We start from the raw sequence: 142,780 nt of genomic DNA on the forward strand, positions 1-142,780 counted from the left end.
TCTTGGCCACGCAGGCTCACTTGGAGCCAGCACTGGCTCCAGTCCCAGCGGGCTCCCCAGGAGGGGCCCAGCAGCTGAGAGGCCAGGACAGCACAGGACAGCAGCAGAACCCTCAGCAGAGTTCTTTGGCCAAGGACTAACTGGCCGCTCCACAGCAGCCAGGCTGGGAATGTTCCATGGCTAGGAGCTGCCTTCAAAAGAAGCTGTTTGAGGGGGAGATCAACAAACAACTCACCGTTTTCTCACCCTCCAGTACCAGATTCCAGCACAGCATGACATGATGGCAAGCTGCCCACCAAACATGCCTGCCATTATCACAATCAAACAGCGTGTTCCCCGACAGAAATCTCTTCCAGTGCTCTCCTGGATCTTGGGAACATGTATTTTGGCACCGGCTGCATCTGCGGGAGCAATTTGGAGCGTTAGCCCGTCCTGGGCACCCCTGCTAAGCCGACAGCACTTTGGACACAGCCAGGACATTCTCTGTTTCCCTCAGTGCGGGTGCCTGGAGGCTCCCAGCCCTGGGGACAGGCTGTCCCACCAAAGCAAACCCAGAAGGCCGGGAGGAGAGCCCGGGGGGAGCGGAGCTGCTTGAGCAGTCGCTCCTTTGAGGGACACGCACACAACCCATCCCTGCAGCAGGCAGTGCCAGCCTCATCCTTCCTTGCCCTGGGACAGCTCCCACAGCCCAAGGGGACGGAGTCAGGCCCTCTCAGGAGACACGAGACCCTCTGCCCAGGGTGGGAGCCAGGGAGCGCCCTTTCTGAAGTTCCTTCAAAATTTCTTTCAGAACTTCATTTGACTCAAGGGTCTTTTTCTCTCCTGGACGTTGGCTCTTGCCTCTTGGAGGACCTGAATGGCAAGCAGTTCCATTTGACATGAATGGATTAGAGAAAACCGGAGCTCAGCCTGTGAGGTCTGCAGGGACAGACTACTCACTCATGCCATATGCGGTGGTCTTGCTCAGAGGAATCAGCAGAGGAGCTGGAAAAGTCCTCCCTGCGGACACCCCTGTAACTCAACAGGCAGAGACACTTGTGTCATCCCTGGAGCTCTGCACGGGCAGCCCTGAGGTACAGAGGGGGTGAGGGGATCCCGCAGGGACAGGGCACACACGGGCAGGTCTCTGTCCTGGCCCCTGCAGAGGCGCCCGGCTGGCCCAGCTTTGGGCTCTGAGCTGGCAGCTCTCCCAGGGGGAAAAGCCACAACGTACCCACACGACCTTCCGGAGGCTCAGTCCTGGGCCCCACTCCGGGTTCCTGATCACCGTCACCCCCAGGCTTGGCTGCAAAGAAGGGCAGGACAGAAGAGCTCCCGTGACCCAGTTCCAGACTCTCCCTCAGGCCGGAGGGGCAGGGAGTGCAACTGGGCAATGGGATCCCTGCAGGGCCCTCATCTCTGCCCTCCCCTCAGGAGCAGGGGCAGAGCTCCCACAGGCCAGCAGTGGCCCCTCGCTGGCACCAAAGGAGCCCACGCAGAGCTGTCAGGGCACCAGGGACTCCCTGGAGCTGCCCCAGCTCCAAACTCAGCCCCAGCGAGGGCCATGGCTTGGCAGCCGCAGCGGGAGCACCTCCGGCTCCGAGGGGCCGGCAAAGGAGCCGCGCCAGGCACAGCCCCCCGGGCACAGCCCTGGGCCCGGCCCCTTCCCTCTCTGCCCTTCTCCGTGTCCACACGGAGGGAGCAACTGGCATCTCCAGGGAAAGAAGATTAAAAGCCCCCCTGACAGGGATCCTGTGGGATCCCTCTTGGGCCTGAGCAAAGAGTCGGCCATGATTGCCACAATCCAGCAACCTTGAGAGGGTCTTAAGGAAAATGGCACATGAATGAGCTCTTGCCACATTGAAAGGGATTATTCTGTCAGGAAAGGGACATTGAGAATTTGCCTCCAGGTTGCCCCAGGAAATTCAGTGCATCATTCAGCAGGATTTCCCGATAATCCAAGTCATGATCCCCATCTAGAAGCAAACAGGGATGGGAACCGTTTCCATGGCATGCTGGGATCCCCTCCTGCCTCAGAGAACTGTGGCACTGCAGGGGCTCGGGGGTCCCCATGGGGGCCAGAAGTCAATGGACATGGCCAGAGCTGCAGAGGGGCCTGGGCAGCTCTGGGCTGGCTCCTGGCCGCTCTGCACACTCGTTCCAGGCCCTGTGTAACATCCCTGGGGGAGCGGCTGGAGCAGCCACGGGCCCCTCGGGACTCTCTCAGGAGCGCAGAGCAAACCCTCACTGAACCCACATCGTGATGGGCCCGAGTGGGCACTGGGGGAAGAGCTGCTGCCACACAGCCACCCCGATGGGTGACACCGGCTGACCACGCCTCAGCAATTACCCCGTGTGCCCGTGCCTGGCATCGCCTCCCTGCCCTCAGCAGAGCCTGGCACGGAGCCACTGCTTCCTTTGGGGAACGCCGCCTGCCACAGAGCCCCTTGGTCCATCTCTGGGGAAAGCAAGAGGGACAGCTGGATCAGAGGGAGCTGTTCTCCATAAGGGAAGTGGCATCTTCAGGAGGCAATGCTTATAAAGAACATGGGAAAGGTCCAGGGAAACAGCCAGGCTTTTGGGGCTGGGTCAGGGCACTCTCTCCTCCAAACAGCCACCACACCGGAGCTGCCGGGAGACCAGACCAGACAATTGCAGGGGATCTCCTGGTCTGCAGGGCCCGTGGTGCATTTGGGGCACGGGGTCAGGGGATGCTCAAGGCCTTCCTGCAGAGGCTGGGGAGAAGCTGCAGCCAGGCCAGGTGGGGAAACAGCCCCGCAAGGTGGGAAAGCAGCAGCGGGGCAGCGAGGCTGCGATGGATCCCTTCCCGCTGTGCAGCCACTGCCTGTCCACACGTGGATCTAAAGCCCCCGGCTGATGGGTCTCACGGCTCAGGCTGAGGAAACAGACCCACCTTGCCCTTTCTGAAGTTCCTTCAAAATTTCTTTCAGAACTTCATTTGACTCATGGGTCTTTTTCTCTCCTGGAGGTTGGCTCTTGCCTCTTGGAGGACCTGAATGGCAAGCAGTTCCATTTGACATGAACAGATTAGAGAAAACCAGAGCACAGCCTGTGAGGTCAACAGGGACAGACTACTCACCTCTGCCATGTGAGGCTGGTTTGGGCGGAGCAACCAGAAAAGGAGCTGGAAAAGTCCTCCCTGCAGACACCCCTGTAACTCAACAGCCAAAGAAGTTTCTGTCATCTGGCTCTTGCCATGTTGTCAAATATTTTTCTTTGAGGGGACATTGAGAACTTACTTGCAGGAGGCTGCAAGGGCCCCAAAACTTTACGCAGCCAATCCAATGGAGAAGCATTCCCAGTGTTGTCATCTAGAAGCCAACAGAGATGGGAACTGTTTCCATGGCGTGCTGGGATCCCCTCCTGCCTCAGAGAACTGTGGCACTGCAGGGGCTCTCGAGGAGCCCCGTGGGATCCAGATGTCAATGGACATGGCCAGAGCTGCAGAGGGGCCTGGGCAGCTCTGGGCTGGCTCCTGGCCGCTCTGCACACTCGTTCCAGGCCCTGTGCAACATCCCTGGGGGAGTGGTTGGAGCAACCAAGGGCCCCTCGGGGGTGTCTCCTGCACTCAGGAAACCCTGGCTAAAGCCCTGGGGAAGACTGCAGCAGGCAGTGCCAGCCCCATCCCTCCCTGCCCCGGGACAGCTCCCACAGCCCAAGAGGACGAAGTCAGGCCCTCTCAGGAGACACGTGAGCCCCTGCCCAGGGTGGGAGCCAGGGAGCGCTCCGGCCCTCGGCTTGCGGGAGGGATCCCGCTCTGGGCTGCTCTGGTGCCTTGGGCCTCTCGAGACTCAGGGCCAGCTCTGGGAGCAGCTGCAGCGGGAGGGACCTTGGGGCCAGAGTCCCGTTTCCCAGGGGCTGCAGAACATGCTCCAGATGCCTCCAACCCGTCGTGCTTTCAGCTTTGGCTGCTGTCGTGACGGGCCCGAGGGGGCACTGGGGGAAGAGCTGCTGCCACACAGCCACCCCGATGGCCGACACCGATGACCACGCCACAGCAATTACCCCGTGTGCCCGTGCCTGGCATCGCCTCCCTGCCCTCAGCAGAGCCTGGCACGGAGCCACTGCTTCCTTTGGGGAACATTAACTTGTGAACAGCCTCTTGGTCCATCTCTGGGGAAAGCAAGAGGGACACCTGGATCAGATGGGACCATTCTTCGTTAAGGAGGTGGCATCTTCGCGATACAAGGGATCTCCTGCTTTGCAAGGCCCGTGGTGCATTTGGGGCACGGGGTCAGGGGATGCTCAAGGCCTTCCTGCAGAGGCCGGGGAGAAGCTGCAGCCAGGCCACGTGGGGAAACAGCCCCGCAAGGTGGGAAAGCAGCAGCGGGGCAGCGAGGCTGCGATGGATCCCTTCCCGCTGTGCAGCCACTGCCTGTCCACACTGGGCTCAGGCTGAGGAAACAGATCCACCTCGCCCTTTCTGAAGTTCCTTCATAATTTCTTTCAGAACTTCATTTGACTCACGGGTCTTTTTCTCTCCTGGACGTTGGCTCTTGCCTCTTGGAGGACCTGAATGGCAAGCAGTTCCATTTGACATGAACGGATTAGAGAAAACCAGAGCTCAGCCTGTGAGGTCAGCAGGGACAGACTACTCACCCCTGCCATGTGAGAGGAGTTTGGGCCGAGGAACCAGAAAAGGAGCTGGAACAGTCCTCCCTGCAGACACTCCTGTAACTCAACAGCCAGAGAAGCTTCTGTCATCTGGCTCTTGCCATGTTGTCAAATATTTTTCTTTGAGGAGTCATTGAAAACTTACCTGCAGGAGGCTGCAAGGGCTGCAAAACTTTACGCAGCCAGTCTAATGGGGAAGCATTCCCAGTGTTGTCATCTGGAAACAGAGATGGGAACCGTTTCCATGGCATGCTGGGATCCCCTCCTGCCTCAGAGAACTGTGGCACTGCAGGGGCTCGGGGAGCCCCGTGGGATCCAGATGTCAATGGACATGGCCAGAGCTGCAGAGGGGCCTGGGCAGCTCTGGGCTGGCTCCTGGCCGCTCTGCACACTCGTTCCAGGCCCTGTGCAACATCCCTGGGGGAGCGGCTGGAGCAGCCAAAGACCCTTTGGGGCTCTCTCCGCACCCAGGAAACCCTGGCTAAAGCCCTGGGGAAAACCATCCCAGACCCTTCCCGGGGAGAAGAGCCCGCTGGCCGGGAAAGGTGCCCCAGGCCGCCGGCTCACCTGCTCCCCGCGCTGGCACCGGAGCAGCCTGGGCAGCCCTGGCGTGCAGGGCCACTGCCAGGAGGAGGAGGAGGAAGAGGCGGAGAGCAAGGGCCATGGCCCCTCGCCCTCACACCGTCCGGCAGCTACTGCTGCCGCCGCTGTCCTGACACCCCTGTCCTGGCACCGCTGTCCTGAAACCGCTGCTGTACAATCTCTGTCCAGAAATCTCTGTCCAGTAATCTCTGTCCAGTAATCACTGTCCAGTAATCACTGTCCAAACGCCACCAAATCTGACACCGCTGCCGCCGCCGCTGCTGCCGCAACAGTTGCAGTCAGGGACTGAGTGGTCGGTCATTGTGGTGCTGTGGGACCACGGGGCTCTGTGACCTCACAGCCCTGCTGTGACCTCACTGCCTGGGTGGGATTGTGAGGATAGAAAAGGCTTGCAGAAGATTTTGTTAGGAGGAGACAGAGGAAGGCTTTTCTGCCTAAAAGGAACACCTTTCTCTAAGGCAGTTTGGCTGCTTTCTCCCTCCCCCCATTACCAGACAAGTCCTCAGCCTCTCTGTCTGCAACGGGAGCGCAGAGAGAACGCTTACAGACACGCTACAGGGCCCGAGAGAGCCGGGGGGGCAGCGATAATAGAGAAGCCTGGAAGAGATCAGTGACTTTCTCAGGCCCAGTGCTCTTGTAGCTGGTGCAGAATTTCCTTTGTATGCTTTTGAATGTTCTTGTCTTCAAAACGAACCTTCTTGAATTCTTTCCACTGCCTTGGCATTTTTGGGGGATACCTGCATGTATGTTACTTTACAGGGATTGTGTGGGGATGGATCTCAGGAGCTGCCCTCCCAGCCAGGGGAGCACATCCCACCACACAGCTCTGTCCAGTCGACTTGTTGGCCTGAGAACTGATTTGTATGACATTGCACAAGTGAGACGTTTCATGGCTCTACTGCAATCTCAATGCCAGCTCCAACATTCACCTCCTGTCGGTGATTCCCGCTCTTGCCGGCAGCACCTGCCAGCTCTTCCCCCGCCACGCCGACACCGAGTGTGTGCTGTGCACTCAGGGCTGGGGGGTGGCCCATATTGAAACAGGGAAGGACTTGATGCCGTAATTCATAAAAATAACCCAAGGCAGGCAATCAGGGCAGCTGCAGCAACGCCAGCACCGTGGGCCTGTGATCCCTCCCTGCCTGCTCCATCCAAGGGATGGCACCTTGGTACCAGCACAAGGGTTAGCCAACAGCAGCAAGGAATTCATCCATTGCAGACTGGACTGCCACGACATTAAAGGAAAAAGGCTGGGTGTCCCTCTACTGCAACTGAGGCTCCCAGTTCCCTTGGCGGTCGCAATAGCATTTGCATTCCGGCAGCCATGGGCTTCCAGTGACTGGAACAGAGAAATGCCATCCTTGGAAAGAGATAACAAGCTCTCCTGCAGGCAAAGGGATGTATTAAACACCAGCAGTGAACATGGAACTCTTTATTTGGGAGAGCACTTTCTGTTCCCACTCCCTCTGCCCTAAGAACTGAGCAGTGTCCACTGTCACTTTATCCTTTGCTGACTTGAGCCAGCTTTGGATCCAAGTACTTGGAATTGTAACATCTGTCCGAGTATCTCAGCTATGACAACAGTGAATAAGAAGCCCCTTTTTGGGATGTTATGACATTGGCTCTGCAGGGGAATAAACGGAGGGCAGTTTCTGTAAAATGCCTGCACAACCACCCCTGCACATCAGAGGCCACAGGAGGGTGGAGCTAAGGTGTGTTACTCCCTGTCAAGATACTGGTTTTGAGGGGAAAAGATGAAAAAAACCCCAGGATCAGCCACTCTTCCCGGGGAGAAGCGTTGAAAGTCTCTGCCCCTCAAGACCTTCCCAGCTTGTGGGCCATGGTCACTGCCGTCTAAGGCGTGGCCTCGGAACTCCCAGTGCCAGGCTGCCGCTGGTGTGAGAAGCCACGGGCTCAGCTGTCCCCCCGCAGTGCCTCCTGTGCCCTGGCGAAGCGCCGGGGCTGTAGGTGTGTGTTTGGTTTCAGCTCAGTGAGGAGACCCCTTGTTGTGCCTCCCCCCAGCTCGTCAGGCTGCCCCGTGGCCCCTTCGCCCCGCGGGTCCCTGGCCCGGCCAGACTGTCCCAGGAAGGGCCCTACTCGGCCCCAGACCAGAGAGCCTGGGCTGAGCCCCAGGCTCAGCCCTCTGCAAATGTAACGGGGCTCCCTAAGAACCTGCACACCACAAAAAGAGGCCCCAGAACCCCTGAGAACCTCATGAGGAGTGACAGCCCACTACATGGCTTATGAAGGATTCCAAACACCCTGCCCTCTTTAGAGGAAAATCCAACGCCCCCACCATGTTCCTCATCCCAGTCCTCAGCTCCCTGCAAGTCTTATGGGGGACCTCAGCCCCCTGCACACCATAGAAGACAGCCCAAAATATCCCTGGGTGCCTCCTGAGGGTTACCAGTCCCACCTTACGGGGGACTCCAAATTCCCTCCTGCCATATGGGGACCCCCAGCCCAGCAACACCGAGTGTTTTGACCTGGGAGGTTGAGTGTGTGGTTGCCCCCGGATTGTTGGTGCTCTCTAGAGCTGTTCTGCAGCAAATCCTTCCATGAAGGGCTTCTGTATGGAGCACAGTCCAGTCCCATCCCCTATTTTTCCAAGGCAAGCCACTACTGAAAACCCTGGCAAATGGGTTCTGCAAATTTGTCAGATCCCAGGGTGTTACCCTGGCTGCCCTCTCAATGCTCCATTCAAGCAGTGGGTGATCACAGCTGAGTTACTCCCCAGGCAGTCAAAGCCTTGAACAAGGGACTCAGCACCCAGGATTGGTGATTACCCATCAGTTAGGTCCCATCAAGTGCCTGTTAATTAGCAAGGACTTCTGCTTTGCCTCCAGATATTGTTTGTCAGGCTGCGGCCCTGAAAATGCTCTTGATGGCTTCCCTCTTTTCCTGGGCATCCTATCTGAGAGGCCCAGGCCCAGATGGTCCCACTGCAGTAAAGGTGCCCTCAGCCCAAGGTCCCTCACCACGGGCTCCCCCAGCCCCAGCCTGGCTCGTGCCTGCCCACACCGTGGGCATCCACGGCTGTGCCCCGGCTGGAGCTCAGCCAGGGCTGATGGTACCACACAAACACTGGTGTGCCAGCTCTGTCCCTTTTTATTTGTACAGAAGAGCTGACCCTGGAAGTTCTCACTTGGAGTTCTGTTGAGCACTTCCAACTCATTTCCCGGGGGTTGAACCATCGGCCGTGGATGGAGGACTTAGCCTGCGGGCTCAAAACTGCTCAGGGGTGGATGTGCCATTAAAAGCTGGTCAGACTCAGAGCTGCTGCTCCAGCTTTTCCGGCTGTAGACATCTTGGGACCAGCCACCAGCTTTCAGCTTTTCTTTAAGGATGTGCCTGTGGAGAGAGGAGGTGGCTGAGGCCCAGCTGCAGGGGGCACACAGGGACTCTGCTGCCCAGCAGGGCCCAGAGCTGGCAAGGCTCAGCAGCACAGGGGAGCTGCTGGCACACCTTGGCCCCGGTGGACACCTGCCCCTCAAGGCCCCAGCGAGCAGGGGGATGGCTCTGGGCAGGGGCCCTGGGCAGGAGCGGGCGCCAGGGCACGTCTGCCTTCCAAGGGCAATCTCGTCCCCGCTCCTTCTCCTCCCCACCTTGCTTTGCCTCTGCCCGTCCTGCTGGGGCTGCTCTTGGCCAGGCAGGCTCACTTGGAGCCAGCACTGGCTCCAGTCCCAGCGGGCTCCCCAGGAGGGGCCCAGCAGCTGAGAGGCCAGGACAGCACTGGACAGCAGCAGAACCCTCAGCAGAGTTCTTTGACCAAGGACTAACTGGCCGCTCCACAGCAGCCAGGCTGGGAATGTTCCATGGCTAGGAGCTGCCTTCAAAAGAAGCTGTTTGAGGGGGAGATCAACAAACAACTCACCGTTTTCTCACCCTCCAGTACCAGATTCCAGCACAGCACAACATGATGGCAAGCTGCCCACCCAACATGCTTGCCATTATCACACTCAAACAGTGTGTTCCCCGACAGAAATCTCTCCCAGTGCTCTCCTGGATCTTGGGAGCACGTGTTGTGGCACCGGCTGCATCTGCGGGAGCAATTTGGAGCGTTAGCCCGTCCTGGGCACCCCTGCTAAGCCGACAGCACGTTGGACACAGCCAGGACATTCTCTGTTTCCCTCAGTGCGGGTGCCTGGAGGCTCCCAGCCCTGGGGACAGGCTGTCCCACCAAAGCAAACCCAGAAGGCCGGGAGGAGAGCCCGGGGGGAGCGGAGCTGCTTGAGCAGTCGCTCCTTTGAGGGACACGCACACAACCCATCCCTGCAGCAGGCAGTGCCAGCCCTGACACTCCCATGCCCCTCACTGACGGCCCTCAGCAAGACTGCTCAGTACCCAATTCCACTGTGTCTGCTTAGGATAATTTATCTGTTCTGCTATAGTCTTCTTTCCATGATGGGCCTAAGTGGGCACTGGGGGAAGAGCTGCTGCCACACAGCCACCCCGATGGCCGACACCGATGACCACGCCTCAGCAATTACCCCGTGTGCCCGTGCCTGGCATCGCCTCCCTGCCCGCAGCAGAGCCTGGCACGGAGCCACTGCTTCCTTTGGGGAACGCCGCCTGCCACAGAGCCCCTCGGTCCATCTCTGGGGAAAGCAAGAGGGAGAACTGGATCAGTTGGAACCATTCCACATAAGGGAGGTGGCATCTTCAGGAGGCAATACTTAAAACAGACATGGAAAAGGTTCATGAAAATGGATGATGTTTTCCCACTGGGTCAGGGCACTCCCTCCTCCAAACAGCCGCCACACCGGAGCTGCCGGGAGACCAGACCAGGCAATTGCAGGGGATCTCCTGGTCTGCAGGGCCCGTGGTGCATTTGGGGCACGGGGTCATGGGATGCTCAAGGCCTTCCTGCAGAGGCCGGGGAGAAGCTGCAGCCAGGCCAGGCGGGGAAACAGCCCCACAAGGCGGGAAAGCAGCAGCGGGGCAGCGAGGCTGCGATGGATCCCTTCCCGCTGTGCAGCCACTGCCTGTCCACACGTGGATCTAAAGCCCCCGGCTGATGGGTCTCACGGCTCAGGATGAGGGAAAGAAACCCACTGTGCCCTTTCTGCATTTCATTCAGCATTTGGTCCAGAAGATCCAATGCCTTCTGGGATAGTTTGTCTCATGGAGGTTGATGCCTGTGTCTTGGAGGATCTTAATAGAAAGTAGTTCTATTTGACATGGACGGATTACAGAAAACCAGAGCTCAGCCTGTGAGGTCAGCAGAGACAGACTACTCACCCCTGCCATGTGAGCTGGGCTTGTGCAGAGGAATAAGCAAAGGACCTGGAAAAGTCTTCCCTGTGGACACCCCTGTAACTCAACAGTCAGAGAAGATTCTGTCACCTGGCTCTTACCATGTTGTCAATTATTATTCTTTGAGCACACACTGAGAATTACCTGCAGGAGACCCCGAGGGACCCAAAGCATCTTCCATCCAAGCTGCTGGAGAAGCATTCCCAGTGTTCTCATCTAGAAGCAAACAGAGATGGGAACCGTTTCCATGGCATGCTGGGATCCCCTCCTGCCTCAGAGAACTGTGGCACTGCAGGGGCTCGAGGAGCCCCGTGGGGGCCAGATGTTAATGGACATGGCCAGAGCTGCAGAGGGGCCTGGGCAGCTCTGGGCTGGCTCCTGGCCGCTCTGCACACTCGTTCCAGGCCCTGTGCAACATCCCTGGGGGAGCGGCTGGAGCAGCCAAGGACCCTTTGGGGCTCTCTCCTGACCACAGGAATCCCTGGCTAAAGGCCTGGGGCAAACTGCAGCAAGCAGTGCCACAACCATCCCTCGCTGCCCCAGGACAGCTCTCACAGCCCAAGTCAGGCTCTCTCAGGAGACACGTGGAGTCTTGTTCTCACCATCTGCCTTTTCCCCAGAAAGGACAGCCATCAGAGCTGTTTCCAAAAACCTCAGCATAAATCAAAGTCTCTAACAATATCTTTAATATTAGAAAGCAGATATTACTCCATTACAGTTCTGGATGCACATGGGGTCACTCCCCCAAAAACACACAGGCATTTTTGAAATATTTCACTAATAATAGATTTTAGCAAACAAAGAAATTAATGTTCATAGGCTATAAATTACATAAATCTTTCTATTATTAGTATTCTATCTTCTATTGGTTATTGATTTCTCGCTTGTCATGGTAATTAGTCCACATTTTCAGTCCTCTTATTATCTTTTTGATAGGCAGAGAAGGTTTCAGGACACTTGCTGAATTGTCTTTGATTGGAACTGTTTAACTGTCTTTGATGGAACTGTTCCCTGCCAGGGAGGTGGCATCTTCAGGAGGCAATGCTTATAAAAGACATGGGAAAGGTCCAGGGAAACAGCCAGGCTTTTGGGGCTGGGTCAGGGCACTCCCTCCTCCAAACAGCCACCACACCGGAGCTGCCGGGAGACCAGACCAGGCAATTGCAAGGGATCTCCTGGTCTGCAGGGCCCGTGGTGCATTTGGGGCACGGGGTCAGGGGATGCTCAAGGCCTTCCTGCAGAGGCCGGGGAGAAGCTGCAGCCAGGCCAGGCGGGGAAACAGCCCCGCAAGGTGGGAAAGCAGCAGCGGGGCAGCGAGGCTGCGATGGATCCCTTCCCGCTGTGCAGCCACTGCCTGTCCACACGTGGATCTAAAGCCCCCGGCTGATGGGTCTCACGGCTCTGGAGGAAACAGACCCACCTCTCCGTCTCTCCAGTTCATTCAGCATTTGGTCCAGAAGATCCTGTGCCTTCTGAGATGGTTTGTCTCCTGGAGGTTGATTCCGGCTTCTTGGAGGACCTGAATGGGAAGTAGTTCCATTTGACATGAATGGATTAGAGAAAATCAAGAGCTCAGCCTGTGAGGTCAGCAGAGACAGTTTACTCACCCCTGTGATGTGAGCTGGACCACCGTGGAGCAACCAGCCCAGGAGCTGGAAAAGTCCTCCCTGCGGACACCCCTGTAACTCAACAGTCAGAGAAGATTCTGTCACCTGGCTCTTGCCATGTTGTCAATTATTATTCTTTGAGCACACATTGAGAATTACCTGCAGGAGACCCCGAGGGACCCAAAGCATCTTCCATCCAAGTTGCTGGAGAAGCATTCCCAGTGTTCTCATCTAGAAGCCAACAGGGATGGGAACCGTTTCCATGGCATGCTGGGATCCCCTCCTGCTTCAGAGAACTGTGGCACTGCAGGGGCTCGGGGGTCCCCATGGGGGCCAGATGTCAATGGACATGGCCAGAGCTGCAGAGGGGCCTGGGCAGCTCTGGGCTGGCTCCTGGCCGCTCTGCACACTCGTTCCAGGCCCTGTGCAACATCCCTGGGGGAGCGGCTGGAGCAACCAAGGGCCCCTCAGGGGTGTCTCCTGCACTCAGGAAACCCTGGCTAAAGCCCTGGGGAAGACTGCAGCAGGCAGTGCCAGCCCCATCCCTCCCTGCCCCGGGACAGCTCCCACAGCCCAAGAGGACGAAGTCAGGCCCTCTCAGGAGACACGTGAGCCCCTGCCCAGGGTGGGAGCCAGGGAGCACTCCGGCCCTCGGCTCGCGGGAGGGATCCCGCTCTGGGCTGCTCTGGTGCCTTGGGCCTCTCGAGACTCAGGGCCAGCTCTGGGAGCAGCTGCAGCGGGAGGGACCTTGGGGACATGAAAGCAGCAGCGGGGCAGCGAGGCTGCGATGGATCCCTTCCCGCTGTGCAGCCACTGCCTGTCCACACGTGGATCTAAAGCCCCCGGCTGATGGGTCTCACGGCTCAGGCTGAGGAAACAGACCCACCTCTCCGTCTCTGCAATTCACTCAGCATTTGGTCCAGAAGTTCCAGTGCCTCCTGGGATGGTTTGTCTCCTGGAGATCGGTTTCTGCCTCTTGGAGGACCTGAATGAGAAGCAGTTCCATTTGAAATGAACGGATTAGAGAAAACCAGAGCTCAACCTGTGAGTTCAGCAGGGACAGACTTCTTACCCGTACGATGTGAGCCAGCTTTGTGTGGAGGAACCAGCCCAGAATCTGGAAGAGTCCTCCCTGCGGACACTCCTGTAACTCAACAGCCAAAGAAGCTTCTGTCATCTGGCTCTTGCCATGCTGTCAATGATTATTCTTTGAGCACACATTGAGAATTACCTGCAGGAGGCCCCAAGGAGTCCAAGCCACCTTCTAGCCAAGCTGCTGAAAAAGAATTCCCAGCACCCTCATCTAGAAGCAAACAGAGATGGGAATCATTTCCATGGCATGCTGGGATCCCCTCCTGCCTCAGAGAACTGTGGCACTGCAAGGAGTTTGGGGAGCCCCGTGGGGGCCAGATGTCAATGGACATGGCCAGAGCTGCAGAGGGGAAAACCATCCCAGACCCTTCCCGGGGAGAAGAGCCCGCTGGCCGGGAAAGGTGCCCCAGGCCGCCGGCTCACCTGCTCCCCGCGCTGGCACCGGAGCAGCCTGGGCAGCCCTGGCGTGCAGGGCCACTGCCAGGAGGAGGAGGAGGAAGAGGCGGAGAGCAAGGGCCATGGCCCCTCGCCCTCACACCGTCCGGCAGCTACTGCTGCCGCCGCTGTCCTGACACCCCTGTCCTGGCACCGCTGTCCTGACACCGCTGCTGTAAAATCTCTGTCCAGTAATTTTTGTCCAAACACCGCCGCCGCTGCTGCCACAGTTGTGGTCAGGGACTGAGTGGTCGGTCATTGTGGTGCTGTGGGACCACGGGGCTCTGTGACCTCACAGCCCTGCTGGGACCTCACTGCCTGGGTGGGATTGTGCAGGGACAAATCTCAGGAGCTGCCCTCCCAGCCAGGGGAGCACATCCCGCCACACAGCTCTGTCCAGTCGACTTGTTGGCCTGAGAACTGATTTGTATGACATTGCACAAGTGAGACGTTTCATGGCTCTACTGCAATCCCAATGCCAGCTCCAACATTCACCTCCTGTCGGTGATTCCCGCTCTTGCCAGCAGCACCTGCCAGCTGGAAAACTCTTGCTATGCTTCAATCATACTCAGCATTCAAGCAGACATTTTTCATTCTATTCCTGTAATTCAAGTGTGAGATGTATTCCTATGGCTTCCTCTGGGATAGGTCTTGAATCAGAAAGATGGGGGAAAAACAACTCTCCTTAGTACTGGCCAGGAGCCTGCTGGCTTTGCTCCTGATTTCTAGCTAAGTGACCAAAGTTTGCTACACTTAGGAAAACTTATGTATGTCTGAGACCTAAATGCCAAATCTGCATTGCCATGGAGCAGGAATATCCCAAGTAAGCAGAGCACACACCTGACCAGCTCTGCCCCAACCAAAGTTTGAGTCAAGTCCACAGATAACTGCGAGTGGGCTGGATACAACAAAAGGGGGAACATGCCTGATAGGACAGCCAGGTCCTAACATCCCCAAAGGGCAACATCTGATCACTCTGAGTGTGCACGTGCAGCCTTATCCATCTGTTCATGATTACACTTGTCCAGTTACTTGGTTTTCCTTTAGTTATTAATCTATTAACTCTAATTTCATGGCTGCTGGTACAACACATGATGTATTTCAGGGAAGATGAGGAATTACTTACTTGGTTTCTATATCCCTGGCTAAAAGCAGCAGCCAAGTGCTACTGTCTTAGTAACTATGCAAGCCTTACTCCCAGCAAAGGATTACACCTGTTGTAGACTTTCAGCACTGGACACATAAGCCTTTAATCTACTTCATTACCTGATAGAAGCAGATACTTCAAGTTCCTAAAGCAGATGCCATGTTAGCTTTCAATGATGTTGAGTTATTCCAGTCTTTAAAAAATGCATTTGAAAGATGTTAATGATAACAAAAGGAATATTGTTATCAAGGCTTAGGCAGATTTTTTGCAGCATCTTTCAGTACAAGGTAATGAAACCATGAGTTGAAATGAGTGAACAAAACCAAAAGACATCATTCTAAATGAAAAATTAATAATTTCCCACCACAAAGAACTTCCCTTGTGTTGAGATGAAAAATGCTTCTAATTAGAGTAACTAATTAGTGGTTGGATTGGTTCGACATCTCTGAGCATTAATCACTCAAAAACAGCTGAAGTCAAGACTAAGGTGTTTCAGCAGGAGAATGTCCACATTTTACAGACTTCTGGAAGAGCCAAGTCCACTGGGAGGGCTTTTATTAGGGATAGATTGTGCCACCGAATGCTGATACAGAGCATTTCAAAATGTCCTCAAGTCTTTATGGAGGCAAAAAAACCCAGTGGGAACTGAAGACATCTCTGCTCCATTTCTAGCATGTAAGTAAATTTATTGACCTCGTGGAGTAAAATGTTCAGGACTGGATTGTCATAATGCCTTCAGGACATGCCTTTGAATGTGAAAAAAACCCCAACCAAACCCTCACTTTTTACCTGTTAGTGGAAACTGTAAGATCTCTCTGTTCTCTCAATTCTGTATTTCAGACTAAATATTGCAATCCCCGCTGGTTTAGGGTAAACTCTCTACACTCAAGAGGCAAAGCATGGGCAGGGGATACTCATGAGTCTTCAAATTACAAAATACATTTGAATGGTCTGTCTGCAGAGATACTTCTGCCATATTTCACCATACTTCAAATCTTATTAACCTAAATATCAACTAAATCAAAATGATGTATTTTTTCTACATCATACTGAATACTTTTGTACCCCTCCTCATTTATCTGATGGCTGGGATTGACTTCCTTACTGCAGCACTCTGGCAAAGGCAGCGCTCCAGCAACGCTCCCTGCAGGCAGCAGAGCCTGCACATCACCAAACACGAGCCCTTGGATTTACTGCTGTCCCTTGCAACCTTTGTGAGCAGGACTTCTGGAAAATAACCTTTCATAACTGCTGCTTCCAGGCGATTCTTGCTATTGGCAGTGCCTGAGCAGACTGCAGCAGTTAGGTGGTATTTCAGTGCTGAATGTTTTACTTGCTCAGGCGTCTTTTCTGGGGTCTTCAAACCCCACCTCGTGACCTACTGAGGAAGTGCAGGAGCCACCGAGCGCTTCTCGCCTGTACCTGGCACACACCCGACAGAAGTTTCTCACCCTGTAGCATCTGCATTCGTCAGAAAACGAGTCAAATTACACCTGACAGGAAAGATTAACACGTAATTTAGCACCCGGACCAAGTTATTTCGTAGAGCTTCACCTGCACAAGGATAAAAACTGCATTGTAGCTGTTGAGGCACCATGATTTAGTTCGTTCAACGTGCAAAGCGTCTGCCTTATCCAGTCAGTAGCTGGGTCATTGTTTGATTTGCTCGTTGCTCTCATGAGCACTAAAGCACAAGTTCCCTTCTTGAATTTGTGATAAAAATTACTATTTTGAAGTAAGACAGGACACCAGACGCACAAGAACCTCGTCATTCCAACTCTATAAACTTTTACAAAATCATTACGAAGTGACAAATCTTTATTTCAAACATTTCTCAAAAGAAAACAGAAAAGTCTGACAAGACTAATCTGTACATTCACACATTTTTATTTATTTTAGATATTTTATTTTATTCACAAGTTCCCAAAAATCTTATGAAATTAAGAGACACAGAAAACAAATGCTGTGTTTGACGTTTGATTTTAAACACAACATTTCTGTCCCCGAGCTTCCTGTTACTCCTGAAGACTGTGATATTGCAGACACACTAACGAGCTGAAGGACCAGTCCTCCTCCTCTGAAAGTCTCTGATGCTCCTTACAGACCCTCCCAAAACCTTAAAAAAACCAATCAGAAATATAACCAGAAAAGGTATTTTGATCAAGTAACAAGGCACTAACATAACACTTCCAGGTCAGATTGCGGAAGGAAAAGAGGATAGCCCCCAAATGCAGAGGCAGAGAGAAAAATACTGACAAACTTTGTCAAAAACACATTAATTCAAGACAGAGCCTCAACAACAAGCTGGAGCTTTTTTTTTGGCAATTTCTAGTGCCAAGGAGCAAAGTCAGTGACTTGGAAAGTGGAATCGCTAACGAGGATGCTGGATGGAAAAGACACTTCCCCCCCATCGAGGAGCAGAACAAACTCATTCCTTCAGCAGCTCAGGGGGGTTGCAGTGAAAGGAGCCGGGCTGGCTTAGTCTGCAGGAGGCTCGCAGGGACCCCATCGCTCTCTCCAGCTGACAGGAGGGGGGAGGCGGTGGGACTGGTCCTTCTGCCGCGCCCGCAGGGAGAGGACAAGGCGAAACGGCCTTAAGCTGAGCCAGGGGAGACTCAGATTGGATACGGAAAAAATGTTCACTGGTTGGGTGTCAGGCACTGGAAGGTCTGCCCAGGGAGGTGGTGGAGTCACTGGATCTGGCGCGGGGGGATGCGGGTTAGGGGTCTAGGAGTCACCGCGGCAGTGCGGGGTGACGGTCACACTGGGTGATCTTAAAGGTCGGACTAAGTGATCTTAAAGGTCTCCTGCACCCTTGATGCCTTCAGGGTGCTGTGCGATGGGCCACGGGGTCCCCAAAGCCCCTACGGCCGGGCAGCGGTGCCAATGGCGCAAACCCCGGGGGCACAGCCCGGCCGGGCCCACACGGCCCGCGCTGAGGGGGGCGGGGCGGGGCGGGCGCGGCCCGGGCGGGGCAGGCGCGGCGGCCGCCGGGGGCGCCATTACGGAGCCGCCACCGAACGCGCCCGAAATAAATGGCGGAGGGGGCGGAGCCCCGCTCGCCGCTGGCCAACCAGAAGCGAGAGAGCCGCGCGGGGGCGGGACCTCAGCGTGACTCAGCCAATGGGCGCCGGAGGCGGCGGGTGATGGACGGGCGCGCGGCGGGCGGGGCGCGGTGCCCTTCCCGTGGTGCCGCGGGAGCGGCGGCGGAGCGGCCGCGACTCCATCCGGGTCCCGCGGGTCCCGGCGGCGGGGCCGCGGCGCTGCGGGGACGGTCGCGGGGCCCGGGGGGAGCGGCGGGGCCGGGGCGCGCCGGGGGGAGCGCAGAGGGCGGGGGGACCGCGCCCGGGGGCCCGCACGGGCGGGCGCGAGGCCTCGGCCCGGCCCCTCCGCCGCAGCCTCCGCCGCGGGCCCGGTTCATTGTCCTTGTTCCCCTCACCGGCGCCTGCCCCCCGTTCTCCCCCCGCTCCCCACCAGGCTCGCGGGAAGGTCCGGAAGTGCCGCCCCCGGGAGCCGCCAGCGCCAGGTACGTCACTGCCGGGCCGGCGGGACCTTGGCCGGGGGAGCCCTCCCGGTACCGGGCGGGGGGCCCGGCCCGGCCCTGCCCGGGCGCAGAGCGGGGTGAGCCCGGGCCGGGCGGGCAGCAGGTGAGGAGCATCCCCGAGGGGAGCACTGCGGGGCCTGGGGCTGGAAGGGCCGTCACGGGCACCATTCCCTGTGCCGGGGGCCGCGCGGTCCCGCCGCGCTCCCGCGCTGTTCCCGGTCCCGGCGGTGGGTCGGGAGCTGGGACTGGGACACTGCGGCCCTGCCGGGCTGTGCCCGCGGGGACACGGGCAGGGCTGGGCTGGGCTGGGCTGGCGGCTCCCCGGGGAGCCCAGGGCAGCAGCCCCGTTAATGGGTGTGCTCAGGGCTGTCTGTGTCCGTGCAGCTTCTACCCAGAGCTCGCCTTGGCCTCTCAGCGTGGCTCTTCCCCTTGCCATGGGCAGCTTCACCCGCTGGCACCCCAGGGCTGGGGCTGGCACAGCCCTGGCACTCAGGGGCGTGCTCGTGGTGACTTTATTCTGGCACAGTCCAACCAGTCTTAGATGGAAGCCCTGGAACAGCTGCCCGTGGAGGGCATGGAGACATCTCCAGACTCCTGTCTGAAGTCATTCCAAACCCACCTTGACCCCTTCCTGTGGCACCTGCTCCAGGTGACCCTGCCTTGGCAGCAGGTTGGACTGGATGGTCTCCAGAGGGCCCTCCCAACCCTAATAATTCTGTGACTTGTTTCTTGTAGGACTAAAAACTCAACCTGATGATCAAGGTTGTGATAATCCTCATTTACAGATCTGCCTTTCCCACCTTGCCAGTGCTCTCTTTATCTGTACTACTCTGCACTTCAGTTTTGTGACTCAAGTGCAAGTCTTAACTGGCAGGGAAAAATTGCTGTCATTAAAAATTCCCACAGGAACCCTGTGGGATGATGCTCAGTGGTAACAGTGGGGCAAACTTAATCCATGGCAGAATTTTTGAGAAAATCCATGTGTCCCTTCAAAAGCAATAACTTAAATAATATTTAAGAAACGGGGCATCTTTTTCCTTTTCTTCAAGCATCCCCAGCTGCCAGGGGCCTCACCAAAACATATATTTGCTGGTGTGGCTTCTCTTGTCAAATTTGACCTGTTCTGTTCACAGCAACACCCAGGTGTTAAGTAGTTTAAACTTAACCAAGGAGGTATTTGCAGTGGTAGTTCAAATTTACTGCAGTCAACATGCAATAATAGGTTAATTAGGAGGATTTTTTTCCCTATAATAGTTCACTTCGTGAAGAATTTTTATAAATTTATTTTATAAAGTTGCTGGTTGTAATTTTTTTCACTGAGTTCTTCTCCCAGGTTGTGCTCTGCATATCTTAAATGCCACCTCATTTCACACAGGTCATGCTGGGAAGTTATTTTACACACTAAGACTGGAGACTTGGCCAAAGGAAGCTTAGATAAAACATCAGATCACTTGCTGTGTTTTTCTCCTCCAGTGACCTGTATCCTTGTTTCACTTTCCTTTTGATGAATGTCTTCTGTATTTTCCTCTGTTAGTAGTAGTGGAAAACATCAGTTCATTTGCAAAATAGTGAAAGGCCCCCAGGACTTATAAAGGGCAATAGATGTTTAATTATGTTGCCAATTAATAACATAACACAGCAGTCTTGAAATATTTTTGTGCACTAACTTCATTGCTCTCTGAGTTTGGGTAATTAATAACATGTAAACTTCATGCAGAAAAAGCTTTCTTAGCATGTCCTAAGAGACACAAATCTAGGGAATAAATGCACATTTGTGTATTATATATAAATACACATTTCTCTGTCTGGAGCAGGACCAGATAACCAAAGTGATGGTTTCCTTTGAGAAGGGCACTGAGGCCTTTGTAATGTTTGAAGCTGAAGTGTACCTAAATTTATTTCTTTTTTTACAAATAGCTCTGTTTATTCTGTCCCTGAACTAACAGAGGGATACTCAAAAAAAAGGGTTTGTGAAAATCTGACCATTTCAGTGTAGTAAAATCAAAGGTGTGTAGGGAAAGATGCCAAGATTTTTGTTACTTTGGTTCTCTGTTCATATTAGAAATCATTAATTGTGCTCACATACTTTACTTTTATACAGGAGATGGGCAGTAGTGACTTGTCATTTCTTTCAGGCCATGGTTTCTGGATATTTATATTCCACCTGTAACTACATGGTTAGAAAAATAAGTGAAAATCAAACATACTAATTAAAAATGGGGCAAAACAGTAATATTTCATGTGATAATTACTTAAAGCCAGAACGCTCTGTGTTAAAACAATTAAATGTAAGTGGGACATGGAAATACAATTTTATTTTCTAAAATCTAATTGAGACACTGCATAAATACATTATTGGTGGCAATCAGTGCTATTAATCTCGCTGTTATGGGACAAAATTCCCCAACCCACCGTTGTGGACACATGTCCCTGTCTGGGTGTGTGGACTTTAGTGCTGCCCAAGAGCTGTGTGCGCTGAAACTGCTTGTCCTCCTTTTCCCCTCTGCACAATTTCCCAGTTCAGACCAGTATTCTGGGGTGATTTACAGTGTATTGCTCCTCAGTGGACTGGCAGGTCCAAAAAGAGCTATTAAATTTTTAAGTTTTGGGGCATAAGCAGGAGTGCCTGGACATGGGCTGGGAGTTCTTCTTTCTTGGCCTGTTTTCAGTGCAGGTGAATTTGCTCAGCACAAAGTAAAAAAAAAAACCAAAAACAAACCAACTAATAAACCCCAAACCCTCTAATCTGTTTCGTTTCCCACAGGTTTTTAACTTAAAACTTTGACTTTTCTGCTCAGTTTTTATCTGCTGAACTTCTGAAACTCAATTTAAGCTTTACTAGAGTAAAATAGTCTTTTCATGTAACAGACTGCTCACAAATTTACAATTACCAAGTGATCCTTTCCCAGGAGGATGTATCTCTGTCTCCACCTGCGTCTTGTAGGTGTCACTGAAGCCCAGTTTGTGTAGGAACTCTTCCTTCTAAAAATTCACTTTCAGCTTTAGGTGGTTTTTCTTCTGTGCTGCAAAGTGGACAAAATAACTGGGAGAATAAAGCATTTGTCTTGCAGGATCACACTGAGGGGAGATGATCACACTGAGAGGAGACATGACTTCTGTTCTTTGTGCAAATACACCTTTTGTTCCCTCAGCAGAGTAATGAATAAAATAATAATGCATTTGAGTTATTTTTTTCCTCTTTCACAGGTTGGACAATAGCTTAGGAGTGCTCATGTTCCACCGTGTGCTCTTTAACAAAACCATGCAAATTCTTGAGACTTTTTTTTTTCTTCTTGTGCAGTTTAGGATCATTTAGGAGGTTTTAAACTTCCAGGTAGCTCAAGAAAACCAGGACAGACTTACTTCAGAGCCTGTTCAGAGTCTGCTGCTTCACTTCTGGACACACATTGGGAGCAAGGCTCTGGAAAGATAAGCATGTTATTAAGGCAGAGGAAGGTACAACCCAAAACTGAATATAGAAGAGGAAAAATTTTCGGTTCATGCTAAAACTGTAGTGTCAGTCACTGATTTCTCTGAGCCTGTTTAGGGGAGAGGTGATGAGATGTGTCTGTACCACGTGGTTACACTGCAAGGGTAGCTGAGTGGAGTGAGGGGAAGCAATGTCAGGGATTATTAAGTTTATATCAGTCATGTGACTCCCTCTCTGCCTGCAGTCCACAGCAGTCAAACACAAAACCCAAGGAATGAGCAAATTTGAGTTATGAGTCTGCATGAAGTCATTTGGATGCTTGGCACGGCTGGAGAAGGTGGCAGGAAGTTCCTGGGATTCAGGAAGTGTGGCTTCAATGCAGGGAGTGCTCTGAAATCCAGGGGTAAAACTGTGAGGACTTGGTGTCAGTGCTGTTCCCATAAATCCTGGAGCTCCATCATGTGGTGGGAGCTGTGCAGGCTCAGCCCTGGGGGGGTGTTTGGCAGCTGGGGCTGTGTGAGGCTGTGCAGCTTCACAATTCCAGAGCCATTTTATCCCCTTTCATTGCATTGGGATTTTAAACACGTGGTGACAGGAGAAACAGCACTAAGGAACTCAGCTTTTAACAAGGGAGGCAAATTAGCCAGGTATTTTTTTAGAAGCTTACCTCTCATCATAGCTGAGTGATTTTGCTGGAGGAGTGACCCTGAACTGCTGTGCTGCACTGGCTGTGACAGCAGCAGCACAGGGAGCTTTGCAACCCCGGGATGAGAACATCCCACATCAGGAGAGGCTGTGCCAGCAGGAGCATTTATCAGGATTCCCTGCTTCTGCCTGTGCCAGAAACCCTTGGTGCTTGCACACAGCAGGCCCCCAAGGAGACCTGGCAGGTCTCATCTGTAAAAGAATGTGGCAACTTAGGTGGTGCAGCTTGGAAAGAGTATTACAAATAATCCACAAGTTAAAAACTCCCAAAGCTGCAGGGTTAATATAAAGTAGAATGCTAATTAGCTGGACTTTGCAGGAATGCGCAGTAAAGAGAAGTAAAAGCAGAAGGTAACCTGAACTCCTTCCAAAAATAAGATTTTTTGACTAGAATTTGAATTCCTTTAATTATACACCCCTCATATTATTACTCAGCTTCCAATTGCTGTCATGTTAGTCTGCCTTGGGCTTGTGCCCTGCATGCACTTTATGATCCCAAGGCAGACTAACAGGATAGCAATTGGAAGTTGAGTAATAGTAATATTTCAAGGACATTTTTAACCTTAAGTAACAGCCCATTCAGACCTTTATTAGATGAAAGGCTCTTGTTTCAGAAAGGTGGAAGGAGACAGATTCCTGTGGATTGAGGTGCTGCAGGTACTGAACAGGAAAATCTAGTGGTGGCAGTAGAAAATGATTTAGAATTTCCAAGAATAAAATTTGATAGGGAAGTCCTGCTGTTGGTGGAAATAAAAGCTGTTTGATATATCTCAGGTTGGTTAGATCTGCAATTAAATTTTGTCTAAAGGTGATGAAATGCAGCAGATCAATTTTTAGGTTTATTACAATCCTTGTGTCCTTCAGGCTTCATTTTAAAAAGAAATCCTGAAGCAGTGCCTTACATACTTGGTGAAATTAAAACAGGTGTGGCAACACCTCTTGCATTTTTCAGTAAATCACAGAACCACGAGCTTCATCTTAAAGTTCCTTCTGAAACTACAGGTGGGACTTCACCTCGTGGACTCCCCAAGTGACAAAGGGAAGATGCTGAGTTGGTGCTCTGCAGCTCAGCTCCCTGGCCAGGCCTCATGGCAGGGACTGGGGCTTTCCAGGGGTTTTGCTCAGCTGGTGAAGGTTTGGATGCAGGAACAGGGAAGTGAAAGCACTGTCACCTTCCCTGCTGATTCAGAAGGGTGTGATGGGGGCCAGTGCTCCATAAGGGTTTGACTCTGGCCCAGAGCTGCTGTTGTACTTCATTCCTGGTTTGGGCACCAGGACCAAGTGTCCATGCTGAAGGATATTTTCTGGTAGATGTGTAAGTTAACAAAAGCAAATAACGGGATTTATACCAGTTAAAGCAAGATTTTAAGAGAGAATGAATTTTGTCATCAATACTTGTATAAAGGATTCTGGAGTGAAGCATGGAGGGGGTTGAAAAGTGATTTGATTTTCTCTCAGCTCAAGGAATAACGTCATCCCTTTGGATATTAATGCACGGGATCACGTGCTGGGTGTTCTGGCAAGGACAGGAACGTGCACGAGGGTGCTCCTCTTCTGTCAAGGCTGAAGAGCAGTCTGAAAACATCAGTGTATATTGGGATGAAGTACTAGTAAAACTTATGTTTATAAAAACTGCTTTTCTCCAAACATTTTCAATTATCTTATGAATTACCTGGACAAAACAGTTTTCCCTCCCAGCCCTGTTTTCAAGCTGTCCCTGCTGAGGAGGGGGTTGTAAGTCCCACATCTATCTGGCAAGTATTTTCATTTCAGTGTTCTAAAAGTTTTTAATTCAAGATGATGTTGAGCTGTTTTAATGTAGAAATTGGCTTTAAGGTTACATCAGGAGCAGTTAGAGAAACCCACTTCTTTCTGATGGGGAAAACAACATGTATTTTAAGTGGCCTTTTGGTAAGGCAGTTTAACAATTAAACATCAGGAGAAAGGCCATAATCTTAATGAATTTTGTTTCTAATAATCCCTGTGCACATGACTTGATGTAATTTAAGACTAACAGAGAAAGCACAAGATAGTACTCTTAACAGTACTTTTTCTTGAGCTATTAACTGTTAGGATTGGTGAAAACATCATTCTATGTAACATAATTTAATCAAAATTATAAATATTAGGGCCTCCTCGTGATCCATGTAAATCAGCATAGCTATGGTCCTATATTTTATTATTTTTAAGTTCTGAAGAGGAAGGAATGTGTGTCTGCCTACAGTGATTCTGACAGACTTTTCTTCTGATTTCAGGTGAGAATTTACATCTGTGGAACACAACCAGTAATTTAACAGGTTTAATGACTGTAGTTGCTGTGACTGCTACAACTTGCCAGCTGGCTAAAGATGAAATATATTTCAACACAAGCAATTGGTAAAATTCTGAATTTAAGGAACCTTGCCTTTAAAATAACTGTCTTGCATGACTGGGGGGAGTGAGGGCAATGCTTTTTCTGTGATCAGGGTTATAAATGCTGTCTGCAGGTAGTCAGCTTGTGTTTCCTGGAACAACAGTCCTTCTACAGCAGCTCTGAAGATGCCTGCACTGTGGGATGAGGTAGTAGGTTGTATAGTTTTAGGGTCATACCCACAACTGGGAGATAACTATACAATCTACTGTCTTTCCTAAAGCAGCAGAAAATCAGCAATGGAAACTTCTCAATTTTAAGCTTAGTGTCAGATTCTACTGAAATACTGTACTTGTAATGCTTATGATGGGAGAAAATACTTCTGTAATAGCTGTGGGGAGTTGTGTTCAGATTCTTCTGGTTCTTGGAAAAGCTGGGTTAGCATTCTGCATTAATTTTTCTCCTCTACTGAGTAAAAAAATGAAGAATAGACTGATTCCTATGTAAGTGTGGCGGGGTTATCAAATAGAAATTCCTGATGTTCCAGTTGTTGTGGTGTTTAATGTTGCTAAGTGAAGTATCAGCCATCCCTTAGAGTGGACCTGTGGTTGGCTGGCTGAGCTCTTTGCTGAAGGCTGTGCTTCTCTGTCAGAGTGAGGTAGTAGATTGTATAGTTGTAGGGTAGTTATTTTACCCTGTTCAGGAGATAACTATACAATCTATTGCCTTCCCTGAGGAGTAAAACAAACTGCGACCCTTTGCAGTCAGTGATGCTGTGAAAATACTCATGGAGTAAAACCAGATAAATTCAGGCTTGTAAAGGAGCTGATAAATCAGTGCCAGAATGTGCAGAATTGACAATCATTGTGAATGGTGCAACCCCCAAATGATATATTTGACTAACATGACTTTTCTTCCAAGGTGAGTGGCACAGTGCTGGCTGGAGATGGAAAATACCCCTGTTCCTACACAGAGAGTGGAACACTCCATAGAGGGGAAATGATTCCAAACCAGTTGGGGTTTGAATGTAAAATGCAGGCAGCTCAAACTTGTACATTATGACTTAAACTGTTCTGACACCCCAATTTCTATAATGCATTAAAATTCGTGACTCCCAACTGCTTGGTAAAAGTTGGAGGGAAAACTTATAAGTCTACTTGTTTTTCTCCAACTCAATTTAATACAAAATCGAAGTGTTGGCCAATTTTGGCCAAAACTGACCTCTCACCTTTTTGGGGGAGTGTAAACCTATGGAGTTTGAGCATCCAAGAGCCAGAACTTTTCTCCAAGGTGGTTGTTGTCTTATAAAAAGACTTTTCAAGCTTACTGCATTCTTTTCCTCCTGCAGTCCTACATGTACCCAGTCTCTGCTGCTGCACTGGTGTGCCCAGTGAGCCCCTTGCTATAGCAACAAAAAAACCATGGAAATGCTCTTTGGGATGGCAAGTTTAGGTTAGTCAGAGTGAAAATGGAGCCGTTCATGAGTGGTAAAACCGGTCAACCACTGCTTGGTAAGTGCTGACAGTGTAAAGTTGAAATATGTGCCCAGGCCTAAGAGGCAGAAGACCCAAAGCAGCTGGTGAGCTAAAGCACTTCACAGAGCAGCTGCTGAGTGAGAAGAACTGCAAAAAGGAAGCATTGGGCTCCTAGGAAGAGGTAGTAGGTTGCATAGTTTTAGGGCAGGGATTTTGCTCACAAGGAGGTAACTATACAACCTGCTGCCTTTCTTAGGGCTTTATTATAACACCGGGACCAGTTTGGCTCCAGCCTACAAACCTCTGCAGCTCTGGCACGTGGAGACAAAGGACAAGGTGTTTCCAAGCATGTTGAGGCTTAATGAGACCTGTGTGTTGGCAACTTTGGTCCCAAACTGAAGTGTAGGACTGATAGCTGGAATGCAGCATGGTGGAATACTGCATTTTGGGGACATTGGGCTGGGATATCCTTGGATTGTGGTAAGTAAGAGGCTGTGTTGGGAAGCCAGCTCCTTCCAGAGGAAGCTGGAGTCCCCCTGTGATTAGGATGGAGGTGGTATGGACTTGTGAACATTGAGATGCTGATCCTGTGTGCTCACAAGGGAGCTGAACCACCCCTTCCTTTGGCTTGGTGCATTTCAGGTGGAAAAGCCTCCTGTTTTCCTTCTCCAAAAGAACGAGATCCCAGCTCACTTGAAAGCTGGTGCTTTCTCATCAGGCATAGGCACTCCTAGGAAAACAAGTTCTCAGTGGTGGATTATTTGCAGTCTTGCAGAAGGGAAGTTTTCAGTTAAAAATGATGGTTTGTCTCTCATGGAATTATTAACAATGAGTCCATATTTTTTTGCACTACAGCAATAGTTCAGGGAACTGTGGGATACAGAGACTTTAACTGCTGAGCACCTTGTAGCAGGAATATGTTGTACCTCCACCAGCCACTATTTAAACTTTGGCAAATCAGAATCCTAGATTATAAACATGTTACCATGCTGATATTGAACATCCTGTATGAATTTAACTGTACACATTTGATTTAGTTAATAAAATACAGCATTTTGTGCAACTGATGGTGAGTGGCCTTTACTTTATCCAAAGTAAGGGTGTGAATTTTACCGGAAGGCAGTGCCCACATAATTGAAATAAAGTCAAGACCATGTCTGGTTTGTACTGTAGTTATATAGAGTTAACTGGAATTTGTGTTAATTATTCTAGTGTTAACTAAAACTTATTTAGCATTAACTTTTGTTAAAGAGCTTTGGTACAACACTGCACTGGGGGTGGGGAATTCTCATTTGCAGCATTGGTGATGAGTGCACAGACTCTGCTAGTTCTAGAGCTGGTTTCTGAGTGTAAGTTTAAATTGCTGCACAAAAATCTAGACTTCAGTCTTTACCAGCTGCATTCATGTAAAAAACAAGGTGCAGTTAAGTAAGAAAAACTCCAATAAATTTGATTCTAGAGTTACAAAATGCCTTAAAAGCTTTAATATACCTCACATTTTATAAGGGGCATGCTTAAAAAGATTTAAATAATCTGTGCTACCCACCCCAGCTATGATTCTCCCATTGTACCAGATGTATTTCTAAAGCCCCTGTTGTGAGAGAGAGAAACAGAACTTAGGATGAAAATGAGTAGCTGGTTTATGGCACATTTGGAGTAATATGCAAGGTTTAGGGTTGATTTACCTATTTTTGCCCTATTACTGTGACAGTATTAGCTCTCAGTGCTGCTGGGTTTCTGTAACTATGCTCAGAAAACAAGAAGTGGAGGGAGCTTTTAATTTCTTATTTTCTGGATTTACATTTCTCTGAACATTCTCAGAGCCAGAGCGTTTGTTGTTAAAATCAGAGACCTTGATAGAGTCCTAGGTGTGTCTTGGGCCAAAGTACCTGAGTTTGGGGGTTAATGTCTCCACATGCTTTCAGCGTATTGGGATAAGGAAATCCTGCAGAGCTACTGCAGTATCAGTTCATTTTTTAGAACAGTTAATTAGTTCTTCCCTTTACCCAGGGGTGCTGATCCTTGATCCCCATCTTTCTCCTACTCATTCTCTTACCTGTAAATGCATTTATTTCCTCATAGTTTCCTTGTAATTGGAAGCAGCTTGATTTAAGTGATAAAGCCCAAACCAGAAAGGAATTAGGCTGTGGTTGAGCAGCCTTGTCTCATCAGGTTATTTCTCACCCTGACTTACTTGTGGGCTCCACCCAGTAAATGGCATCTGCTCAGCAAGGGACAGTGTGTTTGCCTTTTTCCATGAGGGGTCCAAGGATGAGGTGACAACACGGCAAGGGTCCTTCTAATAAAGAAACTGGCTAAAGAATGCACAGCAAACAGTGCAGGAAGGTTTGCAGCAGCAGTAGAGACATGTTTACCACCCATGGTGCAGTGATTGTGTCATGGTGGTCTTGGAAACATTCCAGCGTTGCTCCAAAAATAGAATACAGCTTCAGTGCAGATCCACATCCCTGGAGAATTGTTTGTGTTCTCTGCCTTTCCATGCAGAGAGGTGTGCTCTGAAATCTCCCTGGTGGTGTGAAACCTGAGACCTGTTGGGCTTTTCCCATCCTTGTGCTTCCAGAGGGGACTCTTGGTGCTTGTGCCATGGCCACAGTAGGTGAACTTGGTGCATTAAAAATTCTCTCCCTTGTGTTGAGAGCTAGGGTTGTGGCAGCCAAGAATTGCTGTTATTCTCTATTTTCCAGATTTATTCTCTAGTTTGTGCTGTGTGGAAGGTCAGAGCTCCTGGGGAAGAGCTGCCCCCAGAGGTACATCCAGCAGTTTCACCCTACCTGGAAAGGGTCTTCTCTGCTGGGGTGTCCCAGGTTGGGTGGGGGATTTGCATTCTTAACCATCCATTTTGCTTTATGCTGTGTCCAGCCTGTGAGAACAGATGCACAAAGTCACTCTTTGGCTGTTGTACAGACCGCGAGGTGTCAGCACCACACACGGAGAATCACCATGTTCTGATTGGATTCCTTGATTGCCAGATCAGGACGGGGGTCATTTGACATGCCATGGCACAGGCTGGGGGAGAGTGGATGGAGGGCACCCTGAGGGGGAGCACTTGGGGCTGTGGGTTGATGAAAAGGTGGATGTGCCCTGGGCATGTGCAGGGACAGCCCAAAGACCCCCTGTGCCCTGGGCTGATCCACAGCGTGGGCAACGAGTGCTGGGGGCATCCTGCCCCTCTGCCCGCTCAGGGCAGAGCCCACCTGCACGAGACTTCCCTGTGTCCAGCTCGGGATCTCCAACAGCACAAGGACATGGAGCTGCTGGAGCGAGTCCAGAGGAGAACACAAAGATGTTTCGAGGGCTGGAGCCCCTCTGCTCTGGAGCCAGGCTGGGATTGCTGGGGGGGTTCACCTGGAGAAGGGAAGGCTCCAGGGAGACCTCCAGGGCCTGAAGGGGCTCCAGGATAGCTGGAGAGGGACTTGGGACAAGGGATGGAGGGACAGGACACAGGGAATGGCTTCCCACTGCCAGAGGGCAGGGAGAGATGGGATGTTGGATACTGGCAGTACTGGGTTAGTGGTTGGACTTGATGATTTTAAGGTCTTTTCCAACCTGAATTATTCTATGATTCTGTGACATCTTTATGCCAGAAAGCTCTTGCTGCTCTCTCCTCAGTAATAGGTGCATCCAGGTGGCTCATCCTTTTGCTTTACCAAGCAAATTATAAAATATGATATATGCAAGGGAAAAAAAAACAATAAAAGAGAGACTCAAAAGGCAAGTCTCACCCACTGGTCAGAAGAGACCAGTGTGACAAGTTCAGCTGAGTATTGGTGCTTTCAGCTGAGACTCCCAAAGGAACTGAAGGCCCTCAATTCCAGAGGCATCAATGTGTGATGTGGCCTTCAGCCCTCAAGCTGAAGTTGTGTATTTAATGTCATAGTTCTGTAGAGATGAATCCTGACAGGAACTACTGGAGGCATCAGATGTCCGTGTATGTGTTGCTGCAATATGAGAAATCAAATTTGTTCTTCCTGCAGAGATGGTTTTGGTGGAATTGGATTTTTAGACTAGTTCGTTTCAGACACTTAAAACCACTCCAGTGAAGAGGCATTGGAAAATCAGACACAGTTCTATTTCAGCCTGTTGTATTAATGCAATCTGCAAAATAAAGCCATTACAAGCCATATAATGCTACTGAGGACTGTATTTTTGGAGACTGAAAAGGTCCTTTCTGAAATAGGAGAATGTTACTGAGAAAATACTCCTTTGACATTAAAACTCTCCCATATAGATGATTTCAAGCTGATCAGTTAAACCCAGCACAGCATAAAACCAGGGAGAAGGATCAAATCATGCAAGTCCCAGTTCTGTGAGGGAGTTTGCTACTCCCTGAATACATCACCTTGTACATTCCACACCCTTTAATACACTCCAGCAACTATGTGTAAATCAAAAGGAGCAAGCAGTGGAAAATCCATCCCAGTATCCCAAAACGCTGTCACACATGAAACCTGACCCACACCTGCAGGAGCTCCCTAAAACGAAGAGGGGATAAGGAAGGAAAAGAAAGAGGTGTAGTTTGAACTTCCCAACTCCTACAAAAGTAAATTTGTACATGACTAAGCTGTGAGTGATGTCGCCGGGTCCTGCTACGTAACACTGAAGTGTGTCCTGCCAAAACAAGCAGCCAAAGGCTTTCCTTGGTATTTATTTTAGAAAACAGTAAGACCGAGGCTGTTTTTAGAGCCTGATGTAACACCATGGTGATGGTTTCCTCATCAGCTGGCAGACACTGCCCCAATTGCCTTATCAGACGTGCTGTGAGGACAGGGGTGATGCAGAGCTCCACAAACCAGTGCACCGACACACGGGACACAGCAAATTTTCCTCAGGTTAGAGCAAAAAAGGTAGGTCAAACCTAATCAGACTAGTGCAAAAAACCTAAAGGTGAAACAGTTGGAGCATTAGGCATGAGAATAACTAAGGAGTGGAGAGAATTAGAATATCTGAGGATCTGAAGGATGAAATTCAGGAAATGTTCTTGTTAGGATGCTGTAAAAGGTTTCAGCTGTCACCAAAATGTGCAGGGGAATATGTAAAAGTATTGTGGAGATAGTTTAAATGGGTGAATTGCCGAGGAGCAGCTCTGGAAAGCTATCCTTTGACAGGAACAGACATGTTTAAACCTGGTTTCAGCTGAGTCAATGGAAATCCTTCCCTTAATCTCAGGACAGGATTTCACTTTGAACCCAGAATAATTCTCCCACAGGTTATTCATAGAATCATGAATATCTCGAGCTGGAAGGGACCCACAAGGATCATCGAGTCTGACTCCTGGCCCTGCACAGACAGCCAGGAATCACACACTCCCTGATTCCCCTCTATCCCCTTCCCTTTGGTTTTTGGAGCAGCACTGGAGTCCTGTAAAATTCAGAGCCTGTTTGTGGATCCAGATGTAGCACAGCTGTACACAAAGCTTTCTACCTCCTCTGCCAGTTCATGTCACTGTTGGCTCACAGGTGGATATCCCAGGTGTTTTAAGGGTCCATTTAGAGGCAGCTGTGACAGGAGCCAAATCTAAGCTGCTCTTCAACAATATTTATTACTTTTAGGGTGACTACTGGGAGCGCAAGTGTTGAGGAACTAATCTCTAAAAATCAAAGTGCTGATCAGTAAATTTGATACTGAACAGGGTGTTTCACTCAGTGGACAAAGTGCTGGGCTGATCCCTGTGTAATCCCTCTCCAGCCCAAACAGAGTTCCCTCCATCAAAATTGGCAACAGAAAATAATCCAATGCTGCTTTTAGATTCGGTCCAAATTCTGTGACTGATGACAACAAAACATTTCCTGTGCATCTCTGCTCTGGAGCCAGGCTGGGAGAGCTGGGGGGGCTCACCTGGAGAAGAGAAGGCTCTGGGGAGACCTGAGAGCCCCTGCCAGGGCCTGAAGGGGCTCCAGGAGAGCTGGAGAGGGATTTGGGACAAGGGATGGAGGGACAGAACAAGGGGGAATGGCTTCCCACTGCCAGAGGGCAGGGAGAGATGGGATATTGGGAAGAGATTCTTCCCTGTGGGGGTGGGGAGGCCCTGGCACAGGTTGCCCAGAGAAGCTGTGGCTGCCCCATCCCTGGAAGTGTCCAAGGCCAGGTTGGATGGGACTTGGAGCAACCTGAGCTCGTGGAAGGTGTCCCTGCCCATGATGGAGGGTTGGTTAAATCTTTAAAATCCCTCCCACACCATTCTGGGATTCTCTGATTCAAAGAGCCTTCAACAGCAAAAGAAAAACGTGAATTGTCAAACCACCACATTTCTTTATTCTTTTCTGTCTTTATTTTGAGACAGACCCAGAAGCAATGAAATCTTTGTTCATCCTTGATGCACTGTTTTTTTCTACAGTGTTTTAAAAATGGTCCTGAAAAGAAAAAAAATGTGATCAGCAACCCAAATATCAAGAGATTTCTGTGCAAGAGAGAATATTTCATGATAGGAAGACATTAGAAAACTGAGTAACTGGTACATTTTCGTGCTTTGATACAACTAGCCTGTGCCATCTCTGTTTCTAGAAGAGTTCACTACATCTGAATAGGAAAGAGTTTAGTCTTCTCAGATCGCAATAGGTCTTTCCTAAGTGGAGTAGGATTCCATAAAGTAGAGGCCATAAATATTGAAGGCATTGCAGGATTGATTTGGGTCTTAAATTTCATTTTTAAGGGAAGAGAAAAATACAGGAACTCCTGTCTTTCCTCACCTCTTGCCCATTCCAGGCTGGAACTGTTCCATCAGTAGGTGCAGTACAGGTAACAGACATTAATTTTCCAGCACCAGACACGTTCATTGCTGGACAGATAAGCCATGACAAGCGTTTTTCCTACAATAAAATAAGAATTAGAAAACAACACAGAATTAAATAGGACTGAAAGGGCTGGTTCTCCACGAGCTCTGTTCAGCAAAGTGGTTAAAGATGTGGAGCTCAGCACACCCGGAAAAACCCCATGGCTGCCCTTTGGCCAGAAAATTACTGAGCATCATTAAATGTGTGAGAGTTCCCTCTCAGAGCATTACCTTACACGTGACAAACAACTGGGGGTTTATTGTAGGTTCCAAAACAGATTAAGGTGACAGGTTGCTGTGCAGAGGTGCACCTCACTGTTTTCTCTGACTGATTCATGGTCAGGGAAGAGACTTCAAAAATGAAGCCATTTCTTCCCCCCCAGAGATGACCTAATGAGACACGGTCATGAGATAAGGTTTTGCGTCAGCATCTTTTATGTAAATTCTTTTTTAGGGCTGGTAAGGGAGTGTTACAGTTGGCCACTTCATGAAGGAAAACAAACAGGCAGAGTTCTATTTTTAGTCTTCTGAGAGTATAAGTCACAAATGCCATTTTTCCAGAGGTGATCCGTTGAGTTTCCACATTTCTGCTCATGGTCAGCCAAGCTTTTAACACGGAATTGCATCTTAAATTCATGTGACAGTTACATACAAATCTCTCGAAGTGCTTCTGATATCTAACACAAAATTCATAGCTTCTTTTTAACATCTTTTAGCGTCTTTGAGAGCTTCATCAAAACTCAGTTAACTCCAGCTAAGCATTTTGAGAACTGCTACATACAACAAGGCAAGTAACCAAACCAAACTCTGTTTTCTCTACTGCCTAAACCAAGGTGAATATAACTGTCCCTCAGATTTTTAGATTCTTTACTGGACACATTTACTGGATCTGTTATTGCTCAGGTAGTTCGAGTGGGTATTTTCCTTGTACAACAGTAAAATCCTAAACAAATCTATACCAGGTGTACCTGTACAACACCAGTGTTTTAGCACTGTACAACCAAACAAAAGTGATTTTGATATTTTGAGCACTGGAAGCAGCTTTACCTGCTCTCTGAAGTGTTGCTCCAGAATTCTCGTGCCGGGAAAAAAAATTAAAAAAGGATTTTAGACACACTGAAGACAATTCAAAGCATTTAACACCCCAAGGATTTAACACCCCAAGGAACAGTAATGGATTGAACCTCTGTTCTGCCACTACAGCCCCAGTTCTTTGAACCTTTGGTGTTATGTATTCAAAGAAAGTGTAAATGCAAGTGTGGGATTGTGGGAGAGTTTTCAAAACAAATCAGTGTGGTCATGGTTTATGTTCTTCTTCTTGTCCCCCTTCAAGGAAACATGAGAATAAAAGTCCCTATAGTATTCCATTTGGGGTTTTTTCACATGAAAGAGGTCATAACCATGTACCACACAGGGAAGGGTTGTGACACTACCATCATGTACAAAATTAATTTGGTATTGAAAACAGTAACATCAGTCCCCAGGAACCACTTCTGGCCCATAAAGATCCCACAAACTGCCCGCTGGTCAGCAGGTATGGCAGCCGGGGTTGTTCCTACCTCCCTGCTGGCAGGTAGAGGCTGCAGGAAGCTGTTCAGACTCTGAGGAACGTGTTCCCAATTTGTCTTGGCTGGTGCCTGTGCCGGTTTTCCCTTTGTGTGCGTCACTGGGCGTGCTGGATGGCATTCCTTGATACCGCCGGCGATACACCCGTGTTTGGAGATGGGTGTCATGTTCCACCTGGATGGGAAGTGTGTCCTGCTGAGGGATTGTGCTGCTGTGGTGACATTAAAATACACTGCCAGTTCACCAGGTGAATTTGGCTAAAGGAGAGGGAGGAGGCACAGCCTCTGCTCCCAGAGACACCCAGCAGTGTCCCAGTCCCAGGACTGTGATGAATTTACAGGTGCTCAGGAGCTCAGTAAGGAGATCTCTGGTGTGAGCAAAGCCAGATCACAAGAGCAGAAGGGGTGGGTTTAGTAAGACCACATCACTGTATTGTGAACCACCTGCACCTCACTCCCACCCCTTGGAAGGGCTGCAGGACACCTGCACCACCCTCACTTACACACTCAGTGTACAAAGAAATGAGGTTATGGGTTTTCTCCCTTGTTTCCACTGTCCCTAAAGGTGCTTTACTCAAGACTTTGACTTCCTCCAAAGCACGTAAAGTAAAATTGAGTGAACCTGGTGGTAGCAGCTCCCCACCAAAGTGCCCAGTCTTAGCTGAAAGCAGCACTGCATGCAATTTCCCTGCTCCTACACATTTCCCTTCGGAACGGCCGTTCTGGACCTGGAGCTGCCTTGCTGATCCCACCAACTGGCTCTACCTCAGGTGAGATGTGGGAGCTTCATTTTGCAGCAGTCTTGCAGCAGGAGCTGTGGGCAGGCTCTTTCAGCATGGCAAGGGGAGCAGCCAAGTTCAGTCCTGCACTGGAGGCTGTCGCAGTGCTTCCCAGCTCAGCAGCAAAGGCAAGAACTGGTCCTGGTCTGGGCTGAACCAGCTGGTTCAGGGGCCTCACAAGGGGCAGCATGATGGAACCACCTGGTAGGGGTTTGCTCTCTCCCTTTGGTGGTTGTCCCCCATCCTGCTGTGTCGCACCATCAGGGAAGGCCATGAAACAAGCTGAGGAGCTGTGAGCCCATCTCTCTAGCACAAACACCAGTGAAAGTGGGGAAAAAACTCCCAAACAAACCCAGACCAAGCTTGTGATCCGCCTTTTTGGTGCCATCACTGGGTTTCATCCTGTTTCTGTATCCTGAGACAGGACCTGAGCTCAGACAGCTGCAGGCATTGGGTAACATCTGCCTGCCCCAAAACCTGGTGGTTTGCACCCAAACTGGGGAGCATAGGATGTACAGACAGCCCCTGACAAGCACGTTGGCAGGAAAAGCAGAGCCCAGGTCTCCTGAGTGGTAATCCTGCCTGCTGGGCATATTCCCTTCCCCGTGGCCTCTGGGCCATGCAGAGCTCATGTCGAAGCCTGCACAGGTTCTATTTTTCATGTTCAGTAAAATTTGACTCAGTTTGTGCCAAAATCTCTCAGGATTCTCCCTCCCCTGTCCCCCATGAGTTATGTTTCCTTGAAAAACCACAACCCTCTCTGAGTACCTTAGAAATGCACCATAAGCACTAAGCCAACACGAGACAATAATAAATGAGGCAGAATTACATGCCAGGATGTGCTGGTGATAATGTTTTCCACTAAAGACGGGAGCAGTGAAATTTTCCAGCACAACAACAGAGGCCCTGCTCCCCCACCCCACGTGGAACACGAGTGAACTTCACCTGCCCACCCTGTGTCCGTCCAGCCCCAAACCGGCCCCACCTGCACCATCCCCCGTGGGTGACACACCAAGCCACCAGTGACGAGCTTGGCCAGCCCAGCGCTGGCTGACCTTTAAATCCATCTTGTCTTGTCTGCATGCCCAAGAGGAAATCACATGTGTGGCACGAGCCTGACCCAGAAATATTGCAGGGAGTAGGATATTTTGCGCGAATAAGGAAGGGCAGGGTCTGCAAGATGAATCACCACAACAATAATTATCCTGAGGAAAAACCTTGGAGGGTGGATTAACCGTGATAACTTGCCCTTTCAAGGTAACAACAATGCGAGCCGTCAGCTCTTCTCCACGGTGGGGGACAGAAAATGCTTTAGCACAAAGCATAAAAATAAAAATGATGGGAGTTCAGAAGAAGAGATTGCCCAAGGAGGCATCCTTCACTTCCCAACTGCCCCGGCTTCAGCCTGCCATTGTTATACAATATGCCACAAGAATTGCTTCAAAAACTATTTTTAGTGCACCAGCAGCTTTCAGTGAAAATAAATAAAGGGCCAGACAGTTGCTATAAAGACAGGAAATAAACTTTAGAAACTCTTTAGCTTTTGGCTAAGCAGGGCAACTGATTTACACAGTTCCTGAGCGTGCACGATAGTCTCAGATAAGATGAACTCTGACGGTTTTCTCTTTTCTTTCCTCCCATCAGCGCAGTTATAACATCACCATCAGTGCTTTGTGACTGCTCCCCACCTGGAGCAAACACCAAGGCCAGGAACCTCAGGGTGCTGCAGTCTCTGCCTGCACCTCTGGTGTGTATCTCCCATGGTTGTACCACGTGCAGCCAAAGGGTTCAGAGCCAGCAACCCCAAAGGGTTCAGAGCAGCAGCTGCAGTGCTGTGCCCATTGCCAGTCCCTGGAGGCAGCCCCTGTGGCCAGGACACATCATCACAGCAGTGTCCCTCTCCCTCCTCAGCCCACCCTGCTGCTTGGCTCAGGCAACAGGAGCACGAGTTCCTCCTGAGGAAGTGGGGAGAGCTCTGCTTGTGTGGCACTTGAACTGCTCAGAGGAGCTTCAAGCATCCCAAAGATGGGCAGAGCCACGGTGGAGGTGAGTGAGACAGGAAATGACCTCCCACCAGAGCAGCACCTCCAGCCCCTGCAGAGCCCCAGTGTGGGTGGGTACAGCTGCCCAGGGAGACCATGAATGACCTGCTGCTCATCCAACACCCTGCACTGAGGGAGCAACGAGTAAAGGCCCAACTCTGTCTGCCAGTTGAAAAAATATTCTACTTTTTGTTATTGAGCCAACCTTGTGTTCAGCCTTGGCTAAATGCTCCAAGCTACCATGTTGTCAAGCAGAGCAGTTGGTGGAGAGGTGACTATTTTGCTGCCTTTCAGCTGGTCAAGGGAGGGGATTGTCCCACTCTGCTCTGCCCTGGGGCGGCCTCACCTCAACATTGGGGCAGTTTGGGGGGACACAATGGAAGGAAGGGATTGAGCCATCAGGGAGTGTCCAAAGGAGGGAACAGAGATGGGGAAGGGCCTTGATTTGAAGCCGTGGGAGGACACTGAGGGCACTTGGTGTGTTCAGCTGGAGCAGAGGAGACTGAGGGGAGAGCTCACTGCAGTTCCAATTCCTGGGCAGGGGCAGAGGAGGGGCAGGGACTGAGCTCTGCTCTGGGGGGACCAGGGACAGCAGCCAGGGAATGGCTGGAGCTGTGTCAGGGCAGGCTCAGGTTGGATCTCAGCCAAAGGTTCTTCCCCCAGAGGCTGGTTGGCACTGCCCAGGCTCCCCAGGGCAGTGGGCACAGCCCCAAGGCTGCCAGAGCTCCAGGAGGGTTTGGCTGATCCTCTGGGGCACAGGGGGGGACTCTTGGGGATGGGCCTGTGCAGGGCCAGGAGATGAACTCGATGATCCTTGTGGGTCCCTTCCAGCTCAGCACATTCTGGGATTCTGTAACCAGTTATCTGCCTCAAGTCTGCTCTGAAGAGCTGAGGTGCCACAGCCTTGTCTGTGCTTCACCCCACCTGCCCCAGGGCTGGGGAAAGTGCTGGCATTCCTTCTGTGAATGCTGCCTGGAGCAGGTGCTTCCCAGGGCAAGAGCTGGAGAGAAAAACCCACCTGTGGTCACTCAAGGTCTGCACTGCCCCTGGACAGGACAGCTCTCTGCAGTGACCCCGTCTGGGGCAAATAAACCCAAGTCTGGAAAGTGAACCCCCAGGCAATCCATGCTCTGCTCCAGAGGCAAAGGTTGCTGCACACGGAGCACGAGGCCTCACCTGCCCCTGCTCGTCGCTCAGCAGACACGGAAGAGGCTCTGCCTTGCACGGAATCTGCGCTGGGCAGGGAGGTGCTGTCAGACTGCGCCGAGGAAAGGCTCTTCCTGCTCCTCTCCCGTTCCAGCTGAACCTCTGCCAGCAGCAAACAGAGCCACGGAAAGTGAAACCACAGCACCGAGTGGGGAAGGAACCTGGAGAAGGTGCTTCTCAGGCGCTGCTCCTTCGCTTTGCAGTTACCACAGGACTCCTGTGCCCTTTGCAACCTGTGGAGTAACTTTAATAACAACAAGAAAACAATGAAAACATTTCTCTGTCCCAATGGTATGTGGGTACCTTTCCATCTCACTGCTCCTGAGTTATAAGGAGTAAGTAACTTACCATTACTAAGCCTGTTAACAGCTTTATTTGCCTCTGCCACCTCCACTTCATTCTGAACTAGGCTGCCAACATCCTCTAATTTCTCCCCACCAGCCTCTCCTGAACATCCTGGATGTCTCCTGTTTGGAGACAGGTCCATCAGGACTTGAAGGGTGGTCTGGGGGCAAGGTGAGGTCACATTACTTAAACACCCGACTATTTTCTTTGCTTTCTTAGCTGTACACAGAGATCCCCTCTGACTGCAGGAACATCCCTCCCCTCTGTTTTTAATTTAAGGTTTAACAAAGTGATTTTCATATTTTTACATCCCCAAAACATAAAAAAAACCCTTCAGCCACAGCCCTTCAACTTGGACTTGGTCCTGCCTCCCCCAATAACAGAACAAGAGTAAAACACCTTATCAGTGTGAACAGATCAGTTTTCCCTGTGGTGGAGTTGTTTTCAGTGTGCTGTGATGTGTATTACAAAAGCCAAAGATATAAATGATCAACTGGAAGCTTGAATTAATTTTTCCTCATGTCTAAATTAGGAGGGTGAGTAATTGCTGCAGTAATCGCAGGCAGAGCCTGTTTATCAATGCCAGTGAATAATTGGCTATTAAACAATAGTGCACTTTGCCTTTGAAAATTCACAACACTCCAGCAGGAAGCACAGGGCCAGTTTTATATTGGCCTGGTGATGGATGAGAGGAGTGGCAGGATTACAAAGGCAGTTTGGGGAAAAGCTTCCTGATGTGTCTCCCCCCAAAACCATCCCTGTGCCTGAAGAGTTATCCTTGCTGCAAGGATAAGCACACAGTGGGCTTAGATTACAGCATCTGAAGTCACAGGGCCAAAATAGCACAAGCCTAATTCTGTAATCAATCACTCCTGATCACAGGCAGCCCCGGGCTGTGCCCCGAAACCACAGGCAGGAGCTGCCTCTTGTTTTCTGGTTTTGTACACGCGCCCGTCTGCCACTGTCTGACCTCACCCTTTGTTCATCACAGCATCTGGCCCTCTTATCTTCCTTCTGCCCTCCCATTTTCCATGCCAAGCCTATCCTCTTCCCACTATGCTCCTCATCCCTTCCTCTGACAACTCTGGATCAGATCCCTGTCCTCCCAGTGTACCACCCTCCCTGCCCAGCTCCACCAACCCCTCACTCCACCTGCTTTTCAGTGCCACCACTCCATTTCTTTCCCCTCCTGGACTCTGTGTGCTCACCCCAGGCACCCACAGCTCCTCCAGCTCCCAGGAACTCACCTGTGCTCTCTTCCTCTTCCAAGCCTCTTCCTTTCTCTGAGCTTTCTGGATCAGGAGCAGACATGGTGCAAATGATTGGGGATCCCTCCTGTTCCTGCTGCTTTCAAGCCCTTTCTCTTGCCCAATCTCTCCTCATCCTCCCCCAGGATTCACCCAAAGCTCTTTCTTCTCCTCCCAGATTCCTCCACCCACTGTTGGTGGTGTCAGGTTCTGGTGTGACAACCCAACCAGTCTCTCACCTTGGCATCTCCATATCCTTGCTCCTTCACTTCATCCACAGCTCGTTTGACTCCCTCAGTCACTCTCAAATGGTTAATCTGCAATATTCTCCACCAACCACTGCTCTTCCTCACCTCCCTGCTGTGCAAATCCCCCCTCTGCTCACTGCTCATCCAGATAATTCAATTAGTTTTCCCCTGCTCCTCTGTTTGCAGACCTCTCCTCCCTGTCCTTTTCTCAATTTGAAAATTGCTCATTTACTTTCAGGCTTCATTTCAGTTCCAGTCTAGACTGTTCTCCCAGAGTCTGACTGAATTTCACTTTTTCCCCCCCGAAGCTGTTAACACAGCAGCAATTCATTCTCTCTACCTCTGTACCATCACCTTCCCAACTAAGCAGCTGTAAGATCCAGCTGAATCTGAACAAGTGTATCTCCAACTCTGGCTGATGCAACTCCTGGCTCTCTTCTCCTGGCTCCCCTGTCCTCCTAGGAAATATGAGCTGACTGGTTTTGCTCACCTCTGCAGTAGGGCACTGGTCTGTTTTCCCTTCCAGTGGCATCTCCATGACATTTCACTGTCTTTCGTCCTTTTTTCATCCCTTTTAATTCTAATTATCCTTAACTCTTTCTCATTTAGCCTTGAATTCTGCAATTTCCCCTTCACTAACATCCTTTAGCGTCTCCTTTCTTTAAGATGTACCGAAATGTCCTTGATTTCCCTCTTGTCCTTCCAGACTCTGGTCCCTCCCATAGCTCACTGCTGTTTGTAATATCCTGGTGTTCCTCTGGAAGTTTCTGCCCCTCACATCTTACAGAAACTTCTCTGGTGGAGGTCTCTCATCTCTTCTTCTTACCAAGATGTCAGTCAGCCACTTCCTTTTATCTTCATTTGCTTTTAGCACAGTTGACCACGCTCCTCTCGAGCCCTTGTTCTCTGGACTCAGCCTCCTTCACCCCCAGCCCCCAGCACATTTGCTAAGCAGTTTTCAGCAGCCTTGAACAGCTCTTGGTCTCTTTTCTCCTACATCCCCTTTCCAAGGGAAAACCACCCACCGAACAACCCAAAAACCCAAACTCGCCTCCATACCCAAACTCACTGCCCACCTCTGCAGGGATGTCTCCTGTTTTACTGCTCAACTCCAGACCTGCCTTTTCTTTCCAACTAAAAAGTAAATAATAACAACAAAAGCTCTTTCTGTAGGATCAGCTCTTACTTAGATCTACTTTTAACTGGGGCTCATCCTGGCTAAAGCAAAGCTTGTGCCCATGTCTCAACAGAACCCCACTGTCCATCACTGACACCATGACCAGGTCTGTCCACAGCCCACCACAGCCTGTACTCTCTCTCCTAGTGCCCAGTTTATGAATCCTTCAAGAGTGGTTTAATTCTCTTGAAGTTTTTCCACACTGGGTCCTTGCAAAAGCACATCACTTCTGCAGCCACCTCTTTCCCATACTGAGGAGTTCCTTTTTGCTGTGTCACTACCAAGAAGCCCTGGCTTGCAAAGCCCAGGGATCTGTGCAGGACTGGGGCACCTGACACAGGAAATGTGTGGACCTGTTGGAATGAGTCTAGAGGAGGCCATGGAGATGCTCCAAGCACCTCTGCTCTGGAGCCAGCCTGGGAGATCTGGGAGGGTTCACCTGGAGGAGAGAAGGCTCCAGGGAGACATCAGAGCCCCTTCCAGGGTCTGAAGGGCCTCCAGGAGAGCTGGAGAGGGACTGGGGACAAGGGATGGAGGGACAGGACAAGGGGGAATGGCTTCCCACTGCCAGAGGGCAGGGATAGATGGGATATTGGGAAGAGATTCTTCCCTGTGAGGGTGGGGAGGCCCTGGCACAGGTTGCCCAGAGAAGCTGTGGCTGCCCCACCCCTGGAAGTGTCCAAGGCCAGGTTGGACGGGGCTTGGAGCAACCTGGGCTAGTGGAAGGTGTCCCTGCCCATGGCAGGGGTGGAATGAGATGGGCTTTAAGGTTCCTTCCAGCCTAAACCATTCTGTGAGTCTGTGAAGATGGAATTATCAGAATCCTTTCCTACCACAAATCCATTGCCAAATCTATAAATCCTCCCAGGAAGCTTTTCTGTCTGTGCCCCCTACTTGGTTCAAGCACAGTGCTGACACCTTTGAAGTAGCCCTTACTCTCTGGTCCATAAGGAATTAATTTCACAAGAGCACAGTCTTCTGAGATGTCTAAAGGGTTTGTGTGTGCACTTGCTCCCCCCTGGCCATGGCTCCCAAAACTCCCAGGAATACTCCAGTAAAGGCTGAAATTTTTGGTGTCTTTCTGGGCTTTCCCTTCCAATGAGCAGCACAGAGAACTCCCTCCCTGACAAGGGCAGTCACTGGAACCAGACCAGCAAGAACATGACTAGAAAAGCTGTTTTAACCCAAAGCAGAAATCCAAGGTCATGTCTGGAAGCCCCTTCCAGCTCAGAGAGCAGACACCAAATACTTTGCTTATCCTCTGTGACTACGTGAGAGTCTTGGACCGAGACATGAAGCTTCTTAGAAAAATGACCAATTTTGGCAGATGGACACTAGAACCAGTAATTAAGCTGCTGAATGTCCTCACCTGGCCATCAGAGAGATGGCCTCACCTCTGGCTGCAGTCTCAGTGACACCTGAGTGGTGTCACCACACAGGAGCTGCAGCAGGAGGACAGCACAAAACTTCAGCTTCCTAACAGCAAGTCTGTTCATGTGGCTTGACCCAGCAAGGTCTGCTGAAGCCAGTGAGGCCAGAACCACCCACAGCCACCAAACCCTTAGCCCAGACCCCCCAAGAGCCCCCAGCCCTTGTGGCCTGGTCCTGATGTGCCTCCATTTACACCTTCTCCACTACACAAAGTACATGCTCGGACTCGATCCCGACGTATTCCGTGTCGTTAGACCCCCAACAGTTTACAATTATATGTTTAATACCTTTACAGCATTTACTCCACAATTACTCTTTGGAAATGTATAACTGGAGGGCTGTGTTACCAGGCCCATGGTAAACAGATGTGCTCCAAGTGTCTGTACAGGCAACCTTTCCAAAAACATGAATTAGCTTAGTCAAGCGTTTTCCACGAACGCATTTTTGACAGATCAGTTAATACTGTTTACATAATTTGAAACTAAATATTGAATGCAGGCCTATTTTGCCTTACATCTTGACATAAAATATATCTCTCTGTAGGTAGATAGGGAAATGTTCCCGGCTTTGCAAGGAGATAGGAAATTATTGATAAGAGCCCTGATATCTGCAATACAATACACTTTCCAAGGGTTCACAGAATTCCCCCAAAGTTCTCCTATTAGCAGAGGCTGTTTGAACAAACTTGGCTGGAAAACAAAATCTCGTTCAGTACTTTTCCCTTTTTTTTTTTTTTGAACCTGCAGTGCTATTTTAAGACCAGTTTTATGGTTCCAGTTTAGGCAATGGCTAAAACGGAAGGGAAAAAAATGACAATATTTCATAACGTTTACGTGGCTCACTCCTGACTCTCTCTCACACCATGATATCACCGTGGCCTCGTGTGTTTTTGGTGACATCTTGACATCAGCCTTGTAAAAGTGCACCTCAAATACTTGAATAGAGGAAAAGGGAAGTTTTATTTTGGAAAAAAGACAGGGTTTGAGTTCTATCATTTTAATTATAGTTATATGGAGATATTAACCTAGTCATAGTCTCAAAATGTCTTCTGCTGATTGCCAGATTTGTAAATATGTGTTAGCCCAAGGTCAGGCCCCACCACAACAAAAAGCAGACCTGTGTCTTTCTGTGCCCTCCTCCCCATCATTCCACTTTCTCCACCCTTTCTCTCCTTCCTGCCGTGAACATGAGCTTGCTTCCCCTCATCTCCACATGATTTCCTCATGCTATTTGTTACCCCTTCCCATACACAGCTTTGTGACTCCGCCCTGCACATGGCCAGGGGATGGACACCACCCTTGTTGTCCCGGAGGCTGTTCCCCACCCAGGCAGCCGTGCCCTGTGCCGGGCACATCCCCCCAGCCCGGCCGGCTCAGAGCCCACGGGGCTGCTGCAGGGACAGTGGCCAGCTCTGCCTCAGCCTTCTCCTCACCCTGCTGCTGCAAGGAACTGCCAGAGCTCAGCTTATGCCCTGACAAACCACAGGTTTTGTCCCCAGAAGTCCCTCTGCAGCACTCCTATGTTCAACACCAGCTGGCCACAGCTACCAAAGATGTCCCAGCTCTCTTCCCTCCACACGTGCTATTGCTGCACCATCTCTCTTTACCTGGGGAGAACCTGAGGGCTTTGGAAATACCTCCTTGGAAATACCTTCTGCAGCTTTCTGGTCCTTGCACTGCCTGGAAGACTGTCTCATATTTTCTGGATCAGATCCATGGTGCTTAAGACCTTTCTTTGGCAATGAATAATCTGCTTTGATGGTTCATCTTTTCACCTCTGTGTTCATTAATAAATGTGTAAAGGAAATGTCAGGTCTTTTTTTTTTTAAAAAAAAGGGCAAAAATAGTATTTATCTAAATGCACATTATGATAACAAAGGAATATTATTTTTTTGCAAATGCAATATATTCCCCAGTGTGTTTGTAACATGTTACTTATTTTGGAGTGGAATCAGAAAAGTCTCCCAAAGAAGCTGTGTGGGAAAACATGTAATTCAAAACAATCTGGATGAGCAGCATCTCTGTGAACAAATAGCTGTGTTTATGCCTGTCAGGGGACAAGAGGTAAACAAAGAGAACAAAATGAGCCTCTGAGAACTGGAGGTCACTGCATGTTGTGCAGTGGGCACGTAGTGACACTCATGTTGCTTGAGGGAACAGAAGATGCAGACCAGTGGGGTTCACGTACTTAGCTCAAAATGACTGGCAAAAAGAGGTTTGTTTCTCCAGTTCTGCTACTGATATTAAGGATTGCTGTTGGAGAGAGCAGTTTACTTCAAGTATACTAATGATTAGCTCCTTCTCTGGTAAGTGCAGCACAGGCAGAGGTTCCGAACTCCAAGCACTCGAGGTGGTAACCAGGGAGGGGAGCACAGCCTGCAGCTGTAGGCAGGGTTAAGCCCAATCCCATTTTGGAATACAGCCCCAAGACCAACCCAGAGTGTGCTTGCACGTGCCACAGCGAACTTCCTACTCCTAGAGAAAGGGAAAATTTCAAGGGATTTACAAAACAGCACATGAACAACCCCCAAGTCCTCTTGACTGTGTTTTTTTAGAATTGATGTTCATGTCTTCATACAGGGAGAATTCCAAGACCCAACCATATGAGTTTGCCCCAGAAGCAGGGCTGGGTGGAGCTCACCAGCTCAGGCTTGGAGCAGCTTCATTAACCTTGGTATGATGTAAAGTATTCCTTTATCTGCACTTGGATTAAAAAGTCTGAGCAAACCCTGAGAAACTCTGGACCCACAGACCATGCTTTCAGGAGCTCCTCAGGTCGTGTCCAGCTCCAAAAGCCAGCAGATGTGTCAGAGGCCATGGCAGAACAGAGCCTGCCTGGGTGCTCCCACACAGACACAGCTCTGCACCGTACAGGCACAAACCAGCTGCATCTTCCGAGCCACTGAACAGCCAACAAACTCCTAAATCAGCCAAACAGAGCCGTTCCAAAGCTCTTTCCTCTCCCCAACTCTTCTACTGGCTTCTAATCATCCATCCCCAAAGCTCCCACAGCCCTCTGAGCCCATCAGTTCCTAACTACATGGAGCTGCAGGTAATTGGCTCCCAGACAGCTGTCCATGCCCAAACTCCTTCTGCTCCCTGGCTTGATTCACTGCTGGGGTCACCATCAGCCTGGCTCAGATGGGCCCTATCTGGAGGACACCTCAGTGGAACCTGGGGGTCTGAGCTTCCCCCTCAAAAGGTACAACATTCCCAAGGTTTCTGTCCCTGGCCCGAGCTCACCAGACACTTGTTTGCATCACCAGATCAACTGATTAATCACAATAAGGCACCTTTTCATTGCCACAGGGGTTCAAAACCCACCCAGATTTGCTCTGGAAAGCTCTGGTCAGGCGGCTCTCGCCCTTCCTGAGCTCTGATCTGCCACAGCTCCTCACGGATTTCACTCCTCGCTTTTTATTGGTCCTTCTGCAGTCCCACGGATACATCTGTAAGCTGAGAAGCCACTGTGGTTGCTGATGACATGACACATTGCAGGAGTGGGCCAAGGAGAGCTCGGGAAATTAACTGAGTTTGCAAATCTTATTTATTTATTTATTGTATTTTTTTCCACACGCTTTTAGGAGGTAGCAGATTCTTACTGCAGACTGTTGGTATATTAACCTCACGTTTTTGCTGCTGAAAGGACTCTCTGGTCTGACTTCTACAGGAGGTGTTTTGACAACAAAACAGTGCAGCTATGATTAGCCTGATAAAAGGGAGCCAGAGCTGGAGTATTGATGGTATGTGCATCTAGGATCTAGTTACAAAATGGGCTTTTAACCACATTTTCCCTTGTGAATTCATGTTATCAGAGGCCATCTGAAAAAAAAAAAAAAAGACAGACAACCTTTCTTTTTCATTTTAGGTGGGTATGTTTCTTGTGTTTCTTTATGCTTATGAAAAATGAGACATTAATAACCTTGACTAGAACCACACACTGAGCAGACTGTGCAAACTTCCTTACTCAGCTTCAGTAACCCCTGCTGAGACCAGGAGCAGCAGTGACCCTCTTTAACTACTGGATCCAGTTGTAGGTTTGTGAGGGAGCCCAGCAATCCTGAAGGATTGTATCAAGACCGACAGACTTTTCAAGCTTCTTTTTTTTTGCATCTAATTTATTTTGAGAATACATTTTCAGAGCTGATTAGCTGGTGTACTAAATCACTGCACTGCCTAACCCCAAAAAGAAACCCTGACTAACAATTAACAATAGAAACACCATTGTGGCAACAAGTGATGGATGGCTCCAGGGTGTAGCTTGGACCTAGGCTTTGTTCAGAAGAAAGTTGCTGCTGCTAAATAAAGACATGGGTAGTAAAAGGTGAGAGCAAAGAGATCATATCTGGAATAAAACTATTTGCTCTGCTTGGGGATATGTTTCCTCATAGCAACGAGCATCTCAGGAGAGGCAGGGGAGACCCATGGCTCAGATCACCAGTCTGGCACCACAGAGTCATGGAATGGTTTAGGCTGGAAGGGACCTTAAAGCTCATCCAATTCCACCCCTGCCACAAGCAGGGACACCTTCCACTAGCCCAGGTTGCTCCAAGCCCCATCCAACCTGGCCTTGGACACTTCCAGGGCTGGGGCAGCCACAGCTTCTCTGGGCAACCTGTGCCAGGGCCTCCCCACCCTCACAGGGAAGAATTTTCCCATCTCACTCTGCCCTCCTTCAGCTTAAGGCCATTCCCCCTTGTCCTATTACTCCACACCCTTGTGAAAAATCCCGCTCCAGCCTCCCTGTAGGCCCCTTTAGGCACTGGCAGGACCAGTAGAACCAAACCTCCCTCTGCCATAGCCTGGAACAAAACAGGCTCTCAAGGTTCCTTCTCCTGGGCTCTGGGTGAAGCACAGTGGAAAGGTCACTGTTTTCTCCCAGGTTGTACATTTAAGACTTGTACGTAGGGCCTGTGATTTCAGGCCTGCAGAGACCCTCTGCCCTGTGCCCTGGCAGCCAGGAGGGCCAACCCTGTCCTGGGGGTATCAGGGGATTGTCCCGCTCTGCTCTGCCCTGGGGCGGCCTCACCTCAACATTGGGGCAGTTTGGGGGGACACAATGGAAGGAAGGGATTGAGCCATCAGGGAGTGTCCAAAGGAGGCAACGGAGATGGGGAAGGGCCTTGATTTGAAGCCGTGGGAGGACACTGAGGGCACTTGGTGTGTTCAGCTGGAGCAGAGGAGACTGAGGGGAGACCTCAGTGCAGTTCCAATTCCTGGGCAGGGGCAGAGGAGGGGCAGGGACTGAGCTCTGCTCTGGGGGGACCAGGGACAGCAGCCAGGGAATGGCTGGAGCTGTGTCAGGGCAGGGTCAGGTTGGATCTCAGCCAAAGGTTCTTCCCCCAGAGGCTGGTTGGGCACTGCCCAGGCTCCCCAGGGCAGTGGGCACAGCCCCAAGGCTGCCAGAGCTCCAGGAGGGTTTGGCTGATCCTCTGGGGCACAGGGGGTGACTCCTGGGGATGGGCCTGTGCAGGGCCAGGAGATGAACTCGATGATCCTTGTGGGTCCCTTCCAACTCAGCATATTCTGGGATTCTGTGGTTCCTTGGAGCTGGGTGTCCCACTGGCTGCCAGCCCACACCCAGTGAGTGCAGCATCCTGGTCCATCCAGGCTGCCCCACACCCGGGCAGGGGCTGCTGAGCACACACCAGCTGGTCTCCCCTGAGGCAGAGTGAGCCAGGCTCTCCTCTCCCCCTGCCTTGGAGTCTCTCCCTGGTCAGGTCAGAGGAATGTGTTTGGAACACGCCTGTCCCTTCCTGATGGCACAGACAGCTGTGCTTCATGGAGGAGCATAAACTGCCTCCCAAGTTCCTGCAAATAGGACACAGGGTTCTTCCAGAACAATCCTGAGAGCTGGTTTTGTACCTGCAGCCCACCTTCTCCTGAATCAGGATCTCTGGGATTTCTTTTAAATCCTTTTAAGAGCATGGTTTCAAGTTCATTTCTGTTGCCACAGGCAATTTTCTGATTCCTACTTTTCTGTCACTCATTTCTAATTATTTTTCTAAGGTTTGTGTTAATTTACCAATTTTCCTAAAACTTATTACTCTACTCTGTTAAGAGAAGTAGAATAATTTATCATAATGCCTCCTATTGATTATATTATGCAGATATTAGAATCTATTTATTAGAAATAATAAAAATGAAGACATAGTGTAAAAAAGGAAGCTGGATATACATGCCCTGTAAAACAGGTGTCAGGTAAAGATTAGTTACTGCAGACCACTCAGAAGGCATCATGGTTGAAAGGACCATTTAAGGTCTACAGCATTTTAAATAATGATTAAAAAACTCTGAGAAATTTTGCCAAACAAGCCAAACTACCTCCTTTAATCTGCACAGGAATGTTATTTTATATATGCTTCACATGCCCACACACAGATGCTCACGTATATCTAGGTCACAACTTTTTTAGGAATGAACAGAGCAAGTTATTGATTAGCCCAGTCAATTATTTATCTTCATTTTCTGAGAAGGCTTTGCCATTTTCTGCTCTTCCTGAACCTTAAGACAACAGTTTGCTCAGCCTTGACCTATCCCATACCCTTGTGCTGTGCTAAACAGATGACTTGCTGAGGTTGAATTATACTAAACATCAGAAATGCAAAAAAAAAAAAATCCCCAAAATGAAGCCTAAAGAGGTCCTGCACTGTGTTTTATGTGCCAGATCACCAGAGCGGGGAATATGGACTGAAACTCTGAAGCAAATTTAAAATGACCTCCCAGTTATGTTATTGTTCAGAGGGTAGATTTGCTTTTTGGAAAGGAAGTTTCATTTCAGGATGAGACTCCTGAGACTTTTTGTGCCCATTTCTGCTCAAGGACTATTGAACCAACTTGACCAGTTGCACTAAGAGCAACAAAAGAAGCAACAACCCTCACCTCCATCCTGTGTCCCAGTCTCCTGTTCAGCAGCAGCTCCGTCGCTCACCTGCAGTATTTTGGAGGTTGTTTTGGATGGTCCTAGCCTTTAGAAGCCCAACTGATGGATCACTGTCCTGAGCTATATATGATGCAAAAAATACAGACCTTCATTGCCAAACCTGCACAGGCAAAACAGATGCTTTGGTGAGCGGCTGCAATGGCAGGGCACATTCTGACACTTAGAAAGCTGCTCAATGTGCACAGAGGACAGTGTGCCGAGCAATCCACACCTCCTGACAGGACTGATAACACTGATGGCACAGAAGTACAGGCCAGATGTTTGGGCAAGGTGCATGTTTGGTCCTGCATGAGGCAGCATGGCCTGTTTAACCTCACAGAGCTCAGCAAACAGCTGTCTGTGTGTGCTGGAGGAGCCTGCTGTGTGCAGGGTATGGCAGCTCTCCCAGATGCCCTGCTGGCTGCACACCCATTGCTCCCTGCACATGGTGAGGTGCACGGCACTGTTAACATCAACACATAACATCCTTGCTGGTCAGAGGAGAGGATGGACAACTGCAGACTGAAATCCAGCCTTTCTGCCTGCTCTTAATGGCATTTGCCTTTGCTGGAAGGTTGCTCTCCCACCCGAAGAGGATCTGCCCTAAGCCTCGAATTTATTCTCACCAATACATGCTGCCTTCTATTCACACCTGGCCCATCACCTTGTACCTGGTGCTGGATGTGCTCCAGGGCTGGGAGCCTGCTTTGCTCCACTGGAGGCTGCAAAAGCCTTGGGGCAGTTGCTCCCACCGCCCCAAATGCCCTGTAGGTGCTGAGGGCTGCCCACTCTGTCCACTGCTGCCCGCGCTTCCCTCTCTCCCTGTTCTTCCCCCTCTCCCTGCTCCTCCCTCTCCACCCGCTCTCCCCTCTCCCACCGCTCCCTCGGCTGCAGTTCCCGCCGTCCCCGCCGAGTGTCGCTCTGATAAAGAGGTTGCGGCGGGCGCTGCCCGCGGGGCTCGGGGCGTCCGCGCATCCCCCGCACCCCCCGCACCCCCTGAACCCCCCTCACCCCTTGGACCCCCACACACCTGTACGCCGCACCCCTCGTAGTCCCGCACCCCTCAGTCCCGCACCCAGCCCTCCCCGCACCCTGCGCCCTCCCCACCCCCCCCACTGGACCCCGCACTCCCTCACCCCCCGCACTCCCTCACCCCCCGCACTTCCTGCACCCCGCACTTCTCATCCCCAGACCCCGCGCCCCTCGTACTCCCGCACCCCGCACTCCTGTACCCTGCCCCCTCCACTGCCCCCCGCACACTCGCACCCCCCGCACTCCCGCACACTGCACCTCCCGCACACTGCACCTCCCGCATCCCCCGCACTCCGCTCCGTTCCCCGCACGGAGCCGGGCCCGGGCCGGCCTCTGGCTCCGGCCGCCGTGGGAAGGACGCGCGGGGAGGCTGCGGGGCGCCCAGGGGATGTGAATCCTCCGTCCGCACCGGGGAAGGGAGCGATGGAGAGATGGGGTGGGACCCCCTCTCCGGGCCCTGGGCACTCGGCAGGGACGGACCCGGCCGCCCCCACCCCCCCAGGACCTGCTGCACCCCCGCTCGTCCCCCCGCTCCGGGGCCGTGCGGGGAGCGGCGGGTCCCTGCGGGCGCACCCGCTGTCCCGCAAAGGAGGCTCCAGCTCCTCGGAGGGGCTCCGGACCGGCTCCTCGGAGGGACCCTGAGGGATCCTGTCATCGTGTTTTTGTTTTCAGAAAAACATTATCAGCAGAACAATTCCCGCACCACACCCCTGTTATCATTTAGGTAACCTCCCTGTTAGAAATATTTGAAGTGGATAATAAAATAGTCACCATATCCGTGTAAATTCCCGCAACGAGGAGACGGGATCCTCCTCTCTGCCGGGCCGGTCCCCCTCCCCGCGGAGCGCCCGCACCCCCCGCTCTGCCCCCACCGTGGGCTCGGGCCGCGGACCCCCGACGTGAACCCACGGCCACGGGGGCCGGCGGGACCGAGCCCTGCCTCTGTCACTGGAAGGATCAGTCACAAAACCAGCGGGGAGGGCACTGCGGGCACACGGGGCTCGCTCTTGCCCGCCGGAGGCCGCACCTGCCGGTGCCGCCTCTGCCCGCGGTGCGGGACGGGGCGGCGCTGCGGGGATGCTCGGCCGCCCGGGGCTCACCCGGCGCGGGGCCGGGGAGGCTGCGGGGAGGCAGAGCGAGGGGAGGAGCGTCGGGGCACACGCATAAAACCGGCCCCAGGTGCTCGGCGGCCCCGGCGAGCGGGCGGCGAGCGCGGAGTCAAAGCTTTGGCCGCGGTGCGGGCGCGGAGCGGTGCGGGGTGCGGGCCGAGCCGGGCGCGGCGGCCCCAATGCCGCCCGGCGGGCCGGGGCCAGCCCCGGGGGCGCCCCCCGGTGACACCCCCCGGAGCCCCCGCCGCGTTCCTCCGGGCCGTGCCCGCAGGAGGAGGATCGCCCTGAGCCTCCCTGCAGGCAGGTGATCCGTCTGCCATTCCTGGTTCCCCTTCTTCCCACCTCCCCGCCTTTCTTCCCCCCCACCCAGGCTGGACAACTCCCTCCTGAGGAGAACACGCCCAAGTAGCTGAAAAAGAGAGAAAGAGAGGGGGGAAAAAAAAGGGAGGGGGGGAGAAGAGAGAAGAGAGCGAGACAATTCCCACTGAAGGTGGGGACGCGGCCGGCGCTCGCAGGACCCCGCAGCCCATCCCGCACACCGCGCTCCTGTGCCAGCAGCGCAGCCGGCGCGGGGCTCGGAGCGGGGGAGCCCCGGCGGGGCCATGGTGAGAGGCGGCGGGGGCTCGGCGCGGAGCGGCGGGCGGTGCGGGGCGCGGCGGGGGCTGCCCCGCTCGGCCGGGCGGCCGTGACCGCGGCACCGCCAGCGACGGACCGGCACGGCACGGCACGGCACGGCCCCGAGCGCGCCGGGCATCGCTTCGCGTGTTGGTCTGAGCCACGGCAAGCAAGGAATATGAACAGGAAAACAAGGCGCTGGATCTTCCACATCTTCCTGAGCCTGGGGATTGTGTATATCAAGATTGGGTGAGTAACTTTTTTTTTTCCTTCCCTCTTTCTTTTATAACAATCGCGCTCTCACTCGCGCTCAGCCCAACCTGTCCAGACCTGTTACTATTTAACTCGGGAAGTCTCAAAAAAAAAAAAAGTGATGATGGTGGTGATCACGATTATTTCTCGAAAGACAGGTAAAGCCCGCGCATCTCGGGGCGAGGTGGCGGCCCCGGCCATGTGCGGGGCTGCGAGGGGCCGGGCGGTCCCTGCCGGGGGGACACCCGGGGGCATGCCCGGGCAGCCGGCCTTTCCCCGCCCCGGCCGGCTGTCCCCGGGGCTGGATGTCCCTGCCGGGTACCTGCCCCGTACCTGCCGGGTACCTGCCCCCGCCGGGTACATCCCTCGGCGGCTCCGCCGGCGGACCCGCCTCCTCCCGCACCGAGCGGGGCGCAGGGAGGGTGGCGGCGCTTCGGTCCCGCAGCATCCCCGGCCCGTCCAGGTGCGCTCGGTGCGGGAGAAGGCGGCGCGGCCCGCGGGCAGGGTTGTCCGCCTTCCCTCCCTCCCTCCTCTAACTGTTGGACAGGTTCGGGAAAACCCTCCCAGCCCGTTGTCTGTGCGTGGCCCGGGCACGCAACGCCGCTGCATGCGCTTTAATTCACCAACGAGGAAGTTTGGTCCCGTTTTGGCAGGAGCCCGCGCTCTCCTTATCTTTGCCTTGGCTTGGAGAGAGGGAGAGGGAAGCGACAGGGGGAAAGGCGGGTGTTTTCCGGGGGCACCTGCCAAAGCCGGGCCCTGCAGCTCGGGAAAGCAGCGGAGTGCTGCGCCTGCCGCCGGTACGAGCCTCCCCTCAGCCAGTTCTGGTGTCCTGTCGTTGCAGGGGTTTTTCCTCGGTGGTGGCTCTGGGAGCGAGCATCATCTGTAACAAGATCCCGGGGCTCGCCCCCCGGCAGCGGGCGATCTGCCAGAGCAGGCCCGACGCGATCATCGTCATCGGGGAGGGGTCCCAAATGGGCATCAACGAGTGCCAGTTCCAGTTCCGCAACGGGCGCTGGAACTGCTCTGCCCTGGGAGAGAGGACCGTCTTCGGGAAGGAGCTCAAAGTGGGTACGTTGGCTCTCTGCTTGTCATTGACGGGCTGCCACCCGCAGGACACCAAAAGTGGGCACCGGGGGTGTGAGACGGGGGTGTCACGGGGCACGGCTGTTGGTCTGGGAAAGATCAGCTGGATCACACAGCGTGTGCCAGGGCAGGACCAGCACCTGGGCTGTGGCTGTTGTCACCAATGTGACCGACATCCCTGCTGCTTCCTGGCAGGGCACCTGCCTGTGGTTCACTTCCACCATGGGATTGCACTGTCTTGCTCTCACAAGTCCTTTCCAAAAGGTTTTGCATTTGTGGGCACGGGACAGCTGCCTTATTCATGTACTTAGGGATGGATAAAAGGTTCTGGTTGAAGGCAGTGCTCAGAATGCTAAACAGAGCTGGAATTACACTTCTGGAGTGCAGGGACCTCCACAGCGACACTGACCTGATGTTTGTAGCCGGTGGGACTAAGGTGCAACAACCAGTGTCATTGTGAGGGATTCCCAGCACACAAAATAGTTATCCCATAGCAGCTGTATCCAGTGCCCTCTTTCCCAGCAGAAAGGGCGGGTGTGTTCTGGCTTGAGGTGTCAGGGCTTTTGCAAACGCTTCTAATCAACAGGCAGAAGATCCCATTTCCAGTTTCTGTGTTTTCATGTACTGCAGCAGTACAAAACATATCAAAATTCTTAACTGAACCAGCATTAATAATGAAAAACACAATACACAGGTGTAGTTAAAACTCTCATACCCCCGTTCTGCAAAACACATAGTGGTGGAGTTTACTTGGGGTTTTTTTTGATTCCACAGCACTTAAAATACAAAGGCTGAGGAAGTGTTTCCCAATACAGGTTAGTCATTTCTAGAGCTGCCACTGAAAGCTAATCACTCACAGCACCACATTCTGCATCCAGAAGTTGAAGTTGGGCTTTATGGTTTCCAGTCTTGAGGCCTCCTGGTCTCTTCCCCATCTACAATGTAGTTGCATAAAACCAGAAATCCCATTTAACAATGCTCAGAGTGATAGAAAACATAGCTATTTGATGAGAGTGGAAGAAGGGACTGAGAACAGAAGCAAGAAGAGTCCTGAGCAGCTGTGGGGAAACCCTGTGGACTGGCCCCAGGCACTGTTTGATCATATGGCAGGATGTGTCCCTAGTACCTCATTCCTTGCATTCCCGTGAAATGCAGAGGTACAGCCTTGCCACTCTGCTCTGGAACTCCCGAGGACACTGAACGTGTATTTTATCATGTCAGTGCACACTGATATGTATATTTTCCAGAACTTGGTGATATTTAGGGAAAGAAACAGAAAGGGAACAACATGGCTGGGTTTGAAATCCCCACCTTTCAACATCTTTGATAATAAGAATGACTCGAGTAGAGAAGGTAAAAAGCCCCCTGCACAACATTGTGAAACATCTGAAAAAGGACCATTTATTGAGATTAGCTCATTGTTTCTGTTCCTTGAGCTGAGCTCTTCCTGTCAGTGATGTATGCAGGTGTTTGCCACTTAGTGGCATGTCAGTAAAGAGTCCATTTGGATGGCTGACAGGTTTGGACTCATTTAGTCTAAGAGTAACATTTCCTTAAACAGAAAATGAGAAGGATTTTTTTTCTTCTCCAACAAATCAGAAAACTGTGGAGTTATTGTGGTCTGTTGTATAAACATGCTCTCAGTTCCCTTCCTCCGTCCGAAAATTGAATTATTTAGCTAGTGGGTTATATTTAGGTCCTTTTAAAGAAAGTCAATATTAAAGGAAGTAGACTTTGATCTGTTTTTGAGGTGATAACTCTTAATATGTTCTATCTATCCATTATGAGCGAAGATGGATAGGGCAAATTCCTCGTTGGTTTCAGAACACAGTCAAGAGTTGAATGGCATCCAAATTATAAAACTCATTTAAAGAATACCCAAACCATTCAAATTTAAACAGGTTATATATTTAAATTTTAAAGTAAACTTTCATAAAAATCACAGAGGTTTAAAATCCAGTGGTGAATTTTATTGTGCACAGGCGTTCCTGGGGTCTCAAGGGTAAAAGTACTCAGGCTCTCAAACACCACGAAATATTATAGTGTAACCACTCCTGCTCAGGTTGTCTCCTTGTTCTTCTGCTTCTTCCCTATCAGCAGGTATAGAAACCTTGAATGTTCTGACATAGCTCATCTTTCTATGGCTATAAGGAAAAAGCATTTTCCTTATGGGTCTTTCTTTCCCTTGGATCTCTGTCAGGGTGTGCTCTAGGTTACAGAGTATATTCCAGAGAAATAATATCTCACTCTGGTTAAAAAGGATAAAACCTGTGTGCCATAAAGCCATAAGTCAAATTTGATGGCCACGAATAGGAGGAGTTCAGGCCTGAGTGCCTCACCCAAGATAGTAAAGAGATGTGTGACATGAAGGACCATGTACCCTATAGGAGCTGTTTCAAGGTGACTCTGCACAAGAACAGTCCAGGAAACCATTAGGCAAAGATGCTGTGCCCTTGTTGCTTTTTTAATTAGAGGGTATTACAAAACATTATTTCAATGGCAACTAAACATTAGCACCTTTTCTAGGGTTCAACAACTGGTTGTATTTTTCAGGCAGTTGCATCCTCAGAGTTGTTACCTGGGAAGTACGTGGGGCACCTTTGTCTTACCACTTGCAATAAAGTCAGTGAGCCACACATGAGCTCATTCCTCCCTCCCTGCCTCTGGAGTGGCACTGATGGACTCTCTCTATGATTAGGAGATGACTTCAGAATGACAGAAATGTGGCTCAGCCGGGCACGTGCAGCGAGCAGAGCCTGAGATCAATTTAGGAGGATGTGCCTAAGTAACTCTTATGCTAATGGGATTTGTGTGTGTCAGTCCATACAAATAAGTTCCCTTGGATACCACGGATTCTGTGAACTATTTCCCAGCCACAATTTTGATGACACAGCAAGCCCAAATCTCTTCAAACCCAGGTTTCTTTAACCTTACTGGGTAACCTGTTTTATGAATGTTATATAAATGTACCCAAATTATCTCAGTTCTCTTGTTGCCACTCAGGGTGACTCAGGAGGTGTGAGTTCTCCTCATGGCCCTACCGTTGTGTGGCTGATCATGGCACTCTGCTCTGTGTTCCTCTTTCCCTGTTTTTAAAACGGCAACACAGCTGACACAGTTGGAAATCAGTAGAAAGAGAGCATCAAACATTTTCCTGTTCTAATCTGTAGCACGTGTGGTTTTTAAAACTACATATAATCAATCCAGCAGTGGTAGTGTATTTGTAGAGTTATAGGAAGCAACCATTTAAACTCATCCATGCATCATAAGGCCTATTTGTGATCACAGGCTTGAGTTTCCAGCTCGTCAGAGCCGTGCTTCATTTTGTCTAGTTTGTCCTTCAAAAGAGAGATTCTTCCCTGCTGCCATTCTGTGGATATCTTATCATGACAGCTGGTGACAATAGTGCCAATAACACGGAGAGAAATAACAGCAAAAGTGACTCCAGTTTGCTCCAGCTGAGGACTTGGAAATGAGAAAGTCACAATCAAGATCCACACAAGGATGTTTTTTCTAGACAATTCCGTAGACACCTTATTAATAATGTAAAGTCACAAAGAGAATTTTTAAAATAACCATGGAGATGATGCAACACTGCAGTTATGGACACACTTAACAACAAATACATTTGTTACAGTGGTCAGCAGTTCTGTTCCTGGAGATGTCCACAGTCCAAACCACGGCTTTAAAGCACAATAGGCCAAAAGCCTCCTGCCCACCTCTCTTCAGGTGAAATGTGGTTCAAGCCTAAAGATCTGAACAACCAGTGGAGCCTTTGATAGAATCTGAAAATCAGATCTGGGCTCTGATGATCACAGAAGGAGCAAGTGCTGCGGTGAAGGCTTTTCATCAGGTGCCTCAGTGGCCCTTTTTGCAACCTTGTGAAGAGGTGGTGAACAGTAACTTTGCTGTTTGTGACAGTAACTGTCTCAAATAACTGCCTTGGGATGTGCCTATATTTCATGGGATCTGGAGGACAGCACTGTATTGGCATCATAGGGCAGAAATCAAAACCCATGTGCTTTTTCCCTAAGGGAGCAGCCCTGCCACTATTAAATGAGCTTTCCCAAGTGAAAACAGCACAGACTGTTTGCATCTTGACAAAGCGACACAGCAAAGGGGAAACTCCCTTCAGTGCAGGTCTGTGGGATCTGCACTACAGCCCTGCAGGAGCTGCCCTGGCCCCTGCGTGGGGAGGATGGAGGAGGGCAGGGGCTGTGGAGATGTGGTGGCCTGCAAAGGATGTTACAGCAAAACTGGTCTGACCCAAAGGTGTCAGTTCTTTGCTTTCTTTTGCACTGGAAAATGCTTCAGTATCATCAGCTGATGTTACTCATGGGAATAAGGAAAGCTGAAATCAAAACAAGAATCCACATGGACAAACTAGTCTTGAAACTCCCGAGCCCAGCTGGGCAGCTCAGCCCCTCTGCACATTGTGCCCAATGCCTTTGGCTCGGGGGCCATTCCAGGTGGATCCAGATGCAACATTAAACCAGGAGAGGCTGTTGGCTTTCCTTGATACGCTGCACTGTATTTATTTATTCCATTTATTAGAATCAACTTCTCTTCTATGGCTTGAACAACGCAAAGGAAGAGGGGACATTCCCACTGCTGCCTATTGAAGCAAATGACAACTGTCTTATAAACCAAATCCTTAGCTGGCTTGTGCAGTAGCTGTCAGGAATAGCTCTTGCTGGTATGGGAAAAAGAACAAGATCCAGGACATTCTCCTCTCTGGCCTGGTAGATTTAATAGAAAAAAAAAATAGAAAAGGTGAGAGTAAAACTTCGTGTTGCCTCTGTGTTATAGACAAACACTTTTGAAAACATCCCAGTACAGGTGGGTTCAAGAAAGGATTTAACCTTCGATCATTTTTTTAGAGCTTTTTGATTTTGAAAACTGCTGTAGTCTCGTGTGTCAGGTTTTAAAGTCTGATTCTTTGAATTACAAAAGAAGAGACCAAGTAAACAACCACTGGTAGAATCATAGAGTATCCTGAGCTGGAAGGGACCCATGAGGATCATCAATTCCAACTCCTGTCCCTGCACAGGACACCCCAAAATCCCACTCTGTCCCTGAGAGCATTGTCCCAATGCTCCTTGAACTCTGGCAGGAAAATCCTTGTTGGTTTTGTGTTGCATAGAAGATTACCTGGACAGGTCTGTGAGAAACTAGGTTCTAGGTGCTGCTGCACTATTCAGTTTGGTCAATATTTAGAGGCAAGATTGATAAATACTCTGTTTTCTGAACCACTGGGTTATGAATTTCCCAATATATACAGGAAAAAAAATTTGTAATTAACAGGAGTGTTGCTATCTACTCAAGCACTGTCTTAGTCTGAATTTCAGTGCTAAGTTTCCAGCTCTTATAACCAGTTTTTACTGTCAGTGTCTTGCAGGAGAACACTTATTTGCAGGCAAAACAGAGGCCAGGCAGAAATATGGCCTGATCATCCAAACCTGAGCACGCTACTTTATGCCAAAAAGTCAATCTTTCTCAGCAGGGACTGTCACTGTAAGATAAAACATTGCCCCAAGGTCACTGCAGTTGGAATTCCCATCAGAAGGTTTTCATACCTGCCTTCAGATGTGTCTTGTGAGTACATGTTCCAGAGAAACAGCGAGACTGTGTTTTGTGAGAGAGGCAGGAGATCTGCTGTCTCAGGGGCTCTGGGGGGCTCAGAGCCCTCTCAAAAGGGGAGACTTGTTTGACCTCCCCGAATACTGGCTGTGATTTCTGTAATGCACGTGCCTTGAGGAGCAACTTTATAAGTCTAAAGAAGGTGTTTTCCAAAGTAATCACTGTACCTGGAGTGTTTCCTCTCCAAGAATTTCACATGTTGATGAAAGAAACTTTAGGTTGTGAAAGTGGGCAGTGACTAAACCCCCCAAAATCTCAAATGCCTCCTAAAGCAACTCTATTTATTTTATTTATTGGTGCTAATCTTTGTGAAGCCACACTGCTGATTTATGGGGAACCAGCATTTTGAAGTGAGTACAATGTTTTTAGGCACCAAGTCCCCAAACTTTAAACAGAAGGGGAAGAAAAAAATAGGATGAGGATACTCCAGTGTTTTTTTTTTTTAAGCTACCATTCTTATTAATCACTCAGGGTAGGTTAAAGAAAGATAAAAATAAAAAAAACCTGCAAGACCATACATAGTCTTCCAAGGAAGGAGGAGGCACTTCCCAAAGTAGGCAGAGGATGAGTTCTGCTCTTCGTTTTCCCTGGCTGTGAGTTATGACCTCTATAGAGAGATGAGAAGTAATGTGAGCTGTGGCACATAATTGGCAAGGTGAGCTGTGTTTTCCATCTTTATATTTTCCCAATCATATTTCAGCTCATGTCACTGCAGATAACTCCCTCTCTGACCCTTTGGCTTTAAATAGCAGAAAATACAACCCGTGTTTTCCAGTGAGATAAACAGAAATTTGTCTTTTTTTTTATTTCACAGCTTAGTCAATTTATGAGGGGACTGATAGGGCAGGCCAGACTGTTTAGAAACACGCTCAGATCCTAAACTGCTGAGCACCTACTGCCTTCCTGCAAGTAAATCCACTCTGTATCTTGCAGGCTTAGCCTTTGTTTTCCAAGAAACATCAAGGTACTGAAAATTTTTTAAAACTCAATTCCCATTTCTAATCCGTGTGCATGAAGTTTTTAAAAATGTTTCAAATTTTAGGATTAAACTTGAAATAATATGAAGTTAGCTGAATTAAAACCTCTCTGCAGCTGACAGACAGGCTGATATAGTTGCTGATCAGCCAAAACCCAGCCTAACAAACATTTAGACCCAGAAGCAAAGACATGCATGTGAGTGTTTGCAGGATTAACGCTCCAAGGTTTTCCTGGGTTGTGTATAATTATGCTCAGTGTTGGGAGAGCCTCCTGTCCTGGTAATATTTATATTTTCACTTGCCTGTGATCCCCCTGTGACATCTGTCTCTCTGTGGGGGTGGTTGACTGTGCAGAGCTCAGAGTCACAGTCAAAGGCAGCTTGGGAAGATGTGCTGCCCAGTGAAGGGTCTGCAGACAGGACTCCAGGGTTTTGGAGGATGCTTTGCATCAGCAGAGTGGAGCTGCTGAAATTTTGGAGGCCATCAATGCCAAACTATCTGCCATCAGAGCAAATGGAGCAACACAATGTAGAGAATCGTGGAATCATTAAGGTTGGAAAGGACCTAAAAGATCATCAAGTCCAACCTTCAACTGAATACATACCAGAATATTTGAATCCCCAGATCTGCTTTATCTGCAAAAGAGAACTATTAAAGATGAAAAGAGGACATTTTCCATGATCCTCATCCCTTTTGAAGTGACTGAGAGGAAAAGAACGGGATGTGGAGGCAGCCAGAGAAGACCTGTTGGGTGGCAGCGGTGAAGGAGGCTCGGTGAGTCCCTAAATAATTGTGCCCCAATACCTCACTGAAGTCCAGAAAGAAACAGGAAGAGCAGGAAGATATTTATGTCCAACACATGAAGAAAAGCCTCCATGTTCACACAGCAGTGAAACACTTGTTGGGGGTGAGGACAGCCCCAGGGGTGGGTGGAGAGCAGAGCCAGGCCTGTCAGAGCCCACACCCCTCTGCCAGGCCAGGGCTGGACCCTTCTTTGGAGCGTCCAGTGCTTGGAGTTGAGCTCTGGAGTGTGTTCAGCCTTTGCTTAGTTGAGACAATGAGGAGAACGTGCCATTCAGGAGCTGAAAGGACGGCTTGGAATTCTTGTACCCAACGGGTTGGACTGGGCTCGAGGAAGATGTCCCTGCCCATGGCAGGAGGTGGAATGAGATGGGTTTAAAGTCCCTTCCAACCCAAACCATTCTGGGATTCTGTGATAGATGACTCTCTACCTTTCTCTGTAACTTCTGTGGGCCTCAGGCACACATCATTCCTTCTTGTCCCAGTTTACTCTTCACACTGGTTTTATGTGCCCCCTTGCAAGTCACTGGCTGGAAAAGCCTCCACGAAAAACTCTGAAGTTCACCCAGCACCTGGGATCATGATTTGCACCCATCTTCCCATAAAGATCAACTGATTTGTTCATTATATATATTTATAAATTAAGTTTTTACTTTTAAAAATCCCATAGATTAAAGTTCAATTGCAGTTTAAGGACAGGTTCAGTGGGAATTGTGTGAAAGAAGATTTAATTCCTGGGTTTCCACCCAGCACACCTAGAAAATAGATCAGAAAATTGCTCGAGACAGTTGGAGGAGCTCATGGCAATCAGTATGTTTTATTTAACTCTCTTTAAAAGGTCTTTTCTGATGTCAGTGCTGAAAACATAGTTTACACTTCCAGCTGTGGTCTGATGTTTCTAGTCATCTACAGAAGGTAATGACTGCAGATTAGGGGTTTCCACGCTGTTTCAGTTGTGCAGAAGAGCAAAACCCTTCGAAATCAGCCTTCTGATTATTTTTGCTAGGAAGGATTTTATCTTGGTCATTAGCCAGAGTGGGCTCTGTGTGTCACATGGTGTGATGCATTTTTGCCAGTTCTGTTCTTTCCTGTTTTTGGTATCACATCTCCTGCTTTACTAAATTTCTTTGTCCTCCTGAACTAGAAATGCTGTGCCCACCTATGAAGTATTTTGGGATGCTACAGTCACCATCCCCTACAGCTTAATGTAAATATGAGGGGGTTTCAGTATTGTTTTGAAATCCAAGTCTTATCTCATTCTAATGCTAAGATCCTTACATTTTTCTACTAAACGTTCAGAAGGAAATTAAGGCACAAGTCTAAGTTGGCTGCCAGATGCACTGGAAAATTAAACAAGAAAGAAAATAAAAGAAGTTCGTATCAGGTCATTTTCCCAAATTGTTCATCAATTCAAAAATGATGAGGCAATGCCTGTTAACCCACCCATATTTTGAGGTTAGACTGAATAAGGAGCAGTACTTCCTTGCTCAGCCTGTTCCAGAGCATCAGGAGAAGCTCAAGGAAAGAAAGCATTGCCTGCAAGGAGCAGCTGCCTGACCATACCTTGGTGAAGCTGTGTTTCCCTCTGAGATCCTCCAGGCATTTCAGCTGAAATCTGAAGTACAGGAGTAGTATTGACTATTTAAAAGTGGCAGGAACATCCTCATGCCCCCCTGTTTGGTTATAGCCCCCCTATTGCAGTGTTTTGGTGCCTAGAGCCCTGTCACAGAAGAGGCTCAACACGAACCAAGCTCCCCCCCATGCTGACATTTCTGGGAGCCAGGCAAGGGTAATGCAACTGAAAAAAGTGAATCATTTATGGCAAACAGGAACAGTTTGATGCAGGTGTGACAAGCCCATGTCACTTTATCAATAATGCACAAGTGCCAAGGTACTTCCTACTTGGATCAATTCTTCCAGACACTTGCTTTGTTTGCCTTGTAATCTCCTAAATTTTCAAAAGCTGCTAAACTTTACCCCCATAAAAGACAAACCTATAAAATAATTTATGTAATATAATTTATGATCAAGCTTGACATTGGATTCTGATTCTTCTTGTACTAACTAGTTTTATATTCTCTGTGTTGCATTTTTCTCCTCTTTAAGAAGCAAAAATGCTACTTGGTCTTTACAATATCAAGTGTGTCAGATTAAAGTGATCTCCCAGTTGTTTTTATTCTAGATCTTAAAATTAACTTGTGCTGGAACAGAAATCATCCAATCAAAGAAAAAAAAAAATAACCAGATGAAAATTTCAACTCAAAAATACTGTTTTTGACAACGTCCCACGTAGTGGTTCATGAAACAGAAACCTGGTGTAAAGCACTGCTTCCTCTGAGGGGAAAAACTGGGGCTTCTCATTGTACCTCTCCTGCTTAGGAGGGCATTTTTCATAGTGTTGGGCTTAAAATAGTGAGGATATTGTTGAGTATGAACTGGAGGAGGCACTGGAAAGGTGCCCTGGCTGGTCCTGGTGGATGCACTCTGGAGTGGGACCCACCTCCACCCGCCTCCTCTGGTCTCCCCTGGCAGCCGCAGGGGCTCTGAGAGCACAGCTCCAAAAACACCTAAAGCCTGGGATTTCTCTGCCACATTCATATTTTCCTAAAAAGCCACGAGTTCTAGAAAGCTTCATCTGCAAATTCCACAGTCACAACAATTCAACATGTTATGAATTTTTTTTATTTTTTTTGATGAAGAGAAACAAGGAATCCTTCGAGGAAGTTTGATATTTGACTACCAGTTCCTTAATAAATACAGTGCTTAGCAGGACCCATGGGAATATTGCCTATGCTAATGAAAGGGCATGAAGTTGACTATTAACAGCTTGTGATAATGTCATCTTGTTTTCCATTTTACTTCCTTGACATAAGGAAGTGAACATTTTTCATTAGAAGTGACAATCTAGACCATATACGTGAAAGGGATGTAGCCAAGAATGAACTGCTTGTAAGGTTTCTCTCCCAAGTGATTATTTTTTTGTGAAATCCAATAAACAGCAGAAATGGGCTTGTTTCATGTATAATGAACTATTGCCAGCAGCTGAGGTCTGCCAGAACTGGAGAAGGGAAGTGGATCTTTCCATCTGCACTCTCCTAATTAAAAGCCCAGTTCTGATCCTGTTGATGCAAGGGTACATTCTGTCATTGGAGAAATAAGAGTAGGGGTAAGTTCTTAGTTTGAGAGATCCAAACATTTTGAAAGCGCTGTTTGATACACGTGGGTCACCTCTGCAAACCTCCTTAGGTGTTGAAGAGACCTCTCTCGGGAGGATTGGTTCCAAAAGCCTCACAGATCCCGCAGGGTCCACCCGTGGGAAACCCACACACCAGAATGCAAGAAAACTTCAAGAAGATAAAAATCAGATCTTAGATTCCAAGTGAGAAGCCCCCCCCCCCCCCCAAACAGAAGCCTGTCGATAGAGCATCATTGCACAAAATAGTGTTGGTTTGACCTCTCGTGTGGCTCCACTTCACCTTCCTTTGGTCGTGGTACTCTCAACAGGTCAGGATTTTTTTCCATCCTGTGAGAAAATTTGAAATTAAACCCAAAACTTATTTCATTGAGTCAGTGTTGAAAGCTTTGTGACACAATGTGAAAAAAATGTCCCAGTTCAATTAAAATGCTTTCAGAACAAGATGTCCAGCAGAGATTGTTTTACTGTAAAAAACCCTTTTAGTGTAGAATTAAATTTATAAATAAAATCCGACTTCTGAGATGATTTCAGGAAGCATTTGGATGATCCTCTGGGGCACATGGTGTGACTCTTGGGGATGGACCTGTGCAGGGCCAAGGGTTGGACTGGATGATCCTTGTGGGTCCCTTCCAACTCAGCATATTCCGTGATTCTGTGATTTTTTTAAAAAGTCAAATGTGGTCGTTTTAGTGATTTCACCCTCCAATTCCACCTATTTTGTTTTCCTTCCTTCGTTTTTTGAGCTAAATCCTTTGCCACTCCACTCTTTTTCTCTAAAATTTTAGTTTGACTGCTTCTAGTACCATCTGGAAGTACACAGATGAAGTTGCCTCAACAATACTTTATCTCTGACTCCCTCATGGAGAGTATCATTTTAGAGAGCAAACATCCACCAAAATCAATACTTAGAAGAGCAGAGACCTGCTTAGGCCTGCAGATTTATACCACTTCCAATAATAACTTCTGATGTTTGCCCCGCAGGAACTTGCCTGGTTTTCTAACTCATGTCCCTGTGTGGTATCGTGTATTTATTGCAGTTTTTCCCTTTCAGGTACCACATATTTATGGCAGTTTTTCCATTTCAGCTGCCACGTGTTTATGGCAGTTTTTGCCTTTCAGGTATCCTGTATTTATGTCCCTTTTTGCGTTGCAGGGAGCAGAGAGGCCGCGTTCACCTACGCCATCATCGCGGCCGGGGTGGCACATGCCATCACTGCTGCCTGCACGCAGGGCAACCTGAGCGACTGTGGCTGTGACAAGGAGAAACAGGGACAGTACCACAAAGAGGAAGGCTGGAAATGGGGAGGCTGCTCCGCTGACATCCGATACGGGATCGGATTCGCCAAGGTCTTTGTGGACGCCCGGGAGATCAAACAAAACGCCAGGACACTCATGAACCTGCACAACAACGAGGCCGGGAGGAAGGTGAGTGACCTTTGCTCTCCATCCCGGGATTGGAGAGGGTGTCCATCACCTCCAGTGCAGGAGAACCCAGTGCTTTCATGCTGACATCATTTACAGTAGGCAAGTAGGCACCTCTGCAAGTTAGACAGGCTTGTTGGACCATCTGTCCATCAAATATTTGTCTAAATGTTGCTCTTTACAGCTGTAAAAGGAAGAAAGCAAACAAACATTTTATCTGGGAAGTCAAATGGTACTTATGATAAAAAGCTGCTGCTGTGTGGGAGAGCAGGATTCCCGTCAGGTTCAGACATGAACGTCTCACTCAGTTGGAAAGGGATCGTTTGCAACCCCTCTGTTCCAGCCCCGCTCTTTGTGCGAGCGCTGCCCCTGCAAGGAGGGAAATGCTGCAGCAGAGGACCCCAGGCTGGCTCACTGCTACACCATGGCACGGAGCTGGGCTTAGCACAGCAAGATTCCCACCCCCTCCCCATTCTTTGGGACTGAGGAGCTGAAAGCAGCCGCTGCAGAACCGGTGCTGGGGAAGGCAGGAACGCAGCAGCTCCCATGCATGTGTTCCCTGGGGATCCTGGGCACCAAAGGCCCTGGATTCGCTGCCTTGGCCGTGCTCCTGATTGTCAGTGGCAACTGTTGCAGGTGCCAGACCCAGTGTGATCTGTGCTCCCCAGATCCCTGTGGGGTCAGGCATTCCCAGCAAACCTGAGGGCAGCCCCAGTGGTGGTGTGGCTCCAGCTGGGAATAGCCAGGGGTGTCTGTGTGCTCCCCATACAGGTACATCCAGCACTGCTTTCCCTATGGGAGTGACCATTTTGCTGATCACATCTTATGGGAGGAATGTCAATCCTCTGCTTCCTTAGCTCTCTATTTTACCTTCTCCCATTTGCCCTCCTGTGCAATACTCCTGATTTCAGCATTATGTTAGTGTGACTTAGAAGCAAATGGGAGAAGGAAGTTAGGAGCAGCAGTTAATTTGTGGATACTATTTTTGTTGTGGTAATTACCTGTAGGCTCTGAGACATCTCCACTTATGCTGGAGCCAAGCAGATTGTATTGAAGAAAAGCCATTTCCACCCCAAATAAAAGCCCAGCCCTTCTTTAATTTAATACTACTGTGGTAGTTTTATAGGTGAGGTTGTGGGGTTTACCCTGTGTAGTGTCCCAGATGCCTGTGTCTGGCTCTCTGGTGCAAAAACTTGTACTTCCACAGTAGCAAAACTGAATTCTGATAATAACTCAAGGATTAACCATTAATATTTGCAAACGAATGATCTGAGATCTTTATTACTTAGCTTCTGGTAGCTGAAAAGCTTGGTAAAGCACCAACACCCACAGCCTGCTCTGCCTTACAAGCATAAATCCAGTGAAGTAAAAAACAGCAGAGGAGTTTCAGCTTTGTGGGAAAGCTACTTCCTTGAAAGTGTTTGATAGGTGCTGGCAGTAAAAGATTCCCAAGAAATGACACACCAGCCCACACCAGACTGCAAACATAGATGGAACTGCCTACTGGCTATAAATTTTTTCCCAATACAGACCTCAAAGATACAGACAAATAGAAAAGCTGCATTTTTTATCTTCATTCTCACCCAGGTGTGGACCTTGGGTAGAGAAGGGCTATTGGTCCTGGAGCTGGGCTGTGGGAAGGCAAAGCATCCCCTTGAGGACATGAGCTCCTTGTGTTTCTCACCTTTCTGTGCACAATTTGCTGTCCTGAAAGCTTGTGCCTGGAAGATCCAGCTCTCCTCATTGTTCCCTGGGAGAACAGTGGTGTGTGCTATCTCTGGCCATCTGCCATTTCTCCACCGGGCTCAGGAACTGTGCTGATCTCGAGATATTTCTGCGCTTCTTCCTGTGCCCCTCACAGGGCAAAATGACTGATCTTTGTTCGAACAAATCTCTGAAACCTCCAGGGGAAAGAAAGAGTAACAGGACTCAGAAGAGGATTGTTGCTCTGCTGTCCTGTAGAGAATGAATAAATGATGTTTTTGCTAGAGAGGTTCCTTTCAGGCTTTGCTCTTGTGTGAAAGATCACAGTATTTAAAGACAATTGGCAGAGGGGGCATTATGGGTATTTGGCAAGCCAGGTCTCTCACAACTCAACTCTTTCACAACAAAGACAGTCTTGTTGAGAGGTGGTACTCTCACTGTTGGAGCAATAGGGATCTTATCAGCCTCCACACAATCTATTTGTGCTGGCTTTCCTCTGGGCTACAAATTCTTATCTAGTTTTGCTTGCCCATGGCTAAGTTTTTGATGATATTCATGCACTTATGAGACAGACTGGCACCTACTAGTCTTCCAAAAATAAACCAGATGTTCAATTCTTATTGATTTGTTACCTCCACCTGTAGACACCACTACACCATTCAAAAGTCAGTCCCCTCTTCTTCTTTGCTCTTGAAATGTGAAGCTGTGCTGGGTGTTGTGCCCACTCACCTCTGAAAAGGTCCTTCTTCAGGACAACAACCAGCTGCAGGGAATTCAGGATGCACTCTAATAAAGCACAGGCCTCTCATTATCTAGTTGAGATGAGAGTCTTCTTAAGCATCCCTGGTGAATTCATCTGCTCCATGTTGGTGAGTGAGAGGTGGCCGACTTTGTGCTGCAGCAGGCAGGTCTGCTGGGCTTGCTGGGGAAACTGGGCATAGGTAGGACTGCACAGTATAAACCAACAGAGACCCTCCAGGAAAAGCCTGATCCAGGATTTTTGGAGATCTCAGATCAGGACTTCCCACCTTCTCACAGTTTGTTTTAGGCAGATGCCTCTCTGCTTCCTGCAGTGCCATCAACAGTCTCAGAACATATGAAATACATGACTCTGTCAGAGCAGGAGAACAGTTATCCAGGGCAGTGGTCATGGCACCAAGGCTGCCAGAGCTCAAGGAGTGTTTGGACAATGCTCTCAGGGACAGAGTGGGATTTTGGGGTGTCTGTGCAGGGCCAGGAGTTGGATTGGGTGACCCCGTGAGTCCCTTCCAACTCAGCGTATTCTGTGAATCTACAACCTGTCAGCTCGTTCTAGAAATGAGACAATTGTCAAATGTGGAGGATTATAAAAGTCACAGGTGGAAAACATCCATGTTCCTTTGCTTAACAGCTTTGGTAGTGCAGTGCTTGGAAAACAGTGATGTGCATGCCCAGGATGCACGAGGAGCACGCCCTGAGACCAGCGTGTGGGACACGTCCCCGCTTCCAGCTGCTCCCTCACCACAGACCAAAGCCAGGGATGCCAGCGGGTCCTGCAGCCAGGAGCAGTTTTCCTCGCTGTTGAAGGACAGGGCTCTACTCCCTGTTTCTCTCTCTGCCCTGGTGGCAAAGCACCAGGACTCTCTTTTGTAGCAGGAGTGCAGAGTTCCCAGGCGGGGTGGAAGGGAGGGGGCAGAGTTCAGAACAGGGGTCGCATCCACCCTATGAAACTGCCCCCGAGCAGCCTGAGAAGCCTCACCTCATTTGTCAAACCTATTGGAGAGCAGCTATTTCTGACCTTCAGAAACAGAGTTTAGGGTGTCTTTCCTCTTTGAATTAGTATTTCCTGAAATGCTGATTCACTGCAGGAAGAAGCAAGAGTACAGGGAGAACAGGAGGAGAATTCATAACAGCTGGGTCAGAAAAGAGAGATAAAGCTTCAATTAATTTAAAGGCATAATCCTGATTTGCCCTGCAAACTTCCATGTGAGGGGTTATAATTGCAAGACTGAATTGTCTGTTAGCAAATTTGTCTTCTCAAGTACAAAGTTAATTAAATTACTGTAAGTAACACAATAACGTATGTCTGAGAGATATTTATGCTCCAGGAAATAAAAATGTTATCCTCCAAGTTATCCTGCTAAAAAATAGCAAAGTAGATATTGAAAGGTTCTACATATTTTGGCTGTACATTTTCATTTTGACAGCATGGCAAGGTACATGACCACACTGCTCTCTCCTCTCTTTTCCTGTGACATTGAAATTCCACGAATGGCATCTTGCATCAGCGTTACATCATATTAAGTATAATGCAATATTATGAGTCATTGTTATAAATCATGGGCACAGGCTGCATTAGAAGGCTTTTGCAATTCAAGAGCACATCAAGGTGGATTTTTATTCAGTGTTCCTCTTTGGAGGCAGATGTAGGTGCACTAACTTTGCAATCTCTCTTCATCCTCTGAATCAGGAGCGTTTCAGTTTTCCCCTTCAGCTCTAAGGCTCCCAGAGGATGTGCAGGACGTGCCCAACAGAGCTGCTGCAAATACCAAACAAAGCTCTGAGAACCCAGGAGGTGTTTCTGAAATGGATCACGCAATGATCATAATAGACTGGAGTGTTTAGTATTTTAACCTTTAGGGAAAACTGTAATAACGCTGAAGTGGCACTTGGCTTTTGGAAGGCACGGAGGTCAGGAGTTCTCCCAAGCTATCCTGTAAAGCCCACACTTATGACACTCTGCACTTGCTGCATCTCTGACCTCAGGAGGACATTGCTGCCATGAAACTTCCCTGAACGTCTTCCTCTTCTTGCATAGTGTGCAATCACCACTGCAAGAATTAACTATCCCTAGAGCTGACAGCTATTTCTGCCTCATTCCAGACCTTTCTTTTTAACCAGCCTGTTAGCCTGGCTGCCAGAAGCAGCACAGAACACAAGGTCTTGCAGGTGAACCACTTGAAAGGTTGGGAGCATCATGTTAGAAAAGAGACGAGGTTAGTAAGAGGCTGCTAAACAATTTAACATTTATAACTCTGAATACAGGCCTGAAATTCTGGAGATTTAATAGTTCTGCCTGAACTAAATCCTAAAGCTCATAAAAACACAGAACTGTTCATAGAATCACACAGAAGCCCAGAATATGCTGGGCTGGAAGGGACCCGCAAGGATCATCCAGTCCAACTCCTGGCCCTGCACAGGCCCATCCCCAAGAGTCACCCCCTGTGCCCCAGAGGATCAGCCAAACCCTCCTGGAGCTCTGGCAGCCTTGGGGCTGTGCCCACTGCCCTGGGGAGCCTGGGCAGTGCCCAACCAGCCTCTGGGGGAAGAACCTTTGGCTGAGATCCAACCTGAGCCTGCCCTGACACAGCTCCAGCCATTCCCTGGCTGCTGTCCCTGGTCACAGAGACCTGCACTGGAGGGGGAGAGCAGCTTGTAGGTTTGCAGCCTCACTGGGACAGCCCTGCCCAAGGAAGGCCAGTCTTCCAGAGGGACCCCAGCATTCCAGCAGCTCCTGCTTCCAAAAGCAGATCAGGGATACTGATCCACTGATCCACACTGCTTGGCAGGCACAGTGCTAACGGGTACAGCCGGTGTGCCAGGAGGACACGGGGCCCACAGTGCAGCCAAAGGAGTCCTTCCCACGTAGATGGACCTGCTGTGAGCTGGCCCTGAGCAGGCTCGGCCCACAGCCCAGCTGTGACCCCGACCCAGACCATGCAGTGCTGTGCTCAGCTGGCTCTGTCAGAAGGAATGTCTCTAATGGCACAGGCACACCAGGATAAAGCTCGTCTGTGTCTGGAGCTGCTCAAAATTACCATCGACTCCAGAGAGTCTCAGAGAGCAGCTTCGAGCTGAACAGAACTGGGAGAGGCTGCCCTGTTCTTCCTGGCACCAGCAATCAAGTGATATTATAGTGTCAGCAGCACAGTTCCTTGGAGTTCAAGGCTGAGCAGTGCCCTTGCAATTGCACTTCACATTTTCCAGTGGCTTTTCTTTCTTTTTGTATTTTTTTCTTTGCGTGAACACAAAAATATTCCTGATTTTTCTATTCAGAAGCTTCAAGTTCTTATTGTTAGGTATGCTCCTAAAATACACAGCTGCTGAATGGCTGCCCTCTTTACTGGCACATCCAACCCCTTGTGAAATGATCTCAACCGTGGTACATCCCTGATTTACAGTGGCTTGAAGTTGGAAAGCTTTTTTCAGGAATAACTTTCCACAAGTTCCTGTGAGTGATCCTGAGGTGGTTAACATACACAGGACTGGTTGTGATGCCCACTTGCTCAAGAGCTTGTTCATTTACGCCCAGCTCCCCTTGCTGCTCCCTCCCTTGGACCTCCATCGCCAGCAGATGTGTTGAGTGTGTAAGAGCAACAAGCACAACGCTTGGCCCTTGCTGCTCCTGCAACACAGAACTGGCCAAGTCCTTTCCCAAGCTCCTTGCCTGGCTGATAAGGGACCAGGAAAAGGCCTCCTGTGTGTCCATTCCTGTAGGAAGATGGGGAGCTCAGCCTGTGGGCAGGGAGATGCCCCTTGTTGATAGTGGCAGTAAGAATTCTGCCAGATTCAGCTGCAGCTCTCACCCCTCGGACAGAGGAGGCTGAAATGTCTCCTGACATGGAGACAACCCCTACACCACTGTGCAAACCACCTTCAGCCAAAGCAACACACAGCACCTGCACCCACAAAGCAGTGATCGTCTTAATAAATAAAAAATGTGGTTCCGCTGCTAAAATGTCACATAACACATAGAAAATCCGATGTGAGGTGCAGCAGATATGCCTATGTAGAGTGTCCCAGCAGCTGTCCTGCTACAATATTTTGCCTAGATTAAAACCAGGCAGATGGAGAAGGTTTAGGAGAAGGTTTATACACAGGGCTGGTGCCTCACTGTGACCAGACAGAATATGTAAAACTTCTGGTAGATGTCACTGGTGTGGCTGTAAGGTACAGGCAAAGAGGAGTGTCCACCAAAAACCTGGATTCAGTTAGTTATGGCACGTTATCCAAGGTAAACCCAGTCCTGTTGAGTCCCTCCTTCTCTCCAACCCTCCAGCCTCCAGGCCTGGCACCACAGCTTGTGTTCAGTGCAATTAGAAAAGGAGCTTTAGATGCAACAAAGTCTTTCCTGGCAGCTTCATCACCACGTGTTTCCTGGGGGGCAGCAGGATTCCCAAAAAGGCCAAGCACTGAATTTGGAGTAAATCCAGTTCACTGAATGGGAAAGCTCCCACTGAAGTTGGTGGGACCACAGGACACAGCTCAGTGCTTCCAAAAGTCCCACCCAACTAAGTGTTTGCACAGCACAACAAAGCCCTGCTGGGCAATTTCTGAGATGTGGAAAAAAAATACACATCCCATGCACTCTTCCAGCATTTTGTTTGTATTTTGAAGGATCAAAGAACTATTTTATGGCTTTCCTACTTTTTTTAGATAATAGTCGTGAAACAAGTCTAAGCTTGACAGACAAGCTCTGCATCTTCTCAAAAGCCCAGGGTAAAGATAAAGGGAACATTAATGTTAGTCTAAATTATGAGAGGGAATTGGACTGCACAAGAACTGTAATCCACAAGAATGAATTTTCATTCCACTTGTCCTCCACTTTCAGCTAATCAGAAATGGTGATACATGGTCCTACTTGTATTTTGGCTTTCAACTCCCTCCTATATGTCATGTGGTTGAAAACTGAATTCCTGATTTACGCTGCAGATTAGGGATGATAAATGCTATCACTTACCTGCAGCCACAGTTTTAGAGGATTCTGGCATGATGAGCAAAACATGCATTTCATGATATGATTCCTGGAGCTGACAGTCTGTCATGCTGCTGACAAAGATAGCTGAGACTGAGGGCCAGGCTCTGTTAATAAATAACAAAGATCTCAAATTCCAAATTTAATATCATGCACCTTTTGTAACTGAAATAATCAGATGCTTGCTCCGATGATTAATTAGCTCGGCAAAGCCACTGGCTGGGTCACACATTTCTGGACAGGTTCTGATTTAATTTGGCCTTTCTCTCTGGACATTTCCCACGGGGCACACACTTGTCATTCAGTGCTCAGAGGAGAACATCAACTAGACACAAACAGGTGCTGTATTTCAGCACCTCCCAGTGTTTTCAGCACCTTTGGAGCCCTGGTGGAGCCTTTGGTGTCTCTCCTGTTGCAGAACAAAAGCTGGAACAAACATTACTGATTTGAAACTAGTGCAGCTGTCACAGAGCACAGTCACCCCAAAGCAGGTGCCTGCTGTGTTTGGGTATTGTAGAACTTAGGTTGATCATGCAGCAGAAAAAAGGGGGGTTGGAACCAGGTCTTTAAGATCTCTTCCAACCCAAACCATTCTGTGACTCTATGAAAAGTTCTAAAAAAAAAAACCATAGCACCTATTGCCCTTAACTCTGACCTATGATCTTGGCTGTCTTGCCTTGTGACATTTCCATTAACCTGTGCTTTTTGATGTTTTGTTGAGAAATTTAATGAGAATCCAAGAGTTTTGCGCTTCATACCTAAATTTAGACCTAAGTTGTTGAAAAATTTTCGGAAATAGCTGATGAGCACCGTTCTGCTTCTTCCAGATGACATTTGTCACCCTTCAAATTTAGGTTTCCAAACCTAAGACTGATCTCCTTGCATATAAGTAGACACTTTCCTTGCATATAAGTAGACACAATAGAAGACTGGTATTGGCCAACCTGGCAGGAAACTAATGGTTAGGCCAGGGTGGTCATTAAGAACATCCTTAATGCAGAAACAGGCAATGTTTGTACATGAAGTTTACACTGAATTACGCTGCAGTCTCATTCATTTCACCTCTGACAAAGTAAACCCATTCAGCACCTACCTCTGGGTTTGTGGGCCTCAATCCTGTGTCGACAGGGATAGAAACTGGAATCTTCTGCAGTTCCAACCCAAACCTCTCGAGTCTGAGCTGAAAGTATCCCCAGGAACATTCCCAAGAGCTTTGCAATGATGAGTCAGTGACATGAACTCAGTTACCTGGGTTATCAGAGATATCTGGAGCATGACAGAGGTTTTGGTAAAGTTGAAAGTTTAAACCAAGGTTTGGTTCAAACTTGTGGTGGCAGAAAACTCTGAAGTCACGAAGCCTCAAAGGCCCACCAACAGCAATAATTGCTGGCATGTGCTGTACAAATGGAACAGACTTTGGCTTTAATGGAAAGAGTTTCCAGGTATTTTGAAGTAAACAATTAAAAAATCAATTAAATGAAGAACAACCTTTTAGTCCAAGGACACAGGCAAGGCCTGTTGGTACTGGAAGCAGGCAGAGTGGATCTGTTAAAGGATATAAAGGTTTCAGGGGGTTGCAGAGGGGATGCTTGGTCTGCATGCCCAATTAGTGCCAGAAGGCACTACTAGTATTAATTTGCATCAGAACTGGTTATTGAAATCACCCTGAGCCTTCTGGTACTTAAAAGTGAGCTGCATCCAAGGGATGTCTTCTGGGACAAACAGCAGGAATGTGTCAGTGTGGATGGATTCTAAACAAGACCTAAGCCAACAGCTGTTGCTGGTGCTCCAGCCATAGGTTCTGGTGGCCTGCACTAAGGAAACCAGCCTTGCCTAAAGCACTCCAGATCTTAGACCAAATCTGAGACCACACACAGTTAGCAGTACAACCATGTATTCTCTGGCAGATCTATTCCCACAGGAGACTTTAATTGAGTCACAGCACAGGCTGTTATCTTTGGGTATATAAATCCTGCAGTTATAAAACAATTAACTATTGAGAGGGCACAATAGTGGGTAAATAAAGAAGTTCCATAAGGAGTCAAGAATATGTGTCCAAATGACTTGGATTAAGACTTCACTGAAGTTTCTTCACAATGTCTTTGTCATATTTGGCTGAAATGACTGTAAAGGTGCAGCTGTTACTGATGGGCTGTGAGAAGGCAGAAGGAGCTGGACACCAAGGGAGTGCTTAGGCTTTGTTTTCCAAAGGAATCAACCCAAGAAGTCTTCCTTGCTACACTTAGAGCAAATATAGACTAAAAGGTGTAATCAAAGCCTTAAAATATTTTCTAGAAAATTATAGAAGGAAAACATGATTAGAAGGGATACATGTTTTTTTTTTAATTCTGTTTAACAGTTATGTTTTATTAAGGTTCCCCTTAAAGAGAGATTTATAAAATTAATGTCAGATCAATACATTAAACATGTAGTACAGACATGCATGGTTTTTTTGCTGATGGCTTTAGGTACTAGTCAAATTGGTGTTTAGCTATGTTGCACCTTCTGAACTGAAGACCAAGAGCAGCTGGTTAACCTTTTGTTAAAAAAATCAATCTTGATATCAAAACTCACTTATGCATGGCTTATAAAGAGGAATTATTGATGGCATTGTTGGATGCTGCTGCTGAACTCGTATATAAGTAGGAAACAGGTAGATCTGTTAATAAAAGGCAGCAGCTCTGTGTGCTGTGGAGGGTGAGCTGACCAGGGGAATCACATGGATCAATACAGCAAACCTCCAAAGGGAATTCCTGTTAATGTGGGATTGCTTTGTAAGACAAGAGCTTCAACTACTGCTTAAAATCATAGAATCACAGGACAGTCTGGGTTGGAAAGGATCTTAAAGCTCATCCAGTGCCACCCTGCCACGGGCAGGGACACCTTCCACTAGCCCAGGTTGCTGCAAGTCCCATCCAACCTGGCCTTGGACACTTCCAGGGCTGGGGCAGCCACAGCTGCTCTGGGCAACCTGTGCTTAGACTGAATGGGGCATTATACATAAATTTAGGAAATTCCACCTTCTTCTGCATAGGAGGAAATTTTCATTGACAACAGGCCAGAAGATCCTTGTTAAAATTCTTGGCCTGGATCCGGGTGTGTTGATCTTGGCAGCTGTGAGGCTGCAGAGATGGGCTCTGCTGGTAGGATCTTATCTCTGATAAGTGGAAGCTGTTTGAAAACATGGAAGTGTGGATCTATTGTCCCAGCTGCAAAAGGAGGGGGAAAACACTTAGGTATTAAGCTGAACTTGAATGTCATCTTTGTGGAATATTTATTCTCACATTACAATGAACACTAAAATCATGTTACTTTATGATAATGTGAATATTTTGAATTGTAAGCACAAAGTGTGTGGAAATCTGTTCCCAATTCACAGTGTCACTGTGATCCGTTTCTGCCTTATGATAACTAACATAATTGCCTGCTGATTAGCTGCAGGAGTGATGGGAAATTTCTCTTAAAATGACAAGAATAGCTCTTGCTTCCCTGAGCAGCTGTTGCTTGATGTGCCAGCCTGGTGATATCCCACCCAGGGTACAGCCATCCTTGGCAATGGGCTTGGATCCACAGCCTAGGTCATGTTATCTCTGCAAAATAGTGTGACTGAAGGGAATAGAAGTGGCTCAGGTGCTCTTCCCAGCTGGATAAATGGCAGGGAGGCAAAGCAGGTAATGGGAATATCTCCAGTGTCATTTACTTAGTTGTGAACAGGGTGCTAGGACTGAAACTTGACTGTGTCTCTCTGGGAATCAAACATGAACATACCTCCTGCTTCTTTCTAGATCAAAGGAGTTAAGGAAGAAGTTAAGCTAAGAAATATTGTGTTTTTATAAAGGCAATACTGGAAAATTGATATAGAATTACTTAGAAGTCATCTGAAAAGTTTGAGAGAAAGGAAAAACGTCCTTTGTTTACTAAAACTACTGGCTTGGAGAACTAAAATTTATGGACATTTTTCAGCATGAGAAATATGCCTTCCACAGTACTATCTGTTGAGTACCTAAGGGTTAACTCTCATGGTTTGGTATGCAGATGAATGAACCTGTAGTTAACTGTGTGTGGCTATTAGTTGGAAATGTTTGGAAGTAACATGAAGTGATATTATTTTGCAGCTCAAACTCCTGCCAGTACCTGGCTTTATTAGTTCAGCACAAGAAGTGTTTTCTGATTAGTTGTCTGGAACAAGTGAGGCTGTTCTTTTGGTTTCTATCACTCTTTGGAAACTCTTCCCTTGACAGCTTAAGCACTTATCCAAATGCTCTGCCTGGTGGCTCCTACAAAATGCCAGCATCACTTAATTTGGGTGCTTCCCTACCAGTGGAGTTACGTGGAAGGTGAATTTAGTGGGAATGAGTCAGGCCTGTGCCATTCCTCTCTGTGTACATCGGCTGTGATGAGGATGAGTTCCAGTTGTGTCACTTCTTGTTTTCCCTGCATCTCTTTTATGTGCAGAGTGACTCAGGCTCCATGACAAAGCCCAAAGTGAGGGGTAGCAATGACATCCTGAATAACCCCAAGATTTTGACTCATTGTGTTCCCAAACTGGGGAGGGTAGTTTAGTTTGGTTCCTCTTTTCTGGGAGCGCTCCCAGTTTCCTCAGAAATGTCATGCTAAAATATAAAATACAAGCACAATTACTCTCTTAATGACATCTTCATGCATTGACATTTAGAAGCCCAGAGAATGGATGAAGATCTGTCCCAAGATCAAAACTAAAACCAGACACACTGGACACAGGATGCTGGAAAAATTATATTGATTTTGGAGAGGTCAAGGTCAGCACACATTGCTCAGTCAAGATTTCATTGACTTCATTCCTCTGATCCATACACTGACTGCAGGAATGGGCTCGGAGACTGGAGCAGGGATTTGGGAAAATGGTGTTTTTAACAATGGACATTCATCAGGTTTTTAATACATGGCAAAAAGGTCACTATTTTAGAGAGTTCTGATTTGAAGGATCAGTATTTTAGAGTGATTTTTAGTTGGGTACCAGAATGTAAAGAAGGTAGATGTGGTCTAAGAAGAAATGGTAAATGGATAACATGTCCAAAACCAGAAAAATTGCTGTTTCATTTTCTTTCTAAGCTGTCTTAGTGTCAGTGAACACCACGTTGTTTCTTCATTTCCAAACCTCTTCAATCATCATCTTTTATTTACTTCTGGCATGAACATTCTATCCAGTATCTTTTTGGAAAGGGAGATACGTACTGTGGAAAACTTATGTAGTGATAGGAGGGTAAAACAGATAACATAACCAACAACTCTATCTGTGATTCTGTAACACCATCCCCCTCCCCAGTCTATTTTAGCTTCATCCTACAAAGTGCCCAGGTAGGCCAGACAACAAGACTGTTCAGTATTTCACAAGCTAAAATCCATCATGTTCATGGTGTCAGTTTTGCTTGGACAGCAGCAAATAACTATCCAAGATAAATTTTCCCTTAATCTCACAATCCCATTTCAGTAAGGGGCTAGGAAATCACACTTTCACTTAAATGTAGAATATAAAACAAAGTGTTGAATGTCTTTAAGACAATTCAGCTGTACTCTAATCTCATGGCCGGGCTTCGCGAACGAAGATTTGGGGAGGGCTCCACCCACATTTGTTACAAACACGCTGGTGGCTAAAGAGGCCAATATCAGACAGACATGTCTGATTGCAAAAGGCACAGCAGAAAGACTCCTTAGGTGGTAAATTCTGCAGGACACGATTCTTTCTGCGTTGTCTTTTCTCCTCCAGGGTGATCCTGCTGCGCTCCCAAAGGCATCAGCAGCGTTAGAGATGGTGTGTCTGCAGACCTCCCGACTGGAGGCCAGAGTAGACCAGTTATGGTGATCAATGTGGCCAAGGCTGAGATGTTGTTTCAGGCAGTCCTTGTATCTCCTCTTTGGGGCTCCTCTCTTGCAGCACCCAGTGGCAAGTTCACCATAAAGCAAGATCTTAGGGAGGGGGTGGTTGGTCCTTCATCCTGGAGACGTGCCCTGCCCAGCCCAGCTGTGTTCTCAGCAACATGGCCTCAATGCTTGTGACTGCTGCTTGTTCTTGTTCTAGAAAGCACATTAAAAGAAACCAGATTTTTTTCAGAACTATTTTTTCCAAGTTCCTTTTTATGACTGATCTTTAAACTTCCTACATGATGACACTTACTTGGCGCTGCATCGATGCAGTCTAATCTAGGTGATAATGGGTCTCACAAGAGTTATTTTTTAAATATAAGTAGTTTATCAAACCCATTGACAGTTATGTTTTCAAATTATTTCCATTTTTGTTCTGTTAAAATATTTGCCTTGCTTTTAAATAGAAAGATCCACAAAACCCAAAGGCAAGTCAGACCAGTGTTGGAGGCAGCTGTACCAAGAAGCCATCACAGCATAACTGTGATTATAAATAATCTGTCAAGCCAGATTACTGAGCTTTTGTCATCAGCAACTGAGAAAACACAAAGTCCCACATCAGGAACCCCCATTTCACAGCTACTTGCAACAGATAGTGGGAACATGGTACTTTTAGGCTATTTCCTGATATAAAACTTACACAGAATCACAGAAAATGCTCAGCTGGGAGAGACCCACAAGGATCATCGAGTCCAACTCTTAACCCTGCACAGGACCCTCCCCCAGAGTCAATCTCAGCAGTAGTTTGGAAATTTGTAGTTGAGAAAAACTTTTCTTACAGGACTTCCTGCGAACAGGAGGAAGGGTTGGGTAAGAAGGTTTTGCACTGAATATGACACAGAAAACTTTGTCATCCACCAAATCCCTTAAGAGTACCTGAAACTCAACCTGAGGCTCATGGTTGCAGCTCCTGAATGGCTGGGTTTGATTTGCATTATGATGCAAAGACGAGAGTGCAGGTACTTTCTGTCTGGGGAAAACTGGAATGCGTTCAGGAGACACGTGAGGAGGCAAGGAATCCCCAGGTCTTGCAGCTGTTATCAGATATGATGGAAAAGGGAGAGGGTGAGGGAGAAGAGAACACCTGGCCCTCTGCAGGGGGAGACTGTCTGACCCAGCAGGGCAGTGGGGAGTTCTGAGGGCATCCTTCCTCTCAAAGCCCTGTCAGGTTTTACTGAGCTTAATCAGGTGTTGCCACATCTGCCCACTATCAAGCAGTATCTTGATGAAGATAAATAAAAACTTAAGAACCTTATTTGACTTCCATGGGCCGTGATTAGATTTGCAGAGAGAAATATTGAGCATTAAGCAAGTGAGATACAGACTCTGAGCCACATCCATGGAATCCACTTCCACAGGCACTTTGGCGTTTGGGCAGAGGTTTATCCCAAGGACAGCTGTGGTGGCGTTTAAGGTGTCCTCCTACAAGGACCCCTCAGTGAGAGAAAGCTGAGGAAGAATTCTCAGGAAGAATTTCTTCCTGGAAAGAGTGGTCAGGGATTGGAAGGAGCAGCCCAGAGAGGTGGTGGAGTCCCCACCCCTGGAGGTGTCCAAGGAAGGTCTGGCTGTGGCACTGTGGGCTCTGGGCTGGGGGACAAGGTGGGCATCGGGCACAGGGGGGACTCTGATCTTGGAGGGCTTTTCCAACCTCAGTGATCTTGTGATTCTGTGATTCTGAGACATTCTGACACCTTGAGTTATTTCACATAACAGTTCGTACAGTTTGAAAAAAGGCAAGGGCTCGTGGTTTGAGAAGAGCAGCATCATTAAATCTCTCTCTTTAAAACCAGTTATGTCCTTTTTGTCCTAAGTTCAGCTGTTCTTCAAGAATAAGAATTATAAAAGCATTCCATGAAATTCATTTTCTACTGCTCTTCTGCTTTTTGGACCCAGAAGTGGTGATAAATTGATTTAGTACACAGCAAGTCATGAAGGTTATCAGAAGTATAAGAAAAATATGCAGGAAAAAATAGTTTTTGTTGCATTCCTCTCAGGTTTTACTGGCCTTGCTCTCAGAATTCTGTGTTCATTTGCTATTCTGCACAGTGATAGTCAGTGAATGAAGGGTACCAGGTCCTCTGTCCTCTGACTCAAACAACAAAACTTACCCAGGGAAAGAGGAGAACATCTCATTCTGTGCTGCCAGCAGTGCATGAGAAAGTCTAATTAATATTTTTTCTTTATCTGTTTGAATTATTGTGGAAATAGAAGCTGCATTTTGAAAATAATTGCTGCATATGATAGATTTTTTTATGAAGATGAAGTAAAGGGCAACTAATATTCCAGGCAGAAAGTATAAAAGTAAATTTGAAACTCTATAAAGGGCATATAAGAAGTGAAAGGAACCTCCTGCTTTATGGTGGAAGGAGAAAGATCAGAAAGAGAAAGGTCAGAAATAGTACACAAAAGGTTAAACTTGGGAGAGTGTCAAAGTTCTGAAGTCTTCCTTTTTAAGGGTATCATGGCTTTGAATCTGGAAAAAGTGTTCCTGCTCTTTAAAATAGGATATCCCTTAGTGAGGGTAGGTGGTGGTGGGAGATCCCACCCATTTGTAGGGTCTGGAGCAGTGTGTCATTCATCAGCATGTCTTCCTAATTAGTCCTCAGACCTGCTCATTGCCTGATTTTCTTCAGACACTTCTTCCAAGAAAAGTGCAAAGGTGATCTGATTGATGTAGGTCACATGCTCTGGTGATTTCCCAGGCATTTTTTATTTAAAGCACAAAAATTATGGTAATGGGAAAAATGGCTCAGCCTGCCTGGGGTAGCAGTAACTCTGGGACAGCCTCAGCTCACAGGGTTCAGTAGCAAATTTGTTTGATACTGACTTCAGATCTTATTCTTTTGCACAGATTTACTTATCAAAAACAAGAGAGAAAAAAATCTTTTGGCTGTACTTAATAAGATCTTCATAATATGTTCAACTGAGATTTCAAAGAGTGTCTGGAATGAGTCACTCAGTGTGGGACACAATGGGTTCCAAACTCATCCCCACTCAGTTTGCCACAGGATATCAGTGCAAAATTTGTTTCTACAGAACACATTTGCAAGAGCTCTGTGAATATTTTTCATCTTTTCTATTCGAATATGCCTTTCCTAATTTTAAACTTGCATTTGGGTGCTTTTTTTTTTTATGCTGTTTTCTTAAAGATTTCATAGGATTTGTCTCTGTGTTGCTTTTTTAATGCTCTCTCATGCTCTTTTTTCCCTGCCAAAAAAACATCAAGTATTACTTGTACTGTCCTCAAATTTCAGAGTTTTGGTGTTAGAACAGTCCTACAAGTTACTTAAACAGTAGCATCCTTTGGAGATTACTCTCACACTTGGATAAAACAAGTGGCAGAGACATTTCCTAGTCATTTTAATGTGACATAGTCCTTTTCCTGCTTGTGAAATCAGAGTTTCATATCCATCCACTGCCCTTTTCAATGCTTAAGTTTCACTCTAGACCTCACTGCCAGTTGCTTTACATGTTATTTGGTTCTCAAGTAAGTTATTTTGTTGAAAGACTAAATAAGACATGGCTTTATTGTATCAGCTTAAAACACTCTTTTTATTCAATGAATCCTTTTCAAAAGAAGAAAAAAATATATCTCAACATCATTCCTGAAGTCTGAGGAGCTTTGTCTTATTTAAGGATCTACAATTGCCTCTGTAAGTAATATAAATCACAAATCCTCATCTTCCACCTGCTGAAAGGGGCAGGTTTGCATCTGACCATTGCCCTCCCCAACCCCCAGAAATGATGTGACCTCTCTCCAAGCCCTGCCATGTTCTGCTCTGGAGTGAAAATGTCACTCTTGCCTTGCCAGTAGTTGTGTTTTCTTTGATCTGTAGTAAAGCTGTGTGTGCAGGCACTTGTAGGAGACAGGTATTTCCTGACCCAAGTGATCTGATGTCAGAAAAATTAGGCAAGATCATGGCCTTGGTGGGACAGGAGTCGGTGTCTGTTGTCTCACTAATTACACCCTCACATGTAGGCTGCAGCCTGAGTTATTCGGGATGAAGCAGCAGAGGGTCCCTGGCCTCAGGCACTCTGGTGTTGATTTTGTTTCCATGAGAATCCTGTTGGTGAAGGAGAAGGCTCTGGAGGTGTGATGGTCCCTGTGTTTGACAGTGTGTGTCCTTCAGGACAGCTTTGGCAGCGAGGGCTGTGGAGTCCTGGTGACCAAACCCAGGGCTGTGCAAAACCTGACCCCACTGGGCATGAGGGGCCCAGGCTGGGCTGGCAGATGCATTTGGAAAGGCAGCTGACTTTGGATGCTGGAAAGCCAGGGCAGGACATACCCCTGAGTAACTCAGGGAACAGAAACACTGAGCTGGGAAAACCCACTGCAGGAGGGACACAGAAGCCCAGAATATGCTGGGTTGGAAGGGACCCACAAGGATCATCCAGTCCAACCCCTGGCCCTGCACAGGCCCATCCCCAAGAGTCACCCCCTGTGCCCCAGAGGATCATCCAAACCCTCCTGGAGCTCTGGCAGCCCTGGGGCTGTGCCCACTGCCCTGGGGAGCCTGGGCAGTGCCCAACCAGCCTCTGGGGGAAGAACCTTTGCCTGAGATCCAACCTGAGCCTGCCCTGACACAGCTCCAGCCATTCCCTGGCTGCTGTCCCTGGTCCCCCCAGAGCAGAGATCAGTGCCTGCCCCCTGAGCTCCCTCAGCTCCTTTCCCACCACCCAGAGGGCACAATTCCTGCAGCAATTCCCTTGTGAGCCAAAGCCACTCCAGCCCCAGGTCACACCAGGCAGCAGTTTCTGCTGGTGTCACTGAGCCAGCCCAGCCACGGGCCCAGCACCCTGCCCAGGGCAGGACCACCGTGCTGGACCCAGCCCATGCAGCTCCTGGGATGCAGCATTTTCCAGAGCCTCAGTTTGCCACCCTCACATGACCAGCCCTGCACATTCCCTGCAAAACTGAAGGTGAAGAAAAAACACGTTAAGCTCCTAATGGCAGTGCCCAAAGGTACTGCATCTGAAGATAACATCAGGAGAGAGAGCCAGCGAGTTCTCTTCACACAAACTATTTCCCAGAGGCTAATGGCAAGGGGGGGAGAGAGAGAAACAAGTACTGACAGTTTACTGTAGGAGCTCAAAGAAAAAGTGGACAAAGCTAAAAGAACTCCGGCTCTTTGTTCACATTTAATCCAGTTCAGAGCATTCACTGGTGCATACAGATTTACTGATGGAGCTGGATATGGTCATTTGGTAAGAAACAGAGGATCTAGGATTTAAATTTTGTGCCCTTCAGGCTCTTACATTTTAGGAAAAGTCAGTCTGTAATGTATATAAAGTTTTAATCTAACGTAAAAAGTATGAGCTGCTGGATAATTCCTTCAAAGAAACCAATCCTGGTCTTGAAAGGTAAAGAACACTTTCTGTTTTTAACACAGACCAAGTTTTTAAGGGGTAGGGCACTGCTTTTGGCTCACAGAAACCAAGGGATAGACCAAGGCTTGCTGGCCCTACCCAAAGAATCCCCTGTTTTATTTTCTCCTTTTTCTTTGCAACTCTCTTCCTGAATTTATAAAGGCATCGATTTATCAGAGGATACTGTAATAATGGAACAGTATTAAAATACCACCATCCACATATTTTATTGCAAAACAAATAGCCCAAGCACCTGATACCACAGTACAGCAAAACTATCCATTGCAGGCCTTTGCTTTTGCTGAGGACAGACAGTTCAAGTTCCATGTAGCCTGTTTTCTGAAGGCTGGAGAGTCAATTCATCTCTGGCTGAATTTGCAAACCGTGGTATTGAAAGGCAGCACCAGTGAGCAGGGTATGTGTGCAAGAACAGAACCAGCAAAAGGGGTTGTGAGCCAAAGGTAGGAGGCAAATCTGGAAGGGAAAGCTCAATTGCAGAGTGCAGGGGACCTAAATGGGGCAGGTGTGTTGGAGAGATTTTAGCACAGCATGTTGGAAGTGCATCTCCCACAAGTGCAGAGAGAAAGGGAGGGGCAGCCAGTAAATTTCAGGAAAATATGAAAATCATAAATGAAAAACTGAACAATAAATGTAACACGGAGTTAAAAGACAAAACTCTTTCTCGTCCCTCTGCCCCTTCCCACCCCCCTCCGAGCATTTCTGGACCCCTGGGAAGGACCCCTGGCACTTGGGCTCAACAGGCACCGCACAGACTCCTCCCGCTCAGACAAAAGCAGATCTTTTTCTCCAGACTGCCCGTGCCCAGCCTCGCCGAGCCCTGGAAAGCAGCGGCTGGTTGTGTTTGGCATCGCGTCCCGGAGCAGGGACCAGCCCGTGAGACGAGCGCGCCCGGGGCCGCTCCAGCCGCTGGCTCAGCTCTTTCCGCGGAGCTGCTCGTTCCCGCCGAGGCTGCTGGCTGAAAATGGGATGTTAATGAAATAAACCAAAAGGCAATTTAGGCTACTTAGCTACACTTGAGGAAAAAACCCCTGCCTGGATAGATGGCACATGATGTATTTTGTATTAATGTTTCAAGTCAGTTTGGCGGATCCCCATGGCAGGCGAGTTAGAAATATTTTGTTGCAAGTTTGAACATCGTACCAGGATATAAGGCCAGGCAATTCTACGAGAACAGTGATTGAATTAGGGCTGAGAAATGTATCCTGGCTAGTTTCAAATTAAAAAAAAAAAAAAAAAAAAAAAAAAGAAAAGAAAAAAAAAGAAAAAAAACCTTTTAAAAAGGTACAAATGAGGCTAAAAGAATTTATGTTATTTTTCCGGTTTCTGTGCTCTAACTCCTTTTCCTCATAGATCTCCTCATCTATCTTCGAAGTGCACTGCCTTATGAATGAGTGAGCAATAAAAAGAAGTATGCAGTGGCTGAGAGAGAAACTCAAGATAAAGCCAAAGCTTGAGCAGAACTGCAAGTTAAGATGTAGATCTGAATATAAAAGTTTCTCACATCTCAGTTTTAGGGCAGTCATTAGATAGTTTGCATGAGAAATTAATTTAAAGCCAGTAGCATATACTAAGTTCCCAACTATCAAAGTATTGGACCCATGCTGTCTAGGGTTTTGAATCCTGCTTTCGGACCACACGTAGGGGCAATTTGCTCATAGACTAAAGTAAAAACAAAGCGATTTCATAGAACCAGAAAATCACAGAATCACAGAATGGTTTGGGTTGGAAGAGATCTTAAAGGTCACCTCATTCCACCCCCTACCATGGGCAGGGACACCTCCCACTAGCCCAGGGTGCTCCAAGACCTGTCTAACTTGGCCTTGGACACTTCCAGGGCTGGGGCAGCCACAGCTTCTCTGGGCAACCTGTGCCAGGGCCTCCCCACCCTCACAGGGGAGAATTTCTTCCCAGTGTCCCACCCAAACATACTCTTTCAGCTTAAAGCCACTCCTCTGTGTCCTATCACTACATGCCCCTGTAAAAATTTCCTCTCCCCCTTTGGGTATTGGAAAGCTGCCATGAGGTCTCCCTGGAGCCTTCTCCTCTCCAGGCTGAACAGCCCCAACTCTCTCAGCCTGTTGTTTTAATACCTTAAAATCCCCATGTTCATCAAAAATGGGCAGAGGAAGAGCAGGGAGCAAAGAAGCAGCTACAAATCATCCCAAGGTCAGGCAATAGCAGTTTCTGTGCCCAGGTGACACAGGAACAGCCTCAAGACCAAAAGGTATGAGAAGAATCAACTTCCTCGGTGAAGGCTCACCTGTTTTCTGCTGAAAAAGGCTGGTGTTTGAGTCTGCACAGTGAGTTCTCCAGCTATAAAAGAAGGGTTAATTCAAATTTCCATACCACTGACCTCCCTCCAGCCTTCCAGGCTGCCCAGGTTTGGAACTGCAAGGATCAGCTGGGTTGTCTCAGGGGAAAAATTATGTGGCCACTCCCTGAACCCTGATAATCCCTCTGGCTGGGCTTTCCACTGCTGGTCTCTGCCAGGTTAGGCAGAATTTCATCATCAAAATTATTATGGTCTCTTTCAAGTACAGACCAGTGGGAAATTAATTGCTGGAATCAGGTATGTTTGCTGGTGTTAACCCGATGTTGCTGCTGAATGAGGTCAGTGTGGGGCTCAGGACACAGAGCAGGGACTAAGCTGGTCTCCAGCTTTATTTGGCAAAGCCTGGGCTGGTAAAACAGCAGGAGGGAGAAGATACAGCGACAGAGTTTCAAGGGATGTGAAGGTGGAAGATGAAGCTTATTATCTTCAAAAGGAAAGTAGTGACAACTCAGGCATAACCATGAGAGACCCCTACAAAGAAGGGAGCATGAGACAGGGTGGAGCAAGCCATGAAGTTGAGGTGTTTAAGATGCTTTTACAGCATTAAAGAGCTTGACATTTCTTAACAAGAATTGATGACAAAACATGAAACCGATTCCTTTACTCTTACCCTTTATGCTCTAAGACAGACCTTGTTTTCTTGCAAAGTAGCTGAGACATTTGTTCGCTCTGTTATCCATGTGACAGGAGGCAAAAATACTTCAAACCCTCCAGAAAGTGTGTTTGACTGTGGGTATATCAAAATAATGCTTAGCTTTCAAAACTGGAGCATTAATTTGCACCATTTAGAACAAATGAGGCCTATATTGCTAAATAATAATCTGCTCCATATGTTGATTAATGTGAGACCTACAGGAGGACAAACATTGATAGAGTATCTGCTTGTTCATCTTTTGCACCAGCCTATGTCATTTTGAGGTGCAAGAACTGAGATGCAGAACCTCTGTTTACAAAAGTCAGGTTCTGGCACCTATTGTTGCACTCTGAAAGAATTCTGCATGTGGCAGTTCATGTGAAGGTGTGATTTTCTGCCAGCTCCTAATTTCACTGCCATATGCCAAACATTGCAAGAACAGATAAATCTGAAGCACTGTACAGTCATATCGAAGGAAAGCTGTGGTTAAGGAGGGTCCCATCTTGCCTTTGGGACCTGGACTATGAAATTAGGTAGAGTTATCCTCCCTGGTTAACTCAAAGTGCAAACGGGGAATGAGCCTCACAGGCAGAACTTGGTTGATACTGGTGAGTATTTGCTACCTGGGACAATAGTGTGTCCAGGCAAGCAAAACCCACAGCTTTGGTGGGAGTGTGACCTGTGTCTGGTGGCAGCTCCTACTGGAGAGCAAACCCATCCCTGCTTGTCATCCAGTATCCATCAAATCCCCCTGCTTTTGTTAACACATCGTTCTTTGTTCTTCTAACACAGATTCTGGAAGAAAACATGAAGTTAGAGTGCAAGTGCCACGGGGTCTCAGGATCCTGTACCACTAAAACATGCTGGACAACCCTGCCCAAATTCCGGGAGCTGGGCTACATCCTGAAGGACAAGTACAACGAGGCCGTTCAGGTGGAGCCCGTGCGGGCGAGTCGCAACAAGCGCCCGACCTTCCTCAAAATCAAGAAGCCCCTTTCCTACCGCAAACCCATGGATACAGACTTGGTGTACATAGAGAAATCCCCCAACTATTGTGAAGAAGACCCTGTCACTGGCAGCGTGGGCACACAGGGCAGGATGTGCAACAAGACAGCCCAGCAGTCCAACGGCTGCGACCTGATGTGCTGCGGCCGGGGGTACAACACCCACCAGTACTCGCGGGTGTGGCAGTGCAACTGCAAGTTCCACTGGTGCTGCTACGTCAAGTGCAACACGTGCAGCGAGAGAACAGAGGTCTATACCTGTAAGTGAGCACGTGGGCACGGCCCTGGCCACGGATACCTTTGCACATGCACTCAACGGACCTACACGAGACTGTAGGGCAGACCTGCTCTCCCAGAAGAACTGCTGGGGAACGGAGGCCCCTCGTTTCTTCTCACGTTTCATCGCTTATGTGGATACACATTTCGGACTCATAAAGCCAGCCAAGAAAGAAAAACAAACAAACCCCACCCTGAGCCACCTGACACATAAAAGAGAGAGAAAAAGATCATCTCATTAACCTGCACCTCTAAAGCAAGAAGCATTGACTGCCTTGTGGAGACACACCAGTCAGGGAGGAATCTCTGAGGGTGGCAACTGACTCCCGGTTTGGAAAAGAGATGGTCAAATATAAGGAGCAGGGAGGGATAGGGGAGAAATCCCCTCAAGAGGGCTTTGCACAGGATGGGATGGACAGAGCCCCACCGTGAACGGCCCGTGTGAGCCTGTGGATGACACAGGTTTTGGCTTCTACACTCGTGAAAAGCTTCTGCTGGTCTTGCCCATCTTTCCCCTTCATCCCCCTTGCCACAGCGAGTAGAACTGTTGAAGGGTTCTGTAAACACTGCTTTACCTGCCTTTTTCGTGTGTGTGTGTGCTGCAGATTTTAGCACAGGGATTTGGGACACTCGGGCATAATAATAGCAATATTTAACAATTTATTCAGATAAAACTAATATTAATTTATTTAATTAAAAAAGAACTCTACCAACCTTTGGGGAACTATTCTGCAATTAAAGTAGATAGCTGGCTTTCTTTGTGGAATAATTTTGTAGGAACAGCAAGGAAAGAACTGGAGCTGTACATATTATTCTTAACTAGGATATTTCTATTAGTTGGACTTGCAGGATATGTTCTACAGTACTAGATGTTTAAGTACAAAAGCTGGCATCTTTATATATATGTACATACACAAACACTGTTGTTTTTGGGGTTTTTGTTTGTTTGTTTGTTTTCTCCTGTTTGCTGCTAGTTGTCTGGAACAAAAGTCGAGTGGTAGGGGTTACAAATCTTTACCAGGCTTTGTGGTTATTTTTTTTTTTCTTCGATTAAAGAAAGAAGCATTAATAAAATCCTGTTTGGAATATGTCTAAAATTAAGAAAATCCAGACAAACTTCCATCTTTTGGAAAAATCAACCATAGGATAAGAGAGTATATTTTGTAAGAGACTATTTTTATATAAATATTTTATTTATACTACGTCTGCTTGTTCAACCTGTACTTTTTCTCAAAACAGGCATACAATTTGTAATTCTTAGGCTATTTAACAGAGAAAGGGTAATTAGTTTGTGAACACAACAGCAGCAAGCTGGATACATTCAGCTGCAATTGGTGGATGTGTCAGAAAGCAGAATGAACTTTCTCTCCGGATATGTGTACAAACTGGCTCTTTTCCTGCAGCTCAATTTGCAGAATATGCAAAACAAGAACAGGGTATGTAGCATCAATTTTGTCACATGGCTTGAATTCATGATTGGTATTAACTGGATGCTCATTTATCCCATTCAAGAAAAAAAAATGCGAATTAGCTTCCCACATGCGTCAGTCATTAAACTGTGGCGTTATGACTCGCAAATGTGCTGTGTGTGCTGTCAGTTAAACCTCTATATTGTGTTACTGTCAAATTGCATTTTAATCAGTGGGAGACTGTAGACTATGACTGTAAAAACTAGCATGACACACACCGTCTGATTCTCATAGATAGGATACAAAGCTTACTTTTTGTCCGACTCTTTTTTGGCATTTACATTATTCTTTCCTCCCCCACCAAAAAGGCCCGAGCTCAGAAATCCAGAAAAACATCCAGGCAAGTTTAAAGAGGCAAATTTAAAGACTGCTCACTTGTTTTTCAGAGCCATTTTGCGTTCCCTTTATGGTATTTCCTTTTTATCACTGCTAATTTCTTCAGACATTTGAGTGGTAAATATTTCTCTGTGTTTTTAGAGTCATTCTGTTCCCGCTGCTTTACTCATTTGTGACCCATAAAAAAAAAATAATCTAATTTTAATGTTGTTTTTCACTGGTTAATAAACATGGCCCAGCGTTACTGATGATATTGCAAATTGTCCGGGACACACCAGATTCTTTCCTACTTCCAGACCACAGGATCTCCCCCCTTTAATGAGGCTCAGAGAGGCATCAGTAAAGAAAACATTTCACTGACTCCTGTTGAGAGCAGCAAACATTACAAGGAGTAGATGATACAGGTTTATCTTGTGCCCATTGATAGTTCTGGGGCAAAACTCCCACCTAAGACTGTGAAAACAAAGAACTGAGAAGGGAAGCAGAAGAATCACCAAAAAAAATCAAAAGATGTTGCAGTTTCACAACCTGACCTTTTAGGGCTCATCTGAATGGTGGGGGTTTTTAACTCACTTCTTGTATATATATTATTTTTGTAAGAACACAAGCCTATGCAGTCCCTAGTCCTAGCAATGTATAATCAGGGTTAATACACAGTTTCTTTGCAGACCTGCCACTTAACACAAAATAGAAGGTTTATTCAATTCAGGCACCAGAATGGCATATCAAAATAAAGCTATTAACACAATTTCATTTCAAACTGTTGATATAAAAGCAAATTTTTATTGGCCATTGAATCACTGCTCTGAGTTCTCCTAAAGTCCAAGTTATAAACTGCAAGATACAAAATGCAACCACATACAGTAGATATGTTCATTACAACACTATATTATGGTAAAATAATTCAGATGTAACAATTAATATTAGAATTCCCCATCACCACCACTTTGTGGATACCATATCATAGTCAAAAGTGTGCTTTCTTCACTGATTAGAGTTACTTTACAAATTGTTACCTTTGCAGCATGTTTTTACCATAGGAGAGTAATCTGTAAAACTCCTGCTTCCTGTATATTTCCGTATGCAGTGATGTGCCATGTACAGTTAGCAGAGTAACTACTGAAGGACAAATACCTTTCAACAGTTTTAGTCACAATAATAAAAAACTGGATGCACAATGAATTGGATTTGGCACACATTTTCCCTATATTTTACAATATTGCTGATGAGAAAATGGAGAGAAAATTAGAGAAAACATCAATTTGTTTGATAGCTGGAGTAACAGGTTGGGAACTGTGAACTAAAGAGCAAGGAAAACCAAATGCTGCATTCAACTAGAAATTATTTGGAAATTCGGCTGTGTCACCTCTGATAGGAGAAATCTGGCCCCTCAGAATGTGCCATGAGTCTGGAGTTAATTGGTCCTTTGCTAAATGGGCTTGAATGACATGAAGAATAAACAGGAGGAGAAAGATTTACAGGTCTGTAGATATTCCTCCCCCCAACAACAGTTTGTTCTTTGTGCTCAGGGATAGAAGGGCTCTGTTTTTCCTTGGTGGAGGAGCACACAATGGCAGGGAAACAACACAACTGCACAACAACACGGCTCTCAAAGGGAAACACATCCCTTGGCCTGGGCCAGCCAGGGAAGTGCTGCATTGCTGGGCACAGAACAGCCTCGCTGAGGCCTGGAAAGAGAAAACACATCCACGGAGCAGGAGGAGTGAGAGGAGTGGGAAACGCGGGAGAAAAGGCGTAGCTGCAAGTTGGGAAGTTATTAATGATGAATTCTTTGAGAGTGGAACCCCAGTTCATGGAAACGAAGCAGCTCTGCCTTGGGATTCCTAAGCAAGTTTTAAGGATTTTACCTCTCTGCCCTTTTAAGAGGACAACTAATCTGAATGCAATGAGCTGGATGTAGAAGCACTTCCATAAAACATGAATCGGTCAATGATTAAGTTTTCTTTGCCATGTATTCACAAAGCTAATGGAGATACGTCTTTCCACAGTGATAATTAAACTGAAAACATCCTTAAAATGTACTCTTAAGTGACTCATTTGGTAAAGTTATTGTAAGGGGATGTAGTAACTTAGAAAAGGAGAATAATGGACACGTACCATATTGCACAAGGCCCTTAATGAACTCTCCTGTGGATTGCAAAACTGTTTTGAACTGACCACACTTAAAAATCAATGTATCAAACACAGAAACATTGCAGGCTGCAGTCAGAGTGCACAGATTCTAATTAAGATTCAACATAGGTATTTCTGACAATATTTCTACATTTATCATTATAATCTATATGAGAAAATACACCCTGTGAATCCCCCAAATGTGCATATTTACTAATACAGTCCCTTGCCCCCAACTTGTAATCCCAAGAAGTTGACTGAACAAGGTCCCCGACTCTGTTGTTGGTAGAAGAACTGAAGTGCAGACTTGGGGGCTGATATGCCCAGACAGGGCTGCCCAAACCTGTCAGATACCGTTGCTGCCAAGCAACAGAGGTAAAGTCCGAATCAGGTTTGAATGGTCCAAAACTGTCCAAAATTAAACCAAGTACAGAAGTTTTATCACACAGCAGAACTTCAGGTGATGAAGCTCATCTAGATTCTAGAACATTATCCCTTCTCTCAGTGGTCACCATGACAAGTGACCTAATTTGCTAACCCAATTCATGGTCTTTTCTCATCGAAATCACACCAATAATTTCTCAGAGGTGGACATTTTAATCTTGAACAGAAATTAAGGGAATTCTTCCTCTGGAAACAAGCAATTAATAACATATGATTAAGTCAAAATGCTGAAGAGATGTATGTGGATCTAGAGGACTCCACGTGTTTGAAGGACACCAGAACTTTGCCATTCTCCTGTCCAAAGGCGATGCTGTAAAACCTTAAAGGTGTCTTTTCATGCCTTTAGGAAATTACTGATTTTCTGTTTTGTTGTTGTTACATATTCATAGATTCATCAACAGCACATATCATGTAATGTGCAACTGGGAACTGTAAAATAAGTCCCAGAGAAATGTCTCCTCTAAGTGTAGCACAATATATTTACTGCTGCTGTTGGAAAAGTTGCCTCCCATTGTCACCAGCAGCCCGTCTGCAGTCCCTATACTTGTCTCTTTATTTCCTCCAAGCAGTTGGAGCTTTAGCTCTCTCTGGAGTTTTATGAGTTTTATGAGCTCTCTGATCCATTCCCAGCCACTGAGGGATTGTGTGCTTTGGTTTTTTTCTGCATGAGGGGCTGTGATACAATAGAGAATGAGGACACCCAACAAGAAAAAACATTCCTTCTCTCACAGTGTACCTTTAATTTTTCAGACCAAGACAGACAAGAAATATGGAATTACTCTGATATCTAATACACCATGTGCTCCTAACTCACCTTTCCAATGCTACTGAGAAGGCTGCACTGGTGGATTTTTGAAACTAAGTTGAAGAGAGTGGACTGGAAGAGGTTTTTCTCTGCTCAGCTGAATTTGCAAAAGAATTTGTAACAAAAACCTGTAAAGATGCAGTGCTGAGTTTTGTTCTTCATCAGTTTAGATGAGACTTCACATGAACAGGACCAGAGGTAGTGCTTAATATTAATGGAAGGAATTCTTTACTCATGGAAGAAATCCTTCCCTGTGGGAGTGGGGAGGCCCTGGCACAGGTTGCCCAGAGAAGCTGTGGCTGCCCCATCCCTGGAAGTGTCCAAGGCCAGGCTGGACGGGGCTAGTGGAAGGTGTCTCTGCCCATGGCAGGGCGTGGAATGAGGTGGGCTTGGAAGTCCCTTCCAACCCAAGCCATTCTGGCATTTGATGATTATCTCTTAATCAAATTTACTCACTGTCCATAACCCTTTTCCCGTTGCTAATTTTTCTCATTCCTCCAATGCTGTTGAACTCTGTTCACTCATACAGTGTCAGCAAACACTGATTTAACTATTAATATTTTAAAATTAATTTGGCAGATTCCTTCCTGGGTCCTTTATGCCATTTGTCCTTTTATCCTGAAATCCTTTTATTATTTACACAATAAGAAGCCGTAAACACCACAACACATTTAGCATTTGAATTACAAAAAAAACTCCCACAAAAACAAACAAAAAACCCACCCAAACAAAAAGGAGCAAACCCAAAACTTATATTTTGGTCCCATAGACTTTAGAAAATAAATTAAATCAAAATCCATTTCTCAGGTTTCTGGTATTGTCCCAAGGGTTCCATTTTACTTTACACCCTTTAACTGATTCTCAGCTGTGGAGCACAGAGATTCTCCAAGTGGTGGTAACAGCGTCTTGAAGAAAAGTCTTTTCTACCCAACTCCAACAGACTGCTTTTTAGTATGGGCAGGGAAAAGCAGTTCATTAGAGCAGACCCAGACAAAGCAGAGGGCTGGGCAATCACCAGCTCTGTGAAGCTGAACAAAGACAAGTGCCAGATTCTGCACCTGGGATGGAGCAACCCCAGGTGTACGGACAGACTGGGAACGAGAGGCTGGAGAGCGGGAAAGGAATCTGGGGTCCTGGTCAACAGAAAACTGAGTCTGAGTCAGCAGTGCCCTGGCAGCCAGGAGGGCCAACCCTGTCCTGGGGGCATCAGGGGATTGTCCCGCTCTGCTCTGCCCTGGGGCGGCCTCACCTCAACATTGGGGCAGTTTGGGGGGACACAATGGAAGGAAGGGATTGAGCCATCAGAGAGTGTCCAAAGGAGGGAACAGAGATGGGGAAGGGCCTTGATTGGAAGCCGTGGGAGGACACTGAGGGCACTTGGTGTGTTCAGCTGGAGCAGAGGAGACTGAGGGGAGACCTCACCAGGGTCTGCAGCTCCTCCTGCGGGGCAGCTCCAATCTCTGCTCTGGGGGGACAAGGGACAGGACCCTAGGGAATGGCTGGAGTTGTGCCAGGGCAAGTTTGGATCTCAGGGAAAGGTTCTTCCCCCAGAGGGTGGTTGGGCACTGCCCAGGCTCCCCAGGGCAGTGGGCACAGCCCCAAGGCTGCCAGAGCTGCAGGAGGGTTTGGATGATCCTCTCAGGGACAAGGTGGGATTATTGGGGTGTCTGTGCAGGGCCAGGGGTTGGACTGGATGATCCTTGTGGGTCCCTTGTAACTCATGATATTCTATGATTCTGTGGTTCTAACTGGAAGACAAATAAAGGAACTTGAAAGACAAAGAAACTAATGGCCTGTTACAGACAGGGGTGCAGCCCAGAAATACTTTCTTTGGAATATGGAGGAAAACCCCGGAACAACTCAATACATGGAAGGCATAGCACTGAGTCCACCAGGAAACACAGAAAGGGTTTGGCTAAAGGGACAGATTTGAGCCAAAGCTAAGCCTCCCCCTTTGTTACATGGCCCACAGTGCAATTTCATTTGGGTCAAGCCAAATCCATCATCTATTCCATTGAATCAGCAAGAAACCTGTTTTGTAAGTTGTTTCTCACACTTAATTTCTTACCCAGCAACTTTCCTTTTGCATGTGGGCCCGTGGAAATATGCACTATGGGCATTTATAAAACTATTTAAATGCTACAGAGGATATTAAATGCCCATTGCCTTGAGAAAGAAGAAGGGCAGAGAACATACAGTACAGGTGTAAGTGTTGGACCATAATGCCATCACACAGGACTGGAAGATGTGTCATTTATTACAAAAACAAAGGTACTTTACACATATTTAAAAAAAAATCAGGATAATTCCTCTCAGCTTTTTCTACTGCTGAGGTGTCGAGCCGTACAAATGTCCTGCACTGAGCCTGGCCTCAGCCAGCCACTATTATCCCCACAAACAGACAGGAAATCAGGAGACACGGAGCCCAAGAGGGTTGGCCAGTGGGCACAAAGGCAGCCTGTGAAAGATTTAGGACTACAGCCCAGATTTCTCAGCTTTTGCCATCCTGTTCTAAGGAACTCGAGCAATGACTGATTTGCCTCCTTTTATAAAATACATACCCACATTTGGGGGTTGTGGAAATGCATTCACTGCATACAGTAGGTTCCCTGCGTGTTCTGTGTAGCTGAAGGGAGGAGACTCCTTCTTCTCAGGCTCATTAAATGCTGAGCACACAGTAATTAATATAACCTCCACATTAAGTATGAGTCATGCACCAGGGAAATGGTAGAAACCTGGTCTCATGTTTTGTCTCTTTAAGTCAAGTGATTAACAAAGCTGTGAGGCAAAGGAGGTAGCAGAGTAGGCTTTTTAAGTCAGGAGATGTGGACAGCAGTTCCAGAGAGGGAATAAATAGCCTCTGGCAAGCTGAAACTCCATGAAAGGCTCCACAAAGCAGGGGCAAGTTGCTGTGATGCTTCAGCACTGGAAGCATATAAAAAAGTTGGGGAATATTCTAATGGACAGTGTTTAATAGGACTGTGTTAAACTGCCTCGTATTTGCTGCCATCAAAAGAGGGGGATGTGAGGTGACTCACTCAGGTCAATGAGTTGTATCAACCAAGTACAAATTGAGAGAATTAGAGTAGGAGCTAAAAAAATAATAAATGGATTAAAGCCTTTCTGAGAAGTTAAAAAGGCAATTTATCTGCTTCTGTCTCTCCTTTTGTGCTCAGCTCGGGCACCTGTCAGAATACTTTGACGCTTGCCCATCTTTAGCTGCTAGCCACGTGAGCTGAATTCAGATTAAACAGTAAAGAAAAAAAGTGTCCCAGAATATATATTGTGTTTATTTAGGCCAGACCAGCTTGGATGAAAGTGGGGAATCAATCAAAGCCCAAAAGGAAGCTGGCAAACTATCAGTGCCTCGGCACATCCCAACGGCGCTTCCTCCACCGGGGACAGCGGCGAGGGCTGGGAAACCCTTGGTGTTCACTGCATAACCTTGGCTGATATAATAACCAGATGAGATAAGGGGATACACAGCCCTTAATTAATGACTACACACCGAAGTTGTCATTTTGATGACTTGTTTGGGCAGGAGTGGCAGTGGCCGGGTGATAGATTATTCTCCCTTTATCCTGCCACAATGACATCTGCTTTATTCACAGATCAGCCACCAGTTGCTACAACAACGCCAGTGTGCTTTAGAAAATGTTGTTGAGCTGCTGAGAGAATCTTGGCTACCCATTAGCAAAATGTTAACTATGCAAAACCAAAGAGCGTTTGGTTTTGTTGTAGGAAAGAAGTCAATGCTCCGCAATAAGTGAGAACGTCAAAAAGAATTTACATTCAAAAAGTGGAGAAAGGGTTTAACCCATGATATCACCATGATTCAGAAATCCCCCTGGAATTCATTAGTGAGACATTAGGCCTGAAGAATAGAGAAAATAAATAATGAGTTTTAAAAAGAAAGAACAAATACACTTTCCTCTGAGCAGGTTGTTGTCTGCGGCATTTTAACACATCCGTTGCCCTTCATTTTTTCCTGTTCATTGTCTTAGATTTTTACACAGTAATCCTTCACTAATAGGGGTTTATTTATTTTTATTTATTCCTTTTCTTCCCACTTAGCACTTGGAGGAGACACTAGATGCTGTTAAACCATGCCAGGAAACTGATCTGGCTGCCAGCGAAGTCCCTCGCTCCCACTTCAGTACATGAGAGAATCTCACCCTCCAACCTGCTCCTTAGAAAGGCAATTATAGGAAAGCATTTGCAGGAGGAATGACTTTGTCCTACAGCCAAATAATGCAGCATCATGTCTGAGAGCCAAGCAAGGTACTCCATGCCTGAGGGACCAGGAGCCACGCTGGGAGCAGCTGAGTGTCCCCCTGGCAAGGTAACTGGGGATGGACTGGTGAAGACATATGGTCAAAGGCACGGAAATCTCCAGCTGCTAAAGCAGCTACTTTGTGGGAGAGGCATCTGAGCTGCAATATTTAGAGTGAAACTCCTCCAATTCCTCGGAAGGAGCTGCTTGTCCTGTCCCAGGTGATTCATGTGGGGCCGCCTGCACTGATGGTGCTGTTAATGTGTGTCAGACACATCTCGCACAGAGAGGCTTCCCTGCTCCCCAGCCCTGCTCTCCTTCCAAATACAATGGCTCTATCCATCTTGGCCATAATTTTTCATCCACCTCAAAGTTAAGTGAATGTAATTCCTAATTTGTTTTCCAAATGACTCAAACAATTTTCTTCCCTTTGTCTCCCCAACCAGATCAGATCGATTTTACAATGTGTCGTACTTCAAATTTAACTTCATTAAATGTTTATAACATTAAGAGGCTAATGACATAAGCCCTGTCTGTGGTATTTATAGGTTTTATGAAGAGACTGAAGAGCTGAGAGAGCTGAAGTTCAGGTTAATTCTTTCAGAACTAATTTCAACACCTAGTCAGAGCTGTAAAACACAAACTACTAGTCCTACTTCAGGGCTATCATGTTAATTTAACTATAAGTTTATCAACCCTATTTAATGTTGAAGTTTGAAATCTCAACCCAGCCCACAATAGATCATAGGTGTATTGTTTTTCTGTCACAGTAAATAGGTCCCAAATGCTGATCTAATGATCTCGTTACATAATCAAGCTCAAGAAATGTTAAGCTACTTATCACTGGAAGAATATATGTGAAAATTTGTCAGGAGCCATTTTTGCTACATTCTAAACACTTTTTATAGTCCCCTCCTCACAGTGGCTTACTGGGTTCTATTTGCCCCTAGTTTGATAATTTTTAATTGGAATTTTCATGTTATGATTGCAAAGCCACATTTTTTGCAGCTAGAGCTTTTTTTTTTGCTGTTCACCACCATCCTGTCCAACTACCATAAGTCTGGTTTTCTTCCTTGATCCCGAGCTTCCTGCTTCTTCCACAGATCCTTCCTAGAACTGCTGATCTTCAGTTCATGGGAATCAAAGGCACATCACAAATACCAACGGAAATGCTGAAGTGGAACTTGCTGAATTATATTCCAATAATTTTCAACGGAGTACAAGTGGGAAGTGGTTTAGGGTTGGGTTTTTTGGGGATTTTTGGTAGGATGTTTTTTTTGGTTTGTTGTAGCTCACAGTATAATCAGAGCTTCAGAACTGCCAGTGGAAAACTGTTCTCAGAAAGCGATGGCTGGAGGAAGACACACCTGAGGCACATATCATCAGGATCACATATGCATATGATGTTGGGTTGGAACTGGATGATCTTTAAGGTCTTCAAGCCGTTCAATGACCCTGTGTTCACATGATGCACACATCAACAAGCTCAGAGCCTGTCCTGCTTGCCCAGGAGGCATGACCTCTATCACTGCTGCTGCAAGCACTGAAGGGAGTAAGTATAAAACTGGGAAATAGGTGTGTTACAGGTGACTAATGGGTTCCTTGAAGCTTTTTAATATGTTGGATCATACCTTCCCAACTTTACCCAGGAACACCAGCAGACATTCTCCTGTCACTGAGACTAAACTCAGATTTCAGTTGGTCTCAGACATAACTGGAACGACCATATCGGACTTGATGCTGTTCTTTTACACTTAGTGCAGTCCAAGACCAAGTTCAGAGCTCAGGACACCTACCCAAGGCACCAGTCACTCACTCAGGGCTTCATCTCTTCAGGGACTAAAGTTTACTCTCAACTTAAAAGAAAGAGTATGGCACAAAAGGTAATTTTTGAAAGGACTCTTGTACCACAGGTGCAGCAAGCAGAGAAAAGCAGCATTTACCAGCATCGTTGTCATGGCTACAAATTGAAATCTCTATCTTCCACATGTATGGTATGTAAGCTGGGAAGAGTCCAAAGAACATCCTTTACAAACCAGTGTTGCCTGCTCCCAGCCCGGAGGGGGAAGCGCAGGCAGTCGTGGAGCCCCCGGGCTGCTCTGCCCAGAGAGGCAGTGCCACCCTCACTGGGCCACCACCAGCCCACACCACCGGCCCTCCTTTCAGCTTCCATGTGTCTGTGCAGCACTGGCAAAGAGTTCCTTCCCCAGCTATCCAGCTAAACCCCAGCGTGTGTCCCTCCTGCCCTATAGCCGGCCAATTTCGGCTAATTATACACTAGGAGCTTTATTTCCTGAAAATGGATATTGCCTTACCCAGAGGTATGGATAACATCTTCATCTGCCAGAAACAGGATTAGTTTTGACAGAGTTATGTTTACAAACATAAAATTTATCACTTTTTTTTTGTTTTAAATAGCACCTGTGTACACCTGGAACAAGACAGTAGCTAATGATTTATGTCGGACGGTAACAACGGCTGTTTTTGCTGGAACTGTGCCATAACTTAGTGTCTGTTACTCTGCCCTATTGGGTCAAGACAACACATCAGTCAAGTAAATCACTTAAGTAAATTATTGAGGACTTAAATTGACTTTTTCTACATAATATGTAATTACTTCCTTGAACCAACATTCCCTTACATCACCGATCTAAAAGCTTTCTATTTATTTTTTAACTGAATATTGATTGAATTTAAATTACAGCCAGCACGTAGGATTTATCTGGAGTTCAGATTCTAGGGAACAAACTTTCCGTCAGTGCTGTCAGCCTGGCAGTCCCCGCCACCCACACACCCACGTCACCCAGCACCCACGTCACCCAGAGCTGCAGGTTTGCCCACCACCCTCACAAGGCAGAAACTGGGGCATCTGCTGAGACCTGCAGTGCCAAGACACATGAGATTAAATTGCTGGGAGGCCTGGAGATGCTGAACTAGCGCAGCAGCGCTGGGGAAGATGAAAGACAACTTTGCAACACCAAGATGTGGTGAAGCAATGAGGGTTTCTGCCACAGCCAGCAAGGCTGTCAAAGCCAGAACTGGGAATTACAAGTGTAAAATCTCCATGGGGACTACAGAGATTTAGGGTCCCATAAGGCTGTATTGCTGCTGACTGTGCCTCTGCTCCTGTCACAAGCCTAGAAGAAAAGCCAAATATGCAGAGTTCTCATGTCATTACAGAAAGACAGCAAGAGAGACTTTGGCAGATCACATTCTGCCTCTGAGCTCTCACCCTCACTTCAAACACGGGGTGCTTGTACGTGGCATTGCAATGATGTCAGAGCTCAGCAGCCCTGAGACAGAGAAACCTGGCCAGGTCAGCTGCTCTGCACAGATTTTTGCCCTGTGATCTATAGTGTGAGGGCATCAGTTCATAGGGTGTGGGCCTGTGTCACTCAGATGTCAGGAAAAAGTCCTCTGAGTGCAAATATCCTTCCTGTCTGACAGTTGTTGCGTCCTGTCCTCAATCATCCTCCCCAAACCACCCTTCCAAAACCTATTAATGAAACCCATCTGTAAAGTAATTTTCCTGCTTTAGGAGACAACCAAGTGGAAACAAATACCAATCATTTTCAAAAGTGTCTGCATGCAAGTTTGGTGGAGGGCAGGAGAGGCAGGAAGGAGACTCTGGGCTCAGAGAAGGAAGTTTTCAAGCTGGAGGAGTCTCATAACAAAACCTCTCCCACAGACAGAGATCACAAATGCCCTGCTGCTCTGGGCATAAAGAAAAAGCCCTTTAAATTTGAGTTTGAAACTGGTCAAGTGACCCTAGGCTGCAAAGCATGCCTGGCTTTGAGAAAAGGCCAAGGAGGTGGCTGCTGACCCTCACAATGATGAGCAGGAGATCAAATTTGTCAATGTGCAACATTTAATATTCCTTAGTCAGAATAATTTCTGGTTGAAATTGGCAGAAGTGGTGAATATAATTCTCAGTATTTTATTAGTGAGATGGGAAGTTAATGTGAAAGGGCAGCTAAAAGTACTTCTGCTAAGACTAGAAAATATATTAAAGTCAGTGTTGTCATGGATTACACCCAAGGTCACAGGATTCAGTCCCAGGAATTGATCAGTGATATTTACAACTCAACAAATTGCTTTGAGCAAGCGTGACATCATGCCTCACACTATTTACCAGAGGAACTACATACAGTGAGGCTGTAAAACAGCTCATCAGTCTCTGGGTAGGTGAATGTGGTTGGTGGGAGTTTCAGCTACAATTATTCTAATTCTACTCTCCCAATCTCAGAGAATCAGCCGGGTTGGAAAAGACCTCTGAGATCATCAAGTCCAACCCTTGATCCAATCCCGCCGTGGTTCCCAGCCCATGGCACTGATGCCACATCCAGTCCCACCTTCAACACCTCCAGGGATGGTGACTCCACTCCCTCCCTGGGCAGCCCATTCCAATGCTTGATCACTCTCCCTGTAAAAAATTTCTTCCCAATATCCAACCTAAACCTCCCCTGGCACAGCTTAAGACTGAGCCCTCTTGTCCTACTGCTGGTTCCTGGGAATTCTACACCAAGCTGCAACTGTGTGAACACGGGAGAGCAAGAAGGTGTTGTTGGGTGAGCATCTGAGCACTCTGCTGACTGACATTCCTAGCCAACCTTTTTATTCAAATGTGAGACTAGAGAAAGCCACTGTCTATTTAATGCAGGTACTTGTATTTTAATTAAGAGTAATTTCAAAGAGCAAGGTCCTACTTGTATCTGTTGCAACAGCGTAGGGTGACCTGTCTCAGCACATCAGCAGACAGAGCAGCGTGCTGGGGCCAGGCCAGCTCCTGCCTGTGCCCTGAGAACTTCTCCTCAGCAGCTACAGACACTTGGGCTGAACCTTTGGGGCTTGGTTCTGTGCTGGGTTATTGACCATGAGCTTTGAAGATGTGTATTACAGGAGCTGGGCTCAATGATCCTTGTGGGCCCCTTCCAACTCGGGATAGTCCTGATTCTGTGATTCTGTGTTTCACAGGCTGCCCAAGTCTGTGAGGAATAGGAGTTGGAGGAGAAAATTCCCCACCTGCCCCCAAGGAGGGATGTAATGGCAAAGTTCCTCTGCACATGCTGCAGAATAAATCTGGAGGTGGGAGCCCTACCAGACCCCACGGACAACAAGGAGATGGAGCTGGCTTTGCCTCAGAGCACCAGTTCGACCTGGGGGCTGAGGGACCTGCTCCCATCATGCTGATGTGGGACCCATCTCACACTCCCCATCCCTGGTGTCACACAGCCCCCAGACCCCCACTGCACTGCTCATGGTGGAAGCACCTCTTCATGCCCTCCCCTTCTCACTCAGCAGGGCACAGTTTTCACTATAAATGGCATTTTTTTCCATTGCCAAAGGAGGCAAATTCATGTAATTGCATGTGCTTCAAGGTGCTTGTGGACTTTGACCAACTGGTTTTATACAATCAGACTTTTCCCCTCCCTGCTGGAATCTGTCATTCCCTAATGCAGTACTTTACACAGCAAATTGAATGTGGGTTTGTGGGTTTTTTTGCTAACCTTTATGAATCCTCTTGAGTGATCTGTGGATGGGATCAGCAAACAAATTTTGTTCTGGCTCTCCAAATCCCGACACATGAATTGATTTCAGCAGGACACATTAAGTGAATGATGGATCTCTGCCAAAAGGGCATGTAGGATTTTGCAAAGGGGAGGGGGAAAGAGGAAGACTTTGCTTTCTCCCTTTTTTCTCCTTCTTAGCCCGTCTTGTTGAGAAAGGGCAAAAGCACTTAAATTCATTGCTCTCAAAGTACACTGGTTTTCTTTTCTACCCTCTCAGAAGTCCTTTTTCTTCTGGGCTTACCCATTGTTGCCTTCCTTACAGCAAAAAGAAGGGGGATGTGTGATTGCCCCCCGAGCCGTGCCCACCCCACTACAACGGGCACTTCCCCGGCAGCCCTGGCACTGCCAACCCTCCCCTTTGCTTCCTGAGCCTCCACTGCCACTTTCTCAGCACATTAAGGCTGGCAGGGAGAGCGGGGCTGTGGTAATAAATGGCAGTAAGATCACCAGCTCGAGGGAGCCCGTTGCTCTCCGTTCACAGCTCTCCTGAGAAGTTTCCAGAGGCTGCTCTGTATTCCGAGCCAGAGCTTTGGATGCTAATTTGTTGGCACTGCAAACTCCCCCTGCAAACCATAGATCCCATGACCTTCTTCAGTTACAGATAACACAAACTACAGTTAGATTTAAGTGGCATATTGGTTAACCTCAGTGGCTCGCAATACTTTCCTTTGACTCCCTTTCTATCACTAATAAAGGTTTATGTTACAAAGGCACCTTGGAGTTCCTCGCAGGGAAATCAAGCCAACAAGCCCTTTCTTGTGAGCAGTTTTCTGCACTGAGCTTCTGCTTTAAGCCAGGCTGTGCATTACAAATGCTCTGAAACACCAGCAGCAATGAAGACATTAGCACTGAATTAGGACAGGTGTCCTGGCAAAATGCTTCCCAAATTAGGTGCACTCTGTAGTAACCAGTATTGCTGCTGAAATTTTCAAATCCTCCAAAAAGATTTGTGGACAGAATCACCACATAAAATCTGGCCTGGCTCACCACATCCAGCGGTACTGCTGGGTAAATAAAAAACACTAACAAGAAAATAGGGCTGGAGTATTATTTTTGTCTTCATAATGTGAGAGACAGCCACCACAGCAAGAAAAAATCTAAAACCCACCTCCATCTCCTCATATATCTGGGGGGAGTTGAGTCATGTTGCATTTTTTTCAGCCAGAATCCATTTTTCTCGCACACGTGTTGAAACATTTGGTGCCTGACATCAAGAACCCTTTGCCACAACCCTTGAGAACTCATTGCTCTCCATCCATGAACAGGCTGGTTGCTCCGAGCTGCATTAGCACAGTGTGCAGGAACTCTCTGGAACAACACCCTCAGGAAGCAGGAGCAGGAAGCTCATTGTGTTAGAGAGTGTCCAAAGGAGGGAACAGAGATGGGGAAGGGCCTTGATTTGAAGCCGTGGGAGGACACTGAGGGCACTTGGTGTGTTCAGCTGGAGCAGAGGAGACTGAGGGGAGACCTCAGTGCAGTTCCACCTTCCTGGGCAGGGGCAGAGGAGGGGCAGGGACTGAGCTCTGCTCTGGGGGGACCAGGGACAGCAGCCAGGCAATGGCTGGAGCTGTGTCAGGGCAGGCTCAGGTTGGCTCTCAGGCAAAGGTTCTTCCCCCAGAGGCTGGTTGGGCACTGCCCAGGCTCCCCAGGGCAGTGGGCACAGCCCCAAGGCTGCCAGAGCTCAGGGAGGGTTTGGCTGATCCTCTGGGGCACAGGGGGTGACTCTTGGGGATGGGCCTGTGCAGGGCCAGGGTTGGACTGGATGATCCTTGTGGGTCCCTTCCAACTCAGCAGATTCTGGGATTCTGTGAAAAATCAAAATAGAATTATACAGATTTTTCTGCTTTTCAGAGGGACATTCAATACCTGAACAAAATATTTAGTAACTCTTAAATTTTACTTCATATTTATAGCTACTTCTACCTGTAACTACCAAAAATTCTACACAGGATCTACACAATTCATCTTTTAGGGATGTGCAGCCGTAGGAAATTTAGCCCTGTATGTTGTACACCCTTCATCTTGTACATTAGGAATGGTACCACCTTCATCACAGAAACCCTATTCCACATCAGAGGTGAATCCACGGCTCTGGATGTCAGGAAGTTACTGTTTTTCTGTGGTACAGCACAGCAAGACCTGCAGGAGGTAGTGATAAAGTTTACATCAAATGCGTGCCCAGCTGTGAGGCTCCAGCAGTGTCTCAGGACACCACCAGTGGGTGTAAGTTCATAGGGGTGGTGGCAGAAGTCTAGAAATGGAAAAACTTGCGAGTTCCACACTTCGACAACTTTTTTGGAACAGGTTGTTCTTGTGCAGTTCAGTCACCATGGCACATGATTTAGAGCTGCCCTTCACCCTGGTGTGCTGTAACCGAAGGGAAAAGGGTGCAGAGACCTTCTCCAGACAAACCAGTTCTAGACCATTTACCTTGTTTAAAGACACAGAGAAGGGTCTGCTTGATTATACACAACCAGGTAAATTCAACCCAGTAAAGCAAATCTGCTCCTTGCTGCCAATATATCATTGCTGGGTCAATTATTGTCTTCTAAAAGCTGATGTTACACAAAGAAAAAGTCATTACTGAGTTGGCTCCAGATCTGCTAATTCATCTAACTCTTCAACAGCTGTTTCAAGAATGCTAATTAGTAGTAGTTTATCATTAACCAGCTTGCTTTATTTATCAAGATTTGTCTTTGTTTGGCCAGGGACAAGACTGCTGAAATTCTGTTCTGTTGTTTGACTTGCATCTTGTTGAACAGTATAAACTGGATTTATATGGTATGAAATGATGAATGGGGGTTGAGTCATTTCACATATTAGCATTTCATACTGCCTGAAATGGGACAATTAATTAAGATAATTTCTACAACATGTGTAATTGTTCCTATACATCTCAGGTAAGGAAAAACTACAACTTCACTATGTCATAATAAGTCTGAGCATCCAAATATCTTTTAAAGCATTCAATAAGATTTATGATCATCTTCTCTTTATTACTAAAATTAGGCACTAGCATATAATGGAGGTGCCAGCACCTGACATATCTAGAACAACACTTAAACCCACACAGCCAAGCCCCTACCTGTGCACACTTATACAAGTGGTTCTTCTGGAGATGATTTTTCTCCTTTTTGTAGTTCCTGGAAATATTTATCATCAATTCAATATAGTTAAGGAAAGCACTCTGCTGTTAAATATGCTCAGTCAGATTATGCTGCCAGCAAACAGGGAACACAGGGCCAGTGAGACCCAGAGGAGGGTCCTCCTGTGCTACAGAACAGGATTGAGGCAGTTTGTGAGTGCAGGAACTGGGAATGAGTTGTCAAACTCACTTTCCCTTTTCTCCCAGCTGCTAAAGGTGATGAGCAGGACACAACAACCAGTGAGATAGAGAGGTCTTAAAAACGGACAAAAGAAAATCAGGGAGCCTTCCCAAGTGCTCTGTGCCAGGTGCCACTCCATTCATCTGTGGGCTACAGCCAAAAGGGATCCCTGCTGGCTCCCAGGAGCTGCATCCAGTGCCAGACCAACCCGCTGGCCCCTGCTCAGCTCTGCGTGCAGGTCGTGTCACCAACCTGGGTATTTTATGCAGCCTCAGGCAGGATTGCAACCCTGTGCTCTTCTGGAGCAGTCCTTGAGCTACAGACCCTTGCCTTGGCACTCAGAATTCCTGGCAGAGCCCAGCAGCTCCTGCAGCTTCCCATCTCCACCTCCCTGAGTGCTGAAGCACCTTGAGCTCTTCCTTGACACACTCCATGTCCCTTCCACAGCAGGCTCAGTATGAACGGCACCTTCTCGGATTGATATGCACAGCACAGTATTTTGAGGTAATTACATTAGATTGGGGCCCTCCTTCTTCAGTTATTGGTTTGGCAATTAAAAAGCATTAACTAAGAAAGTCAAAGATTGGTAGGTTTACTGAATGACTGAATATTTATAAGTATATTGTACTTTAAATTATTCCTCAGCTTTGAAGAGAAACTATTATAACGTGCATTAATGTATTACACTGAGCACTTCCTCCTATTAGATTCTAGTGTAATGAGATGATTTTCTTCCTTCAAGAGTAGTGTTTGTATCAGCAGAAGAGAGAAAAACATTTATTCCTTTCTTCTGTGGGCTATTTGGGATAACTCTGTACTTCATTCTTACAATTAGCTATTAAAGCAGTTGACTGAAATCTCACACAAGTTTGAACAACATCCATCAGGTGATGCTCCACTAAATTTAATGATTCAATGGTGGAAAAATAAATAAGAAATAACAAAAAATTAAGTCCCCAAACCCCAGATCCTTACAAAACACATGGTGTTAAAAACTACATTACAATGTGAGGTTTCAAGGCATGTATTATTCAGGACAGCTGAATTCACACAGCCAAATGTCATTACATGATAATTATATTACTTGGATTTGCATTTTGTGGGGGGCCTATTATTTCATGGTTTAGAACACATTTTCTCATTCTCTAAGCTATTAAACATTACAAATAAGATTTGCTGGGTGAGTGTTTGAGTTTTTAAATTAAAACTTTGCTCTAAGGCAAGTAAAATGAAGAACTGTCCATCTATAGGGAGAGAGGGGAGACAAGTACAGCATAACTATGACCAGCTACTCCCATCAGATTTCTTCTTCAGGTTACAGAATTCTTTAGTAGAAAGACACTCCCTGAAAACCAGAAAAAAGACTCTCTTCAGTGAAATGGACCTCTAGGTAAGGCAGCGTGGGAAAACCCTTAGTATTGCCTACCATGGCTAAGCCTGAAGAGCCTTGTTGAACCTTTACATCAGGACCAAGTGCAGGACTTCCATTCTGCAAGACCCTTGTGTTCACCTAAACATGGTTTAGTAATTGCTGGTGAGAGTCTTGTAATAGACAACTTAATTCTGGTATGTCCTGCCATGCAGATGTGCCATAGACTTGTTTTCTAATTAGTGAACAGTGATCTGAACTGTGCTCTGGGATGATGTACACCCATGCATTTGAGACTGTCTCACACTGAAGCCTAAAGAACTTTCATTAATTCTCCTTTCTGTGCTCGTGAGTTTGGGTGTAGCAGCCAGAATATTCAAACAAGGAGCTCTTTGAATTTTCCAACCCAAGTTTTGCAGACCAAACTGGCACAGGTAGTTGTGTCACAGCCATCAACTACCCTGAAGCTTCACCAGTTCTGAGGCTGTGCTTTGAAACACAGATAAAGCCCTTGGCTAATGCTGTTGGGAACTAAAGTAAATTCAGGTTCTGCCAGGGTGTTTTGAAATGCAGGATTTGGCTCAGAATAGATTATCTTCCAACATATAAACATTTCAGTCTTTTCTTGGATTTCATTATCTCCCATTTGTTGCGATTTAATCCAGGAACAGGGTCCTTTTGAATGGCCCCTTCGATGGCTTCTCTGCCTCATCCCTCCATTCACTCTGTCACTTGTGAAACCATTAAAAACCTCTTTTGATCTCAGAGGCCACAGCATGTCAGCAACAGGGACCTCCTTCCCCTTGCTCCCCATTTTCCATCCCACACCGGACTGGAACCGCTTTGCAGCTCAGAACATGGTTTAGAAGATTCGGGAGGAATGGACACATTCCAGCCTCACAGATCACACTGAAAATGGGAGTTCCAGCAGAGAGGAAAAAAAACTTTGCAGTTCGTGACAAAACAGAGTAGCCTCTCTTAAATTTCATGGGTTGTATGGGTTGTTACCTTTTTTTCCCAATTCCTTAAATGTATCCCAGTTTTCCCCACAGCACATTCTTACTGGTTTTGTTGAAGTCTTTGACCAGTAACCAAAATAGCAGCTTACAGCCTCCATGGAATTATTCTGTTGGTTTGTCACTGTCTTGTTGCTGTTTAAGACTAAATAGGTTTGGACACCAAAACACTGTAATCACAGATTGGAATTTTCTGAATTATACTCCTTCTCTTTCCCATGGGAAAGGCAATGTCTTCCAGCTGTCAGGTCAGTAAGTGGTAACAGCCCCCCTGATGCAGGGCTGTGGGTCACCCCAAGTTCTCCCTGTCCTGGAGCTGGAAAGATCACCCCAAATTGCAGTGCCAGATGTTGCCGTCCCCACAGAGCATCTCAAGTTCTCCCTCCTTTCTGGCTTCCCTCTGAGATTTCTTTCCTGGCATCTTTGCCCCCCAGAGTCATCCCCAAATTCCCTACTTAAAGAATTGGGCAGAGAGCACCTCTTTGGAGACTGATCCACTCAACTGCTGTATTCTGACCTGCTCTTATTGTCATTGATGTTCATGGGTTGCTTGATCAGAACTTCTGACCAGGCTTGCACTTCTTCACAATGAACAAGTTGTTTGGGTAGTTTGGCTGTTTATTTCCTGGAGAAGAGAAACACTAATCAAGGTCCATTCTGTCTGGGACAAGGGTTTGGTCAGATTTTGCACGTGTCCATTAAAACATTCATGTAGTATGGATAAATTTGTCAGTGAATATATATATAAAAATACATATATATATATATATAAATACATATATATATATATATATATACACACACACATCTCTTCTAAAATGACTGTTGTATGAAACCTTAGACTTAAGTTTTACTTTTCCTTGAAACCCACAGAAATATGAATTTAGTGCTGGAGGACTGAATGCTGATTACTAGAGGAAGGGAAGTGCTCACACCAGGCAAAGCAAAAGTCCCACAGAAAACACATTCATGCTGTCTGCAGAGTCCCACGTGTCAAAATTTTGTCAACTTTAATTGTAAGTCATGACTGGAGTCAAAATTAATCTGCTGAGCTACTTTTCACATGTATTCACAATCTGCACACCAGTGATACCAAACTGGATATCAAACAGTTTTATAAAACTGATTAGAGCTCTTCATGTGAGCAGTTGTTGACTGACTTGGATTTGTAAACACTTGAAAAAATTCTTGCAACTTAAGGAAATCTTATTATGATTGGGGAAAATTCCTATCCTTTCTCCTCGTGCTAGGCAGCCAGAAAACAAGGATGCTTTAAATTCCTTCAGTTCAAAGGAGTTTGAGGTGTGCTTTGAAATGAGAAATGTACTTCCTCTTCCTGCCTCAGTTTCCATTTACTCTGAATGGCTGAAGTTACTCTAAAAATGTTTTATATTTAACAGAAAAATTAACTGCAAACAGATCAAACACAAAAATTTCAGAACTGTGAGTATGTTTATTCCTTCCCTGCCCAGCTGCTTCTATGCCAGTTAGAAGTGGTGCCACTGTGTTATGAAGAAAGTCCAAACCCCCCCAGCCTTCCAGGTGTTTGGGAAAGGAGAAGGAACAGGTGAGAGGAAATACAGTTCTCATTCCTTCTGGGGGTAAAGCCAAGGATTTTTCCTTCCCTAAGTGGGACAGCACACAGCCTGGGTGGACACGGTGAGTCTCCCACGAACCCGGTCCCTCCCCTGCCCCTGTGTTTTCCTCACCACCTGGTCATTCCCAGGTAAACAAACCACAAAAATCTTTTGGCACTTCAGTTTCAATCGGTTTCCCCGAATACTTTACAGTCAAGTGAAATATAAGACAGGTACACCTGAGCTATTTAGAGCATCCAGAAAGCCCCACAGCAGGGCACAGGTGAGGTGAGGTGGAGCCCAGCCCTGCCCTCAGTCCCACTGCCGAGCTGCCTGCCAGCATCACCAGCCCCAGAGGAGCTCTCATTCCTTGCATTTTTAAGGGAAGCAGTTCTGACACTTCACAGAAGCAGAACCAACACTTGGTTGTTTTTCCTCTTCTCTTCTATCAACAGGTGACTTTGGGCTGAATTAAAATGGGACTTGTAACAAAAAATAGCCACTTTTGCTCTGCAGCCTCTGATTACTCAGAGCCGTTCAGAAGCTCTAGTAGAAAGGAAAAGCTGCAGCGTTATTTCCATCTCTCTTTTCCCTTGTTGGGAACCCACACGGCATCCAAGGCTCTGTCTTTGTGCCCACTGAGCTGGATCTGTAAAACAAAGTCTGTACACCACACTCCATCTAACAAAGCTGTTTGAGGCAAATAACCCCCTGACACCCTTTGAGATTTTCCCTCCTCTTATTTCTTCCCCTTTTTAATTCCATCACAGCAATTGCTGGTGCTCTGGCTGAATGCAAGGGCCTTCCTCTTCAGAAGCTGATTGTAGCAAGACTTAGATTCTACCCCTTTTGAAGAAAAATGCCTCTTGACAGCTCTTTGGAAAGAAGGGGGAGTTCTGTGCAGGGGTGACACTGGCAGAAAGAGTTGGCTCTCACCGTTTCTTGAAGCTGCATAATGAATGAAATGTTTAACAGAGGAGAGGATGTAGGGCTGGCAACACGTATTAGTTAAAGGGCTTTTTGAAGCCATCTGTCCACCAGCTTTAGCACTACTGAATGAAAATTCGTTGTGAAAGCAAAAGGGACAGACACTCTAATCTTCCAGCTCTTCATCCTCCACTGCAAGGCAGCCAAAGGCACTTGCAATGCTCAGGGAAGGAATGAGCTCCTCAGCTAAGGGAGGGGTGCTTTGCCCTCCTTTTAAATGGTTCTGCTCACAGTACTTGTATCAGTTAACAGCATTTACAAATGCAAAGTACCGAGAAGGACTGAAACAAGGAAAGCCAGCTGTATAAAAATCAGCTACCCCTGATGTGCACTTCAGAGGGCAAAGTAACAGGATTTTAGATAAACCAAAGAGAGCTGCAGTCTCTTTTCCAAAAATAAAACTGTGGTTTAGTGCACCACAAATCCTGACTTTTGGCTCCTCTCTTTAATCACTGAACCAAAACTTCCCTGCCATGGCTGGCCCTGTTGATGCTCATTTTGGAGGTACCTTTCTTAATGATTTATGCTCACCTCTATTTCTGCACAGACTGAGGACAGAGCAATCCCTGTAACGTGGGGATAATTTGTGGTATTTGCTCTTCACAAATAAAAAGCTTACTAGTTCCTCAGTGCAAAACTGAGATTTGCTAAGAGCATACAAACAGTTTATTTAAGAGTTTATGAAACTACCAAACGACAGCACAAACTGCAGACTTCTCTGCAGAACTCTCTACCATCACACTTGTAAGCAAAGATTGAGAGCCAGAGATGCTTTCACACACCACAGCACATGAAGACACAGCTACTCTCTGATGAAACTCATCCTACTTGAGACCCGCTGTTGATTCAACACAAAAGAGAACGAGACCATGTTGAACCACTAACCCTCTATTGCCAAATGTGGGAAAATGACGTGTTAATTTATGCAACAGGATCTGAAGAGCGATGGAAAAGGAAAGAAAACCATCCCAGCAAATGTCTTGGGTGCGCTCTGGCCTACTGGATCCGTGCACCTGGCAAATCAGCAAACTAAAGCAAACAAAAGTGGGAAGTAAGTTCATGCTTCTGAAGAAAAGAAAATAAGAGAATTTCCCTCGCCCCCATTCCAAGTTTGCATTATTGTACTTTCCCAGGGCTATTCCATGGTAGTTGTTACCATCCTTCAGAGCCGTTGTTTAGACAGCTTGAGCAGTGGCTGCAAAATGAAGGAGATATTTATGCAGTGGAAACTGTAGCATACAAGTGCATCTTTGGTCCTAATTTCATCAGGAAGAGATTATATGGAGAGAGTTAAAATGGATATAGAGATGAAGGAAAAACAACTCCTTGAAAGCTTTGTCCCAAAATGTTAAAAAATAGGATTTAAGCAGAGTATTCTCCAAGTGGCACCTCACTGTTTAGGTTGCATAGTTTGCTCTCTGGAGCCCAAGTAGCTCATACAAAATTACAACCTGGAGAAGAGACTGTGGAGCTCCAGCCCTGCTAACAGACCATTCTGCAATCAGCTTGCAAAGGGCCTATTTGTGAATGACAATGTGTATGTGTGCGGCAAGAAGAAATAAGGCACATTTGGAAATGTGTGGGCTCTGCTGGCAAAGCAGAGGTACAGGGAGCCTGTGCATGGAGCATGTACCTGAGGGGACCTGGGGCCTGAACCACCAACAGGGAGTGATGTGGTCCCACATGGGTGGGGCACAGGAGGCAAAGCTGGTAGGAGCCCCATGGAATTCAAAATTAAGACACTGTGGTGAGTGATCAACTTCTCTCTTAGGAGCCTGGAAAGCTACTCCAAGGGCTCTGGAAAATCTGAGTCCAGGCTTGGCTGGAAGAGCATGAACAGAGAGAAGGACTTGTAGAGCTGGGAATGTTCAGCCTGGAGAAGAGAAGGCTTTGGGGAGACTTCTTTACAGCCTTCTAGTACCTTAAGGGGGCTTATACAAAGGAGGAAGAGGGGCTTTTTATACAGGCAGATGGTGATAGGACAAAGGGGAATGGTTTCAAACTAACAGAGAGGAGGGTTGGAATAAATATTGGGAAAGAATTCTTCCCTGGGAGGGTGGGGAGGCCCTGGCACAGGTTGCCCAGAGAAGCTGTGGCTGCCCCTGGATCCCTGGAAGTGTCCAAGGCCAGGTTGGATGGGGCTTGGAGCAACCTGGGCTAGTGGAAGATGTCCCATGGCAGGGTGTGGAATGAGATGAGTTTTAAGGTCTCTTCCAACCCAAACTACTCTGGGATTCTCTGACTGTATGGTCTTTAAAGATCTGGAGGAGTGGTTTTAGGGAGGAAGCTGGAGAGCTGCGTGGCTCAGAGTGCAGCACACAGGAACAGCTCCCAGACACAGCACTTTGCTATTACCATTGCTTTATTTATTGCCACAGATCAAATTATTTATCTGCAAAGCACAAGTTTATTGAAGAGCTTAGTCCTTTGCCGTACTCAGTGTACCTAATAATTACCAGCCTTTTCAAAACAAGACATTGCAGAAAAATAAGGGAAAAAAATCCTAAAGCTAAAAGGTACCATCTACCGACTTGATACCAGCCTGAGCAGGTGTGTGTGTGCATAGACTTCAATCTACTGCTGGGGAAAAATACTCACTCTGACCCGTGTGCTACTTTCTCCCCTTTATTTAATTTGAGCAAGGCTGGACAGAACGGATTAAAGCACAGTATAATGATATACAGAGAATGTGCTTTGTCCGAATGGCAATGGGGTTGGAATGAACAGTCGTATAAAACAAAATGTGTATTCTTGTTTATGTGAAACAAGTATACTGCAGACTAAAATGACTGAAAAGTATCTATATAGGTCTATTTAAAACTGGAAAGAGAGAGGCAATTTGAAAAATAACTATTTTATCTGCTAGCAAGCTGATAAGGGAAGTGATGTGACTGAATGTTGCTTTTGTCTGAAAGCAACCGAAAAGATAAGAACCAGAATCCTTGCAGGGATGTGTGGCCAGGCTGCATTACTAGCTGGACACAACTTAAAAAACCCAACCCCTCACTAAAACGGCAAATTACTGACTTGGCAAATACAGAAACATAGCCCTTGGTCGTGCCAGCTCCGGCCCCAGCGCCACGGAGGCACCCGAACAAAGGGCTTTCAGAGCGCGGTAACCGAGGCTGCCCGGCCCTCAGGATGCTCAGGTGTAGGGAGGGGATGGAGGGGCCTCCCGAGCGCCAGACAGAGACAAATTCACAGGCAGTAAGCGAAGCACTTTGCTGGCATGTGGACGTGGGTTCCGGGGGCTGTTCCCAACACAGAAGACAATCACTGGCAGGTAATAAAGGAGGCATTTATGCGATATGTCAGCGGTTAGTGCAAAGCTTAAAAGAAATGAGATCATGTGGCGAGATAGCATTCTGTGCCTCTCCCCCGGGGGCAGCAGCATTACTGTTATTACTGTGAGCCATTGTTACCGCTACTTCTTTGAAATAAAACGTGCCACAGGCCCGTCAGCTGATACTTGTGCGATCGCAGCGATCAGGAATCGCGGGCTCCACAATATCCAGCTCCGGTTACGCTGTGCAACCACCACACAAGTGTGCAGCTCGGAGACAGGCAGATCCCAGGGAATAAAACCCCTCAACAAGCCTTGGACAAGACCCCCATCACCCAGCTATTGCTCCACTCTGAGCCTTCCCAAGTTCACAATAAAAAGAACATGCCAAAGGAAGAACAGGTTGATACAACAAGCCTCACTTGCCCTCTTGGCATAGACAGTGTAGCTACAGCATTTCAGCCCAAGAAGGCCAGAAGAGATGAAGATTGTCCCATTCGCCATGGCCAATTTAGACTAATTTTCCATTTATTTTCTGTATTTTATATAGAAAAACTAGCTCTAAAATAATCTTTCATTTGAAACACAAATCTAATGGCTCGTTGTATTGGACATATCAGGTACAGTATGGTTCCTATTAAGAAAGAAGATCCTCAGCAAAACAGCTTCATTCCAACTTCTTAGTACATGAAGACGACATCACTTAATGAAATGATGCAAACACTGAAACATCTGAATTTATTTGAAATTTGAAATTAATTTTAATGGTGGCAAAAACGTCAAATTAGAAAAGTAACAGGAATGCTCTCCTTTGTTTTTTAAATTTAAAATGAAACTCATGTACCACAACTGTACTTTAAAACACTAAATCACCAGATAATTGAAGAACAGCTGAGCACCTTCCAAGACTGAACTGTTGTATATCTATTAAAACTCCTGTTAAATCACTAAACCCAGGGTTTTAAAAGCTAACCCTGTCAGCACATCGTATAATAGGTCACTTCAGCTATGGTTTAACTATGTCCAACTAATGGCAGAATCCCAGAATCCCAGAATGCTTTGGGTTGGAGGGACCTTACAGCTCATCTTATTCCACCCCTCTGCCACTATCCATTCCCCCTTCCGCTAGACCAGGTTGCTCCAAGCCCCATCCAGCCTGGCCTTAGAAGGTAGGAAGGTTTAACCATGCCAAAAAGTATTAAGCAAATGAAACAAAAAACCAACCAACCAAACACAGAACAGTGGGAATGTTTGTATTTATCCCTCTGTGACTTGCCTTTGAGTTATCAAAAACCTTTGCCTCTAACTTGCATAATTTTTTTGTGACTGCCATTTTTTTGATGATAACTAAATTACCTCATTTATTGAATGGAAATGGTTTTTGCTCATGGACTCCTGGCCATGAGTTAATGATGTAAAAGTAAGGATTACTAGATGGAACTAAACGTCCAAACTGTGGGGAAAACATGCTACTTATTTCCTACTTAAGCACACAGAGTTGAATAAGCGAGTCTATAACAGCACCAGAGCACTCTAACATCAAGGAATAGAGAAACTTCCCCACAAGGACCCTTGGCCAATTTAGGAAAGAGTTTAGTTTCCAAATACTTCTGCAAAGATATTTCCAAAATGCTCCTGGATTCCCACTGAACTACCTGCCAGGACTGGTCCCAGGGCAATTTTTGTCACTAATAATATCCGGACCACCCCAGCTTCCTGCTTTCATCTGGGAAGGTCAGATGTGGAATCAAGGCAATGTGCACAGTCACAGGTTCATTCTTTTTTTCCCCTGAACTTTGCAGTTACATGAGAGACGAGCAGAGAACATCCTACAGTCCAACAGCTACTGAGTTTATTTCTTTACTCTCTGGGGAGCAATTCATTGCACGTGCAGAAAACGTTTCATTAGTAAGAGATCCTACAGCTGACAGACCTGCACTGGGGCCCCAAACTGCACTAACGCTAAAGGTGAAGTGGACTAAAGGATCTATTTCCATCAGCTTGTATGTTGTGAAATATTTCTCATGATAAAACTCCATAGAATAAGCCAACAGGCTTTTATGTATATTAGAACCAGCCCCATTTTTCTAATCACATGGCCATAGTTTTCTCTCAGGACAGTTTAAAACCTCCCAGTCAGGTGTGAGTGCATGGAAGGAGTGTATTGAATATGTTTATGCCACATTTATGATTAAGAGCTCTTAGACAGCTGCCTGCCAGCTAGGTTCAAATTGGCATTTTATCATGGAGCTCTCTGTAGAAAGGCTGGAAAGAGGATCCCAGAAGAAGACAAGGTGTGGTGCTTGTGATGGAATGTGTTTCCCAAATCAAGAGCATTCAGGTGCAGAGGGGCTTACTGAAGAAATAGTCAGGTTGAGGCTGGAAAGCAGCAGTGATGCTGGGCCAGAAAAATAAGGAGTTTTGTTGATCACTTCACTTGTTTCATTACTAACTTGAACTGGAAGCACTGGAGAAAAATGTTGGAGCGCTTCACATCAAGAGGAAGACAAAGGTAGGTTGCTTTACAATGACAGAGAAAAGTGTGTGTTCCTGCTGTGACAAGGAGAGGGGGAGCAGGGCAATCTAAATTTGGGTAGAACCTTCCACTAGACCAGGTTGCTGCAAGCCCCATCCAGCCTGGCCTTAGAAAGTAAAAAGGTTTAACCATGCCAAAAAGTATTAAGCAAATAAAAAAACCCAACCAACAAACCCAAAACAGTGTGAATGTTTGTATTTATTCCTCTGTGACTTGCATCTAAGTTTTCATCAAAAGACTTTGCATCTGACTTGCATCAAATTTTTGTGACTGCCATCTCTTTGGTAATAACTAAATTACATCATTTATTTAATGGAAATTGGTTTTGCTCATGGACTCAGTGCAAAAGTGGGCAGGAAGAGACAGAATCAGCTGATTCATTTGGAGTTCTGTAGAATATAAAATAGCTAAGGAATTCCAGACAGTAAAAAGTGAGGGGTAACACATAAGCCACTCATAATGTTGCATCCTGGGTGGGGGAAATTAATAAGAGATTAATAGAGATTAATAAGAGATTAATAGTTTGTGAGTGAGGGACAGGATCTGGCTGGGGGTGGGAGTGCTCAGCAGACAACTGGGAAAGTTGAAGGAGGAAGAAAACGTGCCTACCTTGGACAGAGGAAAGGAAACAATCAGCAAAGTGAGTGGCAGCTCTGGTTAGTACAGCAGGGAGGGAAGGAGATGCTGGAGATCAAGAAGAATCAGTGAGATGGGCTGTGAGAAAAGAAAAGGTAAGGATATAAAACTCAGAGCAATTCCATAACAGTAAGAGGAGTGTGATCACGAGCCAAGCAACTGCCTGTGTTCCTCCTCTGCTGGGAAGGAACGAAGTTGAAGGTCTGTAATCTAAATTAAACTCTTTCTTTCCCTTTTAACCTGTCCTAATCTACAGTTCTGTTATATTCCTTAGCTCACTTTATTATGTTCAGGTTGCTTCATTTTGCTCATGGCACCTTTACCTGGTAAAAGCATCCAAGACCCACGACATGAGAGGTTTTGACTGGACATATTCCCTGAGGGATTGGGTGCCACTCACCACAGTCCTTGCTGAGTTTGTACACGATGTATTAATGACCCAGAGGATGTTCATTCCTCTTACTGCCCTGTCTGTTAATTTGGGGGGTTTCCCACCATCCCCATCTCCACTCTGTGGAGCAAAGGTTCCACCAATAACTTCTAAAGTCACCAAGTGTGAGGGACAAACCCAGAAAGAACCAGAAACTGCAGAGCTGTGTTTCCCAAGGCAGAAGATAATTGACAGCTCTGACTAAGCAGGGATATCACCATGTGGATTTATTGACTCCTTCAAGCAAAAACTGCTTTAAATCATGTGTTTCAGATAAGAAGCCTCTGGGGTTGGTGACTGGTCCCAAAGAGGACAAGCTCTGCAGTTCTTCTGAGACTGAACTGGGCTGCAGGAAATGAATGAAGAAAATGCTTCGAATTCATTATTCAATAGCTTTCCAGCAATTGGGAATCATTCCCAGAATTCTAGGGATGTAGAGGGAATTTCTGGCAAATCTCACAGTTTAGGACAATCAGTTTTGAAGGACTAGATCTTTGAACAGTGCTGGAGCTGCTCTTCTAGGAGGTCTTTCTTTGATTCCTTGTAGGTAAGGCTGTGAGTTTGGGCCGAAAGCAGGATAACAGAATTCATGTCCAGTGAGATTTGAGATTTGAGGGTGATCAGATAAGAGAAGTATCTATATGTGTTGTATCAACTGCAGCTACTGGAGAGAGATGGCCAAAAATTCCAAATTTCCTTTCATGCTCCTCTCCAGCCACGGCCAATGAAGCCAAACTCTACCTCAGTCCTGAGAGTTGGTTTCTTTGTCAGCACTACAGAGGTGTTTCAAGGACCAATGTTGGTCCAGTCCTCCAATCTGTCCTCTTCTCCACTTTTGAACTTTTCTTTGTTAAAACAGGAGTGGCTGACACACTCTTTTCTGACAGGACCTACTGATAATGTTCTTCCACCCTCGGAAGATGAGTTTCTGGGACATGGATTTGTAATTGCACAGGGAATTGGACTCAGAGAGTATTTCAGCCTCCAAACAGAAAATTAAGTGCCTGACTCCAAGCAAGGTAATTGCTCCTGGTATTCCAGTGGGAGCTTTAGATCCCACCACTTGTCTTCATTAGTATGACCTGACCTATAAACAGGACTAACAGTTTGGAAAATGATGTAATATTAGATTGCAACTATGTAGACTGTGGCTATTTCTTATCTTTGATAATATTAAATCAATGGAATCTAAAACATAATCCCTAACAAAACACAAATAAAAAGATTATGACCTCTAATTAAATGGATTTTTTTTTGTTGTTGATACAACATATTCAGATACTTCTTTCATCTGGTCTATCTCAAATCTCAAATCTCACTGGACATGAATTCTGTTATCCTGCTTTTGGCCCAAACTCACAACCATATCTACAAGAAATCAAAGAAAGACCTTCTAAAACAGCAGCTCTGGCACTGCCCATAGATCTAGTCCTTCAAAGTTGATTGCCACAAACTGTGAGATTTGCCAGAAATTCCCTCTACATCCCTAGAATTCTGGGAATGATTCCCAATTGCTGGAAAGCTATTGAATAATGATTTTGAAGCATTTTCTTCATTCATTTTCTGCAGCCCAGCTTCAGTGGGCTCTAAGAAATTTTTTAAAAAAATAGTGGATTAAAAATTAGCATGAAGCTCACTCATTACTTCATAATAACAGATTTAAAACACTCTTTTTCAAGATATAATTCTATTAAACATTAAAAATTGCAGCCCGAAAGAGAGAGGGAAGCCTAATATGGACTCCCATACACAAGACTCCTCCTTGTCTCCTGCAACAGGGTATCTGACCTTGATTTTCCTTATGTTTTCAGCCAGGGACAAATAACTCACTTTGTGGTTAATTATCTTGCACTGGGGTCCATGACAGTGGTTTGAGTGTAGAGCTCTTGTGGGCAAAACCAGATCCATTAGAGTTTCACTGAGGACAGGAGCAGACCTAAGCTTAAGAATTTACCAACTCACTCAACATAATTACTGCCAGCACGAGGCAGGCAGGCATGGAAGGAGGAAGAAAAGGATCTTTTTTTTTCCCCTTCCCCTGCAAAGTGCCTGGTTATAAATGGATGGCAGTGCTAAGGTGAGAACAACCTGAAATTCCTGTATAAGGAGATAGGGTTCTGTAGGTTCCCAGTCTTCCATTTCCCCTTCATGTTTGTGACTGAGTAAATACCTGAGCAAACCTGCAAGTAATTAGTGAACAGTTTAAGTAGGGCTTTTCTTTTGGAAGAGGTGGAAAGTTAAGGTTGTGTTGTGTCAGACAGGTAATGAGCAAATAATAGGGAAAGTGGTCAGAAGATGCAAAGGATACAATGGCAAGAATTGAAAGGCATTTTTGAAGCAGCAGTTGCAACACAGCAGACAAGTCTTGGCACAGAAGCCATAACAATTAGAGGGAATCCTAATTGCTTTTCAAATATGTTGAGAAGAGCTTTGCAGTTTAACACACAAATTAAGTGCATGGAAAAGAGGCAACCTCTGCAGGATGGCAGGTTCCTTTGGCAAACATGCTGAGTGTCTGAGCCAAACTCCCCAGAGCCAGGCAGAAAGGGTGCAGTTCCAATGCAAGGCTGTGTCACAAGCTCCAGCCAGGGTGCCAGTGACACCAGGGGTGGCATTTCAGAGGTCCTGGCCCCTCTTGCTGTAGGAGAGGCTCTGCCTTGATGCACGGAGGGGCTTCCAGAGGTCAATCCTTGCTGACTGGAGTCGGGAGCCTGGTGAGGAGCTGTCCATGGCACAGCAGCCCTGGGCTGCTCAATGGGCTCAGCTCCGGTCTCCAGTAACACCCTGGTGTTCCCTCAAGCTCACATGATAAACAGAATCACTGAATATTCTGAGTTGGAAGGGACCCACAAGGATCATCGAGCCCAACTCTTAAGTGAATGGTCCATACAGGGATCAAAATCACAACCCTGGTGTTATCAGCACCATACTCTGAGCAACTGAGCTGTTAGTGTTGGACCCTTGGCTTTTAGACACTTAGATGCAGGTAGGACTAGTCCAACATTTAGAGTCTCCAATGGGTCAGATCTACTGCAGTAGCTTCTGCCTCACTGACAGGGACAAGTTAAAGTGTTAGCCAGATGAGATAGATCATTCAGAATGCCCCAAATGGTTTTGGTTGGTACTTAGTGTTAACTTAGTGCAGCTTTAAGCTGCCACAGTGGCACTTGTTACCAAACATCCCTGTGTATTCCCCTACACAACAGATGTGGATATTCCTCTACCTTGTTCCCACCTGCATATGACATTACATTTTGTCTGGTGTAGGAGACCCAAAAAGTAGCTACTCAGTAAGGGACACCACAATCAAACCTATTTCTCATTACCCACGTTGGCTGGGAAGAGTGCTGATTTTAGCTAGAAGAGCTAAAACATCAGTGCAAACCCACGTTCCTCTGGATCATCATACACTCCTTAACTCCTATTGGGAAATAGCTTCAGCTCGAGAAATTAAAGAGGTCAAAGAAGTGTTTGTTCTTCCCCACATCAAACAAGTTGCAGTTCAATTCCATCCTGTTGTCTCCTGGGTGAAGGGTGTTTCCATACAGCCAAATTGTTCTTTGACTGGGATGCTTGAAAGCCTCTTTAGAGACAATTTTTCCTCTGATAAAAATGATGGAGAGACCACCAGGACCTGAACCAAAGTCTTCCGTGTGGCTTCTGTTGCCACAACCAGCCTGTATCCAAATTTCTGGAGATCTACAGGTCCTGTGGAGGCTGCTGGGTTTCACTCTGTAGTTCCCAGTGAGAGCAGGAGCTCCCTTCCAAGGTCTGCCTCTTGTGCAGCCCAGAATGGATCTGAAAACAATCAGGGCAATCATGGTGCTGTCAAGTGCTGCTGTTGTTAAAGACTGTAAAAGTTCAAAATACATATTCCCTTAAAAATCACCTTTTCACAGTGAGATATTTGCCAGCCACTACATAATAAATCTGTAGATTCTCTTTAAAGACAAGTGACATAATCTGATAGGCTTATTTATTTCCAAGCAGATGTGGTCACCAAAGCCAACCTGTGCAGATGCCACCCTTTCAGTTTGACAGCAGAATTACCCAAACTCTTTTTGGGTTTTGGTACCACCACTATTCCCCAAGGTTTGCAATCTCAGCAACCAGGGGTGGGAGGGAGGAGAAAAGAGACTGAACAAAACTGACCTTTCAGTCAGTTTTCCACAGCAAGTGCTGAGCTGTCATGGGGAGAGTGGACTTTTTGGTCCTTGACCTCCTGTCTACTTGCATGTGCTTGAATTAAGAGGCAGGTGTGACTCAGCTCCAGGTATTTCTCCACACTGTTACAAAGCATCCCCCAAGTGTTTCTATCTGTGAGAAGTTACTATAAGGTAAGTACAATTATCTTGCTAATATTTGTGCCAAAGTAGTATTTTAATAGCTGTATAAAACATTTCCCACAACTAGCTGAAGATGTGCAGGTCCTGGACAGATTTAATTGAATAATTATTAAATTATTATTATTTATTTATTATATCAATTACATTATTTATTTAATTTGAGGATCGGCAGGCCTGTGAGTTCTGGGAGAGGCTGCAGTAGGATTCTCACACTGTGCTCTGCTTTGCCAGTCCAGCTCCCAGCTCTGGGATAGCAGAGCCAGCCAGCTTCCCTGCTCCCACTGAGCCCCAGTTGGCTGTTTCCTAGGAGACTGAATCCCTTATTTTCTGGGTACCTTCCTCAGCAGCCTCAAGAAGGATTCATTCAATGCTGTTCTGCAAATACTTTAAATATTCAGTTTGCATCAGCTTTATCGAGGTCTGTAATAAAGCTTTTCAACATTTCAGCACTTGTCCAGTTTCACTTGGAATTTACTTGAAGTATTAAAAAGAAATTAGTTCAAACATGACCTGTGCCTATGTAAATATTTGCCCTTGTTTTGTAAACATTTATATATATATATAATTTCTGAAAAGCTCCTCTTACTGTGGCAATTTCCAGGTTTTAAAAAGAAAAAAGGATCTTTCCTCCCTGCTTTATTCTCACTGTTACAGGAAATTAGTGGTTAAGCAAACTTTTTTCAAAAGGCTTAAAAAAGCACGTTTTGCAAGTTCGTTTAGTTTTGAACAAACTCGACAAATTTGGAAAGCAAACATCCCCAGAGTTTGACTAATTTTGGAGTACCAGGGAAAGCCTCCTCTGCTGTTTGAATTTTAAAGATTGGCCAAAGTCTGATGTCAGCTGCCTTGTTCTGCAGCCTGTCTTTGAATCCTCTTAGGAAAGTCAGGGATACCCACAAACAATAGAATTAAAATCTGTCTTTAGGACTGGCAAACCATTCAGAGCTCTGTCTAGCTGCTTAGCATAGACTGTGCTAGGCCTCAAGAAGAGAATAGGCCCCTAAAGAAGCAATAATTTTCAGATTGTTGTGTACAATGCAGTGATAAAGCTCCCTGTCACATTTTTCTTCCCAGTTACTGAAGTTCCCATTCAGATGAATTGTCACAGCTTCTTCAATCCAAACAAGCACCCTTCCGGCCTTGTTTGCATTAAAATGTGATAAAACTAAAGGTGACTTTAGCACAGCTGTGCAGAAAAGTGGATTAGGTCAAAGTGACAGCGTTTGTTAGGCCTCGCCACAAAGGTGGTTCAAGATTTGTCTAGAGCGCTAATGTGGGAGAAGCAGAAGTTTCTTAAACCCAGACATTTGTAATAAGGCCACAAACAAAAAATAGTATTTCTTTCATCCCCACACAGTATCCCAGTGGCAGCAGGCCAGCCTGTTGACCTGTTGTCACAGAAAAATTTGGAGTGGCACCACAAAACAAAGTGTCTTCTCTTCTCTGACGGTGCCGGCGGCCGTCACGCAGAACCCGGAGCAGGCAGGGCCAGCACCTCCCAGACACACATCAGGGGCTCCAGAGCTCTGCCCTCACACCCCAAACCACAAAACTCAGCTGCTTTGGAGGGAGAAAGAAGGAAAGCCTGTTTTTCTTATTCCCAGAGAAGCAGCAATCACCGGTCCTTCGGCCAAGAGGGCATTTCTCGCTTCACCATCTTTTTGGATCCTATTTCTATTTTATTTTACTTTTAAGGGAAAACCCCACCGAATCAAAAAGCCCTGGGAAACAGCACCCTTTGCATGCCACCTGCTGGCAACTGTTTGTATTTGGCTAAAATGGGGGCAGAGCATCATTTTCTCCATGACAAGAAACACTTATTATGTCAAAGGCTGGCAGAATAATCACTACAGATTCCATGAACGAGCACATTGGGGTGTCTGAGTGGAACCAGGGACAGGCCACCAAAACCTACATTCTGTCTGTAACTCTGTCATTTATTTCTTCAGCTCATTTATGGTTTCTAACCCAGAAGACAGAGTTATATCATTAATCTTTACAGTGCCTGAAAACTCTGTAGAAATACAGAAGACTATTTTATAGGAACAGGGTTTATACCTCACATTCTACCTGATGTACTTTTACTACTCAAAGGTAATAGAAAGCTTCCACATTTATGGGCTTTATTTTTCAACCCAAATTTTACAGATAGCTGTCATTATTTCCATGCCCTGCAGCAGTGTTACTTCCAGGAAATGTGGCCCCTCAGCAGGGATGTGCCACAAGGATGCTGCTACATCACATGGGACCAAGAACAACTACTGGGTGAGGGAGCTCCCTGTGAGGGTGAACAGAAGAAAAAATAATAGGGGGCACTTTAAAGATTTTTCAATATGTCACAGAAGTAAGAAATGTCTGAAAAAGAAAGCCCTGCATCAGGTAATTCTTGTTAGCAGCAGAAAACACTCGTTTTATACCTTTATTGGAGCATATGAAAGGTATTGGTCTGCTCCTTTGATGTAGGTCCCTTGTACAGTCCTAGGGAATGCAAAGCAGAAGGATATTTTTATTTTTACACGTCTAACCAAAGTTAACTGTACACAGCTCTCCTCAAAGATTTCCTTCAGCTGAAGCATATCCTACTGCAACCAACCCAATTCTTCCCAGCAGAGAACAGACATAGCACCACTGATGACCTGAGCACCAGGAAAAGGTCAGAATTTGGGGGAGATATGCTGGTTTATTTGAAATGGACTCCTAGAGTGCAGAGTTCAGGCATCTTTCAAAGACAGCTATTTAATATAAACTTAGACAACTTATTGCACCTGCAAAAAGCTGAGTGTCTTGGGTCTCTGCAGAATGAGGGACCTGCAGTGCCATCAAGCCTAACAGCTTTGGTGAGAAAGTCCAGGAAAGGACTGTCCTACAGAGCTGGTTCTCAACAGTGAAGTCTCAGAGCAAAATGCAAAGGAAACAGAATCCACTCCTGGTTTACGACAGGGCTTCACAGCCCTCATGGAGAAAGGGCAGACCTACCTAACAGACAGATCTGTCTGGGGTGGGGTTGACATTTTTGGAAAGAGTTCAGGAATTCTAAAGGATAGAACCTCGAAACAGAGGGCAAAAATCTGACTTCAGAAATTAATATACCCTGGAAGCAAGAGTGCCTGAAGCCCAGCCAGATAAGAAGCCAGCTGACATTTGAGGAGCTCTGTAGCTTGGCAGATGCTCTCACAGCTCCCTACACACAGCACTGATCCGAGGAGGAAGCCAACACTTCTCTCTGAGCACACGGGAGAACAGAGCTCCACACACGGCCCTGCAAGGCCAACTGTGCAACCAGGCAAAGGCAGATGAGACAGATCTTAATGACAAAATTGTCTACAGTAAAGTACATAAATGAATTTTCCATAGAAATTAACCACAAAACTACCAATTGGGTTCTCCCTTCCCCCCCCAATTACTACTGGGGCACTGCACAGCTACTCTTGCATTTCTCTCTGCATAGTCTTATGCTACAGTGGGGATGTTTCCTCTATAGGGAGTTTTTGAGCTCTCAAACTTCAGGATCCTCCTCCTTTGCAATGTTTTTCCCCACAGAAGATTCAAGACTTATCCCCTTTTCGTCTCTTCAAATGTATTGCAAGGCTTGAGTTTGAGCTCATGCTAAATTACTGCCCACTGACCTCAGCTCACCTGGGCCTTTGCAAGCACTAACTAGGCAATCCCCACATGCAGTATTTGTCACAGAATCCCAGAATGGTTTGGGTTGGAAGGGACCTTAAAAACCATCTCATTCCACCCCTGCCATGGGACATCTTCCACCAGCCCAGGTTGCTCCAAGCCCCATCCAACCTGGCCTTGGACACTTCCAGGGATCCAGGGGCAGCCACAGCTTCTCTGGGCACCCTGTGCCAGGGCCTCCCCACCCTCCCAGGGAAGAATTCCTTCCCAATATCCCATCTAACCCTGCCCTCTGGCAGTGGGAAGCCATTCCCCCATGTTCTGTCACTACATGTCCTTGCAAACAGTCCCTCTGCAGATTTCTTGTAGCCACCTTCAGGTACCGAGAGGCTGCAGGAAGGTCTCCCCAGAGCCTTCTCTTCTCCAGGTGAACCCCCCCAGCTCTCCCAGCCTGGCTCCAGAGCAGAGGGACTCCAGCCCTTGGAGCATCTCCACGGCCTCCTCTGGACCTGCTCCAGCAGCTCCACGTCCTTGTGCTGTTGGAGATCCCAGAGCTGGAGGCAGCTCTGCAGGTGGTGTCCTGGGAGAGTGGAGTAGAGCTGGAGAATCCCCTCCCTCGACCTGCCCACGCTGTTTTTGATGCAGCTCAGGATTTGTAGAGCATCCAATTGGTATTTCTTTCCCTGTCTTTGACATGGAGCTGGGGGAGGTCTCTGGAGATCCCCAGGGACTGACACAGTGCAGCAAAAGCACATCACCTGTGAACCCTTGAGCCTTTCAGAGATTCCCCTGCTGAGATGTCTCTGCACCATGTTGTCCCACACCTCTGGAGCTGACAGATGAGGAGCTTGATGAGGAAGGAGCAGACAAACTGCCAGCTGCCCCTTGAGCTCTCAACTGTGACAGTATAGAAAGATATTTTCAATGGGAATTCACTAAGGCAATAGTATAATAGTTTAAAAAGGGGTTTCCAGCCTCAAACAATCACTTCTTATGGAAATTTTAAGTCAGGATTAGAAAGGATCAACATTATTGTTCTCATTTGTTGCACATTGAGAAATTTTCTGTTGAGTCATCATTTCTTCACTATTCAGGCTCCCACTGGTGCTGTTTCACTGTCAGTTTTCCTCATACAAAGAACAAACTGTAAAAGTATTTATTTTACAATAAAAAGCATTGGACTACCATCTTTACTGGCTTTGTACAGTTGTGTGAAGGCTGAAGGGTTTGGTTGTACACCATTGCATGGATTTCACACAATCATAGAACATCCTGAGTTGAAAGGGACCCAAAAGGACCATCCAGTCCAACTCCTGGCCCTGCACACACATCCCAACAATCCCACCCTGTCCCTGAGAGCGTTGTCCAAACCCTCCTGGAGCTCTGGCAGCCTTGGGGCTGTGCCCACTGCCCTGGGGAGCCTGGGCAGTGCCCAACCAGCCTCTGGGGGAAGAACCTTTTCCTAAAATCCAACCTAAACCTCCATGACACAGCTCCAACTGTTTCCTGGGTCCTGTCACTGGTCACAGAGAGCAGAGATCGGAGCTCCCCCTCGTGAGGAACCTGCAGACCCCTCAGACTCCTCCAGGTTGAAGAAGCCAAGTAACCTCAGCCAGTCCTCATATGGCTTCCCCTTGTTTCTCACCAAAAATAGTGTATCCCCATTGTTCTCTGCATAGAAAGGCCAGCTCCTGAGTTTTTAAAGAGCAGACCAAATAAGTCACGTGTTTTCTTAATTGTAAAGTTCTTGATAAGATCATTTAAGGAAGGTTTAGAAGTTACAGACTGCATGTTCTCGTTTATAGAGGCGCCCAGAAATAAAAGACCAATTCCTAATCACTGAGCATAAAAACATACATGCCTTGAGGGCACTATACAGACCTGTCAGGGTACTTATACCTGGAATCAAGCAGTCATTCCTCAGTTGCAGCGGTGAGAATTACATTCTTTCTGAATAGCACTTCTCAATCCCAAAACATACTCTGAAAGTGTTTGGTATAACAACTTAAGGACTTCTTATCACATCATGCCCTTAAGAAGAGCCTAAAGAGGTTAAACACTGTTTGGGAGGGACAAGTCTTGCAGTGCCTGGTCAGAGGGAGTTTAGCAGGAGACATGGAGCTCCCTTCAAGTAACTGCTGGGCGAGGACACTGCCAGGAGAGGAGCCAGGAGAGCAGCCCCAGGTCGTGCAGACGGGAGGCCTGAGAGCTGCCAAGCTCTTTGTTACAACAGAGAAGGTCCTGCTGAACCTGGCCCCAGCTAGGGAGGGAACACAGCACTGCTGTGGGCTGTGCAAACTCTGCAATGGCTTTGGAGCAGCAGCCAAGCAGCTGCAGGTACCTGAACTCCACCAGGGAATCTCTCTTCGCTCCACCCCTCCAAACCTCAGCATTTCCTGCCCCCTTCTGTGCTAGGGATACTCCCTAGAAGCTTCTCTGAAGGCACAAGTGCATTTCACCACAGAATTCCCAGCAGAGATCTACACACACCTTGTGCACACAGCATGGGAATGCACCAACATACACCTGCAGAAACCAGAGACAGGGAAATCAGGGGAAGTTTCCATGTGAAGTGAGGGTATTTCTGTGGGAGCCCACAAGTCTGGGGAGCTGGTACAGCAGATACCTGAAAGTCAAGGATCACCTTCACCCTAACCAAAGGAAAGATGTGTGTTGTCATCCACCTCCAGATGTTCTCATGGACATGGCTGAGTGGTGAACACAGCAGTGATGGGTTAATGGTTAGACTTTATGGTCTTACAGGTTTTTTCCAATCTGAATGGTTCTATGATTCTATTCTATGACTCTAATCACAGAATCACAGATTGGTTTGGATGGGAAGGGACCTTAAAGCTCATCTTGTTCCACCCCCTGCCATGGGCATGGACACCTTCCACTAACCCAGGTTGCTCCAAGCCCCGTCCAACCTGGCCTTGGGCACCTCTGGAGATGGGGAGTCCTCCTAAAAACTACTGGGAAGGAAAGAAAGGGGAAGGAACAGAAAAAGAATGAGAGCAGTACATTGATATGGCATCAGGCCTAAGTATTATTACAAGAGTTCAATTGTACTGTGGAAATATCACAGTGTTATTACTCTGCTAATTAGCCTGGCCAGGTAGAGGGCCAGGGTGTCAACATTACTGACTGGATTTAATAATTGCACAAGATAGAGTTGCTGCAGATTAAGAGCCTGATTCTTCAGACTTACACTGGCTAACTGAAGTGCAAACTCTGCAAGCCTATATAAGCATGGTATAATTTCCTTCAGCTGAGCCTCACTCCTAAGACTGACCTTTAATTTTGTATTGATTAAAAATAATTTCTTCCTATGCCACTGCACCCACCCCACGCTCTGTGTACTGTAAGTACTGTAATGACACTCCCAAATATTTTTATCCTCTGGTTTCTTAATAATGATGATCTTTATTATTCTTGTTGGAGGGATTTTCACCTTGTTACAACCACATTCTCCAAAGCCAGAGAATGGATTTATTGTGTGTGCTGCCTCTTGCCTGTTGCTGCACGTCCCCAGGTCAGCAGAGCACACGAGCTCTGATCGTGCCGAGATGACGTGAGCTGAAATTTTTCCCAACCTGAAGGCAAATGCCTCCTTCATCACCCAAGTGTACTTTCATTTCAAGGCAGACAGAGCTAAACCTCCAGGCCTTGGATTCAAAGTAAATGCATTAAGCACATAAGAAACAATTTGGTGCAACAGTTGGAGGACACACTCTATTTAACCTGCAATCAGGGCCTTTCCTCCTGCTTTCTCCTAGAAAAGAGAAAAAGAAATGTGATACACTCTCACAGATATGATAAATGAAACCAGTTCAGTTCAGCTTTCTGTTTCAAGAAGTGCATTTTTACAGAGTCAAGTGAGGCAACACTTCACTGTAGAATAAACACGGGAATATTTTACATGCAATTTACTTAAACTTTCCCTTAAGTTGGAAGCTAACACTTCAAAATGTCTTCAGTGTTAATGATTTGAGAATATAACCTATCCTGACTAAGTACAACTTTCTGTGGTTCTCTTCATGCACCCACTTGCCTCAAACCAAAGCCCAGACTGAGATATTTTACAGCCACCTTTCATGGTCTGTGTGCACCTTGTTTAGGTACCAGATATCACAGGGACAGGATCATTATTAGTTTTAAAGCTTTCAGTTCATGCAGTGAGTGTTTTACATGGTCTTTCCCTTCTCCTTTCTACACCCCCACCAAAAATCTTAGGCTGGAGGGTGAGAGATGAACTGACAGGAGACACTGACCATTAATAAAGCAGGGAAGAATTTGGGCAGTTGTCCCAGGGGGCAGAGTACCAGCCACAAAGCAGGCCCTCCCATCTGATGGGGCCCAACAGGTCTTCTAGGAAGTCTGAAAGGACAATGTTGTGCTCAGGATGGTGCACAGGTGAACTGTGAAGCTGAGGTCACCCCATCTCCTCCCTGTACAACACTTCAGCTCCTTGTAGAGCTCTTCACTGCTCTGCTGCTGCCTCACATACCTGCTAAATCAGAATAAACATACTCCAGTGCTGCCCAGGCACATCACTTGGAAGGGCTGGTATTTCGAGAGGAGCCCTTTTGGCACATTGGGAAAAGAGGAGTGAGAACAAACTGTTGTGTTTCACAGACCCTGAGCTTGAACCACAAACATCTGGCTGAACACAAGTGTATCAGGCAGACACACATTCACCCACTCCTGAAAGCAGGACAGGGATTTCTGCTTCTCATTTGGTAGGGGACTTCTCTTAGGATTCTTTCTGTTCAGTAAGAGCAACTTCCAAGAATAATAATAAATTATATTCCTATGCCTTCGTTTCCATCTATTAAATAAGAATAATTTGAGAATCTTCCCCCAACTCTGAGCTTGGATATGTGTGTCAGAAGCATCTCTGCAGTTATAATCACACTAGAATATCCATCCCTGAATAACAACCTCACAAACAAAAGCCCCAGAGTCTCTCTATCTGCTGAGTTTAATAGAAGGCCACCAGCTACAGGAATATCATCTCCATGAAAAGCTTTAGAACGGCATTTCACAATTTCCAACATACTGAAAAGTACCTGAAACCTCACAGAACACTTCAAGAAGTTGCTACCACAGCCAACCTACCACTCTGACCCAAACACTCTTAAGCTGAAAACAGGGTCTATCTGGTGCTGAAACCCTGCAAGCTTAACTAGCTGAAACCTTTCTGCATTGTTTCATAACATTGTTTCACTACGAGTTTGTCTGCTGTTTAATTGGAAAACAATTAAGCAATAAATCAGGCACACACTAGCCCAAAACAGAAGGTTGCTTATTTATCTTGAGTTCCGGCAACTAACTTAGATATTACTTGAGTAGAACTTCTTTCAAGAACTGTATAAAAGCATTAACAGGGTAGCCACAATTCGACATGATTTTTCTGTGTAATTTATTTTGTACTAATAACAGACCAAAACAAAAAATCCCAACCTCATAAAGGTCCCCAAACACCTCACACAGTGGCTCCCTGGGAGACACAGAATGTCTCATGATTCAGTCGTGTGTTAGAACCGCTTTTTAAACAAGAAATTGGATTAACACGTTCAGAATTGGCTTTAAATTTTAAAATTTCATTTTGCTATAAAGAGGGGGTTCTTTTCTTTTTTTTGTCACAGCACAGGGGAACAGCTGGGGCTGGTGTAGTCCTTCTGCTGCTATGCAAGAATTACTCTGTCAGAGCCCCAAATTCTGCACCAAAAGCACTTGGAGAAAATGTACATTGAAGGTGACTGACCTGAGAAAGAGGCAAACAAGAGGCATTCAGGGAATTTCAGTTCTGTTCTTGACTCCCTTTGCTGCCTTCCTCAAGTGCTGTTCAGAGAGGTTTCCAAGCTCAGCCGGACACCCTTCAAATTTCAACCACCATTTTTCCACAATACAGTGTCCCTAAAATTAAATAAATCACAACAATAAATTCTCAATAAAACTGGGGGTGTAAATGGTGGTGTGGAAACCAAATCCTGCCAGTGAAGCCCACTCTAGAAGTTGAGTATGGACATTTTGGTCATAAATTGTCAAAATCCTAGTGGGATACAGAAAAATTTGAAGCAACCTCTTAACTCATGTACTTATACTGTGCAGAAATCCCCTGGGGAAAGAGCATCTTTCTCTTCACTTTAATTTCCATTTCAAATTAAAAAGACTTTGCTCTTGCTTTATACTGAGTATGGCATAAAGTTTCCATCCCTGAGCATGGATTTGCATAAGATATGTTAATAGTAGTAAGGTTGATGTTATATTCTTCACCTTAAAGTCTATAATTGATCAAGGTATCAATTACGAGCTTTATTAAAATGTTCTCCCCACTTTTTACATTGAATGTTACTCCCACATACATTGTGTCATATAGTGAAGAACTTTAAAAGAAACTAGGTGTAAATTCAGTTTTCTCTATTAGGAGACCATCCTGTGTTTATTTCTCAGTGGTACAATACAATATTTCTATGAGGGATCCAACCTTTGAAATTGTTCAGAGTTCAGGAAAAGTGCTCAAGAGATGCCTCAATCTGCAGTTTCCCCTTCCCATGAAGGGTGTGGAAAGGCTTCCAGAGGGACAAGGATTAGGTGGGCTGAGCATCCGAGTTCTGTCTGCTCTTGGCAGTTACAACATTTTATTGTGTCACTGAAAAACTACCAAAGAATCCAAAACAAAACCTACTTTTTATTTTTTAATAATATATATGAATTTTCTTTTTGTGCTTCCAACCATGGTGGTTGAATTCTTATTTAATTTTTATTTACTTATTTATTCAATATTTCATTACATAATCACAGAATCCCAGAGTGGTTTGGGTTGGAAGGGACCTTAAAGCTCATCTCATTCCATGCCCCTGCTCCTGAAAATCAATTAGAAATCAAGATAAAATATGCCAACATTTATAACAGCATTCCTGTGCACGTGCACTATTGCAGCTTTAACACTAGAAAAATATACTTTAAAAAACCCAGCAAACCAAACCAAAACACCAGAATCTTTTTTTGTTTGGTCTGTAGCATCGCTTATATTTATTCAACAAAGTATCCTGCATTTTAAAAATTTTGATTGCTTAGTGTGTGGCTTTGCCAGAATGTCCCTGTACAGACCCAACAGGGACTTGTTAAGTGTATGTTTTCTAAACACAACATTGTCAAGCCTGTCAAATGTTTAAACCAAAACTTTTCTCCCTTTTACTTCCAAAAACCTCTTCTTCCAAGCTCAGACCTACTGAAATGTCTCAATTTAAGATTTTTCTCCTGGGCAGAAAGAGTCAATTCTTCCCAGACAAGACTGAGGCATTTGTATGAATCATAGAATCATAGAATATCTTGGGTTGGAAGGGACACACATGTATGGAAAGACTCTAGGAAGAAAAAGTAATACAATAAATCCTTGAATCACACAAAAAATTGCATAATTATTTCCACCTTTGAGATTTTGTAATTTCGGTAAAATTTTGAATAAGAACTGTCTTAAGATAAAGGCCGTGCCAGTCACTGAGGATTATTCCTTGCCACCTCCACAGAGAACTCCCATTCAAGGAAGTCAGAGTATTTCTTAAATTACTTCTTTAACTTCACCCTTCCATGATTTGATAGTTAGTAAACAGGCCAGTGATTTTTTTTCCTTTTTTAAAAGAATCACCAAGGCTCAGTTTTTGGCTCCTATTTGCACGGTCCCCTTCCCGTTGCACAGCCTGCTTACGCTCCCTTCTGCACCAAGGGGAAAACATTCCTGTGCCAAACAGACACTGCAAATTACAGGGATTTTTATGAAAATAAAAGCTGGTTACTGGTATTTCATTATGTTTGCACGAGCACACATGAAAATCTGTTGGGGCAGAGCTTGGCCCGCTGGTTATTGACACTTGGTGAGGGAGGCGTTTTGTCATTCTTTTGGCCTAATATAAAGTGACATCTACATTGTTGCTTTTACAGTTTTGCTTTCTTATCATTAATGTGACTATTACACCCTTGCAGATTTGACTACAAAGTGATGATGCAGAGCAGAAAGTAAAGTTGTTTGCAGTGGGGTTTCAAGAGTTCGCTCTCAAAACACGGCTGAGACAAAGGCGCTGGAAGGCTGGAACCCCAGCGAAGGGCAGCGACACGTAAGGATTGCTTTCTGTCTTATTCCGCTCTGTAAATACAGCCCATCATTAGAGCCTTCCAGCCTCTGGGTTAGGCTTTCAAAGGGCCACAAAGGGGATTTAACCACGGAGTTTCCATGGACATCAGCGGCTCCCTCGGCACCACTTTGGAAAGGTCACCCTGGGCATTCTCCTGCTCTGACTGCACAGGGGTTTGGACCCCCAGCTCCTCCCAAGGGGAGGAGGAATTAAGTTTGTCTCTTTTCTGTTCTCTGATCAGATTAGTTTTTCGTAACTTCTGACTGATAATTTTCAAAGTCCCAAATTTAAATGGCTGTTTTGCTTTAGGGAAAAGAGGATCAACAGGCTCAAGGCTTTCCAGCCTTAATATCCCTCTTGTTAATGCTAAAGAGCTCAGGACATATATTCTCAATATTGCTATGTTAAAGTTTCATTTAATTAACTATATGCACATGCACACAAACCAATCCTGTTTTACAGTCCTTAGCCAAAGAGCTGCATGTCAATCTAAAAATTAAATAATGGAAAGCAGACATTTAGCTTAGTTTATATAACCTGACAGTGCTCCTATCCTTCCTGTGTTTCACCTAGTGTCATCTTTCAGTGTTCCTCTCTAATTTTATTTGGAACAAAATAAAAAGATTAAGATAAAATAATTCCCAAAAGATAATTGCAAAATGATTTATGTGCAGGTGTTAAATTATTTCTGGCATTGATGTTCCATAGAGTGCAACATTACAACATCACGGTATTCAACAGAGCATCTACATTTGATAATCCTGCTAATCATCAAAAGACACTGGATCTGAATCCCGAAGGCAATGTTACATTTTGATTAAATTTTATCACCCGTGATTCTGTTTATGGTTCACTAAGGTATGAATTTCTCTCACATTCCATTGGCTTTACCACTCATTGTGTTTGCCTTGGAACACAGTCAGCTGCAGCTTTCTCTAAGCCACCAGTTTTCCAGCTACTGCTTTTGCACACTTCAGGCACAGCGAGTGATCCTGAGCAGAAACAATTCGACACTTTTTCAGCTACCGAGCTCCTTTGCCAGGACGATTAAAGCCGAGGCACAGAGACCCATCTCAGGCTGCTCTGAGCCCCCCAGAGCTCCAGCTCAGGCAGTAAAACACATTCCTAAAACCCTGTTGCCAAATGGCAGCAGCACTCGTGCAGCAGGCTGTGAGCACACATTAGTGTTGTGTACACTGCTGCAAGTGGGGCAGCAGTGCTTCAGAGAGCTTGTTGGAATTAAACTCTGCTCCTTCGGAATCTTAATCCCGGGGCTTTCTGATCTGGGATTCCAACTTCACAGCTGCACACCCGATTTTCTGTTCCTCAGCAGTACAGCCCTGGGCTGTGGGATCTTTGCACAGCAGCCACGCAGGGGACACATGACAGCAGCTTCACTTGACAACCATATGCCTGGCTGGAAGAGCCCCTGTTGGAACAGCAGCTCCTCGCCTTCGCTCTCAGCGCACACCAAGTCACTGCAGTTTCACAGCTTTCAAGCTTTGTCTCCCCCTCCTTCTCTTTCATGCTGCATTCAGCCTGATCTTACACCACCTCCCACCACCCATTTCATTGCATCCATGCTACCCCTACACAGCTGAGAAGATACTTGGCAACTCTACACATTCACAGAATCCCAGAATCTGCTGAGTTGGAAGGGACCCACAAGGATCATCCAGTCCAACTCCTGGCCCTGCACAGGCCCAGCCCCAAGAGTCACACCCTGTGCCTGAGAGTATCATCCAAATGCTTCTTCAAATGTAGCTTTTCTCCTTTTGGCCCAGAGGATTTGGGGGGTTAAAGGAAAGAAAAGGTGTTATCAGTGAGCAGGGATGCACAGCCAGGAGAATACAGTTCACAGCAGTAATGAGCCACTCACAGCAGCAATCCTCGTAAGCAGAACCACACGAAAAAAACAACCCAAACTCCTTCTTGCCCTGGAGGGATTCTACCACTATTTGTGTTAATAATAATAACAATAATACCACCACAAAACCCCTCCAGACTACTGAGCTGGCTGCCAGCTCAGATCCCAGGCTCCTATCATGTTATTCCAACTGAAGTTGTGTCACTGTCCCATCATGTCCCTGCTGTAACTGCATTTATGCCATGACAAGTAACAAGAGTGACTCTGGCAATTCAAACCTTGGCATAGGAGCTTATTTCTGATGTGTCACAAGGCAGCAACAAAACTGGCTGGGGGAAGGTGAGGGCAGAACAGGAAGACGGATGGTTTTTTATAATCTTCAGTTTAAACCTCTCTCACATTTTGAGGAATAGTTTCAAGTTGCTTTTTGATACAGTATCAGTTTTGGTATCAAACGAATAAAAAATAAGAAAGAAAGGAAAATGCTTAGAGAACAAAGAGAAATGCCTTTAGCAGTACAGGTTAAAAAAAATGAAAATATGACTATGAACGTTAACTTTATTTTCAACATTCCTCGCATTTTTTTGGGTGATAAATGACTTCACATGTAGTTGCCTTCAGGGTTGTATCCACAGCATCGTTTCATGTTATTCTGAATAAAATTTAAGGTGGACACTAGTTGCTAAAACCCAACTGATGCATGCACACAATCTACATTTACTTCACACAGGGAAGAAAAACGGTGAGAAGCAATTCATGAAACACTTGTTGCAAACAAAGCTGGCATTTGCCTCTTGCCTACAAGTGCATTATTGCATGGGTGGCCTTTCCTGCTTAACTTCATAATATATATGGAAAAGGTGAATGGTAACAGGAGTCAGGCTATGGGAGGACTAGAATTTGTGAAGTAGCCTTGATTCTTCCCTGCACACAAATAAATAATGATTTCTTGTCATGAATGGGTAGCTTTAATTACAAGAATAAGGCAGAGGGAATGGTAAGAGATTCTCATATTTCATCACAACTAATGAAAAATACCAACTTAACGCCTGTAACATTCTCCAAGTCAATCAATGGGGGCACACGGCCAAGCAGTGTGGGGGACATGTCATTAGTCCTTGTTTTATGAACTTGTTCAGCTCCACTTAATTGTTTCAGGGGTTCAGTTTGAAATTCACACAAATATTTCTTTATTTATTTTCTTTTTCTGTGTAAACAAAGAAGTTTGGCATCGACAAAACTTCAGAGCTGGCACCTGAGCAGCTGCAGCACAGCAGCAGCTCAGCATTACACTTGTAGTCAGCCTGTTTAGAGCTGCATAGAGGTGGTGGGAGAGGACCTAAGGTTGTTCATTTTATAGTAAATGCAACCTTTAAGAAATGTTGGGGCAGCCAGGGCAATATGAGTCTTCCTATCTTCTTCCCCTCTGTGGGAGGGCTGAAGATTCCACGGAGTCATTGAAGCTGGAAAAGCCCTCCCAGCCCATGGAGTCCCCACCTTGCCCCCCAGCCCAGAGCACTGAGTGCCATGGCCAGGCCTCCCTTGGACACCTCCAGGGATGGGGACTCCAAACCTCCCTGAGCAACCCCTTTCAATGCTTAACAACCCTTTCCATGGAGAAATTCCTCCTCATGTCCCACCTGAGCCTCCCCTGGCACAGCTGGAGGCCGTTCCCTCTCATCCTGTCCCTTGTTCCCTGGGAGCAGAGCCTGACCCCCCCCGGTACCCCCTCCTGTCAGGGAGTTGTAGAGAGTGAGAAGGTCCCCCCTGAGCCTCCTTTTTTCCAGGTTGAGCCCCCCCAGCTCTCTCAGCTGCTCCTCACAGGACTGACTCTCTAGACCCATCACCAGCTCCAGTGCTCTTCTATTACTAAAGCTCCAACCACCATCTTCTGACTGAAATGGGAAAACAGGTTGTTACCAAATGGGTTTTACTTGGGACCCCACTCTGGCTTACAAACAATTCATGCCCACTGCACAGCAAGAGTCATGGTCTACAAAGCCCAGTGTCCTGGAGTTCCTTGTAGACAGTGGTCCTGTGTATTCCTCCCTCCCACTCAGGCAGATCCTGGATGCCATGAAGTATTCCCACGAAGTACACAGGCATCACCTTAACCTGGCACTGCCTGCAAACAGGATTTTGTAGCTCCAGTGAAGTGGTGTTCTGAACAGAGGCCAGGTAAACCCCTTTGGCACGTGGTGCTGGTTAAAGCTCAAGGGTTGCCAGCACATCTAATCCCCACAGAGGACTGATACTGCTGCTAATTCCAGTCCTGCTGTCCAGCTCCAGCCTGCTGCCCCAGACCATGACCCTTCCTGCTCAGCTGAGTCTGACTGTAATGTAAGTCAGGCCAACAGCAAAGCCATGTGAGACACTTCTCAGTATTCTCAAATCTGTGCAATGGCAGCACTGATCTTTAGAGAAAACTAACAGAAAAACATCAAACAAAAATGCATGTGAGGAACACATAATGCACACAGACCCATAATTTGCTGTGTAGGACTTTGAAAGAATATCAAGGTTACCAGAGATGCAGAGGCTGAACTCAAGAATGTGTTAAGAAACACACTGGAAATGTTAACCAAAGATCTAGAGAAGAAGTTCGTAGAAGTAAAATAACACCTATATCACTGAACTACAGTGCCCAAGACTTGGCCTAACATGGGATAGGCAGAAAGTTTTCAGTGGAAGAGCAGTAGACAGATGTAAGACAAGAACTCCAGCTTGAGGTTGTAATTCCAACATGATCTAAGCAGTTTATTTCTTATTATGACTTTTATACATACCCATGTTTATAAGTAATTATTCTTTTGTGCCTGAAGGCCAAAGCTCCCCCTAAGGTGAGCTGGCACACAAGCTCTCAGTATCACAGTAAGGTGCAATATAAAGTGTACCTGGGTTTTAACAAGACTCCAAGGCTTCTCAGTATATTACCCCAAGAAGCACTTCTTGTTCCCTCAGGAACTGCAGAGGTTGGCTTAAAACATATTAGTGCAGAGATCAGGAAGGAAGACAACATCTAATGCCTATCACTAACTAGGGAAAACTAACAACAGCTACAGGTCCTCTTTTCACAGAATCACAGGATATGCTGAGCTGGAAGGGACCCACAAGGATCATCCAGTCCAACCCCTGGCCCTGCACAGGACCAGCCCCAAGAGTCACCCCCTGTGCCCCAGAGGATCATCCAAACCCTCCTGGAGCTCTGGCAGCCTTGGGGCTGTGCCCACTGCCCTGGGGAGCCTGGGCAGTGCCCAACCAGCCTCTGGGGGAAGAACCTTTGGCTGAGATCCAACCTGAGCCTGCCCTGACACAGCTCCAGCCATTCCCTGGCTGCTGTCCCTGGTCCCCCCAGAGCAGAGCTCAGTCCCTGCCCCTCCTCTGCCCCTGCCCAGGAATTGGAACTGCACTGAGGTCTCCCCTCAGTCTCCTCTGCTCCAGCTGAACACACCAAGTGCCCTCAGTGTCCTCCCACGGCTTCCAATCAAGGCCCTTCCCCATCTCTGTTCCCTCCTTTGGACACTCTCTGATGGCTCAATCCCTTCCTTCCATTGTGTCCCCCCAAACTGCCCCAATGTTGAGGTGAGGCCGCCCCAGGGCAGAGCAGAGTGGGACAATCCCCTGATGCCCCCAGGACAGGGTTGGCCCTCCTGGCTGCCAGGGCACTGCTGCCTCACACTCCTGTAGGAAGCAGTAGGGAGTACCCCGACTCTCACCATGTGAACGTTCCCCCTCCCAGAACAAATGCAAGTACTTTCACTCTGTAGTTCAAACAAGACTCGAGCAGCTGGAGATGTTTCAGAGCCGTGTCTGGTGTCAACCTCAGTGTGTGACACCCAGAAGCTCTACAGAAGTGCCTGAACTGTGCCACTTGTGGTCTGAGACATTTATCTCAGCAGACTTCTCTACTGATGGGTTTCTTACTGCCTTGTGAGTCATTCCCTACAAGTGTTACTGACCCACACAAAAAGGATCAGGCTCCTTCCACAGTTTGTCTTAGGACAGCAAGGCTAAAAATGTATGAGGGGAAGTGGAAGGCCCTACTGAAAAACAATAGCAGGGAACCTCCAGAAGCCACCAAATCACAGGCCTTTGCCAGCTTCTGTCTGCCTTGAGGCTTTCAGCAGTGCTTTACATTAGTTCTCTATGTGTAAAGTTGGCATTTTTCTGCTCTGTTTTTCCTTAGAAACTTTCAATGAACATGAACACATTACAGCCCAAATGACTCAGCTGGGTTATGAGTAGGAAGTGTCTGACTCAGCTGGAACATGCTTTTCCTCATGCTATCCCAGAATTTGATGCACGTGCTCCACTTTACAGAGTGATAGAATCCCAGAATGGTGTGGATTGGAAGGGACCTTAAAGCCCATCCTGTTCTACTCCTTCCACTACACCATGTTGCTCCAAGCTGGCCTTGAACACTTCCAGGGATGGGGAGTTCACAACCTCTCTGGGCAACATCGATATCAGCTCAGTTTGTGCTTGTACATCAGATGTGAAAACAGATTAAAGGCACCTTCCTCCAACTGGGTGTTAAAAAGTGTTGTCCCAGTACTCCAAGATTACATGTTGTCCTATATATTTATTAAAGATTTCTTTCTCGTGTTACAATTAACCAAACATTATGATGATATTTCATAACAGAAGAGAATAATAGAAGAGAACTTTCCCATAGCATGTTTTATTTGGAGCAGTGTACTTCTAGGGCTTAAAAGCTGAAGGAAATGATGACATAAACTCTTGATTAGGTTCTTATGAAAGCATCTTCTCTATAAATACCTTGGCATTATTATCTGTATGTAAAGCAGCTTTTATATCAAAACAGGAGGAAAAAAATTAAAAGCCATTACACAGCAAACAGCAAACAGAAGGTGACAGTTCAATCTGCACTTGAGTGAGGTGTAGTCACTATTCTTTCTCTGTGCTCAGCTGGATCTTTCCATTCCCTTTCATGCTCTGTGCATTGCCAAACGCTACTCCCAGAATTTCAGTGTCAAGCTGATTAGCTGTTAGGAGACACAGTCAGTGCAAGACCCTCCAAGTCAAGAAGAACCACTGGAATTAACCACTGTAATCCCAAAGTTAGAGGGGGGGAAGGGCCGGTTTTTGTATGAGTTAAATGTGGGGATGTGCACAGGAAAGACCAGTAAGTCATGCTGGTTTTGTTAGATCACAAGTAATTCAGGAGGCAAAAATTCTTTAGCAAAGTGAACACACTTGAAAATGCAGCATTTTGAAATGAGCCATTTCCCAGTTTGGAGAAACAAAGTATGAATTGTGGGGCGAGATGGCAAAGCTTTCTCCCTGCAGACTGTGGTACTGCAGGGGGAGTGTTCCTGCTGACAGTAGGAGAGCAAGTCCAGATTGGTATCTTGGTGGTAATGGAGGGAATTGCATTCATAGCAAGAAGTTTGGGAACCCAGAAGAATAATATCCTTGGCTTACTTTTTTTGTTAGAGACAAAAGAAAAAAAAGGCAGAAATAGCTCTTGGAACAAAGCTCCTGC

The 142,780-nt window shown here is 46.9% G+C and overlaps 2 protein-coding genes and 2 long non-coding RNA genes across 8 annotated transcripts; 2 read left to right on the plus strand and 2 right to left on the minus strand.

Moving 5' to 3' along the window:
- Nucleotides 1–791: 791 nt before the first annotated feature.
- On the minus strand, nucleotides 792–13,797 carry LOC114002527. 3 transcript variants are annotated; one of them, XM_039387854.1, is made up of 11 exons: nucleotides 5,182–5,348; nucleotides 4,760–4,831; nucleotides 4,600–4,671; nucleotides 4,468–4,512; nucleotides 4,006–4,113; nucleotides 3,240–3,311; nucleotides 3,080–3,151; nucleotides 2,894–2,992; nucleotides 2,330–2,437; nucleotides 1,214–1,285; nucleotides 792–1,011 (listed from the first exon to the last, which is right to left on the minus strand). In XM_039387854.1, the coding sequence occupies exons 1-11, from the start codon at nucleotides 5,276–5,278 to the stop codon at nucleotides 932–934; spliced, it is 897 nt and encodes a 298-aa protein (XP_039243788.1). In that variant the 5' UTR covers nucleotides 5,279–5,348; the 3' UTR covers nucleotides 792–931. The 3 variants fall into 3 exon arrangements, with proteins under 3 accessions (XP_039243788.1, XP_039243789.1, XP_039243790.1); XM_039387855.1 differs by lacking the exon at nucleotides 1,214–1,285; XM_039387856.1 differs by lacking the exons at nucleotides 1,214–1,285; nucleotides 2,330–2,437; nucleotides 2,894–2,992; ... (5 more) ...; nucleotides 4,760–4,831; nucleotides 5,182–5,348 and adding exons at nucleotides 10,618–10,689; nucleotides 11,894–11,992; nucleotides 12,081–12,152; ... (3 more) ...; nucleotides 13,312–13,383; nucleotides 13,596–13,797.
- A 4,340-nt stretch (nucleotides 13,798–18,137) lies between these two features.
- Nucleotides 18,138–27,321, plus strand: LOC114002515. Its single transcript, XR_003545891.2, has 2 exons — nucleotides 18,138–18,280; nucleotides 24,689–27,321. It is a non-coding gene; the product is annotated as an uncharacterized LOC114002515 (long non-coding RNA).
- Nucleotides 27,322–32,508: 5,187 nt separating this feature from the next.
- LOC114002516 lies at nucleotides 32,509–52,114 on the minus strand. 3 transcript variants are annotated; one of them, XR_005565979.1, is made up of 5 exons: nucleotides 51,813–52,114; nucleotides 49,970–50,130; nucleotides 38,611–38,884; nucleotides 32,966–33,085; nucleotides 32,509–32,629 (listed from the first exon to the last, which is right to left on the minus strand). It is a non-coding gene; the product is annotated as an uncharacterized LOC114002516 (long non-coding RNA). The 3 variants fall into 3 exon arrangements; XR_005565980.1 differs by lacking the exons at nucleotides 49,970–50,130; nucleotides 51,813–52,114 and adding exons at nucleotides 38,989–39,107; nucleotides 40,233–42,038; XR_003545893.2 differs by lacking the exon at nucleotides 49,970–50,130.
- Nucleotides 52,115–52,321: 207 nt separating this feature from the next.
- WNT7A (Wnt family member 7A) lies at nucleotides 52,322–92,868 on the plus strand. Its single transcript, XM_027748532.2, has 4 exons — nucleotides 52,322–53,014; nucleotides 53,859–54,085; nucleotides 65,868–66,139; nucleotides 88,622–92,868. Exons 1-4 carry the CDS (start codon nucleotides 52,944–52,946, stop codon nucleotides 89,099–89,101), a joined length of 1,050 nt encoding a protein of 349 aa, XP_027604333.1. The 5' UTR covers nucleotides 52,322–52,943; the 3' UTR covers nucleotides 89,102–92,868.
- Nucleotides 92,869–142,780: the final 49,912 nt, after the last annotated feature.

This window comes from Pipra filicauda, unplaced genomic scaffold, assembly GCF_003945595.2.
Source record: "Pipra filicauda isolate LSUMZ 115617 unplaced genomic scaffold, ASM394559v2 scaffold592_size254116_pilon, whole genome shotgun sequence".
Lineage (NCBI taxonomy): Eukaryota > Metazoa > Chordata > Aves > Passeriformes > Pipridae > Pipra > Pipra filicauda.

What these genes read in the sequence shown, in the direction of transcription:
- WNT7A (XM_027748532.2), top strand. Translation starts at nt 52,944, where the DNA reads ATGAACAGGAAAACAAGGCGCTGGATCTTCCACATCTTCCTGAGCCTG. An exon ending in ATTGTGTATATCAAGATTGG is followed by an intron (nt 53,015 to 53,858) that starts GTGAGTAACTTT and finishes CTGTCGTTGCAG; the next exon opens with GGGTTTTTCCTCGGTGGTGG. An exon ending in ACAACGAGGCCGGGAGGAAG is followed by an intron (nt 66,140 to 88,621) that starts GTGAGTGACCTT and finishes CTTCTAACACAG; the next exon opens with ATTCTGGAAGAAAACATGAA.
- LOC114002527 (XM_039387854.1), bottom strand. Translation starts at nt 5,278, where the DNA reads ATGGCCCTTGCTCTCCGCCTCTTCCTCCTCCTCCTCCTGGCAGTGGCC. An exon ending in TCCAGGAGAGAAAAAGACCC is followed by an intron (nt 4,114 to 4,467) that starts GTGAGTCAAATG and finishes TGCTTTCCCCAG; the next exon opens with AGATGGACCAAGAGGCTGTT. An exon ending in GCCAGGCACGGGCACACGGG is followed by an intron (nt 1,286 to 2,329) that starts GTAATTGCTGAG and finishes CCTTCTTTGCAG; the next exon opens with CCAAGCCTGGGGGTGACGGT.